Source organism: Nesoenas mayeri, assembly GCF_963082525.1.
Source record: "Nesoenas mayeri genome assembly, chromosome: 5".
NCBI lineage: Eukaryota > Metazoa > Chordata > Aves > Columbiformes > Columbidae > Nesoenas > Nesoenas mayeri.
The window spans coordinates 59577411-59721589 of NC_137548.1; the positions used below are offsets into that span (position 1 = coordinate 59577411).

The following is a 144179-nucleotide window of genomic DNA, read 5'->3' on the forward strand; positions in this document are numbered from 1 at the left end:
ACTCCACTGACATCTGGATGAATGTGAACAATAGTTTTTGCTTTTGTTTTTCGGTTTAAGTGGTTTTAGGCTCTGGTGGTCACTGTGGCATAACTGGTATTTGCCTTCCAGCCAGTGTGATTTACCCCTGCCCGAGGATCTGGCCTGTTGTTTTAAGGGTGCCAGTCTTCAGCCAGATGAAATGTGTCCTGTGCTGCAGAGCTTTCCCCAGCGTTAAGACCCACTTTGACTATCTGTGAAAAATGAACTGCACGCTTTCATGTAGTTGCACACAGAAAATATGTGGTAAAGAGTTCTCTTTCTGACAATCCTTATCACTCCACCTCTGCTGATTTCAGGTAGAATGGTTATTAATTTTTTACTTTTCCTGGGTGCTTCCCTGTGTTACTGCCATTGCTGCTCAGCTGCTGTTAACTTAGTATCAGAAGTAGACAGAAATGTCTGCCTGAAGTTCCATGTTTTTAATGCCTTTTGGGGTTGTTTGTTTGTTTGTTTTGTAGGTTTATTTCCTTTGAGACTCCAGGCTTAGGCTTGGAGACCCCAGCCATCACCATTGAGCCCAGCAGCTGGAGCGGCAGCGAGAGTCCTGCCGAAGATATTGAAAGAATGAGTGATTCTGCAGATAAACCTATTGACAACGATGCAGAAGGTGTCTGGAGCCCTGACATTGAACAGAGCTTTCAGGAGGCCCTAGCTATCTATCCACCATGTGGGAGGAGGAAAATCATCTTATCAGATGAAGGCAAAATGTATGGTAAGTGGTACACATTTAGCCTTTGGAAATAAGTGTCCAAATGAGAACTGTAAAGCACAGCTTGTTTTTACACAAAATCCCTGGCTTTGATTTTGGTATGGAGTGAATCTTGAAGAAACCTGTGAAGTTGAGGGAGCTCAGCTGGGCTGATGCATTGCTCAGGACTGTCCAGATTGGTGCCTTCACCACTGGCACTAGGAAGCAATATTGATGCAGAATTGTGCCTTTAATAAGTGCTATGCTGTGACTGAATGGGAATGTTTAAAGGAAGCTTTTAAATGTGTCACTCCTTGAGCATTAAAAAAAAAAAAAAGTATTCTTCAATAAATGGTGCAGAAAGAGAAATGGGAAATACAGTCTGTGTAATGGCGTGGCAAAATACGTAATGTTAAATTGTGAAGTCATAAAGTTCTTGTTGCATTCAGAAGCCTCTCGATGGAAGAGGCAAGTTAGGGGTGCTTTTGTGCCTTTTATTTTTTTTTCTTTCCCCTTCTCTTCGTGCAAACTGCTATAAATCAGATGACGTGCTGACAGCATTCCATAAATATACGCTCCGCCGAAGGACACTGACATCTGCACGCACTCTCCGGGGCTCCTCCGCTTTCGTCCCTCTTGTCCGAGCTCTCTCACTCTGTCGCTTTGTCTTTTCCATTTTGCAAACTTGCCCATGCTCCAGCCTCCTGCTCCGCAGTGCCTGTTTTTGGTGGGGGGGGACCAGGCTCCCAGCCCACCTTGTCCCTGCCTGCAGGAGGGGGCGGCGGGGGCAGCAGCCGCCCGGGGGGGCGCCCCGAGCAGATGGTGCTGCAGCTGCCACCAGCTGTGCCCCCCCTACACCCTGGCTGAGCTCATGGAAACAGGGGCACCGCGGCTGCTGGTGCTGCTGATGGCGGGCAGGACCTGCCCCCCAACCCGCCGCCTCCCCCACAGCAGCCACAGGACCTGCCCCCCAACCCACCGCCTCCCCCACAGCAGCCACAGGACCTAGCCCCCCAACCCATGGCAGCCGCAGGAGCTGCCCCCCAACCCACCGCCTCCCCCACAGCAGCCACAGGACCTACCCCCCAACCCACGGCAGCTACAGGAGCTGCCCCCCAACCCACAGCCCCTGTCCGTGCAGGGTCTGGCACAGCACAGCCAGCATGAAGCATCTCAGCTGCCCCCGGTGGAAAGTTGACGGCCCCGTTTCCTCCTTGTGTTTGCTATTTTCCTCTGTTCCTCCCCCCATCTCCTTCTCTCCTTGCACAAGGGAATATAATTTCTCTTGTCCTCTCCTTCCGCCTGTTTGGATTGCGTTTCGGTGTTGTTACTTTCCTTTGGAAAGAGGAGATGATTGGCTTAATTAGAAGGTTGTGCTCTTTCTAGGAGGATATAAGCATGCATATACAAACAAGCTTATTGTGTATTTATCCTCAAAAGCTCTAGTTAGGCTTGAACAGCCTCATCAGCCAAAATAAGGGTGGCTGCAGTTTTTTAAATTGGGATCCCTACAACCACAGTAATCACTCCCCAAACCTGATTTTTGGTGTTTTGAAGGATTCTTTGTGCCTTTGTATAAAGAAATTAACATATTTATCCATTCATGTTTAAAATCACTGATTTAATTTAATGTTGCTCTAATCCTGAATGTTAACATTTGTTAAATTATATATGTAGAAAACCATTTATGCGTATCTAAGTGCTGATTAATACTGCTAGCTAGTAATACCATAAGCATATATGCACATCTCATATATTTATGCTCATCCTAAATCAAATATTGTTTATTTTCAATCAAAAAAGCAGGTATGCTTGTATGATGCTGAAAACTTGACCTAAAGTGTTGCCCTGACTGGGAAGAAAAAATGTGTTAGGAAGTGCAGGGTACTATATAATCAGAATTTACATCCTGACTTTACAGTGGATGAACTCATGTTTTCATTCTTCAAGCTGAGTAACTGCTTTGTAGTGTTTGAGGATTTATTGAAACCATGCTAAATTTCTGAGGACTTTCTAATAGAGTCTTATGGCCCTGAGAGCATAATTGTTCTCCAAGGATTTTGAAATCAAAACAGTGTAAGTGTTTTAGATTCTGTGTGGCATAATGAAAATAATTTAATGCCTTTTAGTGGCATACCAAGTTTATTTCACTTACAGGAGAGACACTGCAATATCTCTAAGCCTCCGTAGTGTTGGGAAATATTGTAATGTGTCAGTAATTCATGAACCATGTAAGACAAAGGTCAAGAGAGCACCATTTCATTTTCTGACTGAAATTACCTTAGATATAGGCACTTGTACAAATGTGATCTTTACAGAGGCAAATATAATGATCACTCCCCGTGGATTAAGCAATTGTAGTTTTTTATCTTTGGAGAGAGACTTTGGGAAGAGCAGAGATTTTGCTTGAAGAAATATTTTAAGTTTCTGCCTTTGATTTAATGAGAGCTTTGTGACTTTTATATGTTAGCAGAAGCCAGAGTTTCTTCACTGTTCTTTGTGGTGGTCTAAAATTGTCCTTAAAAGTGGCATTTCCGAGAGGGCTGCGCCCAGGGCCACTCGAGCGGGACTGGGGGGCTCGGAACCGGGGGACTCGCACTGGCACAGCCACCCCAGCAGTACCAGGGACATCTGTGACCTCTCTGGACAGCCGGCATCGCTTCAGCTGTTCCTCTACAGCTGTGATCTTCCACCAAGGAGGGAGGGGAAGGGGAGGGCGTTTTCCTCTCCCCTTGCCTTCCCGAAAAAGTAACTTACAGCACCAGAGGATGATGAGAACAAAAGACTTTCAATCCTATCCCCACAGGAAGAGGTTGCAGGTCCTGTGGCTGGGGAGGGAGAAGGGGATGTCTTGACTTTGTTTTGGCCCTGGGGCATCCTTGGGCTCTAAGGACGAAGCCGTGACCTGGAGCAGTTCAGGCTGCCGCTGACCCTGCCACCAGTACAGGGTTATGGCTCCTTGAAACCTTCAGAAAGCAAAATAAGAGCTTAACGAAACTCTTGTTTTTACGTTTATAGGAAATGATTGGGTAAGAAGTAAAGACACTTGTTTTGGTTCAGAGAGGCAAATTCCAGGAACCATAGTTTGGAAATTCTTGAGAGAGAGGGAGTGTGCGGGAAGGCCAAGGGACCAGTGATAAGTGCTGCCACTTTTCCCCTTCCCTGTCCATGTGTGTGATTGCAGCGCTCTCACAGTTTTGGTTTGCTCCCAACACAGTACTCACTAGTAGTAAATAAAATTTAAAAAAAAAATAATGAGGAGGGAATAAATACAAAAGTCTGAAGGGGGGTAAAGGAACACATCTATAAATTGATGCTCACAGTCTTTGTTGAGCATAGCCCATGGAGGAAAGACTCAACTCTTAGACCCATTTTCATTAGTTTTGCAAGGTATTGGTAAGAATTTTTTTCATCTGTACCATTTGAAAAGAAGTATTGATAAAACACAAATATTGCCCACTAGTATGAAGTGGGACACCATATAATTTGTGTCCCCTCTCCTAGATCAATTCTGATGAATTTCTGTGTCCTCGTTTATCCAGCACATAGTAAAGCTCTAGCCCATTAGAGGGCATTGGCTGTCCTGCATTTGTACTTTGTTCCAGTTGTTGGTCTGTTACTGCTGACAGTTTAGTTACTCGTAGCAATTCCTGTGAACTCACTTATTGGCAGGATGTTTGCCTGTGCTTGTCTTTGCTCCTGGGAGAGTCTTTTGGAAAAGATTACAAGAATGAAAGCTGCTGTGAAATGCTCTACTTTTATCCCTGGTGTAACACTGAAGTCGCTGGAGTTACCATGGGAATGGATTTGGCCCTCTGTGCATGTTTTGTTGTTGTTGTGTTTGTTTGTTTGTTTGTTTGTTTTAAATGTATTTTTAAATTTAGCTATAGGGAGATGAAGCTTTAGTGCAGCTCTAGGGACAGTGCCACAGTAGCATAAGTTGGTAGCAAGTGTAATAATGCCTGCAGACGTGTTACTATCAGCATTGCTAACTTTGCCTTGAGGTAGCAAAGGTGGCTTTTGCCTTTAAGACACGAAAATTGTTTGATCTTAATTTTTGAGACCTGTAAACAGCTCTTCAATTATGAATGAAATTAGTCATTGTGATTTGCATCGGAGGTATTCATCTCTGCAACAAGACTACTTAAGAGTATATTAATGATTATTTTAAAAGGAAGTTTTGTAGCGTGTTTAGTTGTTTTATAGAGAAGAATGAGTACTAATTAATGTGAAAAGGTGCATACCAGCCTTTCAAAACTGTTGTATATGTTTATTAGGTCATGCATAAAATCTCTTGGCCTGCATTACCATGATAGTAAAGGGAAAATTTCTGCTTAGATGATAGAATATTTGCATGGTGAGTTATAGTACTCTTCATTTCCAAAGCACCTTGTATAAATTAAATAATAAAACAGAACTTTGAACTAGTACATTGGCAGAAGAAATCCTGTTCTGTAGGTTTGTGTGATTCTGTAGCTAACTGCTGTTATTAGATGTTTTTCTGGGTTTCTGTTAGGAAACTGCGAGGTAACTAGCTTTATGAAGAATACAGTAACATGTTACAAATTATTTTTACTGTTGCTTTTAATTTTAAAAGTTCCATACAAGTTACTGCCTCTATAAAGACATCACTACCTTATAAAGTTTCCACAGTACTAAATATATTTGAATGTGAATAAGGTATTTGGAGTGATGAAATACCAGATGTGAAGTATCAGGTTGCATGTTTATTCATCTGTTATTGCAATCATTGTATAAAGATACGCTCTTGTATTCTTTTTTTTTTTTAATTTTATTTTTTTTATTTTTGGTCTCACAGCAACATACACAAAATGCACTGGAGACAAGACTCCTATTATGAAAGTTACTATTTGGGTTTCTTGGATTGTAAACAAATCTGTCTAGAAGCATTTTGGCGATGCTGCGATTGCTCGCTGGGTTACGTCATGGCTCAGCACAGCCATGGAGCAATCGCTTAACGTGGAGAAAATGAGGGCCCAAAGATACAGTGTCTATTGGAAAATTTACTACTTAAGTTGTTCAGATTATGAACAAATATGCCTATAAACATTTTGCAGTCTGGTGACATTCCTGTAACATCAGCATGCTGTGCTTGCAAGGAGCCAATCTGGTTTTGTGAGCTGAGCAAGAGGCATTGCAGTCATTAGGAATGAAGGGTATTTGGCTTCCTCGTTGTCGAGGATTTCCGAAATGTAGGGGAGCACAGTTTAATCTTTCCATTTGGGCTTTCAAGAGTAAACTGTTAATGATTTGGGATAAAGTGGTAGAGTCTTCATGAAGATAGTACTAAGCTGCCATCCTCAAGGGAGGAACCTAAGCGGGACTATCAGATCTGTGCATGATAAGGATATCAGCTCCTACCTGGGGAGCAGGCAGGAGTGAGCGGGCTGTGGGAAGCTCCACATCTGAAGTGCGAGTAATATTGTGCGTGCAAGGTCATACGTAGCACAGCGGTCAAGCACTCCATCCTGCTGCGTGGGGTCGGGAGAACGATGTGTTCCAAAGGAAATGGGAAGTTAGACTAGAAAGTTTTGCTCAAAAATCATGCATCAAAAAAGAGCAGGACATCCTTTAGAAGTGCTTTCCAGCAATTTGGGTTTTGTCCTCCTTCTACTATGTTCTTTTTAGTCATCCATATAAAGAATAACTCACAGAAGGTTGTTTATAGCCTGTTTGTGAGAAACGGTGTCAAGTAAACTGTATGGCTACTGCCCGAGTCTTCCAGTGTTTAGTGGGTACCTTGTATAGAGGAGTTACTATTGTAGCAGCATTAGTTCTTCCCTGGCACTAAGTGGAAGCTACAAGGGCAGGTTCAGATCAGGCATTTGACCACTTAAAAATCATTTAATGGCTACTCCTATTCCAATTGGCTGTACTAAACAGAGTGAGAGGATGTTCTTCCTTTATGACATTGTTCCTTTAGTAAAGCCCTTTTTTAGAAATAATGCATGTTAGCATGAGAGCAGTGAAGTGATGCAACCTCACTAGAACATCCAGGATGCTTTTAGGTGATTGTCTAGTATGATTTATATTAGCTCATTTTTCTTCCATCACTGATTTCACAAGATGAACTTGTGATCCTGTAATTGCAGAAGGCATATTTTTGCAGCCTTAAGAAATAGGGTTGTCATGCTAGGAGGTAGTTAAAACAGCCATGATTAGGCTGATCTAGTGTGTTAGTTGGTTGCACAGTACTGAGAGCTCAAGAGAATTGAAAATCCTGCATGTAGATAGCACAAAATAAAATGTACTCATTTATTTGATCAAATTCCTTGCAGAACTGGGATCTTTTCTAGAAGCATCTCAGGGTGAGCACCTTCTGGTTCAGACAAGCTGGGGACTACTTGAGTTAGACAAGTAAGGCCTATGTGCTCTTAAGGGTTATATTGGGCTGGTAGGTTTGGATTCTGCTTCATGAGACCAGTAGGAGATTATGGTAGAAGTGTCTTCTTTCCTATGAGCTTCAAATACTGGCTTAATTATCTCACATGATCATAGCAGCAGCCCATTGTCCCCAGCAAAGTGCTTATGTAGGGATGTGGAAGCTGAGTTATATTCATGTTACACACCCCTGTTCTGGGCATCCTTACGGAAGCAGAAGAGGTAAGAAAACATAGAAACTGATATTTTATAAAGAGAGAGACTTGGACAGTGCAGAGAGCATTTTACATGACCAGTAATAGAAAAAAATTGATAAAAAATGGAACCCTTCACCACAAGGACCCACCACCACAGTCAGCACCATCAACATGGCTCACACCAGCACCCAAGAGCTGCTGGAACTGGAGATCCCCAGCCAGGCAGAGCTGAGGCCAGTGAGATGTGTGGTGAAAGCCAGGCATCCCAACCGTGTCGGGAAGGAAACTTCATCCTCATGTTCCCCGTCTCCCCTAGTGGGTTTGCTCAGTGTGGTGTGATCGCAAATAACACTGCAGGCAACAAGGGGCCACGGCAGCACAAAGAACTTGATACATCATCTTTGGTTTTCTGGGGACATACAGTCTCCCGAGAAGCGGGCTTAGATCCCACCCAACACTGCACAGGAGCAAGCCCGGGCTAATTGCTGGAGAGTAAATGCTGTGGTTGTTGTGACACGAGTCTTACACAATTCCCTGAGGGCCATGCTATTCAAAATTAATATGTATCTTAACTGTGCCTTACAGGGATTTCCTCACAGATGCATGCAGGATTTTTTTGTGATGCCCTTCAGAAGTTGTAGTCATATAGTTGCATTAATATTTTCCTATCCTACAAACAATGTAATGTGGGACATTTGGTCTGGAACATCAGAGAGAAACACTTCAGAGTCTGGGCTTCCAGATGATTTTAGTCTGGCCATATAGTTTAAGGAATTGGGCACTAGTGGATTAACAGTTTACAGACTTTCAGTAGAAGTCATGATTTAGCTAATAGAAAAAGCCTCCTCTGAAGCTTTTCTGGTATTGTTCTAGGCATACTGAAATTTTAACATTGGATGATTAAAAGACATGTTTTTGTGAGCAAAATAATACACATTGGGGAAGGAGGAGAGAGTTGAACCTAAATGTGCTAATTCCATCTCATGAATGCTCTTTCAGACATAGGGAAGTAGCATGGCTTGTCAGACCTGTTGTAAAAGGGACAACAACGCATCCCAAATTCACAACGAAATTGAAACCCTGGCAGAGCATTGCACACTGTGGGAGTTGCAGGGATGTCAGTCAAACACCATTACAATTTTACCTACAGAGGGCTCATATAAGCACTGTTAATAGAAACGGTGGTCAACACTTATGTCCTCTGGTGTGAGAAGGCATGACTATCACAACTGCTTTCTAGCAGCCTTTCTACAACAGCAAGCTCCAACTAGGTCAAGCCTCCTGAGGATTTTCCTGGATATAGGTAGATTTCTTGCTTTTATTGAGATATTTTCTTGTTGAGGGGAGAGAAATTCAGAGATTGGGGCCATCATGGACGCACGGAATCTGATAGAATTTAGGAACTTGGCACAGAATTAAATTTAGCACAAAATCTGGCCTGCCTTTGTAAGGAGGCACTGAGCTTGCCAGAGGTTAATGTTTGTATGAGCCATCAAAAAAGATCAGATTGCCAACCCTGTTCCTTGTTTGGTTGCCCTCCTTGGAGGGGATAGGCAGAGGGCCCAACAGGCAGTGATGGATTTGGTTTGAGCTGAATCTTGGTTTTTGTGTTGGCAACTGCATTGGACTTCATGTCTGATAATTATGGGGAGAAGAGAGTCACAGAATATATGCCTGGGGGTGTTAGGGAGCATATTCCAGTAATTTGTGTGGGACTAGGTGAGCTATATTATACTATTGCAGATGAGGAACCAAGTGCTTTTTCAGCCTGGCTAATCATTGCAGCAAAGCTAAGACATTTCACACTTATTTGCCTGAAGCTGCTTCACTATTGCTTGCTTACACCTTATCATCAACTAAGGTTTGGTTAGCATGGAAAAAGGTTACTTAAATATTATAGAAATCATACTTTAAATTGCCTTTTATGTCATGCTAGCAATGCGAGTAGGGAACGGAGATGAAAAAAGCATCTTCAGTCACTTGGATTCAGCATCGTTTTTACCCCTAAACTAACAGGTAATAGACACTGGAGAAAATAAAATATTAACCCAAATGGTTCCAATTCCAGGTGGTTGGGGACAGCAGGCTTACTGTTGTTTATGGGTATTGTTGATGACTGTAAATATGTAGTAAAATAATTTTCCATAGGGAAAGTAGCCTTTGAATAATTTTAACAGATGCTTTCATGTGATACGGTAACTTCAGCTTTTAATTCTTTGAACAAAACTTGCGTTTTCATTTGTTTAGTTCTTGCTTGGATAGACTGCCAGCAATGAACCTCTTAGTACAATTAGTGGTGAAATAAGTGCTTACTGATAGCTACATACATATATGCACACATATATACGTGCAAATATGTGTGCGTGATATAACGTGTTTCTTTCCAGCCAATTAAAATGTATTTAAAAGACCTCAACAAGAAGGTCCTCTTGGCTGGGACCTTCCTTCTTTGCTTGGGCAACTGAATGCAATCTGCTGTGAGAGCTATCTGCAAAGAAATATTAGGATCCATATTTATAGATGTTATTATGTTATGTAGGTGTATATTTAGCTCGGTGAGGTGTGCAGGCATATATTGTGTGTTATACATTTAGACTGCATATGGTGTGTTTTTAGCCATAGAAGGTCTAATCACTTGAGGCTGTGCAAGTGCTGAGGAGAATTACGGTAAAAGATTGCATACAGGGGAGTTACCCGCAGAATTTTCCATCCTGTGAGGTAGTGAAAAAAAAAGCTTTTGGAGCTATATAACAGGGTTGGCAGAGCAGCGCCTTCAGCAGGCCGGACCGTTTGTAAACCCCTTTGGCCTGGCCTGGCCGCCCCAAAGGCTGTTGCTCTCCCTCAGCCCCCATTTGGCAGCAGTTGTCCCACATTACAGCCCCCCCAGCCCCCACCAGCACAACACACATGGAGCTGGTGGGGATGGCGAGAGCTCTGGCGTGGGAGGTTAGCGAAGTGGGAAATAATAAGAAAGATGCATTAGAACTGGAAATACTGAGCAAAGATAAAAATGAGGTAAAATAACCACAAAACCCCACTTCTATTAAAATCATGAGACAGGAAGTTTTACAAGCTGCCTTTACCCCAATGAAGAGAAGAAGTCTAGAGAGATTAAATAACTTGTTGGATGTCATCAAGAGGTTTATAGCAGAGCTGGGAGTTGAGCTCTCTTCCCCCCAGTGCCATCTATGTTTTAATGCTGAAGGGGCCCCTTTCACAGTTGATCCGGTGACCCTTGGGGAGCTCAGGGCAAGTGTGGCAAACCCATGTTTCCTGCACCACATCCTGCACGCTGGGAGAGGAACCCGCGTCTTCGGAAAAGTACAATCTCTGCATAATGCAACCACAGGATGCCTTTCACCTCTAATAAGGGAGCTGGCTAAATGCCATTTTATTATTATTCAGCATTTGTTTGGTATAGTAGTTTCTTGAAACCAAACAAGAAAAGGTCCTTGTGGTCCTATATACCATGTGCCACATAACAGACAGTTATAAAGAGTCAAAAATGTATAGGGAAAAGAGAGAGAGACAGCGGATGGGAGAGCGAGGCAATAGGTAGCCCCATGTTGATGTTCCATGAGGTGATGTGAAATGTGGCCCTTCCACAGAGTAATATAGAGGCCGGTGAAAATAAGATTATTTAATTTGTTTGTAACATCATTATTCAAGGAACAAAAAAATATGTGGCCTTATCCAAAGACATAATCTCTGTGCCAAGCTAAAATTCTGCTATTTAATTACCGATTTAGAAAATAGCTCGTGCTCAGTTTCCTCCTCAGTTACACTGTTATAAATCTAATGGAGTTGTTAAAGATTTATAGCAGTGTAACTGAAGGCAGAATTGGGTCCCTTATGTTTAAAACTTAGTTTGCCACATAAGTAATAATTTCTGTTTTCTAGGCAAGAGTTTAAGAATCTTGCAGACCTCTGTTTCTGTAAAAGAAATATGAACTACAGTGGTGTGGGTGAGTGATTAATGCTGGAGGGGATGTCTAGGGGCAATCTGAATTGGCTGGTGTGGAAAATCCATGTGCAATTCAGATTTAGGATCTGTTTGCAGATGCCTCATAATTTAAAATGTCAAAAAAACCCAAACCTTAGGCTTTCGTGTAGTAAATTAATATACTGCTTGTTCAGTGTGCAGCAAGTTTTGCTGAAGTAAGAGCCTCATATGAGGTGTGAACTCATCCTGTTCCCATTTGTAAGGACTTAACTTCAAAACTGATTGTGACCCTTTAAATCCTAACAGTATCTAAGTCATGAAACAAAAAATCCCTGTTTTGATTTTATTTAAATCGTATATTTATTAACTTAAAAATGAAAAATGTTGCCTTATTTATCCAGAGTTAAAGAAAACTTGTGTTAGCACATGTATTTTATCCGTTGGCTTATCAACTCTAATGGAAGGGGCTTTCTAATAAGTGACTGACTCTTCACTGGTTTTCTCAGCTTTCACTTAGGAAAAGAAGTCAACTTGTGGAGTTTTCGACTGAGAAGTGAGTTGGGAGGTGCTCGTGTGCCATACACGAGTGCCTGGTCCAGCCCAAGGCTCATTGGGTCTCGGCGAACGCCCTGGCCCTGGGTTTGCGGGGGGCTGCTGTGTGCGTGGGCAGGTTCCCCACTAACGCAGGGGGACTCCATAAGCTGGAACTACGCTGCTCTGGGGTTTGTGTCACTTCTGACAAGTTTGTGTCTTTTTTCTCCAGAGTACTGTAGGCCTACGGTACATTACAGAAATAGTAAAGAATCATAATACATAGCTATCCCAAAATATAAGCACCTTAAAATAATGTAGTTCAGTGTCTGTTCGGAATACCCCATTTTAATTTAAATACAGTATTTAGGTCCAGGGTATATTTCCAAGAATTTTGTTTAGGAAGGAATTGAAGAATTAATTATTCCGAGCTTTCTGAGCATTGTAACCTAGTCGTTTTTAAGATGCAAGAGAGAATGATAGATCAGGTACATTATATTGTCCTAGAAGTGATTTTTCAATGGCTTTTTTTATTAGCTGTGAAAGCAGTAACTCTGAATGAACGTAAATCATTTCAATGTTTAATACAGTCCTGACTCGATGCTTTGATTCATGATACCTGTGACTTTTAAGTATAGATTTTGCTTGTTTTTTAAATACTGATAGATCACTAATTATCTGAAAATCAGTTCAGATTCAAAGGAGTAAAACACCCTGTTGTCATTTCTTGAAGTATTTTGCAACCTAAGCAAAGGCTCAGGTATTCCAGATATGATAGATGTGCAGATTGCATAAGACGTTATGCATTGCTCACGCTAAGATACAGAGTCCTGTCTGCCCTTAAACCCTTTGTTCTCTTGGCTGAATGCAGCTAATTAGCAACCGTCTCCATAGCAACTGCCTCATAGTCCAAAAACATTGTCTCGTTTTTGCAGTTTAGCTTATCACACTGTTTACCTGAAGGGCTTTTCACTGCGTTGAGTCTCATTTGAGTTGGCTGCATGCCTGCTCACGGAAGTGAATTGTCAAGATAGAAAAACACCATGGCAGCAAGATGCTGAACAGGGCCCTGTGTGTGAAAGCAAAAACATTTTAAAAGTTCTGTGGAAACAAAAGTTGAAGTTTGCAATGATTTACTTCCAGTTTTAAAGCATGTGACTTGCCAGGAAAACTGTGTATTTTAAAATACTGCTTTGCTTTCTGGGCCTTTTTCACAGCATCTTGCAGCCTGCCCACGCGGTGTTACCCTGCCTGCTACACACTCTCAAGCCCCAAACTTGCCTCCCTCCAAACCTGGGCCCTTTTAGGCAGCTCCAGCTTGTTCATTAAGAGGACATTGCTGTACGCTCAACAGCTGTGTTGAACACTGTAATCCTATTCTTTTCCTTTACAGTAACGTCATTTCAAGGGAAATCTGTGAGTGTTGGTTCCGTATGATAAATTAATTAGGAAGGGAAGGAGAAGAGCTATTGTGGTCATTTAAGTCAAAGTACACTGGAGATTTAGGCTTCTTTATATTAGCCATTAAAGTGGGGTTAAAGTACTCATATGACTCAGACAGTTACAATAGGCACAGATTTGTACTAATACAACTTCATCAGTGTAGGATGAGTTACCCAAATCACATTTGAAGTTTATATAGAGGTGTGTCCATAAAGACACACACACACCTCTGTAGAGGCTCACTTGAAGGTGTGAGTGTGTCATTGAAATGACAGTGAAATCTTACTGATGTCTTCATCTCACATTTATGTCTGGCCTGAAACCAGGGTGCTCCTGACGTGAGAGGCTATGTGAGAAGTGCCGTTTTCTTGTTTGCTGGACATTTTGCTTGTTAATGCTTGTGGGGTTTTTGTTTTGTTTTTTTTTTTCTTCTTAGCGGGCAGTAAAATGGATGAGAGGCTGATTTAGACTGGAGTAATTCTTGTTTCATCCTTGGCAAACCAGAAGGCAGAGCTTGTCGTTCAGCTGTGCTGCTCCGCACAGGCCTCCCTTCCCTTTGCCAGTGGCAGTTTCAGCTGGCAAAGATCATTTGCTTTTTTAGCCCCCAATGGCATGTGGGGCTGCTGCATCTTAATAAAAAGGCTTCATTCAGTATGATCTGTTTGAAATAGCCCTTCCATAGATTTAAGAAGGTGTTTTGGGCTCTTTCAGGATAAAAAGCAGAATGTGTGCAAACCCTGCCCGCATTGCTGGTGTACTCCATTATTCCTATAGAGCTTCTGGTTGATGGAGGGTTATTCGCTGTTCATGATAATGTCTTGCTCATATTATTCTACATCCACTATCATTATTAGTAGTATTTGAATTATAGCATTGCTGAAAGTCTGCAGGCAGGATAAAGGCTCCATTGTAGTACGTCTTGTGCACACAAGATGAGACAATCTCTGCTCCAGCTGTTTACAGCCTGGTTTAAGACCAGTAGCGTAAGTGGGTTTATCATACAAATAGCAGAGAGGGAAAGAAAATGCTAAAAATGACAGGAAATCTATGGTTGCATGGAGTGACTGTTCATTTGTTACATTTGCTGCTGTGGAGTAGAAGGTAAATAAAATGCTTTTCTGCTTCCCAGCGGGCAGTTGCTGCTGCCGATCCCCGCGGCCGGTGTCAGGGCTCCAGCTGGGGGGAAGCTGGAGGGCTCCGGGTGGGAAGAGGCAACGGGTAGAGCTGCTTGTGGAGGGGCTAGACCAAGGGGAGGGCAAGGTTGTAATGTGAGGAGTGCTGAAGAGGGGGAACAATTCAATGTGATAAACATCCTCACTGTTTATCAGGTTGAGCTGTCTGCATTCAACAGTCTACTGAGGGGGCATTACACAGGTTTGTGTCCCGTGCTATCCAACTTAGTGACTGATGCAGCTGGAACAACAGATACTTGAAGTCAACTGCTCAGTAACCCCAAGTGTGTAAGATTGTTTGCTCACATTCACAGATCTTACAGAAATTTGCTTTGGATGGAGACCACAGAGGGTGTCCAAACTGTCAGGATACTTTCTGACTTTTTTAAAAAGGCATTTAGCATTGTCAGCACTTTCAAATCTATGGCTTGGTTCTCCTGAAGCCAGACTTACTAGGTACCTGTAGGACTCCAGAAATGGAAAACTCTAATGGCCTGGAAACGCCTACTGGAACTCAACATTATTTAATTAGCTTGAAGTAGAGCCTGGCAGATGGCAAAACAGTGGAAAGGACCTCCCTTTTGAAAAATATGGGCCACATCCTCAGCTTGTATAAACTGGCAGGGCGCCACTGAAATAGATGTTCAGCTTCTGTCAATTAGCAGGGAAGAGAAAAACTTCTGAAAACAGGAAAAACAGTTATAAGGCCACATAAATTATCAACAGGGTTCAGGTACAGAAATTGTTTTTAACGTTTTAGAGACTCCTCCATTTCCAAAGTAACTATATCCTTAACAGTCTTGTTTTCATTGACGTGCAATTCAGAGAAAGAATTTGACTTGCTTTCCTAGAGCTGTATTAAGCCTGCAGAGCTTGCAGCAGTGAAACATACTGTATGCTGGTTTTTGCAAGTCATTCACTTACGAAAGTAAGACATCAATATTTCATTCTACTAAAGCCAGTCTCTCAAGTTGTGTAAATTCACCTATTATGTGATAATCTTAACCAACCTCAACAAAGTTTTTTAGAAATAGATCTTTGATTGAAAGTTGCGAGCTCACCTCAATGTTTTCCAGAGAAAATTCTTGCTCAGATGAAAGCTCCCATATGTTTAAAAGCTGTTCCGTTCTTACATTTTAATGTTTCCCATTAATTGCTTGGAGGATTTTTTTTTGTTTTAATTGAAAACATGAAAACAAAGCCTGAACAACAAAGCTGATGCTCATTTATCCCATTGCATGGTACCAGTCTGACAGATTCATTAAATCTGTAAAAATATCAGATCAGAATTGAAAGTGAATTGAACTTGCTGAAAGCAACGCAGTGTTTACAGTCTGCTTTCAGACTAGCTTTTCTGTACCTGCTCATTTTTCTTTGAATTAAACCATCCGTGTAATTTAAGAAGTTACTGCAGGTTAACCCCATGCTATAGCATATTGTAAGGCTTGAAAGTTCACTGGCTCCAAGCTGCAGATTAACTGCAGAAGTAAAAGCAGTGAGAAGTAAAGCTAACTTTAAATACAGCAGTAAGAGGGATTTGAGATATTATTACAGGTTGCTAAACTTGGGCCGTGCAAACAGTTGTGAAGGCACATTTCTAGGGCAGGTGCTGAGCGGTGCGCGGGCAGCCTGTCCCTGCTCCCACCCACTCTGGGGCTCGTGGTGATTTAGCCCGTAGGTGAAGGAGGAGAAAGTGGGAGAGAAATGGGTGTCTGGTGGTGTGAGACAGCCAGCCATCGCTGCATGGGGGCAGCCAGGCCATACCGCTCTCTGGTCTGCCAGAGCTGAGCGGACGCCTTTTTAATGTTTCATTTTTATTTATGATTTATTTTATGATTTCGTGTGATCACATGATGTTTCATAAATGCTTCACATTCCATAAATCATGTTGATTTGTGATCTGTTATGATTTATTTTATTTATGATGCTGCCACCTGCAGCATCGCTGTCACCAGGAGCTCCAGTCCCACCATGGGCACCCCGTACTGGCAGCTGGGGCCAGGTGTCTCTTCCCTGGTCCCCGGCAGGAACAGGGGCTCGCTGCCTTGCCGCAGTGACTCGTGTCCCACACATCCCTGCCATCACTGCGCCCTCCCTCATCATGAACCACCTTTGCCTTCGGGAAGTTATTTTCGCATCAGTGGCCGTGCACAAGGCGTGCTGTGGCCAGTCCACTCGTCCTGAGCAGGTGACAAAGCTCCTAACCCCCCGCAAAGGGCTAGAGTGGTGGGTGGCCACAGGCAGTAGCTTTCCAGCCTGTGCTGCATTTGACTCCAGGAGAGCCAAGCAAGGGACCTTTCTCGTGTGGGCACCTCCCTCCTCGCCCACTCGTGACAGAAGTCACCAGGAGCAGAAGGTCCAGCTCTGGGCCTCCCGTGGACCAAGTCGATCCAGTTTTTTTCTGTCTTTCACATCAAGGAAGATCCATACATCCGCTATTAATGAATTACAAGCCTTAGTAAATAACTCAAGACTGCTATTTAGTGGCTGGAGGGCTCTGCTATTTATGAAACTATCCATTAAAATGATGTATTTTGCTGTTGTATCCTATGAATTAGAGAAGGTTTGATGAGAGTCCCAGAGCCAGCATGTGTGCAGGCTAGGAGACAGGCACATGACATTTTTGTGATAAGAGTAATATGACAGGTTGGCCTACAGTATGCCTGTTATCGAAACATCTAAATGACTTGAAAATTCCTGGTTAAATGACTAGACTTGCAATACTGTGTGTAATTCCAGATCTCATTATTTTTGCAGCACTAGACTTCGTAACATGCAGTGAGAAATACTTGCAATTGTCAAATTGCTTGTGAGAATTGGAAGTGGACAATCAAATGAATTGATGGGCTGGCTACCACAGGCAAAACTTGATTTCTAAGCTTGTGTGGATTAAACTATAAAAGATAACCTAAGTTCATAGATATAAAGCCTAATACGAGCTTTCTTTGAAGAAAATTGTCTTGCAGGTTGTTAAGAAGAATGATGCTAAAATACAGAACAAAATTCTCTGGACAAAAAAGTGATAGCAGGTTACACATAAAAAGCCAGATTCACCCGTCCCTCTCCACTGGAGTTTCTTCAGCACAGATGAGGTGAGATTCTGGCCTGAAAACCATCTCTGGGAAATCGCATCATGAAAATTCTGGCCCATAGCCACTGCAGTCAGGAGAGCGCTGACAAGAATTATTTTGCATTCTTACTGTTCTGTTTTGGGATGTCACAAGCCAGGATTTCACCTTGTACTGGAAAGTGGGTTATTTCATTTCACATATTGAAAAAGACCATTCTCAGGCAAAACTGTGTGGCCATGGAAGATTGAACGGAGGTCATGGGTTATTTTTAATGGCATTCCCTCCAAATCAGAGTTGTGGATATGAGGGGGCTGCACGCATGAGAAACCCAGCCCGCTCTGCACAGTCTGCCCGGTGGTCCTGTTGTTGTGTAGCTGCTGCTCTGCCGGAGGTCCCTTCAGGCAGCTGTAGCCAAACACCTGTGCCATGCATGGTTTATTCTGAATACCCCTGGAGAACTCATACAAAATCAGTAACTTATTGAAAATGGAGGCTGAAATGCATTTCTTGCCACAGGAATAGTTGTTTAATATACGAGTTAAAAATTCTATTCAGAGCTCTGATATTCTACCTTAAATATAAAGCCACTGTGCCTAATAAATAGAGATGTGCGTGCGTGCGTGTGTGTCTGTATGCGCCTGACCACTTTGTGTGTGTTTTAACATAATGGGTTTTATTAGGAGCTCTGGGAGAAATCAGCAAGGAAGAGGCACGTGACCGGTGAGTTTATTTTACAGCATTGCCCTCTTGATTCATAATTTAAGATACCAAGGCAGTGGTGGAGGCTGAAGCACAGTGGTCTGGTGAGACGAAAAGCGAATCCCCAGGTCTGAGTGTGGTGAGCTCAGGACAGGAGGGGCTGGTACCCCTGGGGAGACATGAAAGCCCTGGGGAGAGACATAGTTTTTCTGTCTGCTGTACATCATTTAGTACTAGTCTAGTTAAGGCTTGTAGTAGTGTTATCTGTTTAAGTACCTGAGTTCAGTTTTCCACATCATGGGCAGCTTCACAGATTTCTAGGTCACCAGTGGGATTTTAGGCTTCATGACAGTTTTCTGAAAGGATGTTCAAAGGGAAGATTTTAGAATCATAGATTAGTTTGAGTTGGAAGGGACCTTCAAAGGTCATCTAGCCCAACCCCCCTACAATGAGCAGGGACATCTTCAACCAGATCAGAGCCCTGTCCAGTCTGGCCTTGATGTTTCCAGGGATGGAACATCTACCACCTCTCCGGGCAACCTGGGCCGGTATTTTACCACCCTCATTGTAAAAAATTTCTTCTTCATGTCTAGCCTGAGAGCCACTTTGCCCCTTCAGAACAACGCTGTCCTCTTCAGCTTCCTGGCATACCCGTGGCAGTAGGGAGGTCACCTCTTTCCATGGTGGGACATCCACACTGGGCAGCTGTGTCCACCAGTGCCTGCAGGAAGATAACAGGGTGCCTGCAGAAAGCCCTGCGGCAGCTGATGGGTCATGTCTTGTACTTGTCACCAGTGGCTTGTGGAGTTTGGATGGCAGGGCTGTAACAGGAGCAGTGGCAGGTTAAACAGGAATGGCTGCTTTGTCAGTTATGGAATATAGAAACAAACAGAAAAAGAATCCTCTGTAGAAATAAAGAAAGAGGAAACCAGAGAAGGAAATTTCAGAAACTGAGGTGAATTTGAATTTTGGCTCTGTTCCTGTGCTGAAAGTAGAAGACAGGGAGTGAAATGGCCATGAGAGAAATGTAAAGCATTTGGAACTTAAGCAATGGAAATTTGGTTTTAGGGTTGTTGTCGCTGGGTTAGTACTAAACAGACAGAGGGGAAGATATCCATAATACACTGTTACTAGGTAAGGAAATATAAGTGTATCTGTAAGCAGTGGAGTCCTTCATATATACAGGGTGTTTCAGAAAGATGGACCCAATTTCAAATCAGTTGTCATTTGAAACTGGGTTCAGCTTTTTGAAACACTCTGTAAAGCTTAACTCTAAACAGTTTTAAGGGCTGTATTTCTTAACACTTTAAGTCACAGTGAATATTTGTGATAACAGGCAGACTCAGACTCAAAAGGCAAAAAACAACCCCAAACAAACAAAACAAAACGCTGTTTGCTTAAATCTAGGCCTCTAAATTAATAAACAGGCAAGAACTAAAAAGGACCTGCCTGTCAGGGGTGCTCACAGCAAGCTGCTGTGCCACCTCAGTAACCAGAGCTTTACCAGTAACTGCTGCATACAGGGCTGTAGCTGAGGACACTTCACATGCCAAGAGTCAGCCAGGAGACATCCAAGCAACTAATGCTAGACATGTTCTTGCATACTTTGCTGAACAGCAGTCTAGCAAAATAAAACACAGTTAGCGAGCTCCTGGTTTCATTGACATCTGCAGACTTTGAGGGAGGTTTCTTGTACGTGTGTAAAAACTGAGCGATGTTTGGTGTGTGCCTGAAGGGTGACACAAGATGTAGGGTTGTTTCTGTAGCTGAGATCAGTGGAAACTCATGTTTTCAGTGGGCTGTGAGCTCCTCTGACTACCGACTCCACCCAAACCAATGCAAAGCTGCTCTTGACTCCTGAGGGCAGAAGGGGCTGGTCCTCACATCAAACTTTGAAAACTTAGTCATATATTCTTTACTCTTATATGTATTCAGGCAGCAGGTAAGAAACACTGAGTGGTGTAGAAAGCTCAAGAGAGTGAGATAGTTTACTGTCCAAGTCTTATTCAGCTGCGGCCATTCAAGAGATGCCTGATGGCTGCAGGACGACTGAAGTGAACAAGGGAATTCTTGCCCACTTTGGGAAAGGAAAGCAAGCAACTTTGTTAGACCTGAAATGGTTGTTTTAAAGGTAATAGGTTTGTGTTATGTAATTACTTTGTCCCACAGGTGTTTTTGGTTTTTTTGTTTTAATGCCTCAACTGTAGCTCCTATAATTATGACTCTGAAGTTCAGTCAAGTCACTTTTGCATAGCTGCTCCCAAAGAAAATAAGCCTGTTGCTGCTAGTGATGTTGACGAGGTAAAGTGTTCTATCACTTCACACATTTTTATTAAGCAGTGGGTTGAAAGGCAGCATAATTTGAAAGCCCTGTCATATCTTTGATAAATGCTTTCTAACATTGCTGTGTTTTGCCCAGTTATGACAGAACCCATTAGAATGACATATATTTCAGCTGTTGTCGGTTTGGATCTGCATACGCTCAAGGAAAAAAAATAAGTGGTTTTTTCCTTTCCTTGAGGAAAAGAAAAGACCTGTGCTGCAGGAGGGGAAGACCCCTCAGAAGAGGCTTTGGGTGGTGGGCCACATGTAATAGACCCCGACAGGATTCTTCTGCCTTATTTTCAGTTGTGGGCTTTTTTGTTCTATAGCCATGGCAGAAGTAGGAGGCAATTAGCCCTGCTGGCCCTGCCAATTGGACTTGCTGCATTGTATTTATAGTTATTTATTTATATTTATTTATTTATTAATCTAGCACAATGAAGTTCTGCTGTTGGATTTGAAATGGAGGGTGCTACTCAATATAAATAATAATCAGACAGATGTGTAACAGGTATCCTAATGATAACATTCAGTTTAATGCAGCATTTTTAATGAGCCATTTCCGCAGCTCTTCTAGCAAGGAGAATTTATGTAGCAGATTCCTTTTCGCAAATATAGAAGCTGACTGAATTTGAATATAGACATTATTTGAAAGTATACTGCCCGTATACTGCAAGACCCTATGTTGTGTCTACTGTTGTGTAAAAATCATAATGGTAGTAAAAAGATCATTATTTTCCTCTCAAAATCATTAATTTCAAAGTTCCTAATAATATCTGCTTGTCACTTGAGGGGGAAGAGAGAAACTGTATCTCCCCTGTGTACTCAATTTCTTACGGTAAAGAGCTTTTTACATAACAAGAAACAAATTCAGACACACTAACAAATAAAACTAGGGCAAGTTTAAAGTCTAAAACTAATTATTATCAGGAACTGAATTTAATAAATTAAACTAGGTTAAAAAAGAAAATGGATTTTGCCCCTTTAATTGTAAGCAAAAAAATGGAGTGTGAAATGCCATCGTAACTAGAGCTGACAGTAAATTCAGCTCTGGATCAGACCTCACATCACTTGAAGTAAAACAGAGATATTACTTTGACTAATTTTGCATTGTAATAATTGTTTAATGCTCACAATGGAGCCTTGTCCTTAGGGTTTTATGCTTTAGCTGTTTCTTACCCACGCCTTGTAGTTATTAAGTACAGACAAAGCTGCCATTTTTTCAAATGACATAATGTATATCAGTGTGTGTCAGTGAAAAACATAAAAAATAAGCATTTTCTGCTATAATACATTAGTTCTATGAAATCTGGAACAGTTTCTCCTTCATCTTTGGAAGTTTATTAAAGCAGTGCATAAGCCATAAATAGGTTTCTTTAAGTACCAATGGCTGTCATTTCCAAATTAGACAAATCTTAATTTTTAGAGAAGTAGAATTTCCCCATTTGTGCTCTATCATATGTTTTCAGTTAATTCCAAGCTCACTCCTCTCATTTTTAGCACACTCATTTCATCCCATTGATCAGCAAGCACTTTGAACAATTGCCTTGTTTTTATTAAACTACTGAAAATGCGTGTATTTTGCATTTCAATACAAAAGAGTTTGGTTGCTGCTGTGATGTTTGGTTTTAGACACCTTTTACAAGTCTGTAATGAAGGCCTTAATGCAGTATTGAAAGTGAATTTTGGGTGGTTGTGTTGTTTTTTAATGTCAGGACTGCAGGACTAGACCTAAACACTGTGTATCCTGGTGACTGTGCAACAGGAGTAAATAGCAAGACTGGTCACTGTGTGAAAATTTGCACAGTGTGAAAATTCAGAAGTCCTAATGCTGGCTTAGACGTTGATGGTACAACAGTAGCACTTTGGGCCCTCGCTGTAGGCCCAGACATTTTGTGGCTAATGTAATTTAGGTCTGAATAATTTCATTTGAAGTCGAGGTCAGAATCTTTCCTTCCTGAGGGTACGAGAAGCCACATGGGAGTTACCCAGTAATAATGCAGGGAAAATCGTGTGCCCACGTGAAATAACGTCATGGGCTGTTTCTTGCCCTTGGGCAGTAAGTCCTTGCCCTTGGAAAAGCGCCAGATGCTCACATCGTGTTAATCAGCGTGATTTTCGCTGGCATGCATGAGTGCGTGCTCCTTTACACCACATGAGGATGTAAGATCTTTTTTTCCTCAAGCTCCTTCTAGTTGTGTGTCTTGACATATACTTAGATATCATCTAAGTGCCGACACTGTCAAATATTGTATTGAATATCAAAAGGCTTCTCCATCTCAGATGGCAACTGTGAGACAGAACGAGAGTAGTGTGAAATTGTCCTTAGGCTGTTGCAAGCTCTGTGTGTGGATGCAATTTGTACATGCAGAACAAATACTTCTGACCTTTTCTCTACTAAATTCTCATAATTATGAAAGCTTTGTGACTCAGAAAGTTTAGCACTGTGTTTGGCTAATATTTAATAACGGAATTATAGATGATCATGCACTAATTTGAGGTAAACCTTCTTTTCACAAATATATGTAAGGTGGCACTAATATGCAAAAAAACCCAACCCATAGCCTGTCAGTGATTTATTTTTCTGGCATTAGTATTAGAACTAGCTCAGTAAACTGGGCTGAAAGAGGAAAATTTGCAGATGTTCTTTAATCTGCAGATGTTCTTTAAAATGCTAGTTCTAAGGACATATACGTTGCATGTTTTTATGAAGTTCACAAAAGAAATCCATCCATTGGCCTTTTCCCTGGGAGCTATACATCTCCATGTTCTATTTAAAATGTTTCTGTGTACTCATATCACTCAGCATTTTTAATGTAATATTACCACGGAGGTGAGTCCTTAATTTTAACTGTTCAATTTTCACGTGAGATTAGCTGTCCTTAGCTAATTATAAGGGCCCTGTACTACTTTTCTGCACAAGATACTCCTCATAGGAATGGTTGCTCTGACAGATTGTCATTAATCTGTCAATAATGAGATTTTTCCATTTTATGCTTAGATGTAAGCTCTTTGGGGAAAGGATGATCTCTTTGCTCTGTATTTGTACAGCGCTTAGCACAGTGGGGTTTTGGTCCGCGATGGGGCCCCTCAGTCCCTCTGTCATACGTACCGCTCCTATAAATAATCACGTTTGATGTGGAGTAAGATGAGAGGAATTCTTTGTGTGAGGAAGATGGTTCCTTAAAACCTAAACAGCCATCTGAAATGATGGATTTTATTTTCTCCTCCTGGAGGGGACTGGACTTTTCTCGCTTGAGCGCAGCCCCGTGGCATGGCCATGCTCTCCGGTGGGCACACCGGAGCCAGACGCCAACCTGCAGCCCCGGCAGCCGGGCTATTTTCAGGGCTGGGGTGGCGATGGTTGACTCTCCTTCCCTTCTCTCAGCGTGCTAGCGGAGTTCATAACATTTACGCGGATTTTTCTGGCTGCCCAGAAAGGTGATCGCCCTGCGCCAGGCAGCTGTTCCCCCCACGCCCCCCCGACGCCCCGCACGCTTTTCGGTGCTGCGGCATGGACCCGCTCCCACAGCTGTGTGCTAGAAAGCTGAGAATGGTGTGGCCTCCCACAGCCCCAGGAACGTGAAGATGCCTATGAAAGAGCAGCCAGCCTGGTGCACTTAAACGAGGTAGAGCCCCATTTCTGAGTCTGGGAAGACACGGGCTTTGAAAGGAGCTGGTTGTCTTATCCAGAGCTGGGACTTTGGCCCAGCCTGGGGGCACGGTGAGTTTGGTAGGCACAAGAGGGTCTGAGAGCACTCATCAAAATGGAGTTGTACTCATCAAAATGGATTTTACTCCTCAAAAGTGAGGGGAGAGCTGACAGTCAGGGTTAGGTAGCCACTCACAGCCAGAGTTATGGCATGTCTGTGCTACCGCTGCCAGGAATGGTTGCTGTTAGAAAATAACTTAAAAGTTCAGAAAAATAAATAATAATTAAAAAAAAACCAACCAACCAACCAAACAAACAAAAAAACAAAAAAACCCCCACAAACCAACCAAACAACAACAGAAAACAAAACAAAAACAAAATAGAAAACCAAAACAAACAACCAACCCCCCCCCAAAAAAAAAAAAAACAAAAAACAAACAAACCAAAACACACCAAAAAAAAAAAAAACCCAAAACAAAACAAGGAAAACCCCCAACAGTTGGTCTCATTTGCAATCACAGAGTAAGATGTATTTGCTTTAAATTACTCAAAGATTAAAAGTGCTGATAATGGCAAAAATCTTACCTATGGCACTTTCAGTTAACTGAGAAAAGTTCAGCCAGCGATTAAACTGCTGAGAGGGAAGAGAGCACAGATTGCATTTCAAAGGAAAATTCAAGCAATGCATTAACGATTATTAATGTGTGTTATTGTTAAAATAATCATATTTATTATGGTCTAGCCTAGGGAGAACCAGCAAAAATGGAAGCCTTGTTCCGGAGACTGTAGAAACATGCACACAGTAGGTGGTCCTTGGCCTGAAGAGCCTGCAGTCTAAATAGTTGTAGATGGAGTGGATAAAGCACCAGCCCAGTTAAGGAAAGAACAGCAAGAAATACTGTTGGTTTGCATTTGCTTTGCAAGGGCCTGGATAATATCTGTTGCCCGGTTCTCCTTCCAGTGTTTGCTGCAGATATGTGAGGGCTTCTGTATGATTTAAAAACAAACAAACACACAGATGTGAAGAGTAGAGAGTTATTGATTTATTGCTGGTATTGGCTCTCATAGACATAGTGGAGGCCAAGGATGGGAGACAGGATAACGTGATGGCTGTTGCAGTGCAAGCCACAGGCGTGGTTCCCCACTGCTTTGCATTAATAACAGAAGAATTTTACACCCACTTGCACAGATATAAACATCACCCATGATTAAAAGCAGCAGTTGTTTAGTTGCCACTCAAATATTTTTTATGTTCTGCCTATTTTAATCAGCCTGTTCTACTTGGATGCTTGTGTCAGGGTTACGAATGTCATCAGTAAAAGTGACACCAGTTTCCTAGGTAGATTAGAATAATTGAATGGTTTGAGTTGGAAGGGACCTTAATGATCATCTAGTTCCAACCCCACTGCCATGGACAAGGACACCATCCACTAGACCAAGTTGGTCAAAGCCCATTCAACCTGGCCTCGAACACTACCAGGGGTGGGGCATCCACAGCTTCTCTGGGCAGCCCATTCCAGTGCCTCACCACCCTCACGGTGAAGAATTTCTTCCTATGTCTAATCTAAATGTCCCCTCTTTCAGTTTAAAGACATTACCCTGTGTCCTGTCACTACAAGCCCTTGGAAGGAGTCCCTCTCCAGCTTTCTTGTAGGCTGGAAGGCTGCAATAAGGTCTCCCCAGAGCCTTCTCTTCTCCAGGCTGAACAACCCCAACTCTCTCAGCCTGTCTTCATAAGAGAGGTGCTCCAGCCTGGGGTGGTGTGGCTAGAGCACTTGCTGGTGAAGACTGAAGCAAAAAAGTTGTTGAGTACCTCAAACTCTTCCATATCCCAGGTAACCAGGTCTCCTGTTTCCTTCTGGAGAGGGTCCACATTTTCCCTAGTCTTCCTTTTACCACCGACGTATCTGTAGAAGCTTTTCATGTTGCCCTTCAGATTCCTGGCTAGATTTAATTCTGTTATATCAGGGCTTCAGCTTTCCTAACCTGATCCCTGGCTGTTCAGACAATTTCTCTGTATTCCTCCCAGGCTACCTGTCCTTGTTTACACCCTCTGTAGGCTTCCTTTTTGAGTTTGTCCAGGAGCTCCTTGTTCATCCATGCAGGCCTCCTGGTGGTTTTGCCTGACTTCTTTTTTGTTGGGATGCATCGCTCCTGGGCTTGGAGGGTGGTGATCCTTGAATATTAACCAGCTTTTTTGAGCCCATCTTCCCTCCAGGGCCTGATCCCATAGTACTCCACCAAGCAGATCCCTGAAGAGGCCAAAGTCTGCTCTCCTGAGGTCCAGGGAAATGAGCTTGTTGTTCAATCTCCTCACTACCCTAAGGGTCTTGAACTCCAGTGTTTCATGGTCACTGCAGCCAAGGCTGCCCTTGGGCTTCACACCCCCCACCCCTCCTTGTTGGTGAGAACAAGGTCTAGCATAGCACCTTTCTGTGTTGGCTCCTCTTATGTTTTGGAGAAGGAAGTTATCATCAATTAGGCCCTGCTTTGTTTTCCCTCCAACAGCTACCAGGGTGGTTGAAGTCCCCCATGAGCACCAGGCCTTGTGAATGTGAGTCTGCTCCTGTCTGTCTATAGAGGGCCTCATCTGCTTGGTGTTCTGGTCACAAAGCCTGTAGCAGACCCCCACTATAATGTCATCTCTCCCTGCCCTCCCTTTAATCCTGACCCAGAAGCTTTTGATCGGTTCCTCGTCTATCCCCAGGTAGAGCTCCATGCTCCCCAGGTAGAGCTCCATGCTCCCCAGGTAGAGCTCCATGGTCTCCAGGTAGAGCTCCATGCTCCCCAGGTAGAGCTCCATGCTCCCCAGGTAGAGCTCCATGCTCTCCAGGTGGTCACTGACATGGAGGTTCCTCTCTCCTGCTTGTCTTTCCTAAAGAGCCTGTACCCTTACATTCCAACACCCCAGTCACAGGAGCCACTGCACCACATCTCTGTGATGCCAATAAGATCACAGAGTAAGGACAATGTTTTCAAAAGCAACCAGACAAAACCAAACCAAACTGGTACAAGGGCAGCCTCCCTGTGCATCCGCCCATGCCTGCCCTTACAAGCAGCTGGTTTTTCCTTGTCTTACAAATCAACATTTCTAAGTATGTATTCTCCTTGTGCTTACACAGTCACAATCAGCGACCCCTAATAAGGAGTAAATTTGGTGGGAGGTGTTTTGAAAAGCTTGGGCTAGTGGTGTATCCCTGTAACTCTTTCAGGCTTGTGTGCGCTAGGGGAGGTCTGCAAGTACAGCTGTGCTGATGAGCCCTCCGCAGGGAATGAATGCAGCTTGTTCCAGCAAAGAGGGCATTTGCTACTGCCTGGTGCTTGTTCTTCAGACAAGGTGCATCCACTGTAGGGCTTTTTTTTTTTTTTTTTGCTAGACACTTATGGCTTTACTAGATCCAATTTTGGGTCCAGTTTAGTTATGCAAAGCTGAGGTTTCTTCCTCCTCTCCCCCCACAGCCCCTTCCCCACCCACCCTTGGTCCGCTGCCAGGGCTTCACAGCGCTGGCCATGCTAACCTGCAAGCCAAGGCGACGTGTCAGCGTGGCACCAAAATAATATATTTATAAGCAGGGAGCTTGTTGCTCCAGGGTGTGTCAGCTCCGTTCCAGCAGACTGTTTCGGTTGCTTTGTGAGCACGAGGCCAAGCACACAGCTAGTGCCTGACACAGCCGTACAGAAAAAGTGCAGCGGGGAGGTCTGCTCAGTCCTGCGAGAGGAATAAACACCAGTCACCCGCACTGGAAGAGGGATCTGGCTTAGGAAAATCCTGTCCTTCGTTTTGCTTTGGCTGTGAGGAGCTGCCTTTACCTGCAGAGACATAGCTGTGCTGGCTGGGGCATTCATTGCACAAGGAAATTAGGAGACTCTTCCACCCTCCCCACCTGGTGAGGAGTGGAGGAAAAACAGCTCTGTAGCTCCTGCTTTCTCCTTTGTGCTGCGATCGCACTATAGATAGCAGAGGCCCCTTATCCTGCCTCTGTCTTCCTTGACTTACAGTTCAGCCAGCTCTAATTATTAAAAAATAAACAAGCCTGTAACTGCTAAAGAGCTTTAAATCCCCTAAATGACAGGGAAATAGCCTCTGAACCACCACCAAAATAGTCTCTCCTATGTCTGCCTATCCTGGCAGCAGATACAAATCATCGTTAGTGGGTCACTCCGACACAGATCCCTTAATGTAAGTGCTACGTTACATTAACAAGCAAGTCAACAATAATATTAGTAATAAATGAGAAATTAAATTCCTAGTCATTCATCCCTCTGGGTTTCCTAGTGTGTCTCTTGTGTTTTTCTTGTTTTGATCCTAGGCATTTTGAAACAAGAAATGTCTTTATTTTGTGTCTTGTGGCGTGATCCCAGCCCATTAAAATGGATGACAGTACTGCTGTTGACTTCAGTTAGCAATTACTGTAGGAAAGAGCACATGGTGTGATTCAGAAATTAATAATAACCATATACACTAATTTTAAAGAGGGGATGTAGAATTGAACTTTCTTGATTAACTGATTTTAATTCAAACTGTTTTTTTTTTCCCAACAAAACAGATAAAAAACTAATTTACAATAAATTGTAATACTTTTACTTTTCTGAACCAAGACTGATAGTGAGGGAGTCACCACTACTAAGCAACAATAAAAGATGATGTTTTGTACACACTAAGAAAACTGTAACTGTGAGTGCTTCTAAGTAGATTCGGGAGATTTTGGCTGCAAATTTTAATGTAAGATGTGGCTGGACTGTCAAATCTCTCGACAGCCAAAATGGTTTTTTGCCTTTGCCCTCTGTTGATATATGTAGACTGGAGTTTTTTGGTTTGTTTTTTTCCAGATTACAGTAGTAACTTACTTCCAGTATGCGCTAGAAAATTGCTTATTGGACTCTCCTGATCAGAAATCAGTGATTATGGGCTATTATCTGTAGTGCTTTCATGATGAAGACTATTAAAAACTGAACTGAAACCACAACCTCATTCCTTTCAGAATTAATGCTCAGAGTACAACTGTCTCGTACCTGAAAGGTTAATCTCCAGTGCACTAATTCTTTGTTTCTGTCTTGACAGATGGATTCACTGAATTGCACTGGTGGCCTGAGCATTTCTAATTTTACTGCCTTTACATCCAAAGTCAATCTGCAGTGCCTTGTAGCTACAGCTGGTACAGATTGCATGTAATCAATTATGGAACATTAAGTATTGTGAATATAACAAGGCAAGAAAGGAGGAAGGTCTATGCTGAGCTCTCTCCTGGCACATAACTATAATTAAAGACACATAAAGGGGAGTGGAGTGCTCCTGCTGTCTGCACCTCTGGGGTTTGGCTTGCTGGGAGCAAGTGTGCCACTGTTCCCTTCTCACCCTCCTCTGTGTATGTCCAGAAGCTCATGAGGATGGTTCTGTCCCCCAGCCCCCAAAGACAATTCTGACGGTGGTGTTTAATTAATTGTCTTTTGGGATGGCTACTTTGTTACTGGATGCTTCTGTGTTCTTATCGATTTGAAATATCATCCCTATTTATGGCTTGATGGTTGTCCGTGTGCGGTTGGATAAAGCAGCCACAGTGGCAATGCTGCGTGGCTCCCTGGGATGGGAAGGCTTGAAATCTCCTTCCCTGTCCCTGCAGTGCTCTGGGGATGGACTATGAGGTGTTCAGGCATGGCTGAGCACCTCCACCCATTGTCTCTTCTTGTGCCTCTGGCACAGACAGAACTGAGTAGCTCCATAGGAGTGATCCCATTGAATTCCATGTGTGAAGTTACATAAATGGGGAAATGGGAGGGAAAGGCAGGAATTGGTTTTGATTCCCACCAAGTCAGTAAAACTGGATCTGTAGGTGCCAAAGAGAACTGCAGAATGGAATACTTGGGTCATTAATGAAACCAAGTCACATGTTTGCTTAAATATTTTGGGGAGACTCTTTCAGACCTGGCCGCTGAACTGTAAAGATGGAGGGAAGCAGATTTGCTTTAAAAAGGCTCCAGTAATCCTAGGAAATGGAGGTCCTTCTTCTGTGCTATGACTCTGTAGCATTTGAGATACAAGGGAAGATCAGATATTTATGTGGATAGTAAGAACGTGCAACTATGTTAGAGGAAATAAACATTTTATAAGGAATATAAACTGTATTCTTCATGTTATGAACTGGGAAGAAGCTGTGGGCAAGTTATTCTGTCATGTTTTTGGACCATGTTTGGAACATCCAAAGCTTGTAACTGACAGAAACAGGGTATTAAACTAGGTGAGGCAGAACAGGCGTTCTTACGTTTCCAAGGGACTATGTGATACCACATGCTAAAAATGTTGCCGTGTTCCTCCATTGTAGAGTTTTGGAGATTTTGTGTGGATTTTTTTCTTTCATCAGACTTTCTGTCAGTATAAACTTCTTCTTTGTGGCTTCCTTAGATCTATCAACAAGTCTAAATAATATAAAATAAATATTTATAATCTTTAGATATGTAGATTGTAAGTATCATATTTAGTCTCTACAGCCGTTCTCCCAAGGAGCTCTTATCCCACGCATTTTTCCACAACATATACACTCAAAAACTTTCTTTTCCACAACTTTGAGCATCATGCTAGTTTTTCAACTAATCCATCTAACCGTCACTGCTAAAATACTGATAACTCTGTGTCTTCTAGGTTTTAGCACTGCCATTGTAGTGAAGTCAGCATAACATTTTCACTATAGGTCACAGCTTGCTGACCAGCATGGAAATTTATGAATTTCTGGAATTGTGATGTCAGTTAGTAATAAATTCAAGCAATTGTGAAAATTTCATTCCTTCAATCAGTTTTTCCAGTTTATGATCTACAAAGTTAAGTAGGGCTAGTTAGAAAAAATGGTTAAATCCATAGGAATATGTTGACTTTGTCTCTTGTCCAGTGATTCCATCTTCATGGGTGATCCTTTGCAACAGCAGCCTCCAGCCTTCCCTTATCAGCATCTCATGCAATTTGTCACTCAGGTTCGTCGTGTTTTGTTTCAGTACAATTGCTGATCCGCTCTGGTCTCGCTTAAATTTACTGATCATTTCATACAGCAGTTCCAAGTTTTCAGTGAGTCAGAAAAAATTGCACATAGGTCTGCTACTGTGAGAAAATAGTTGATGTTTGTTAGAATTTGCCCAGAAAACACAGGAATGATGGCTCTCAAAGGGTTTTGGCCATATTCTTCATGCTGGTCTCGGGGTTCATAGCTAGTTCAGCTATGAACTCCGTGGTTCTTGGGTTCACCTCGATATTAAGACACATCCTCACGAGCAAGCATTAATCTCTGTTGTGCCTCAGGCCCAAAACAGTGAACCACACTCGAGCGTACATGTATGAATTTATAGCATGGGAAATGAGCATCAGATTATGTGTAAGTGGATTTGAATATACACAGAAAATTCCCAAGCAGTTAGTCGTGCCGTAGAGGGCAGTTTGAGTCAAACTTGTTTTGTCCCCTCAACTCTAGTTCGGCTGTTTGTTGAAGCACTGAACAGCAGCGTTATTCAGCATGTGGTCTGTGGATTTCTGGAGGTCCATAAAACATCAAAAGACATTGTGAGAGGACTGCACATTTCAAAAACTGAAACAATCCGGTCCCTGCTAATGTTCCCAGACTTGCAAGTAAGGGAAGGAAAAAAAAAAGAAGGTGAGGAAATAAAAGTGGCAAGTGATTATTTGATTTTTAGCCTTAAATTTTATTAGGTGACAGGAGTGAGAATCTTTGTGGCAGCAGCACAAAGCACTCCGGGATTTTTTTTGAGAAGTCTGGCTTTTCCTTGGTGCTGCAGGATTGAGGAGTTTTGCTGTGTCTGGACGCCAGGGCAGCCTTGCGTTCTCTGTGCCCTTCAGTTCCTCCTCTCCCAACGGAGGGCACCAGACCTGGATAAGATTCAAAAGAGGGTAACAAGGAGGATCAAAGAATTTCCCTATGAACAGCTTCAGCACAAGCGGTGACTCACTGGACTGCAGCTCTTCAGTCTAGAATAGGTGACTCAAGGGGAATATAGTGCCAAGGTCTGTAGAATGGAGTTGCACAGAGAAGGTGAATGAGCAGCAGCTGCTTGCTGCTTCTGCTACAGCAATTTAAAGTTCAGGTGAGAAGGTCAAAACAAGCAAAAGGCTGTAACTCTCAATGCAAGATCTAGTTCAGCTATGAAACTCTTTGGAAGATATAGCAGAAGCTAGATGCTTGCATAGACTCAGAAAGCAAATGGGCAGGAGAAAAATCCCATGTTATATCCAGAGACACTGCTTCTGGCTCAGGACACCTGAGCTGCAAGGTAGTTGAATTTGGGAGAGCTCTCTTCAGCTGTCACTATATTCACTCTCCTTTACTCAGGGGTGAGACTCTGGCCTCACCAGGCTTAGGCCAGGCCCAGCAACTCGTCTCACGGGGCTGGGACAACCAGTTCTTGCACAACCAGTGGTCTCCTTGCTGTTCTGCTCCTGATCATCCATGTGTTTGTCTTTCCTCGGCGTCCTCGTGCTTCTCAGTGCTTCTCTCCCAGCCCAGACTCTTCCTCTGTTTGTTAGAGATTAGAGAGGGTGATGATGGGGCACGTTCCCTGTCCTTGGTGGTCGTGAAGTGTTTTAGAGGAAATTCGTTTTTTTCACAGAGAAGCAGCACACTGCATAGATGTCAATAGGGCTCTGGCAGCGTTTGAATTGCTTTGATTTGCCTGCCCCTACATGTGCCAAAATTTATTTAAAAAGAGGAAAATACTGGTTACTTTATTTGGCACAGCTGTCAGGCTGTTCTTCCCTCTCTGCTGTGCCTTTCGCCTGTCCATTACATCTACCTGTTGTCTCTGATTTTCTGTGCTAAACAAGCTTTATGAGAAACCCTGTTTAAACAGCCAGTACCATGGAGCTGAGACCTCAAAGTAACTGCAAATATTGCAAATAATGAATAATATTATAGCTATGTAATTATAATGCGATACTAATTCCTTTTAAGAGTGCCTTTGTGTCAACCTGAGAGTGGGCTGTGATTAGAGCGGTTCATGTTGCAACTGCTGTGTCATCAGGAGCTTTTAAGATGATGTTTACAATAAAAGGAAACACAGCCATGAAACAAACTGGCAATTATTGTATATGCTGATTTTGGCTTCTGTTACAGTAGACTGACTGCAGTATTGATCTTAGCGTTTGTAAACCATTTGTTTTGGGCTCAGTTTTGCCCTTTTTGCCCAGAGTTACCCTCAAGACCATTCATAGAAATGACAGCACGTGCAACCAAAGCAGAATTACCAGGGGCCTGTGAAGAGAGATGCCGTATATTGCGTGGTCTGATAGCTTCTTACCTAGCTGAAGCACTGAAATTATTGTCTTGCAGTACTCTAAGCTTTATTTTTCATTATACTGACCACTGCACAGTCACACAGTGGAGATGGTCTCCATTTGAAAAAACTCACCGTTGCAGAAAAGAGCTTGATATTACAGAAGGATGAAGGAAGCCAGAAGGGTTTGGCGTTCCCGAGTCACAACACATCAGTCACCCTCCTGTTGTGAGGGGCTGATTATTCAGCAGAGGTCCCGCAGAGCTGGACTGACGCTACAGCTTCCCCAGCTCAGCAGAACGGTGGCAAAGTCATGTTGCTGGACTTCAGTTTCTGCTGTGAGCCTGGAGTAAGTACAGCAATTAGGGTATGGAGTAGGATCTCTTTGGAGCTACTTTGAGATTTCACCTCTGCTTCTCTATTTAAAAGTTCAGTTTTGCCCCCATAAATTCATAAAGAGGCTTTTGAGAACTGGCCTGCTGCATTCCTGGACCAAGAAAGGATGATGAGACCTGTAAAAAAAGGTATTGTTGCCTCCTTGAAAGGGTGGTTGCTGCTCAGCAGAGGCTGAGCAAGATAAAACCAGCCTTAGCAAATCAAAGATCTGCAGGGAACATCTCTGCAGACACAGTCATAAAATTTGCTGTAATGTGGTGCTTGGAAAACATGCTTGTCTGGTTTATCTTACTTTTCACCTGACGTTGGCTCTCACAGCAGCTGAGAGGTGGCAAAATTTCATCTGTCTCGAAAATTAGAACGTGCTTTGCTGTGACTTGCAATTGATCCGATTAGCTAAGTATGTTTAGGGTTTATAATTAAATTTGAAAAGCTGTGTTCTTCAGCAAATGATATTGCACCTATAATTATAGATTTATTTTTTTTTCCCCTGGAGATTTAACTTATGCAAAGTTCAGTTTAAGCAAGAAGTCACCTCTTCTGTATAAAAATAAATTCTGCATGAGTCCAAAAGTGATTGGACATATTCCTGTGAATAAATCTAGGGAGACAACTTCATTGCCTTAGACAGAATAGATAGATTTCACTGATTTACTCTGATCTAACATAAAAATAATGCAGGCTATACACATCTGTCTTATAGAACACCATCAACATGATGCAGCAGTTCAACATCTTCATCAACATCATGGAATAATTTGCAACACATTTTTAAAAATCTGACGCTGCCTTGTGAATAAGTATTAACCGGCATTTGTGCACTGAGTGCCTTTGTTCATGGTGTCTGCCTGAGCAGAACTATGTGGGGCTCAGAATCAATTATGCAGAAGCATGAGTAACCTCCCAACTGGTTTCAAAACTACAGAGGTCTCCTTTTCTTTCCTTAAGCAGAATTTAGGATGCCCTAGGTTACATTTTGATCTTGCATGCTAGATTTCAATTATAAATAACCAGATACATGGCTGTTCTAATTAAATGTATGTCATAAAATTGATCATAAAGTGATTGTGTTAATTTTGTATTGTTATTTAGTTGTGATTATTTTCCTGGTTCTGGTGTCTTTTCTGGAGTGATGATGAGTCAGGATGATTTGTGGCCCTCCGTTTTGGCTAACAGCAGCACCACATCCAAGCAAAACATTACCAGGTCATGGTAAAATACTGTTCTCTACTTCACAGCACTATGGGAGAGACATTCTAGTTGAAGGAAGGATGTACAGAGTTGTGACTCTGCTTTTCAAAGCAAGTGATTTTGGAAAGAAAATATTTAAATAGTTTTATTGCAGTATATTTTTTTAAATGGTGGAAATATGCTGGTGACATGATAGAAACAATAGTAATAATAATAAAGATAAATAGAAGGGAAAAAATAGACTGCATGTAGCAACAGACTTGAGGATCTTGCCTTTACTTTCTCTGTAAATGTTCTTTTGGGTGTTAAGGTGGAGGCCTGTTTGCTGATGAGGGGAGCTGGTGTCGCAGCTCACCTGAGGGGTGACCATGGCTTTGGGCAGGTGTGCCACGCTCCCGCCTTGGAGAGGAATCCTGCCTCCTGCCTGCTCTGCCCCCACACTCGTTATCCTATAAACACCTACTCAGATGTTGTAACAAGATCAAGATGGATCTCGCTGATATCAGAGGAGGTGAAAAGAAGTTGGTCTGTAAGGCTGGTTGATAAAGAAGAAGTCTCCTTATGGGTCTTCTGAATCATCACAAAGTCACAGAGTCATGAAATGGGGGTTGAGAGGAGGCTCAGACCTCAGGTATGTTAAAGATCAGTGAACACTAAAGATGAGTAAAAGAGCATTAATAGCAGATCCGATTCAAGTTTTTGTATCGAATGTATGGCCGACTGTTGTCTCGTTAGTGTAGGGCTTGGGGGCTGGGCAAGGAGGTAAGGAAAGGAAAAACACAGGGTCACTTTTTTGTGAGAAAACTGTCGCTAAGTCCTTTGAATTCAGTGAACTTAAACCAATGTGAGATCAGATGTAACACATAAATACGTCCTCCTGTGATGTGGTACTTGAATCGTGCCTCTATTCCAGAAAGAATTTGACTGAATTTAATCATGTGCAAGAATTTGACTGAATTGAATCATGGCATTGCAAGTGGCTTCAGGAGAAGTCACTCGTTTGTGGGGCAGCGACAACTGAGACCCTGGAGTGAAATCTTGCCTTGAAGTCCATGGTGATGCCTGGCCAGATACTGCTCCTTGTTGGTTTTGTCAGAAAGCAAAGGACTTGAGATTCATGGGCTTACTAGTTTGTTATCATCTTTTTGATTTGCTCAATTTATCTAGCCAAGACCTGGAAACTAATTTCTAGCTTGACCAAAATCATAGGTCCTCTCTACCTGGTAGAGAACTGCTGGTTCCCCACTAACTTGCATTTATGGGGATTGTAAGTTATGTGTCTAAAATCCGTGGAATGTGATCAATACTTGAGAGCTGATTCTCCTCAGACAGACCCAAGTTTGATTTTTGTTGCCCTGTTTGGTGAAATTAGTCCAGAAAAACTGATATGAGATGCTCAATGACTTTGTGGAAACTGGCTTAGAATTATTTTCCTGCAGTATGTTTTTCCCTAGACTTTCAGAATTTTCAATACGGTTTTTCATATATAAAATAAATATATATTATAAATACTTTTTCATATAATTTCTGGTAAAAAAAATAACATTTTGAAGGTATCAAGAGCCTTGTGGTTTAGATTTATTTAATATCCAGCTTCATATAGCTCATTCTTAATTAATAGCGAGTTCTGTTTGAGAATGAAGAGCGGTGTTTGAATTCAGAGTTTGCAGAATGGGTCCTGACATAAAATTTCTCCCTTTTATCATTAGTGGAATTTATTGATGCCTTTGCTTAGCAGAAAGATAGCCATGTGAATACAAAGCACATTTCTAGCTCTGCCTGAAATGTACCTCATCCCATTTTGCTTTTAAGCATATAGTTCAGAAGAGCTGAAACGATAGAGCTCTTATATCTGTCACCTTGGGCTGAGTACAGCAGAAAAATTCTCCCTTGTGTTTTTGTGGCAGACAACTGCTTCACACTGCTGGGAACTTTCATATAGATCCAGTGTCAGAGTTTTCGTCCAGCCTGGTGAGTTTTACCGGGTCAGAACCAGAAAGCCTGTGACATAAATCACACTGTAAAAGAAATCAAATGGAGGTACTGGGTGAAATATTGGTTTCAGTCTGAAAAGATTGAGTGTGTTTTCTCTGAATCCTGGCTGATTGTGGAAACCCCAGCTCAAAGGTTGTTGCAGAGGAAGTTAAAAGACTATAATTTTTAGATGGAACAAAAAATTGCTACTTGTGAAGATGAGGATCTTCACAAGTGTGTTCTGTGTGTTTTCTGGCAGGTGTGGGAGCTGGTTGCGGAGGATGGACCAGGCCCCTTCTCTACTGTCTCGGTGACTCCATAGATGGTAGAGAAAAACGTTAACAATAGCTGAACTTAAAGCCAGTTTGCTGTTCTGCTGCCAATATATCCTACTGTAGGACACACGAGTACTGAAATTACGCGTTCTTGGTCCCGCGGCGTCTGGCTGGAACAATTGCGGCGCTTGTTCTGTGATCAGCGCCGTGTTAGACAGCGGAGTCTTTTAATGCAGTCAGCTGAGCTGTGTGTCCGCACTGTTCTTTATGCACTTTATTTTATAGTTGCTCATACAGAAGACGACTGAATCAATCAGCTCCTTGTCTTGCGAATAGGGCACAGCTTTCCAGAAGAGCTGCAAGGGTGTGTCTGAGAGTGAGACAAGCTGGAGATTTCTCTTGGGCAGTGCGTGGGCTGGTTTCAAGTTACTCCATATTTTATTGTCTCCTGTTTGCTGAACCTTGGTTTCAAATGATTGCGCTCGTTTGCTGTGTGTCTTAAACGTGTAGGTTCTTCCAGCTCCCCGAGTCCAACACAAGGAAGTACATGTACCCTGTATCCTCCATAAAGCCAACTAATGGTTTTCACCTGGGGGTGTGTACAGGCAGCCAAAAACACACATTATTACTGATACACAGTGCATAGATAGAAGGATTAGGCAAGAAAAAAATCTATTGGCTGTGTATCCTAGATTAAAGGGCTTATCTGTGCTGCATTATGCTTCAAAGAATAACTATATTATTACTATAATGAGTTCTTTCTCTTATTTTTTTGTAATTAATAGAGGCTAATTTAGTAGGGAGTACTGCAGTGTTTTACATTCCCATAGGTTTATTGTACTTTTCTTACACTGGTAACATATCTGTGTACTTTGGACCCGATGCTCTGTGACGTGGAGTGCCCCCCATATTGTGTTCAATCTACACTGAGAAAAAGTTTGTCTTGAGAAACATATTGTGCAAATCAGACAAAACTGCAGTGAATTAGCCATTAGGAATAGATTAGCTGGACCCAAACTGAAATACGGAAATCTGCTTTGATTATTTAATTTTTTTTTTTTTTTAATTTCATTTGGCTCTGCACCCTTGTTTTCCTCTGAAAAGACTGAGAAAGAAGAATTATCTCCTACTTCATCTGCAGCATCTCATGTAAAGATTTAAAAGGGTTTGCAGTTTCTTAAAGATCAAGTGCTCTTTATTATTTTGGTCTGTATCAGTGAAGGCTGCAATTATTATTTACAAACCAGCAGCTATAGAGGTGTTGCTAATAACTTTCTGAAGCAGTGAGTTCACAGGTTGATCATATGCTGAACGAGAGATCGTTTTCCTGCTCTGGTGCTGTGAATACTCTGAGATCCTTTGGATGAAAGGCACTCTAGTCAGATGAACAGTTTTTCCAATACTGTAATTATTGTGATCTTCACAATTAAACAACGGCCAACAAAGAACATTAAAAACAATATTTCTATTCCTGGCAATTGTGAAAGAAGAGCTTCACCTACCTCTCCACCTGTCTGTGCCCATGAATTGAAGTCCAAACACTGAAGGCAATACAAAGAATTCCTATATCAGCCAAACCTACAGAGAAATGCATTAATGTTTGAAGCATAGGTGCGTTCTTTAGGCATATGTATTTCAAAACTGTTTTGTTATATTTCCTGTTTTTAATTAACCAATCTCAGAGATTTGGCTGTGCCCACTCTAAGGTATCATTTCTAGGATATGTTTCCCTAACTCACGTTTCTTACTATTTATTATCCAAACCTCACCTAATTTTTAGGGTAGGTGGAGACTTCTTTTTGTAAAACAATAAGATGTAAGGGTGCATTTGATACCTTTATGTTAAAACTAAAGAATACGATGCAAACTCTTTAGGTCCTGCTATAGGCATCTTTAAACTCAGCAGTGATAAATTAAATCAGTCTGTAAGGTCACTTTTTTCCTTTCTTGTTGAGTTGGTAAAGGAACGCTTAATGATCCTAAGGTTCTTCTGTATAGAAACAGAAAAAATGTGAAGTTGTAGCAGAGATGTTGAGCTGCATTCCTGGTGAGACTTTCCTAAAGCGATCAAGGTTTCTTCTGCTTCTTGCACTAATCATTAATAACTATGCTGTTGTCACAGCTCAAAAACTTTCCTATTGACACTTCAATCATTTTTAAAGATCCTGAATGTTCGGCATGTATTAAAGTAACCTTTTGCACTCTATTAAAATTTAAGAACTGCTAGATATTTTAGTGAATGCCCAAGCAACCGGATCATGAAAGCATTACCTTGTGCCAAGGGCATGATGCAGAGCACTGATTCCTTTTTAACAAATAATAAGAAGTTTGACTTCTCATTTACACATTCTGCCAATTGCTAACAAGTTTCCATCTTGTTCAAACACTGGATTGATCCTAAGAAATTGAAAATATTGATTTAACCCTCTGCCTGATTTGTGCTGTGGGCACCTGCTAGTACAGTCTTAGCACATTACAATTGCTTGGCCGTAATTCCTCAGGGGACCACTAATAACTACCACATTTGTCTTTTCATCTTCTGAAATTATGCTAGCAGTTGTCCAAGTCAATTGTGATTCATTTGATGCTGCTCTCCTTCAAGACATATTGCAACCAAATAGACTTGCTCACCAGTAATGTATCTGATGACATAGTTAGTTCTAGTTAATTGACAGAATGATTCAGGCTTTTATGGATGGCATTAATTGGTCCCTGGTGTCCATGCAATAATTGACCAGACAGTGTAGGCTACATTAGCTTCTCATCCAGTCAGAACAGTGGTAAGATGAGGTAAATGTGGTACAAATGATAAAATGGCTATATTTTAAATCAAACATTTATAAACTATAGAAGTGGAAGATTGTGGCATCAAGAGGGTCTGAATAATGGGAATACATAAATGTCCACATTCGAGGGTTGTGTTTTCTTTTTTTTTATTTCCCCCACCCAATTAACACATGTGGTAAGTCACATTTAGATGCCTTAATGGACTCTGTTTGAATTGTGGTTTAATATGTAAAGCAAAGTAGATGGAAGGGCTGCTTGTGGTGTTTCAGCTTCTGTGCGTTTATATGGTACGATTTTAAGCCTGGAGTTAAGCGTTAGAAGGAAGTTAAAGGTGGGACAGCCTCTTGCTTTTACAGTAAGTCCTTATTTTACTTTTCCCTCGAAGGAAAGGAGATGACTTGGGGAAGTATTTTGGCATATTCCAAGTGTATAAGAAATGCAGACTCTATGCTTAAGTAAAAAGTGTTATTTGTTAGAAAAAGTGAGATAAACAAGACAAGGGTCTTTAATAAGATACTAACTTGCCACAGCTGTTCTTGAAAAGGAATCATCCTGTGATTTGCCACCTCTTACTCTCTGTTTTGTGTAAGAAAACCAGAAAGATAAGGAGTACCTTCTGGGTGTGGCTATTAAACTCTCTGGTTTAGACAAATGTGACTGAAAGGAGTCATAAAATCATACAATATCTTGAATTGGAAGGGACCCATATGGATCATTGAGTCCAACTCCCTGCTCCTCACAGGACACCTAAAACTAAACCATATGAGTCATAGTAAATAATAGTACCGGTACCACAGAGTTTTTGCGTTTGGGCTAGTTCAGAGATCTTGTGTTGCAGGTTTATGGTGTGCCCATCACCTGGTGCCCTGTTACAGGTGTAGACTTTTAGGTCATACAAGAAGAAAGTACATCTGCTGGGGAGGAAGGACAAGCAAACAAAAAGAATGGGTGGAATGTTCCTCCTCTTGGTATATTTTCTAGTGCATTGCCCAGTTTAGTTTTTATTGCCTCAACATGGGACATTCTTTGGAGCTTCTTTTAAATCTGGAAGGTATTTTCTCACTTAAACTTTGTTAAGATGATCCCTCTGTGTATATTCTCGCGTATTACATCAAAACCAGTCTCCTTCTGTGTCTCTTTTTGTCTTTACGCAATTCAGCTGTCCTCCTTCACGCTGGGAACTGCAGCGCTCCTGCCTGCGCCCCGAGGCAACCCCTGGCCCCCACCTCCCCATAACAGCCCCTGTGGCTCCGTCCTGCCGCGGGCTCTCCTCAGGGCTGGCCCCCAAACCTCTCCACCTACAATACCACAGTCCTCTAGTTTACAGCCTTCTGAAGCACGCGAGAAGCACTTTTACAGTGATTTATAGGAGATGGGGATGTCAATAACAGGTAGGTTGAGTTGCTTTGGGAATAGTCTCTATGCGTAATACAGAGATTGCTGTATTGTAAGTACAGAGAACGTCAGCCATCATCAGCTTTGATCACTTCATTCACTTGTTACACCCCTTTTGGCCACCCTATCCCTTTTGCTTAAGTCTTTCTAAATTGCAAAGTTGCCACAACATAGGTCTTACATTCCTTCAGCATCTACCTCTTAGAGGGCACTGCCAAGAACAGACAATACAAACAGTCATTGCCCTGCTTTAACCTTTTTGAATTGTTGAGTGTCCTGAGCTCCCACTGATTTCAGTCTGCTAGTGGGAATTGAGGGCATTCAGAGATTGCTGAGAGACTCGGTCTTTACACCATGTACATGCTGATTGCAATGTCTCCACTTCGTTGTAGCTTCTTCACAAATCAATCTTTCCAATCTACTAGTAATTTACTGCTCTTCCAGATGCCTTTAACATGCTGGTATTTTTTTTTGGAACTGAACCCTGCATTTGTGTTGCAGGTTGAGTGGGTTGATAAAAGGAAAATGGGAAAATCTTGACCAAAGAAAGTCTTCTGGAAATGTGTCCATTTCTTGTGAAATGGGTCCATTTCTCCTTTCTTACAGACTGAACTGCTTTCAGATGAGACTGTTCCTAGATGAAATGCTATGGTTTCTTTATTCCTGAAAAAAAGTGTTTCTGAGTTCATACTTGAGGCCTGTTTCTACATGGCTCAGTAGGTATTTCTACCTTATTGGACATAAGCATATATCATCATTAGGTGTAATGTAATCTTCTTGGGGAACACTAGAGGTGTTATATTTCCATAGGTCACTTTAAGATTATGATCCTTCAAAATACCGGTTTAGTGCAAAAGGATATTATTTCTCAATAAAGAACCCTGTGCACTGGTTAGATCAAATTTAATGTAATCTGTTATTGGATGTATTGGATTTTATGTTATAGAAAGCAATGCTGAACTTTCAGGCCAATGATTTCTACTGAGCCCAGTATTGAATGCTAGATTGTTTTACTTCCCACATTTTAGGAAAAAGAAAATACATTTATGTGAAAGAAAACAGAATTTTTTTTGAAGTACTTTTTTTTTTTTTTATGACAGCAATTTAAAAAATCACTGTATGCAAAATCAAGTTCTTCATTATATACATAACTTAAGATGCCACTAACAGCTTCCATAAAACCTTTCAAATTCCAAGGAGGAAGATTGACTTTAAGGGATCTTAAGTACAGGGAATAAATACGCTTAATTTGTATAATTATCACTAGTTTTACGTGTCCTAAATGAGAATAAATTGTAATGGTTAACATAACTTAGTGTACTTTACTCTTTCCTAAAGCTGGATAAACATTTATTTAAAGCTATAAGGTCGACAACAGTTTTACTGTCTCAGTCTCTTCACCCATAAACATTTGGCATTGTAAAATATTAATAATTTTTACTTAATAGTAAAACTATTTTAAACCCAAGTTTAGTAAGAGATATATGTATTGTGTGTGTGAACCATCAGCTATATAAAAGAACAGATGTAGGAACTGGGATCGAATTTGTTATTTTTGTCCACTGTCTCCAGCATAAAGAGTTTTATCCCAGGTTTCTGTGTTCTTCTGTGCTCAAGCACAGCCGTGAAACTACAAGTTTAGAAGAGAAAACCTTTTTGAAGAAGAAAAGTTTTTGATCCACTTTGGTTTCTGCTGTTCTTTTCATGGCATCTTTACTGGTTGCTGCAAGGGTAGAGGATCTAGATGGCTGAGATGAGTTTTCTTCACCCACAGTTTCCAGGCATGTTCAAATGTCACAAGCAGCTGAGTTTTAAATTCAAATTTGAATACAACAAGTGGAACTGGACTCTGTCTCTCTCTTCAACTTGTCTTTTGTCCACATCTCCAAAACAGGCCACAAACGTCTGCCTGCCAGTGCTCCCCAGTCATTTCTGCAAATCCTTGGCTCAGTGTTAACTGGAGAGAAAGGTGATGCTCTTTAGGAAATGTAAAACGGGAAAGTGGGTGGATGGAGAGAGACCCTAGGAGCATGTTGCTGGGGAGAGGCTCAGAGTAGCCCTCAGGAGGTGAGGTGCCAAAATCCATGCACAAGCTTGTTGAGGGACCCAGAGCCACAGGCAACCAGGCCTCCCTACTTGTTAAACCTAATGTTGTCAGCAACGCAAGGATGACTCTTCATTTAGGGAGATAACACCGGCAGGATGGGCTGTAGCGAAGGGAACAGTCGGCAGCTCTTCGACAAAGGCAGAGAGTAAGAAAAGCCATTTCAAGTGAGACCGTGATCCTGCCACAGCACAGTCCCGTGTCCCCCATCTGCCTGACAGGCGTAGGTGAGTCCGACTGCATTCTCTCTTGTGCAAACACGCGGGTATTTACGTCTCCCAACTGGCAGGTGGGAGCCTTTGGGGGTCTTGCTTGGGAACGTCCAAAAAGAAGATGGACTGAAATCTGATTTCTGTGGAGATTCACTTTCTCAGACACACAAAGTATTTCCAGTGCTCAGAGATTCAGCAAATAATTAAGGCAGAAAAGTTTGTGAACTAATTTTTAGAGCTGCTGAGGCTGTTCAGCTCACACTTACCCTTAAAAGACCTTACTTATGCACATAGAAGTGTCTCACATCTTCACCGTTTTTTAATCTGGAGAATAAAAAAGAGCCCTTTGTCCAGGTAATAATGGGAAAAGATGGAAACAAAAGCCTGCCATAATGGCAGATGTTACAATAGAAAATACATACTAGGATGGAAAGATCCGAGTTACTGAATTTTAAAAACTTTTATAAATTGGCTTACATTTTAATTGAAGTCTTTAATTAATCTAGTGGAAATGAATAGATGAAGGAGAAGCCAGAGCGATCCTTTTAAAAGCACTGTAATGACACTTTTGTTTTCAATGTATTAACTTGGGTTTTTGACAAGACTGGAGTATCAAGCCTTGACAGAGGCCGTGGGCACTCTGGAGGAGTTTCCTTAGCTAGAAGTGAGTGCCAGGAGGACTCAGGTGGTTCCACTTCAATCATGATCCTACAGCAAGGCAATGATTTGCCATGTATAGATTTGAAAAGGTGTTCGTCCACATTGACTTGTGTTAAGTTTATGGAAATAATTGCTTTGACTGTTTTCTGTTTGATCAAATGTGCACACTCTGCACCTTGACTCTTCAACTATTTGCAGCGGTTGCTGTAGCAGAGATTCAGTTCTTCTCTTCTGAAGTATTGATGTGGAACACAAGTGCTTATGAAGGACGACTTTTGTTAGTCAGATTTATGTTTCTTTCAGGAAATGCTGTACTACAAGCTAAGTAGCTGGTGTGATTAAGAAAACACATTTTCAGGGATTTGCTTTAATGCTTCTAAGAGTGTCTTTTTAATATCTGAGGCTTATGTTGTATATACCCTCCCTGGGAGGACAATAAGAAAGATTCAAAGACATGGAAATTGTTTCTTGAGATCGTGGACAAAAGCTCGTGTAATAAAACCGGTATGCAATCATTTCAGTTGCCATTGGCCCGATGCTCCCCTCAGCATTCATTCTGCTAAGTGTACCTCAGAAACGGGCACCACTTTGTGTCCCTGGCCCTACAGAAGTAGGGAAGTTCTCCAGCTGGAGTGAAGGATGCCGCCATGTCCCTGTTTCCTTAACAGACTTACTGTTTCATTCTGGGGTTTGAGCAAAACCGTTTTTCTTGCTCCCACTCACGATCTTGTTGCTGCTGTGCTTCTAGATGTGAGACAGAAGAGACAGCTCTGCTTTGGACTCAACGTTTAGTTTTCATCTTCAGCAAAAGATGCAGCTTAACATCATTTAACAAAACACCCGCTTGGAGACACTGGCTTTCACTGTAAATAAAAAATCAGTGGGGATTATACAGCATCAGCCTTCTGATGGTTCCACCTGTACCTTGTTTTCAGCACCATTGTGCTGTACTTTTGCATAAATTCTGTGTTCCCTTTTTAAAAAAACAAAGCCAGTTGGGAACAAAAGTTCATTCCCTTGCATAAGTTTTTCTGGCTTTAATTCTCCTTCCATTTTCCTAGTAAGAGTTGGAAAGGTCTTCAATTGCAAGGCGTTCCTTTGCACCCATTCCCACTTGAAAGCCCCATGCCTGAGTGTGCAGCAATCCCAGGCAGCCAGAAGAGAGGTAGTTCTGCTTCAGGCTTGCTGAAGCTGTCCTGGAAGTGGTCTCTGCCTTTGGATGTCCTTTTGCCCTGGGGTTGCTGTCTTTGGGAGCGCCCTGCTCGATCTGAGGGTGGCCACCTGTGCAGGACGCCATCCCTGCTGCTCACCGGTGTCCACACAACAGGACGGGGCCCTCCGCTCCCTGCTGGTGTGGAAAGTTGTATTAACGGGTACAGGAGAAACTTCAGCATGTTTTTCATTTCATCTTCTGTGTTCCTTTTAAATTCCTGTTTTCACACTCATAGCTGTTCTGAGAAATGCCGTGACAGAAACTCTTCCACTCCTTTGACTGACTTTCTACAAGTGAAATGTTCCTTTTAGGCAGTCAGTTTTTCTCACTGGCCGAGTGTAGCGTGCAGTAGGGGTGCAGCCCCAAGTATGACTGTCAGCATCAGTATGACCAGTATTAGGCCCCTGGGTAGCGCTGCAGTACAGTCTCCTATCTGGTTTAAAAATAAAGGAAAAGAAAAAACAAACAAACAAAATCTCTTAAGTCCAAGCAAGGGGGCCACACAGATACTTTTTAAAGCTTGTTTGCGTTTGGGTGATAATGTACTTTAGTATAGTAAGGGAAATGAGAAACTTCACACATGGCATCTGGAAATCCTTGTGGCTCACTACCCTCCTTGACAGCAATAATGTGGCTATAAATTTCCCCCAACAGAAAACATATAACTGCATCAGCCGTACCAGAAACAACCTTTCATTTTCCTTTAAATGAATGTGTTGGTTTAAGTCTCAGCTTTTTAATAGCTTCATATAAACATTTGTGAGCCTCTGAGGTAAGTAAATATATTTTTACATCTTGTTCTTATGTCATAGAACCACAGAATCATTCAGGTTAGAAAAGATCTTTAAGATCATTGAGTCTCAGCATTATCCTAACACTACCGAGTCCACCAGTCCTCATGGAAAATCAGCCTATGGCTCAATTTAGTGTCTGGAGGGGTGAATACTGATATATTCATATGCATCTCACAAAGATGAAAGGGATGTCACTCTTGCAAGCATTCTCGATAAGTCTCTGCAGCACTAATTTAATCTCTTTGTGCATATGTTATAGCTCTGCCTGACATCAGGTGGAATTTCTTTGGCCAACCCAATGACTATTTGTCTTTTAAGAGCAAAAATCTAGTGTGTGCTAAAATGTTGATACTGGTGCAATTGCCAGGATCAGGATGGATTTGCCAGTTGCGTCAGTAAAATGCCTTCCTGACCAATACACGTACTAGAAAAAGAGCAAAATACACTAGAGTACTTGGAGTTTTGTCAAACTGAGAAATTTGGTGCCAGGTGGACTTGACAGACATTTAGGTAGAGTGTACTACTCTGTACAGTTGCCTGTGTTTTAGCAAAGCAACGGGTGACTATTTCTTTGCTTGCATAGGCAGAAAATCGTGAATTGGGAGGAGAGATGCTGGTCTCATTGCCACTGATCTGAAGCACCCTTTGGCCCAGGGACTCATTAGAATTCATACCAGTGTCAGAACGTTGAAACCAACTGAACAGTATTTAACACTTTTTCATTTGTTGGTCTTGGCTACATACAGTGGAGCTCAGGACCACTCCCTCCCTCCATACTGCATTTTCTGTGTGTCAAGATGCATCCATCTGGCCACTGGCCAAGTTAGAAGTAGGGTGCAGGAGTCTTGTTCAGGGCTTTGCTCATTAGGAGGTAGCACCTGCAACATAACCTTCCTGGAGTGTGTGACAGCCTGAGCGTCCAGTGGCGTAGAGTCTGTACGGTATGTGCTGGGCAGTGATCTTTAAAGCTGAAGCGATGTGGGATGGAGGGCTATCCTGGAAACAACTGAGGAAGGGGAGGGATTGGTAATGCTTGTCCTTACTGTTGAAGGTAAAAAACAGAAACAGCATTGAAAGAGGATAGAGAAAAGTGCATAAAGAGCCATCATTCAAAAGAAAAATGGAATAATTTTATGTGCTGGAGACTACAGGTTCCCATATCAGCAGGTTAGACTAAACAGATGATAAAGTCATATGAGCGAACTGGGTGCTTGATAGGTGTAGAAATTTCTGAGTAGCATTAATGAATGTTGAATGCAGTTCCAAATCTGCATGTATTTAAGCTTTTTCTCCTTTGCTGTGTGAGGCTGATGTGCTCACAGCTCCTGCCAGTGCACCCACTCTGAGGACAGTGATGTTAGCTGTGGGGACTGCCTGGGGACATGTCCCACCGTCCTTGTCCCAGTGCCAACCCTGGGCCCACAGCCCCCAGCAAGGCACGTTGGAGCTGAGAAGAAAAGTCCTTCTCTCATGCAACTTTTCACCACAATTTTTAGAGAACCAACCTCTATAACAGCCAAAAACAGTGAGGAGAATGTAGAGACTGAACCGGGAAACACGGCAGAGTTGCTGCTGGAAGCCCAGTCTCCTCTCCCAGTCCCATGTCAACCACACTCAGCCACAAAACAACCTGACTGTCAAGTTTTTCTCCTACTGCATCAGGCCTAAAGAAAGTGTGATTAAGAATTACGCATGAAACTGTGCCTGCACTCCATTACTCATTTAGCCAAAATAAACAAGGAACAGGTTTTCCAAATGTACGCTTTTTGGATAAATGTTATGTAAAGTAAAGGCATGAGCTGGGAAGGGAAAGAAAGTAGTGATTTATTATAGAAACAAATAAGTGGTAAAAAGATTATAAATAACAGTAATTTTCTTTTGGCTCTATGGTATATCCTACCCCTTAAAAAGTATCCATCATCCAAAGCACCCACTGTAAGTAAAATAATATATAAAGAAAATTATGGATGTTAGGACTCTCATGCCTTTGGTGGATAAACAAAGCAAAATTTCCTTATGATTCTTCAGGATAATCCTGCAGATTTTGAAAGACCCAAATAGGTGTTTTCAATGGTAATGAAGTCAGCAGTACAGTATTTACACTGCTTGGGACATACAGTGTGGACTGCTGGAGCTTCACGGAGCCAGGGGCAGAGGGGCAGCAAGAGGCAGGCAGGTGTTTTTCACTCTGATGAATGAGCAGGTTACAAGGAACACTTCCAGATTTAAACAAAATACATTATGGTGCAGTGTTATTTGATTACTCAGCTCTTCATTGCTGTCTCTTGTAGCTGAGCTTCAAAATAAGCAGCAGCATCTCCCATTCTTTAACTGGCTGTTGTGTTCTCATACCCGAGTTCAGGATGGCATTAAGGTTTCTTTTTCTTCCCCTGGGCTGGTGTTCTGGGGATCCTTCAGAAGTGCAGGGATATTGTTCTTCTCCACTTCAGCTCAGACATCAGTGACCCCAATGGGGTCAGCAGGAAGGCAGGAATGGGCAGCTCATCTGGATAGATTCATATCACACCTGGAAATACAGATGAATCTTTCTTTAGGCTAAGACAAGAGTTAAAAGAAACCAAACTTTAAGCATGTTTTGAGATTGAGTTTGCAAGAAATTACTTAACCTGTAGCTCAAGTACGTTGTGGGTCTCTCTTGTGGGCTCATAATTGGAGCAAAATATTTACTGTACTGTAGCTAGAACGACATTGTTAGCTATAAAATCTCCACAAAACGTTACTTTGTGCTTGTGAAATAACTTGGAAACCAAGGTTAGTTTTGGATGTATCCCAAGCTCTTTCGTATGCCGGTCAAACGTCTCTCCCCTTGGCCCATCTGCTGTCAGAAGCTGTCATCTAACACAAACTGAGTCCAAATACCCTGGATATAATGCAAATTTAAATACTTCTTTGCACCTGCTGGGAAAATAAAACATCTTAACTGCATGGGACACAAACACCAAATAATTCATAAGCTAAATAAACAGTGCAAAGAGCTGCATGAAATGCCAGGGCAGGTTCTGCGGAGCTGCAAATGAAGGCAGCTCGCGGGGTCCTCCCTTGCCTGCAGATGAACGTCCTGTCCCTGGTGGGGGGGTGTGTGCTGGGACCCCAGACCTGGCTGTGGGCCATGGGGTTGACCTGATGTAGACAGACCTTGGATCTGGCTGGAATCTGCATCACTGAGGAAGAGAAGTGTCCTGCTCTTTTAATCTCATTATAGTGCACGCTGAGTTGAGAAATCATGTCACAGCTTTTCCCGTTTGTAATGTCATTGGTGGAAGAAATTTACCTCCTTAACGCCTCAGCTTTGCTTGCTATTAATGCTGCTATGGGGCAAGTGGGTTCTGTCACCAGTCTGACTGCAGCCCACCATTGAAACGCACAAGGGCTTCAAAAACGTATTTGGCAGTCCACAGCCGTGTTTTTTAAAATGTGGTGGGTTTTCTGGAGGCTGCTTGCTGTCTGCAAAGTGGATGTGTGAGCCTTACAATGAGGGAACCTCCATTGCTTTTACAGCTCTCATTCAACAGACAAATCAGGAGTGAGGGGAGATGGACCATGGATGGTTCTGGAGTTTCTACATCTGCTTGCCTACTTGCGTGGACCCACATGTTCATACAGATTTCTTTCAAAGTTATACAGTATAAACAATATAATGCTCTTCTCTAAGGCGAGTCTTTCATTATGGTACTTTGTGCAGCCATTTCTGAGTCTTTCAAGTACCATCACTGTGTGCAACATGAACCTAGTCAAAGGAAACGTGCAGTATTTCAAGCATCAGCCTCTTACGGTTCTTGACTCACAGGCTCATACTCAGAACCCCAATGAAGCATCAATACACAATTTCAAGTAATTTTTTTGGTCTTTTTGATCATCTCCCTCAGAACTCAAAACACTTTTTTGGGTATATGCAGCTTAGAAGCATGTAAGCATTAAGGTATACATACAGTTTAAAGCAGTTAGAACATTGTAGTTGTGTAATATTTTGATACTACACATGGGGGAAAAAAGATACTGTTGTAGTGATAGTTAAAGTGGATTTCTTAAAGAATAGACAATAGAAAGCAAACCAGCATCCAAAATTTCTCCTCTGCAAATAAGCGTTACTTAAACAATCGTAATTCCTTTAAAAATGAACTTCATTTTGCCTAAGAGAACAAACAGAACTGAAGCCACCTACTGAGAAATTCTATTTTGCTAATTTTTATCTATTCTAATGCAAATAGTGGTTTTAATCCCCTTAACTCATCCATCATGCATGACAGGTCAGCCAGCCCATTGTCTGTGTATTTGAAGGATTCCTGTCCAAATCAGACTTTGCGCCAGTAGCGCTGGGTAAGAGTCTCCGTTCTGAGCTGCTCATGTCGCTGAAAAATTGCAGCTACTTTGGAAAACAACCCAGCAATTACATATGCACATGCAAGTCACACGGGGTCTTCGCAGATAGGTTACCAAGAGTTCCTATCATAGCAGGGGGAAAAAAAAAGAAGAATGTCAGATTAAGGACATCTAGGTTTTTGTATAATCTACTAAATATCCGTAGCTGATCCAGAGAGATGGCAAAGGTCAAGTTTGGGGATTTTTTTTTTCCCTATGAGGATTTCTTTGTATATTCTGAAGCCTAAAAATTGCTGTTTGTTTTGAAATGCATTTTTGGTTGCGGTAAAATACAGTTTCTAGTAAGTAGAAAATAATATAATTACAAGGGAGCAAAAAATTTCCATGTATTTTTGTAACATTTAAATTTTAATTAAATGAGGCTTAGAGTAAATTATAAAACCTTCTTTTGTTGAGACAACTGACACTGACAAAATATTAATTAATGAATATTCAGAGAGATCTCTGGATCTCTCCTCTCTCTCTTTGAAATATGTTCTGTCTGTGTTTTTAAAAACTCAGAGGAAGAAAATTAATAAACATTGCTTATGTGGAATATTTCCCAGTATGAAGAGCTGCCAAACAGAATGCAATGCATTGCATTAGTGTCAGTGAAGACTTTTGAACCAGATGTGTCTATGGGTCTTTTTTGTTGTTTTCTTTGCAACTGAAGCTGGAATAAAAAACAAAGGTTGAGACTTGACATGAGGAGAATATCTTTCCGTGCTACCATTAGGTCATTTCCCTTTTCTGTAAAAATTAAATTGTGGGATTGCTTCAATCTGGGATCATTTTGTTGTTGTTGTTTTTAATACAATACACAAAAAAGTTCTTTTCTTTGGGAGTATCATTATGATATAACTTCAATGAGTCATTGTAATTGTTTGCTCATTAGCATCCAAAGGGATTATTTCGGTTATTTTGTTTCTTGGATCTTTTCTTTTCCCTGTCCTCTTGGGCAACCCAGTTACAGTACACTTTGCAAGCAGTTAATTTGTGTATAATAATGCTTAAGTGGCTTATTGTAATCTTTTGTGTGTGCGTCCATACACACTCACCACTCGGGCAGCCCTCATAACCCATTTTAGGAACCCCGTCGTCTTTGTCTCCTCTGGGTCCTGTCCTGGGATGACCACTTTTGTGCATGGTCCCAACCCAAAAGCTGAGCCTTGGCTCTTGACGGAATGGGTGCAGATTTAGGCAACAAGCTCCAGCAGGTCTAGGACACTTGGTTATATTTTTTTGCCCCCACCCCGTTCCCCGTGGGCAGCCCCGGCCCTCCCGCAAGTGCCTGTGCAGAGAGATGGAAATCCTGCCCTCGCTGCAGGCTCGAAGCTGATTATTTTCACTACAAAGCAAGTGAAAAGCAGCTCTTGTTCTCTTCCACGAGGCTGGAGGAGTTATCTCCTGCCTTATATTCCCATTATTAAAGGATGCCTAAACTGAGTGGTCCCACAGATTTGCAGATTTGAGCTAGGGAATAGTAAATTCCCTAGATGGGTTCTTCCATCTTTAAGGCATTACATGTACTGCTGCTCAAAGAGGGGAAAAAATAAAAACAACAACAAAAAAGTGGTGGGGGATCAAGGGAGTGTTTGCATTGGCTCACTTGGCAATTAAAAATACATAAGTTAAAGAATTGCCATGAACTTGCCCAAAGGGCTATAATAAATAACATCCTGCATAACTAGTACATAAAGTGTGCTCTATGGTTTTGAATGAAATGATGTGTTTGTTTTTAGGGTTGTTGGTTGGAGTTTTTTTCAGAATCGTAACAGTTGGAATACAAATAGGCTTATGTTTCTGTAATTGTGGTAAACATATTTTAAAAATTGCTGTTTGATCAACTGTAAATATTACCAGTTCAGAGGTTAAATGCTGTTGTTGAAGTCATTCAGGGAAATCCAGCAGAAGTGTAAATATGGCAGAAAAAGCTAAACAATATGGCAAAGGAATATTTGCTGACTTAAGAGTGCAGGATCAACACCAATATTTTTCCAGTGATGCTAAACCTCTTGTAACTGCTAAATTGGATTTGTAGTTGAATGAAGTATCAGCTGCTGTTGGACAAGCCCATAAAGGCAGGACGGCTGGCCTTTTGTAGGCAGGGCTTAAAGGACGATTGATATGTTTTAGCACTTTTGGGATTATTGTGATTAGGAGGAAGCCATTCTGAATGATAGAGAAAAGGGTGTAAAAAACACAGTCCACAGCTGGTAAGCAGCATGTGTTTGCTATAAGGAGAGGTCATGACTAGTTGATCCTGCTGGTTCTGGCATTGATTGACAGCCGAGAAAACTTGATATTATGAAGCAGACCCTTCTTTTTTCCTTAAAGAAATTATGATTCTGTTGTGTAAAACCAAAGTATTTTCAAAATCTGGAACACCCACCAGTTGCAAGCTAAATGTTCGGAGACATAGCTGCAAACTTGGAGTTGTTAAAATATCATCTAGAAATCTGTATTCAACCCATATCTGTAAGAACAGTAGATAGGAGTTACAGAATTAGCTCTGGTCTTTCTGTGTTTGCCTTTTTCATACGTATTAGTCTCAACTAAAACCCTCTTTGCCGTATAGTAGAAAATTTATGCTAAGTATGCGGAAATTTCAAGTTTGCTGAATTTGTTAACTATTATGTATCTGGAATATCTAAGATATTTAGTGAGGAATAAGTGTAAAAAATATTCTACCTTCCAGAAAAACAGTTTTATCATTCTGTTTCTATTAAACACCTGCCCCCGAAAACATGTAGGCTAGTTCATCTTATCTCCGCTACCCACTTGGAAATGTAGTGCCTTTTCCTTTTTTTTCGTGAGCAGCCATCCGAAAGCTCGCAAATGCACATTTAAATAGTTGGATCTCTGACTCTTTTTAGTGGGGCTGTACCTCTTTCAAAATTTGAGCTTAGCATACCACACAGGAAAGAACACAAGCTTGCCAACTCCCGCTGAGCGTTTTTTCAAGCCTGTGAAAAGAATGAATTATTCAGCAGTAAGCATGCTTACAGCTGGCCATTTGGGAGCTTTGATGTGCGAATCAGGCGGTTGCATGAATGCCCTTATTGTCATGTTATGTGTACACAGTGTGTGAATTATTGAAAATAGTGAGGCCTGAGCCTCATCTGGTAGAGATTACAGTGCAGGCATGCTGGGTGAAGGTCTGTAATTGAAAATCCCCAGATGCTGTTTATTTGGCCTGTGTCACGTGGCCCTTCTGCAGAAAGCTTGTCTGAACAAAATGCTGCCCGCCTGGGAAGCGCCGCCCAGCCCCCTCGCAAGCCCTCGCAAAACCCAGTGTGCCGGCGACTTAAACACCTGCCCATAATATTTTTAAAAGCTTAAATTAGATTTGCCTATAACGTTTAAATAGAGGATGCCTTACTTAGGGGTTTAAACTGCTTAGCCAGTTGTTGACTTGCAGAGCTCTTTTATCTACAAGAGGCTTTTTGTTAGCCAATTTAGCTTTAAAGCGTCTTCGGAAAGCGGCACCCGCGAATTTTAGGCGAGCTCTCCCAAAGCCGGATATTCTGCCGGCAAAACGGAGCGGGAAAGCGCCAGGGCCGAGCGCTGTGGCGAGGCGGCTCTTCATCTGCTGGCAGCGAGCCCGGCTGTCCAAGAGCCACATGGCCGCCTTCTGATGGAGAAAGCGTTCCGACCAGCCCGTTCCCGCTGACAATGTCCGTGCACGGACCCCTGCGACATCGGGCGGGATCTGGATCCATCCTGTGCTCAGCAGCGAGACAAAGGGCTCGGTGCCGCTCACAGGGGCTGTCCGAGGAAAGCGCTGGCCTGGGGTGCAGCGAGCTCATAGTCAGGCTCCTCACCAAGCAAAATTCCCCCTAGCTTGTCAAATTCGGCCCCTGGGACCATGTGCGGCACTCTGTGATGACCAGGCTATCATAGCAGCTTCGAGCGGAGTCCACCAGAAATGAATTTTACCAAAACCAGCTGAAAAGCTTTGCCATGGTGAAAATATGGCTGTGAACATGACTTGGGGGATAAAATATTTGTGCATGTCTGTCCCCAGGCTTTGTGCTCAGGATGTGAAATACCTGTTTTGAGCCATAATCCTTTAGAGTTTTGAGAAGTTCATGTTACGGCATTATCTAAAAGAACAGGCTTTTTGACTTGGTCATTACTTGAATTATTTTGCTGAGTATGAAAACCTTTTAAAATTAGCTGTTCACCTCCGAACTGCTAACTGGCTTGATTTCCCACACTTGCCTATTTTTATCGCATTCGGATGGTGCCTGTTACTGGGAGCTGTGAGGGCGGAGGTTTAATTTGAGTCATTAATGTTCTAAATAAAGACGGCCGGTGGCTCTGCAGGGAGGTGATGCACCGGCTCGCTGCCCCGCTGCCCGTGGGGACCGGGTTTGAGCAGCAATGCCTGTGGCTGGGACCCGTGGAAAGGGACCCGGCATAGCAGGGGACACGTTCACAGATCACGCACATCATGGTAGAGCTGCCTGTGGTGACCTGACGGCTCCTATGCAGAGGTGGTGGTGCTGTTTTTGGCCCGTGAAGGGGTTGCTGGTTATGCCCTCCTCATCCGTGAGGTGATTTTCATCTTTGGGGGCCTTGCCCACCCTTAGCACCAAGGGTGGCACCCGGGAGCCTCGCGGAGACCTTTGTGGGGGCTGATGCTTGGCTGCTTTAGGCTGGTTTTGGAATAATGTTAGTGGGGGAGGGTTCCCTGCACAAGGGGCCTCTGTTAGAGCAACAACTGCCTCCCCGGGGGCCAGGCGGGTGGGAGCCTCCCCAGTGTGCAGCTGCTTCTGCTTATTTTGAACAAGAAGAGCAGAAACGTCAGTCCTTTGCGCTGCCTGTGAGGTGTCTGGGATCACTGCGCGGTCCCTTGTTCAGGGCGATGCTCCTCGGGGCTGGGGCAGTAGTTTGGTAGGGCGGCGGGAGCCTGTGTGGCGCTGGGTGGCAGGCGTGGGGCTGCCCTGAGGGCCTGGCGCTTCCCTCCGAGCAGCCACACTGATGCTTTGGCACCCCACAAAGCCTCGCGGGTTTTCTAGCACCTGCACTGTTTTCTAGCTGAACCCCTTTTTTACTTCATGCTGTGATTAAAAAGATCTTGTGTTGTATAAAATGCTTCTCCCTCAGCATCAGTCCAGGGAGAACTGTAGTTTGCAATTGCAGTACAGAAGGCGCCATGATAGATAAAGGCTGAATTTTAAAGGGAAAAAAAGGCAACCTATGTAAAAATTTTGTGGTGGTCCTCTCCTGATCTTTTGAAGATCCTCAGAAAAGATTCCTGTGCTATGGAGATGTTTTATCTGACCAGGCACCTCCCCACGCTTCTCTTTGATATCTGAACCAAAACATTCAGAGCAGGAGACTGTCATAGGGGATGACAAGAAGAAAGAGATGAACATTTACAGTTCATAAACCTGACCTCTTCTACCAGACAGTTTCCCAGATATATATGACAGGGAGAGAGAGGGAGGGCATGTATGGAAAGTATTTCCACAGCTGAGCTCTTCCTAGAGGAAAACAGATGTATTTATTAATGAGCATTTTTCACCCTGAGGTTTCTAATGGCCAGTTAAAGAAGTTCCTTGAGCCTCCTTTTCTTTTAGACTCTTCTCATTCCGAAGAACAGGAAAGGGTGTTTTTAGGATTATTCAGCCTTCTTTTCTTTAAAATCCTCTCTAGGCCTTAGTTGATTGGGAGATAAGATCTTTTCTGTCAGGGCTGGTAAAGAAGAGCACCGGTGTTTGGCAGATAACGTAAAGGCTGTAAACTTTTAGCTGAAGACGTCCATCTCACAGATGTCACACAGTGCCTGTGTATGTGTTTATGGGTTTTTGGTAAGTCATGGCTTTTCAGGTCATTGTGGATGGGCAGAAGATATTCAGTGAGCCTCAACAGGCTACAGCATCTCCTGCTCTGGCCAAACATGATGCATGTTTTTATACTGTGTTGAAAACATGGGTTTAAGGAAAATATCAGGCTGTTGCTGCAGCCACTTTACATGGTTTCTTGTAGAGTTCCTCCTGCCTGTAATTTAAGTCAAATTATTCCACCCTGTTGACTCTTCTTGAGCTAGGCTCCAGCTAGACTTCACCTCAAGGGGAAGCGATCACTTTGCAAAACCACAATTTTGGTAGTCGTACCCCTGCCGGGCTAGATAGAGGCTGAAGAAACCCCCTCTTGATTCAAGTCAGAGCACTTCATGGTGGATGGACTGGGGCTCAACTGGAAACAGCACTAGACTGGTATTTTGAATAATAGAACCTAGACTTTCAGTGCTTGGTGTTTTTTATAAAGCTGCTTTTTCTGTCGAGTGTCTGCCTGGGAATCTGAGCTTTCCTTTAAAAATAGTTTTTTAGCTTTCTTGAAGGGGAAGAAAACTGTGAAACCATGAGAAGGTTTAACTCTTCTGTCCTCAGCCACAGCTGAGGGCTGCACAGGGCTGCCTTAATGGGCAATGGATGGCTGGAGTGAGTGACCGTGTATTGGAGACATCTTCAACACAGACTGAGGGACAAGAGGTGGTAATGAATCCTTTAAATCGCCTTATGGAGTCATTGACCTTGCAGAGTCACCAGCTGCTGATAACGACAACCTGACAACCATTCTTGCACAAAGAAACTAGTCTGGGTGCTTAATGTATGTACATACCGAAAGATATTCAAAGAAGGTACTTTCAGGGAGGGCAGGTGGATATAACATTCCCCAATTAAATAAAAATAGACATTTAGAAATATGAAAGTATTCATACCACCTACCATACCAGTGATTGCAGGAATATGGTGATCTCTGAATCTCACCAGATTGCGGGGGGCTGCTGTTACAGGCTACCACCCCTTCACACTCCCCATTGGCAGGTGGTGAAATGCATTTTCCTTGTTTTCTTTTAATTTTTGTGCACCTGTTTACTGTCTCCTAGCCTAGTACTCACTAAAGGGACACTGCAGAGGCATAAAAAGTACCAAGCAAGAAGGTTTTGGAAAACTCTTGTCCAGAGCACATTTAGTGTTATGTGCTATCACTGTATACCTTTTTCTCTCCCTTCTTGTTGCGGTGGCCTCAGGCTCTCAGCCTCTCTGATGTTTCCTTTTCCCAAACTGTATGATATTTTTCCACTGTAAAACTTTTCTACCTAATGTTAATGAAGAGTAGAGCAGCTCCATTCTGCCCATGTCCAACACCTGCAAGTGAATTTGCGGTCCTGTCACTGTGAGGCAGCTGCTGTTACAGCACGAGGACGTAGCAGGGCAGGCACCACTAAGAAAACTTATTCTCCATATTTGAAGTGAGCTGTTTGGATTATGAGAAAGAACACAAGAATAGGGAGATACAGAGATTGAGCATTCCCTGGATTCACCCCGTGAACACAAAGGCTCTTGTTCACTGCAAATGGCAAGTACCTTGTGGGCACGGTGCTGCAGAACTGCTGTCCCACCAAAATACAAGGTCTTAGCATGAAATTAGGTAACTAGCTGCTCCTTTTGCATACAGAAATGCCTCATTTGTGTTCAGAAATGTTGCTTGCTCATGTAGCTGTTTGCTCACACAAAATTTACCTCTTGAAGCTTGTCCTGAAGAGACCTGCTGAAGAGTTATTATACAAACCTCACATTGCCTCTGCAGTGGTGCATTGCAGGAAACCTGGTCCCCAGTCTAGACCAAAACAAAAAGGGAGCTGGAGAAATCAAAGCTCTACTCTGAAGCACGTTGATATTTCATATTCTAGTACCCATTTACCAAACCATGGAAGAGAGGGGAGCTGTGAGACAAAGGCTGTAAAATAAGGCTCAGGGAGGAAGACAATAAAAAAAGTAAAATGAAGGTATAGTTTGAGGAATCATGTTCAGTCTTCCAGTCAACAAAATGCCCTTTGACATAGGCATGCTGCTTCATAACGTCTCCGTCTTTCCTCTGCTACGTCAAACTGGAAGAGTTTGAGTCCCCAGCTGATATGATATCTTTCTGCACTCTCCATGTATGTGCTTGTTAACTTTAAAATAAGTTGGTGGGTTACAACTTATTTTCTTAACCTCCCCATTTGCAGCTTGCTGCTAAATCCGTTTCCTCATTTTCTGCACGCAGTCTGCTTATCCCCTGTGCTGAATGCAAATAACTCCATAACTTAGGACTTGTTGAACAAGTATATTTAAGTTATTACAACTCATGGAGAAGTAACATAATATGCAGTGAAAATAAACAGGGCACCACATAAAACTGTGTTATCTTCCATGTCAGCAATACTTCGGAAGGAAATTATTTGGAAAGAAAATGTTAGTTTGTATTAGGTAGCATAATGTGTGACTGAAGAAGAGTCAAATAGCCATTTTAGAAACTTGGAAACACTATACATTTCCAAGAGAAACAGAGCTCTAAATAACAAACCACCGTGTTGATCGACCCCACTGCAGCAGGAACTCAGTCACCGCAGGGTGACGGCTCTTGTGCGTCGAGTTAAGGGTGTGATTGATAACCTGCTGAACTGGGACGGTGGTTTCGGTCAGTGGAGCAGGCAGAGTGCTTCTTGGCAGGAGGGACAGATTTTGCCGTCCTTCTCATAGAATTAAAACTTGCAGAAAAGCTGGTGTGAAACTGTAAAATCTGGGGGATTGGCTCTTGTGCTCGGGTGACACACCACATTCTTGAGAGCAGCTGCTCCTTGCAGCAGGGTCCTGGTGCTTTGGGGGAGCAAATGCCACCCAGCACAGTTGGAAGCAAAACCAGAGAAGCCCAGACCTTGTGTCAACACCCAACACAGAGGTTTCTCCAACAAGACATCATGGGAGTCACCCCTGGCTAAGGAGGTGCTTCTTTGGCTGCAAACACCTGCAGGACTTGTGTGGGAAAACCCCGAACCCACAGCCCTCTGTGGCATGGCACGTGCAATGTCTGTTGAGCAGAGAGAAGAGAAATACTGATGAAAAATGAGAAATACTGGTAAATAGTTCGCAAAGGAAAAGCAGAATAGATGTAAGAAAACATAGCCTCATACGCATGGAACTCATATGTTTAAATGTGGTATTTTGATGGTGTTTGTGGATATGATGTTCTTGTCCTTCATAATGAATTTTTTCTTTGTTTCAGGTAGGAATGAATTGATAGCCAGATACATCAAACTTAGAACAGGGAAAACACGGACCAGGAAGCAGGTAAAATAACCCAGTGGGGAAGTATGCATGTCAGTGAATGACAAAACATGGCATTTTTGGCTGCAGTGGCTGTCTGTGCTTCAGCTCTGATGAGATGATGTATTGACTTCACTGTTCAGATTAAATACACGCTGTTTAGAAAATATTTTAAAACTCCTCTTTTTTATGTTATGCATCATTTCAGTGTCGGTTTAAGGATGCTTTTTTTTATTAAGCTATGTGTACATGAAGCTATTATCCCCTGTAGTTGGGGGAAAAAAAAAATCAAAAGTTGAAGCAGAAGTATAAAGTACTGTGCCTTATTCCTCTATGAGGATAATTACAGAATATAATGATTATTTTGAGAATAATGGAACTTGTAAAAGTCCAGCCAGCCCACCTATATAATAGAGGTTATGATCCTTGGATATAAGAGGTAAATAAATAAAAGCTATCCAGGAGGGCTGATCCTAATCACGCTCTCAGCTCACGGGCAGTACTTGCTACAGTATGAAAAAATAACAAAATTCTCTTAAGAGCCTTCTGGCTCCTGGTCTGTGACCACAGTAAGATTTCATTCGTCAAAGAGTCACAATAAACCTCTAACCAGTCTTGAGTCTTTTTCAGATGATTATCATATAACCTTTAACTTACATGACTAAATCCTTTAATTTATAATATCCCCAGTGATCAGCAGCCTCACAGAAGGCACACGCTCTGTGTAGTTTATGCGGTGGTTACTAAACCCTTGTGCTGTTTCAAAATGCTTTGCAAATCACAGAGTCCCCTCACTTTCTCTAACATCCAGCGCGAGGTTCCCCCTCTCCCCGTCCCGGTGCGTGGCGAAGGGGAAGGCAGAGGCTCGTACGCTTGCATGCTACACGTGTTGTGTGGTGCAGGGAAAGGTGATGCTGAGCCAGCACACACAAAGGTGGCCTGCTGCCAGCGCTCGGATTTAAAGCACTTCGGCCTGGGTGATGTTTTGCTCTGAGTGGTGTCCTTTGTCAGGAAGAAAACATATGTATGAGGGATGAAAAAAGACATGAGAAAGGAGAGTAACTGCAGCACATGCAGAATGAACAAAAGATTGGCAAAGAAATCTTAACAAAAAAAATAAATACAAGGTCGTAAGTTTTTCCCTGCTATGCCCATGCAGGCTCCAGTAATTGGGGGTTATGCTGGGATCTTAAAGTCACATCCGAGTCAAAATGCAGACCTTGGGGCTAGATCCTTGGTCAGTGTCCGCTGGTAGAGCCGCGGTGAAACCAAGAGAGCTGTTGCGGCTCACACGTGGCAATGTTCTGCCTCTCTCCTTTACATCCCTCTATAGCGATTCATCAATCACTTTAGACTGAGTGTCTGGAAAAGTTTGATGGTCGTTACTTTTGAGTTTCCACTGAGCAATTAAACGTTATGATTGTGCTTCTTGTATAACCTTTAACACCACTAATATCCCACTGAAAGCAAAACAAATGAACACGTGTGAAAACTTGGTCTACGTGTTTGACTACAAAATTGCTTAGTAAGCAATACTCTAACTCTGAATTACTGCAAACTGGTTCCTGAGCTGCTTCCTGAAGAAGTCTCTGAAGGTGGCCTCCAGGGGCTGTGCTCATTTATGCATTACTGTGTGCTTCTCTACTAAAAATACAGGCTTTTTGGTGCTATTGTCGTGGAATAGTCTTATAGAGGAAGGAAATGAAGTTTTGTTTCTCCTTTTCTTTTGCTTTGTTCCTTCCCAGACAGGAATTGTAACTAATTTAGGAAAAATGTACAACACTTGATATGGTATGCCCTGGGTCAGATAAGAATAAGAGATTTCTCTTTAGCAGTTTTTACCATCACTGCAGGTTTCCTTCACACAGAGGGTTGTAGGGTGCTGAGTGCTACCAAGCGATGCTGGGCAGCATCGTTAAACCCTCACCATCAATAGCATGGATTTCAGTACTGCCTGAGTAAACAGGAATGTGAATCTGGACTCAGACCCTTCACTGCACAGGCAACAACTTCTGACCAATAACTGGTCTAGTGCAGAACTGGGTTTACACAAATTTCCTACCAAAATGTAATGATGATGGGCCAAACCCGGACATCGCTCAAGCTGATGTCAAGTTACTGGTCTCCACTTACATGAGTGTTTTGTGGGCAGAATTCATGCTGAAATTACCGAGGAAGCCAGCACAGGTTCAGGGGCCTGTGTTGTGCCAGGGTTTTATCATTTGTTCCAGAATTTAGAGCATTTCAGTGGAGTCAAAGCACAGCCTGAGGCTCCTCATTGGAGCTGCAGAACACAATAAATAATGGATAAAACTCCTCGGTGCCAAGTTATGTCTCGAGCCTAGTGGCAAATGGTCATAGTGGGCATCTGCATCCCTGGCAGATGGGGCAGAAATCCTGTCGGCTCCCCGTGCGAGAGCGCAGGGACTGCCCACGGATGGGATCCGTACCAAAGCACATGGGCTGCGTCCAACTGCGAACTGTGTCTTCTGTCTTGTAGCTGAATGCACAACCTGGTGGGTTACACTTTTTTTTTCCTTTTTTCTTTTTCCTTTTATTTTTTTTCCTTAATCAAGTCGCTGCAGTGATGACCTGTATTGTTAAGCCTCGGTTCTAAGAGCTTGGTATCTGGCTGGGAATGTGGTATCTTTAACAGCAGAGCTTACTGAAGATGCAAATAACTTCCTCCCCTCAGAAAAGTTTTTGGTTTTTCTTTTTAAGAAAAAAAAATAGACATTTAAAATTTGATTTGCCTTTTGTTTTTCTTTTGTTTGTTGTTTTTTTTTTTCCCCTATAAACCTGAACAATGTAGGTGTCTAGTCACATACAGGTCTTAGCAAGAAAGAAAGTTCGAGAAATTCAAGCCGCCATTAAGGTACGTTTGGCTTGCCCAGTTGTAGGGGGCTTTTCATCTCCATGGTTACAGGCTTTTCCTTTGTTTCCTCCCTTCCCCTACCCTGCAGGTGTCTAGTCACATTCAGGTTCTTGCCAGAAGGAAATCTCGTGATTTTCATTCCAAGCTGAAGGTATGCGCTTTTCTGCTTTTGGGCTTGTGGTTGCTATGCCTGTCCCTTCCTCCTCCCCGCGGTGATGGGCGAGCGCCTGGTGCTGCCGTGCCTGTAACCTCCTTTTCCTGCATGTGGTAGCTGTCTGCGTCTCTTTGTGTTTAATCTCCGGTTTCTGCACTAGCATCCTCATTAAAAACATTGTTTTAACACTGTCCAAACGCAAAGTGAACTACTCTTTGTAACAGCTCAGCACCTAAACCTGATTTTTAACCTCTTAGTCTCTATTTTTTTTAAAACAGTTAATTGCTAGGAGTGTATTTAAATACACTGGGTTTTTATGCAGTTGTGTAGACGCATTTTCTTTTTGTTTTTTCTTTTACCAGAAGGGTAATTGGGGTAATTGTTTTCCATTCCCAAATGTTTTTTTGTCTGTGCTTTTGAAATGCTATCAAGAATACTTAAAACAGATTGTTTATTCCAAGTGCCAGAGAGCACAGCTTATCAAGATTGCTCTAACTATAAGGTGTTTCTAGAGTACAATCTAGTATCACCTCAAGTTACGTACTATTTACGAAATTCCCTGAAATTTTATTTTTTAAAGTAAAATATTGACATTTAATCTTTGGAGAGCCTCAATCAGAGTCCTGTTCAGGGAATATTAAATATGTTTGCTTAATCTGACGTGACAAATTGTACATGTCCCCATTTTCCCTGGCTTCCATAAAATACATTCTAAGGCTAAAAAGAAACTCTTGGAAACGTTTAATAGGGGTTTCTTGGATGGCTTGTTTTTTCAAGTTTTCCAGCAGAGATCTTGGGACCCTTTTGTTTTGTTTTCGCATTACTTAAAACTGGAAGAGGGGGTTTTCCAGTTTTTGCTGTTGATTTTTTTGTTCTTTTTAATAAAAAGCAAAAGAACTTGCAAATCTTTTCCTTCCCTCCTTTTTTTTTTTTCATCTTTCTTTTGTATCCCCCCCTCCCTGCCCCAAGATGAGAACAAATCACGTTTTTGTTCTAGCTGAAAAGCAAAACGTTTCAGAAAGTCATTTCACAATACTAAGCGGTGGGCGCTGCGGATGCTTACCACGATTCTGGAACTGCAGCGTATAAATAACAGCCTGGCTTTGTAACAGGCCCCCTTGACAGAGCACTAGGTTTTTGGTCTGCAGTGGGCAGCATGCTGGCAAGCTTGTCTGGCTGTTGGTGGCTGGCTTTTTAGCTGCACTGGCTGAGCAGTTGGGGTTCGTGAAGAACAACTAAGACAACTTAAACATACTGCTTTTTAACCCAGGGTGCAATAATACAGAGATATGTAGCATTTTAAGCTTAAGTTGTCGATCCTTGATGCCTAAAATAAAGTAGGTATATAGGTGGCCTTACTCTCAGAGGTGCTGAGCACCAGCAGCTCTCAGGGAGTTTTATAGGACTGGTGAGCGCTCAGGGCTACAAAGATCAGGAAGCCCACCTAGATACCAAAATACAGGCCTAGGAGCCTAACAAAAACATTGGATTTATTCTTCTAAAATTTTTCCTTTTCTGAGTGCCCCAAATAGCTTAAAATATGAAAACACTTATAAAGCAAAAAATACTTTAAAGTACTACACCTGCTGTCTGATTTTTATCAAAACCTTCCAAGGAAGAAAGAAGCTAGATAAATCCTTATAATATCTGAGACCTCTAGCCTAGATGCCATTTTGCAGTAAACAGAGATCCAGAGGGATTTTTCATGTTAAGGAGCCACCTGAAGAAGGCAAGATCTGTTAGGGCAGCAAAATATTTCATAAGGGCTTCAGACCTTGCTGCCCCCTCCCACTTGTCAGTGGGTTCCTGCTTCCCCAGAGCTGAGTTAGAAAGCCGGGGTTGTGATGAAAGGAATCGATTGCTTCGGGAAGAGTTTCCCACCTCCACACCCCGATGCTCTGCAGAGACATTTGCTTTGGCTCTCTGTGATGACATGCTGAGGACAGTGTGCGCTTCCCACGTGGAAATGATGAAACTGTGATGCAAGAAGGTGCCTGAGGGAGCTGACTTTATGAGAAAGAGAACCTTCGCTTTTTCTGCCAGGAAGCTGCTGTTACTCCCTAGAAGTGGGAGAAGCTGCTGGGTTTGGACCTGAGAAGGAACCTTTCTGCTCCAGACATCTTGTTAGCGTTACTGCCCATTTTCTTATTCCTCCATTGAACCATCTGTATGGTCCAGCATCCTTTGAAAACTGCCTGAGAAGGACATCACTGATGTGAATGTAAGACAAAGTGAATACATTTTGACATTGATGAGTGCCTCTTGTTTCAGTGGTGGCCATTTGTGCAGCAGCCTGGACTGCCCCATCAACCTCCTCCGGAAGATGATGGGCTCTCCTCCTGGAGCGAGTGCTGCCCGCCTTTACTAGTGAAGCAGTGACCAAGAAGAAGATAGCCCAGGGAAGCACTGCTTCTGACCTGGGCCAATCTTACCCTTCGAACAACAAGCTGGCGCTTGCATTTACTCTGCAAAACCTGTGATTGGTGCCATCCAGGGGAGCAGTTACTACCTAAAAAAACCCCACATGCATCTTATGTCAGATTTCCTACCTACAGCATGTGGGGCAAGCACTCTGTGGATTAATACAGAGATTCGTTATGCCAGTCCGTAGCTACGAGTTCAGTCAGCTCCGAGCTGAGGCCATCTCCATTGCCACCAGACACCCCTCTGCCCATCTCCCCCCTCTACTCTGCCCTGGTGAGGCCGCATCTGGAGTACTGTGTCCACTTCTGGGCTCCTCGGTTTAAGATAGATAAGGAACTACTGGAGGGAGTCCAGCGGTGGGCTACGAAGATGATGAGAGGCCTAGAGCACCTTTCTTATGAAGAGAGACTGAGAGAGCTGGGTCTGTTCAGCCTGGAAAAGAGAAGATTGAGAAGGGATCTCATCAATGTTTATAAATATCTCAAGGCTGGATGTCATGAGGATGGATCAGACTCCATTCAGTGGTGCACAGTGACAGGTTGATGGGCAGTGGGCATTGACTGAAGCGCAGGAGTTTCCATCTGAATATGAGGAGAAACTTCTTTACTTTGAGGGTGCCAGAGCCCTGGAACAGGCTGCCCAGAGAGGTTGTGGAGTCTCCTTCTCTGGAGACATTCAAGACCCGCCTGGACACATTCCTGTGTGATCTGCTCTGGTGAACCTGCTTTGGCAGGTGGGTTGGACTAGATGAACCCCAGAGGTCCCTTCCAACCCCAACCATTCTGATTCTTATTGTTCTTTCGGGATGTGGCCAATCTATCCCGTTGACCTCAGTTCCTGTTCTCTTATTTTGACAATATAACAAATAACTTTTGTTTTCCAAGTACCTGCTGAATTTATTTTATACCAAGAGATCTTTTGTCTTGCCTTGGTCTGAATCCTGCTTGTGGTGAGGAGAGGTCTTGCGAAAATCTTCCCATGTTACTCTTCTGCAAAAATCCAAATGAATGGAAGGCTGTCAGAGCTATCTGCACCTATGGCATTGGATAGAGTATACTGAAGCTTACCTAATAGACTGAAATCTCACCAGTGTGGCATGAAGTCTGCTTGACCCAGCAAAGTCCCTTTTCTTTGATGATGAACACCTACAGTCGCTCTGGATGGATGGATCCCTAACCTGCAAGAAAGAGAAGTTTTGCCTGTAAATGCCATCACTGCATTTCAAGACGGACCACCAGCAAAGAATGTGCCCTTCCAGGGATGTTGTACATTTTAATTTTTTTACAGCAGGAAAATACTCCTATTTTGCAGATTTTAATCTTAATTTTCTGAGGTTATTACAATCTTCCTGAAGTTAGAGGAACTTTGTTTCATGAAAACAGAACCGGAGGCTGAGATAAAGCTGTCCCTGGAGACAGATCTGAAAGGTGGCTCCTCTTCATGACATTTCCTCTCATGCAGAGACTGGAGGAGAAAAAGCAGAATTGTTACACTCTAGTGTTGTATTTCCCTGTCAAATACACCAGCCCATAGTGTTAGGTTGCAGCATCTCCCACCTTTGCATTGACAGGGAGCCAAAGTCACCTCTGTCCATTCAGGAGAAAAGGTGGATTGGAAGTTGTGAATAAATAGAGAGTAAAGGTCTTCACAGCAGGATATACGTCTATCTTAGACTTTCATTTCAGATATTTTTTCACAGTGCAAGATTAATTAGACAAAAACAAAAAGAAACATTAAAATGCCTACAGTTCACACGTATTACATGTTTTAAAATCCATTATTCTACATTCCACATTGAGGGATAAAAAGAAATATTGTTGTCAATTATAAAATGCTAAAGATAGCTCTATACTTTTTAAATGAACAATGATAAAAGCCTTGAAAAATTCCCTTTGATGTGAATGGAGTCTTCAGCATTTTGAAATACAATAAGATGTATTAATTGCTACTCATTAGGCAGCAAGTTGGGACAGCTTTGAATGCGCATTCTCTTCTTGGCATTAGCTATTGCCTGGCTGAAATAGCCAGCTTTTGTATTTACTCCTGTCTTCTCTAATAATAAGCAAATTGGAGATCAGGGCTAGAAACACTGAAGTGCTCTCTATCTTTTGTCCAGAACAATTGTATATTTTCATGATTTGTTTATCTTTTTTGAGCTACAGCTAATTATTGCAAAGGTTATTTGAATCAATACGAGATCTGAGCAGAAATAACATCTGCAAAATTGCTTATTAGGAGTCTATTTTATGTTAGTGTTACTGTAATATCCATTTTGTGAGCAAATTGTTATTTCTTATGTCATTTTTTTTTTCCCTTACAAGAAAACTTTTGTATTTTAAATATTGGTACAGGTTTTAGGGCTTCTTGAATTAATACTGTGTTCTGTTGTGCTTACTTTTCCTCATACTGTCTTAGATTTTTTTTAACCAAAGTCATAGATAACATGGTATTCAAAGCCCCATTTATCATTCTAGGATAACAGTTTTTATTTTTTTTGCTGTAGAACTCATTTGAACTGATTGATTGAATTATTCTTCTGTTTATGTTGGATTAAAAGAAAGTCAAGCACAAATCCTTTTATGCTTGTCATGTAGAACTCTTGTTTCATGTGGGGCCTTTATAGTTATTAAGATTTATAATTGGAAGATACTGGGGAATTATCGTTATCTAATTTAACTATGTGTTTTGCATTCCAAAACTAATGGGTGAAAAGTAAACCTCAGGGGCCTGATTCATTAAAAGTTATATAGTCTCCTTGCATTAGATTCCTAGCTCTTACGCCTTCCAAAACCAAAGTGTTTGCAACTGCAGCCAGAAGCAGTCGGCTAAAACATGAGGCAGACTCTGATCTCCATTACAGTGATGACATTTTAGGGGTTTACTGGAACTAGACCAGATTTCCACTGGTTGTACTCTAAATCCACCTCAGTGACATTCATTACTAATTACGTACCACAGCACAGAAGGCTTTTCTGAGGCAGGCAGCAGTCTCAGAGCGCAGCCTGTTACTCATGACAGTGTCGTTCCTGGGCAGCGGCAATTCCATCAGAGGTCATAAATTAAATAGGGTCAAGGCAGGTCAGGGCCAGATGGGACCTATCCAAGGAATACATACCTTCAGCACTGTTAGGATTTGGTGATTCAGTAGGAGATACTGTCCCCCCAATCTCTGCTGAACCTCGGCATGGGACTCTGCAGCACGCTGGGCCAAACTTTTATTTTATGTACATCAGCATAAACCTCACTGACCTGAAAGGATTTATTCCAGCTTTACTCAGCAGCATAAGTGAGAGCAAAACAAACTCCTTTCTGTCTTGGACAAGATAGGAAATCGAAGTCTTAACTATTTGTGGTCATTAAAAATCCCACAACGTTCCTGTTTTTCAGAGTAGGGGTGTTAACCCATTTGTCCTGGCCAAATTCCAACCTGGGTAATTACTGTAATCTGCCTGTTTAAATTACCCCTGCCGTTTTAATTGGATATATTACTTCTCTTGCAGCCTAAACTGTGATGTAATACCATTGTGTGTTATTAAGCAGTTACCAAGTTTCATCCCAGAAGCCGCCACGTTGCATTGATAGGTAGAAAGGCTCATTCCCTCCTGGTTACAAGTGTTCTCTATTACAGTGTAAAAAACCCCAATGTATTCTTGTGTTTTTTTTAAGTGGCAGGGAAGCTAATGTTTCATTTTAAATAAACAGCTTTAAAATGTGGTTTTCCCATTTGTTTTTGAAGACTATGAAGTCTGCCTGATTATACAAGCATAGGCCACCACCTTGCAGCTCTCCAAAATGTTCCTGGAGTGGAAGGTGCTTTTTTGCCAACAGAAGTCGGGACCCCCTATATATTTTTATTTGATTTTGAATACAATTTCTTTCACGTTTGAATGTGTAGTTACAATTACTTGGAGAAAAACTGATCTTCCAACTATGCAGAGGTTCCTAAGCCTACAAAAGGTGAAATTTCCTGTTGAAGTGTGTTGCTCTGAGTCTGTTGATATCCAGTGGCAATGGCAGATTTGTCACCGTTGGACAACTTTGTAGGAGTCATTGAAACTCCTCAAGACTAGCCCTGTTGCAAGGGCTGTGTTTCTGAGCTGTCATCCTATACATATTTTTGGTCTCTCTCCATCCTTCTGTAAATGTAATTGGTCAGAGGATGAGATGAATGGCCAGCACAAAATGCAGAACGTTCTAGGGCGAAAAGCTGCCATTGGCAAGAAAGGAGGCACATTGCTTCTCATGTAATGAAACAAAACATGTTTTCTCCCTCCAAAAATCCCTGTAGTTGTTCCTAACGTTCAGGATCATCAGACTGACTTCTGATAGTGGCTAAGAGCTCTAAAGGACAGACCAAGTGTCTCTCCTTCTGTGAACAGAGCATCTTGAAGGAAATGTAAATATTTGAGAATTTTTCTTTAGTTCATCTGTTATAGCGGGATTTACTTGCTGTAACTCTTACCATGTAGAAGTTGGGTGTCCAAGCTCCTATTTTAGTCCTTGGACAACGGTTACATGACAGAAAGTAATGCTCTTGAGTTGGTTTCAATGCCTGATAAGGAAGAAAGGCATTGTCTCCTGTAGGTGCTTATGCAGGAACAATAGCAGGGGTTAGCCAGCTCCTCAGACTGGAGACCTGAGGTGGCTAAAGCCAGGCAAGATATGAACTGTTTCACAGATACATAATTTACCCCGGGCTCATGCAACTCCCAGGACTTTCCTATCCCTAACAAAGCTTTTACTTTTAAATTCTCCTTTAGTTTAGATCCCCCTAATAGTAAGGCCATTATAGCAACAGAGCAATATGAGTTTGGGAACCTGGCAGGAGCACAGACACTGGCTGCACCTTCACATGGTGACACTGGTGAGACTGGTTGCAGCCCCGAGGCAGAGCAGGAGAGGAGGCTGTAATGCCCCAGCAGTTCTGGAGAACAACAAGGCAGTCACAGAAGCAGCACCCTCATAGTTTTGGAGGTTACTAGTACCTGGAGGCAGATGTCTCTTCAATCGTGTATTGCACACACAGGATATCAATCCACTGTATGTTAGTTTTTGTTATGATTCAGTAGATTGCAAGTGAGACTTGCACAGTCTGGCATTTCCAAGCCAGCTCACCTAATAAAAAAAGGCGGGGAAAGGAACAGAAAAGTCTGGTGGAGCTAGCATCCCCTTGTTGCTTAAGGACATCTCTTCATTTTCATGCTTTCATGATGGAAGGTCCATCTTACTGTGCAGGAGGGTAGAGGGGCCGGCTTTCTGGGGAGCTGTGTGGTTCTCAAGATGATGCCACCTCTTAACACCCACCAAAACATTTTGTAGCCCCGTGGTCTGCAGACATCCCAAGGCAGGCAGTGAAACGCGCCGTGCACAAACCTCCTGCGGCAGGCAGAGGTGAGCACTGGCAGCCAGCACAGCCAGAGCTGATTGTGCTTATATGGGAAAGATACAAGTTGGAGAAACGACCAAGTTTTGTTCACACACTGATGTATACCGTGTCCTCCTGCCCCCCACACAGCAGCAGGACAGAAGCTGCTCTGTAGATGCTCTCTCACCTGCGGCGAGGTGGTCCTGACGCTTTGACAGGTCAGAAAGCAGCACCCAGTGTCACTGTGCGGGCAGCAGCGTGGGTGAGTCGCAGGTGTCAGTGCTGCTGCGGGCAGCACCACAGCGGCTGCGCTGCAGGCTCCATCCTGAGACGTGCAGAGCGGGGACGAGATGCAGAATGGGAACAAGGTTCAGAGCAGGGCTGAGGGGCAGAGCAGGCACACTGCTGGAGCAGCTACTCCCCTGCTCCACCTGCCGCTCTCCCGGGCTGCGTCCCACAGAGGCGCCTGCCAGGGCTCCTCACACAGCGCAGGGAAACAAGCCCAGCAACAACCCCCTTCATTCAGTATCTGCAGCTTTCACACAGGGAGCTGGGGGTTATTTCCCCGCCGATGTTTAGTTGTTAGGTTTTTATCTTTTTTTTCCTTTTAATGAATCAGTCCCCAGGTGAAAATAATGCATTTGTTGAAAGCTGATATTTAATGTTGAGCAAACTGCTCTTCCTTTGTCTTTTACGATTTTGTTCATATTTTGCTGAGAATCTGCTATTCTACACAAGCATTTTAATAAACTGTTTGTTGTTGTATCCAGGTAACAAGCATGGTAAGTATTTTAACTAAACCAAGTATTATGTACCTTAGCTGTGCTTGGCAGAATTTTTGGCTAGCTTTTCCTGTACTTTCAGCCTGTGCTGTTTCTAAAGGAGCTATTCAAAAGAAGAAATTGCTCACCTATAGTACTACTACATACAAGCTTTAGAGGGAGCATATGTGCAAAGTCATATATATATATGTATATATATAAGAGCATGCATGTCTTGCCAGCATGCTTGCTACTTTGCTTGTAAAATAAAACTAGAAAAAAAATATCCTTGCCTAATACTGCTTGTGTTCCTTTATTCTAAGTCATGTACCTAAGTATTAGCACTTATTAATACAGTACTTTTGGATGAAGAACTCCACTTTACCAGATAGTAACAGTCTGTTATTTACTTATTTTACCTGACCTGAGAAAACCACCTAGTTTTCTCTGTTGCTTTAAGAGGCTTTCCTTTTCTATTCTGTGGTCATATGTGATTGACAGTGACTAGGACTCAAAGTGCTGCTCTAATACAAGTAATCGATAACAACCCATCTTTTCCTAAACTTGTTCCTGTGTGCTTGAAAACAGCAGAGATTTTACATCTGATTGTTTTCTTCGGGAACACTGTAAATCAGTAAAATACCACAATTGGATGTTTAAAATGTTATTTACATTTTTGTGATCTAACTTCTAAAATAACTTGTAAAACAGAATCCAAAATGTTTCTAAACCTGTAAGCATGAAGAAAAATCTGTCACTGTTTGCAAGTCCGTTGCAGCTCTGTGTTCTCATTTTACAGTGTAATACAAAAGGCAAACTTCTCTTAGGTCTAAATGATAGAGCTCAAATCTCAGCGCTCCCTGTCCTGCAGGCAGAGCCGTAGCAGCAGACATGTTTAGTCCAGCCTGGTTTAAAATCAGCAGAATTTGGCCAGATAAACAAGTGGGCAGTAGTTTGCTCTCCCAGTGCTTCCTGCGTGTTGGCAGAGCAGACTGTGAGAATTCAGGTCTACCATGCATGTCTGAGAGGAGGTTTTGCCTGGGGGTAGATTGAGTGTGTTAGCCTCCGTGCTGTATTTTGTTTTCCTGCATGGTTTGCTATTTTTGCATTTTCTGTGTGGCTTTTAAAGTTTATAGTTATGTGCTTGTAGCTGCAGTTATTTGACATCATCTGTTGTGCCAAATGTTTTAAGACTTCGTGTAATTGTCATATTAAAGGATCAGACAGCAAAGGACAAAGCACTCCAGCACATGGCAGCAATGTCATCAGCTCAGATAGTCTCAGCTACTGCTATTCACAACAAGCTGGGCCTGCCAGGAATTCCCCGTCCTACATTTCCTGGGGCACCTGGGGTAAGTTGTTAGCCGAGTCCCAAAAAAAATCCCTGTATTCTCTAACAATATTCAGTAGCAAACTAAGGTTGTATGAATGGATTAATGCTTTCACTTGTGTTTGCAAAAGGAATCATGCCTGTTCAAAAATAGCTCAAATCTTTCAACAAAGAAAACAATTGTGTGTTTGTTTGTGTGTTTTTTTCTCTTTCAGTTTTGGCCGGGCATGATTCAAACGGGGCAGCCTGGATCTTCACAAGAGTAAGTCTGAAAATTAAAATACGCTTCTATGTGCTGTGTGGGGCTGGCTTGTGCACTTTGCTGCCAGAGGATATCAGTGAGGCAAGAACTTGCTAAAAAAGGAGGAAAATATAGTTGTAGGAAAAGGAAAAGCCTTTACAGTGATGCCTTTACAGTCCTGCGGTGTGGCTGAGCGCGGATGAGCTCCTCGCTTTAAGATGCTGGCTGTAATTCTCATCCCCCCCCCCCCCTCTGTTACCTCTTTGCAGTCTGTCTGTTAAATATGCTATGCAAGGAAGAGATTTATTTATGGGTAAAGGTCATAAACCATGTTATTTTCTTATACTATATGACTCTAATGGAATTTACTGTGGATGGCATAGTGTGTGATTTTTGTGTAACTCTTTATTCCAGCGTAAAGCCATTCGTTCAGCAGGCCTATCCTATACAGCCATCAGTCACAGCTCCCATTTCAGGTAATTCTTCTGTCTATACTTTCCTTTAAAAAGACTTGAATTGTGTACTGAATGTGATGTATTAATTCCTGAGGTGGACGGAGCAACTACTCCATATCTAACGTTCCCAGCAGCCAAGCAAAACACTCGTCCTGATGTCCTACTCTCTGATTATATATGAGGGAAAATCATTGGGTTTGGGGCCGTTAGTTTTTGGGTTTGTTAGTGTTTACAGTTTAGGTAGGAAGCACTAATACATATGCAAGGAGTTGTGACGCATGATTTCCTGTCAGCATTCCATATTGTAGGAAAATGCTTTTGTAAAAAATTAGTAATAGGTTGCCTAGCGAAATCTCGTTTCCATTTGTAAGTACAATAAGCCTTAATTTATTTTAAACCAAGGCTATGAACTCTTCCAAAATAATATACGTTTAGACTTAGGTATAAAACATCTCTGTGTATCTGGTTGTTAAGTGCTCCCCTCCTGAAGGCCCTGCTGTGCCTGGTACCGCGTTGATAAGTACCTAATGTTTATTCTGACTTCCATTGCTCAGCTTGATCCAGCCCTTCCCATGGCTCCTTCCCTGCTCCTTTTCCCAAGCTGGTTTCATGGCTAATTTCAGGAAATATTATTATTTCTTTGCAGATGATAACTGATTTTACATGTCCCTTGCCTAATGACACCATGCTTCTGACTGTTTGAACTGCAGTTTGCTGACTCTTAACCAGATTTTTATGATTTTCTAACTTGCTGCTATCTAATGCTTAAAACTAGGGCTATCTTTCAACATCCCTGATTATCTCCTTTTCCTTGATATTCCTGATTTATAACATTGTTTTCTAATGCAGACATTCTTTTATTCTTCCATGTTTTCTTTCAGAATAGGATAGTTAGCATTTCTAAATCAGTTAAAACTCATGAGTTTTTGCTTCATTAGAACTTCTGTTTGTATCTAACCAGTCATGTTTGTGATTCCATATTTCGTACAAGCCTCACACCTTCATTGCCGAAATTTGAGGGCTGGCATCAGGTACCATACTGCCATTCTGGGATGTGGACACTCATTCCCTCTGACTTTTCCCCCGGTTCTCAACCTTCCTCAGGATTATCTTTGTTTTCTAACCTTTGGTGCCTCTCCTTTGTCTTCCTCGTACCTGTGTCTCTCCCAAGATCAGTTTTGCCTTCAAGCTGCTGCTTTTCCCTTCTTCCTTTACTGTTTCGTTTCCTTCTCATCTAATTTTCCACCATGAGGAGCAAGAGATAGCATTTATGCTTTCTCTTGAGGTGAATTAGAGATGGTGGTTAACATCCCTTCTCACTCTAGATCATGTCATTCCTTCTTTATTATCAATTTAAGACCTTCTTTTTCTTCTTAGGGTATGATTCAGCTCTCTACAGTAATTATTTATTATTATCTGTAATATAATGCTGCCTAAAAGCTCCAAAAGGAGTTAAAGACCCAATGTGCAAATACAGAGTAAAAGACAGTCCCTGCCTTGGAAACCGTATACTCTAAAGAGGAGAGTGGCAGAAGAAATAGGCAAAAAGAGAGGTGATTTACTTGTAACATGTGGCACATTAGGAACCAGAAATGGAGGCCAGTTCTCTTGACTCCCAAAGCAGTAATATCTCCTGTGAGTCTTGCTGCCAGTTTCCAAGGAAGGGTCAGCTGCAAGTCTGCGTGAAGTCTCTATAAATCTCTGTAATCTAGTATATAATTCAAACAAAAATTCTACAGTGAGTTACAGCCCCTAGGAAACAAAGAAGTAGATCTTTTATTTGCACCATTATTAGCTTGCTGGGTTGGAACCTTTTTTTTCTACATATTGTTCTGTGTTTTTCCAATTTTAACTCATTCTGAATTCATTATTTCCTAAAATTAATATAAACATCCAAGGGCTACATGCATAATTCCCAATTATATTTAATTCAGAAAATATAAACTGACGAATTGTCAACTTATTCATGAAAACGGTTCCTTTATCTTAGGATTCGAGCCTACGTCAGCTCCAGCTCCCTCAGTCCCTGCGTGGCAGGGCCGATCAATTGGTACGACCAAGCTCAGGCTGGTGGAGTTTTCGGCTTTCCTTGAACAGCAGAGAGATCCTGAATCAGTAAGTGTTGCCCTCATGTCCACTGATCTTCAGCTTTTCTCCTTTGCTTCCTACCCTCTGCGGATGCTTTCCAGGGTTAGGGATCGAAATGTGCAAACATTCATTCCTTGATCTTTGTGTCTTATGGTCAAATCCAGCATTTTAATTTTTTTTAAATTTATTTTTTCTAGGAAGTTTTTGGGTTTGTTTTGATTTTTTATCTGCATACTATACCTGCTGGGTAGATTATGAAGTTGGCTATAATGTTTCATTTACTCCAGTAAGCCTTGAGCCTTTATATTAATCTTCATATATTTACCAAGAACATTTGTTAGTAGTCTAGCACTATTTCTAGTGCATTGCAAATAAATCAAAAGCTTGAACCTGAGAATTTTTACTGAGATAATTTCTGAAATGGAAACACTGTAATGAATGGGTTATATGGATGGGCCATTCTTGTTCAGATTCCTGGTAAAATACAGTAGCTTGGAGCAGAGAGAAGCTATCACTTGCTCTTTATAATTCAGCACTGGAAACCATAGCATTTATGGGCTCTGGCCAGGGGTGTTATCCAGAGAGTGTTTACCCTGTGTAATGGAGATTGGAGATATAGCCCAGAAACCTTACAACAGAGGAATGTTCCTGACAGAGAAACATCCCACTGAAAACAGACCATATCTCAGCTATTCATATACTAAATATGCGGGAGTTTTTTGGTTTGCTGTAAATGTCACATTTTGCCAGGTTGAATAAACTTTGAGGGAGGGGATGTTTGGCAGCAGGTAGGGTCCCCTCAGCACTTTACCTGTTAGATGCTGCTTGGTTTCCCTGGGATCCCCCTGCCTTCCCATGGCCCTCATTCCCATGTTCTGGCAATCCTGGCTCTGGTGGCCTAAAGCCTCATCTGAGTGTCCTCTGCACTAATCTGCAGCTGGAACATCTTCTCCATCCCCAGGCCCGAGCACATCTGGATGGTGATTTTATTTCCCATGCAGAAACACAACATCCAGGCAGCCTTATCGGTGTGCAGCTTTTGGCATCCTTGCCTCGCTGACCCCATGTAGTGTGTCCTACTGATTTATGGGCTCTGCCGTATCCAGGTTGCCACACACCAGGACGTTCTGTGCTGTATATGAATGAAATGGCATTTCAGTTTATTTTGATTTACTGTTTTGCCAGTATACCACCTAATAATCCTTTTTCCGTAGTTTTTTATAACACAAAACTATTTGCAAAACCCATGGGTTTATATGGTGTAGAGCCTCCATGTATCTGCGTGGCTGTATGTAAAAGGGAGTGAACAAGAGTTCAGCAGCTAAGCAACTTTATATCTTTCCCTGTAAGAAAAATCTCCCTCCAAGTAAGTATGCTGTTAGCAGATAACAAATGGTTGCCCATCACACCGCTGGTGTCCGTGACATGAAGCCAGCTGAGTGACGTGAATATATTTGCAACATGACTGACAGACTGAAAATGAGGAGAAGATGCTGTTTTGGCACTGGAAGGAGTCGCAGGTCCTGCCCGCCGTGGCAGTGGGTGCTGCTCAGAGCCGGCTGTGGTCACACATGGTGTGGGGACTGATCCTTGAGGACATGTTGGGGCTCTCGTTTTTTGGGCAGGTGCAGGCTCTGGGGAATGCAATTCTCTGCTTCCACCGGAGAGAAAGAGCGGAGGTCTGAATAGAAACGCAGTTACCCAGGATGGCCCTGTAAATACTGTAAAACCTTTTTTGAAGTAAACTAATATTATTTGGAATTCCTGCAGGTGCAGTGAGGCCCACTGGAGCTTGTCCTAGCTTGCAAGGATACAGCTAAGAAACCCACCATTCAAATGCAGAGCACCAGACTACCCAGACTTGTTTTTAAAAAAACAGTTACTCACGTGGTGTAACATTGCAAAAATGAGACACAAAGAAAAGTCAGTTCCCAGTCACGCATTAGTCCCAATTTAGATCATTCTTCACACCCACGCTGCAAGCGCCATGGGGCAGCGTTGCACAGGGACACCCTGGGCTGGCCGGTGCCACGGGGAGCTGCCTGAGAAAGGGGACTCAGGAGGAGGGGAAGCATTGGTTAGATCCAATTAAATAAATTTGATTATTTGGGTCTTAAACAAGGGCATTAAAAAATCTGCATGGCAGTGTGAGCTGCTCCCGGGGCAAATGCAGAAGGGCATTTGCTGGAGAGGTGCTGGCAGAGGTGCTGGGCAGAGGTGCTGTCTGCAGGGACAGCGCTGAGGGACCCTGTCCCCAGCCAGCCTTCCCTGTCCCCAGAACACAGACTTTTCCAGCAAGAACCCAAAGTCCTTCTTGGAGATGAGAGCCAAGCCCCAGCCTGATTCAGTGCTGGTGAAGAAAATATGAATTCTGCCTGCGGTTTTGTACATCTTTGTGCCGGTGTGACATTTTATTGCAGATACGGTTTGCACATCATAGAAAGGATGGGGGTTTATTGGTTTTTAAATAACAAAATCAGCAAGACGGGCAAGATGTGTGATGTGCATATGAAGTCGTATAGGCAGGTGCTGTGGTTGCAGCATCTCCTGTATGTGCCTTTGCTGACCTCTGGAACAAATATATGTATACATGTGAGAGCCATGTAAAAGCTCTCGTGTATGTTCTGAAAAAATATAGTTATATGTTCATTACGCTTCTGACTTTTAACAGAAAATGGCATAAAGTATTATTTTGTTCAAATATGTTTCCAACATTTAAAAAAAAGATGACCCTTCCTCCCTCTTTCCCCTAAACCAAAACCAGACCAGAAAGCCTCATCGTAGTGGGGGCAAATAAATCAATTCCACTTTATAATGCAAACTGGAAGTTTATTGAAAAAGGCGTATTTGACATGGCACCTGGAGTCAGGACTTGACGATCCCAGGAGACCTCTTGCATTCTATATTCCTGTACAGCAACTAGAAATTTAGGTCTGTCTGCCCGTGGTGACTCCAAGTGACTTCAGTGGGGCTGTGCATGGGCACAAAGGTCCATCTGCAGGGAATTCATTGTAGGAGTGGAGCCTTAAACATCTCTGGGGTTCTTCCAACAGCAACTGGTGTTTAAAAGTACAAAAACCCCTCAATGTCAGGCAGTTATGTTAATTTAGAGTGCACATTCTGGTGGGTTGGAAATGTGCTCTGTAGAGTCCTGTCACTAGTGGAGAGCTGCTGACTTTTTTCCCTTGCCTAGCCACAAAATTGTTTAATTTACAAAAGAAAAACTTACAGAAAGGAAACAATAAGCAACCCTCACTGTAAGTCTGGATGGCAGAAGATAGTCGGGGAGACAGAAGATGGCACAGTTGCCAAATTTTGGAATAGTGACTCTGCTAGTTAAGGATGGGTAAAATTAGTTCTCCTTTTACATGAAAATCAATCCAGTTTACAGATGTCAGGCTGTATTTTGTGGCATTTTGTGCTCAAGTACAATTCCTAAATGGTACATAGGAGCTGCCCTTCATAGGTCCAAGCATCAGTGTTTTAGTTACCTTTAATTATTGCCTACCATATATAACTATATTCTCAGCAGATTAACAACTTTATGTACCCATCTGTTGTTTTGAGAACAGGTTTTCCTTAATGGGGGCTTTCCATTTTTACTGTGGCGGTTCTGTGAAAGTTCAGGACAAATGCTTCAGTCAAGTAATTCCATGTTTCCTAACAAATACAAACTGAGCATGCAAGCAGATTAGAAGCAATTGATTGTTACACAAGTAGCTATAAAATTCAAAGACTATAACACCGAAATGATAATGATTCCAATTATTTTATCTATATATATTTTTTTCAAGCTTGCTTTCCAATCAGGAAAACATTCTGCCACTACCCAAGGAAAAAGTGCTTTCTTCTCTTCCCCTTCAAGGTTTCTCATGCTTGCTGCCGCATTCATTTTGTCTGCAAGCACTTTAGGCGGCTTTACATCTAAAATATCTATATAGGGCTATATAGAACGTGGCTGATGGGCTTTTTCAGTATTAATCCACCTATCCAAACTGCTGGATTGTGTTAGGTCAAAATTTCAAAATATATTTTAAAAAGTGGTGAAGAAATAAAATATTCTTTATGTTTTAATTCAGATTTTATTGTTGTTGTAAAAAGGGCTTTGTGAGTCCAGAGAGAATTGTGCCTGAGAACCAGAAAGTGAAAGCAATTGCTCAAGGGCCATAAACCCAGCCTGCCATCATTAGCCAAGTGCAGTAAAATTCACCAAAGTTAATCAAGCCACCTAAGTGATGAAAAATAAATGAGGTCTTTTCAAAAGAAGCCCTCCATCTTTGAACAATATCCATTGTTACAAGCATTGTTTATCTTTTCCGTACTCCCTGTAAGCAGTATAAAAGGCAGTTCAGCATTTCAATCATAAGGAAGTCCTTGGTTTGTCATCTTTGTGATGTGAAAGGACCAGGAAGCAAACCCATATTTGGATGAATGACTTGGCATGGCAGAGTCAGGATTTGAGGTCTTTTTAATCTAAAATCAGACAAAGTTTAAGTGAATGCAAGGGTCATTTATATTGCAGAGCAGGAGAGCAACATGCTGGCCATGGGAAGCAAATGTCATACTCTGTAAAATGTTCATATTCAGCTGTCTGTAGATAGAAGTGCCAAGAAACCACTTTAAGGGGGCTCAGTATTGACAACAAGCTCCAATCATAGAATCATAGAATGGTTTGGGTTGGAAGGACCTTCAAAGGTCAGCTAGTCCAACCCCCTTGCAGTGAGCAGGGACGTCTTCAACCAGATCAGGTTGCTCAGAGCCTCGTCCAGCCTGGCCTGGGATGTGTCCAGGGATGAGGCATCGACCACCTCTCTGGGCAACCTGAGCCAGCATTGCAGCAGAGCTCCGGGCTGGTGATGTTCCCAAGGGACCTCACAGACATGTGGCAGGAGGCCTGGGCCAGCTCCCCAGCCCCGTTGAAGGGTCAGGACATGGGCTCTTCCTTGGGTGAAAATGTGGTGGAGTGGGTAGAGAGACCGAGCATGATTTGTTCCTCAAAGTTGGCCCACGTTGAGCACTGAGGTTGGGTGGAAAGCCTGCTGGGGCCTGACTGTGCGCTCGCTCCCTTTTCTCAGAATCCCACTGCTGCTGGTAATTTCACAGCAAAATTAAAAGTGCTGCTTTTCCATAACTGTAGAGGCTCACCAGCACCAGCAGCCACGGCAGCTCCCTGCAGCAGCCCTTGTGCCCCAGCCCGTGCTCACACAAAGCCTGAGCGCTGAAAATAGCCGGGGTAGGGGTAGCACCAGGGCTGACAGAGAGAGGAATGTGGAACTGGGGAGGAGGGAAGGAGCGAGTGCGTGAGGTTGTGGGGCAGCTGTAGCAGAGCCCGGGCATACAGCTGCTGTGACAAGCCCAGGGGAGCTGTAAAATCGGGGGTTCATCACAGTGGGGGGCCCTCAGCCTCCCACAGCCTTGCACAGCATGGGGAAGAGGAGCAGGGGACACATGGGGTGGGCTGGAATCGGCAGGACGCTGGGCTCTGCATCCCCCCGCACTGCCTCCCTGCTGACCCACCCAAGAGGCTTTGTGCCCGGCTCTGCCTCTGCCCTGCGCTTTCCCATCGTGTTCCACTGCAGCTTCCCTCACCCCTCCGCTCACCCCAAAACTGCTTAGCTGAGCTGCAAAACCAAGCTCTCAGAAGTTGGGAAATGTCCTCCTGCGCCTGCTGTACAGTGCAGCAGTTAATTACATGCTCACATGTTTATTTGTTCCTGCTTCATTCAGTGTGGATGGCCCTTCTTTGATAAGCAACTATTCAGTAGTTTGTTTTCTTCTGTTGTTGAAATGCGTGGCCCCGTGCCCTGCTTGCTGTGCGCTGTCTAACCTCTCCTCCAAATGGAATTAATAACTCCCCCCATTTGCATTTCACAGATGTATTAGTGCAGTCATTTTTTAGATGAAGGGGCATTATTACTCACATTTGACAAACCAAGAAGTTCAGGTGCAAAAGAATGAATGGGCCACTGATTTTGAGGGTCCACTCTGATTTGTCATGAGCCTGATTTTGCAGAATACTTAGCATTATTGAGAGCTTCCTATATTCAGGCATAATTTTCCCATCTGAGAGCACTTCTGGAATTGGGACCACGGTATCTCAAATCAGCCAGGCCAGAACCAAAGGAGGAGTCATCTTCAGTGTTGCAGGAAAGCTGATGAAAATGTTATGTGACCACCTTGCTCAACTAGCAAGTCCCAGTTTCACACTGGGGCTCCTGTGGCAGTATCTGAGAAGTGCTGGGCAACATTAATGTGTAAGGGCTCATCACCTGCCTCCCCGTTTCTGTAACCATAAAGGAGCTAAAGATCTCCTTTTACTTCACGTTGCTGATTCAATCCCTGAGCAGATCCAGGCAGGAGTCTGGATGGGTGGAGGTCCTTGAAAGACTGGAGAAACCAGGCAGTTGTATGATAGCATACCAGCACAGAGAGGCTGGTTAACATTTCACATGGAAGTGTGAAAACCTTAATAAAAGGAGTTGGTACAGACTCCAGTTGTAGCATAAAAATGTTATCTTTATAACTCCCAGTCTGCTTCAGTGGAGGATAACAGCAACAAGAATTAAATATTCGGTTACTAGTGTTTTGGTAGATATAAGAAAAATTGTTGGCAGACCAAGTGATTTCCTTCCATCAGCAGGAAATTAAAGAGCGTCAGATTTACAAGATACAGCGAGACAGCAGAGCTGAGGCTGGGTAGGGTACAGCTCAGAGCCACACGCAGACTGCTGATGTACAACTGATGGGTTTTTAATCAGTCCACCTACCTGGCTCCTTTTTCCCTCAAAAGTGCAGTTGCTGCACCAGCAGTGATATATGTTTAAAAGATGTTGGATGGTGGAGGTGTAGAGGGAATCACTGCCCAGGGCCAGGCACGTAAGCAGTGCTGTTTGCTCTCATTTCAGCCAAAGCTCAGGCTGTCCCACCTCCCTTCCGCTCACCTGTCCCTCTGAGCTGTGGCTGTAGTCCTTGTGACCTCCTCGGTCCCCAAAGAGCCGAGAGGCTAGCCCTCTGTGTCAGGAACAGAGAAGACCTGCAGCTGAGCCTTTTCAATGCACTTCGCCTTTGAGCAGTGGAGTTTCTTTGGGCACACAAGCCTATGATCCTTCATGTTACCAGCCTCTCCCCATGGTGTTTTCTCATAGGGATTTGTCACTGCAAGTCATGATATAGAGCACTTGAAATTTGCAGGAACCTACAGACCTCGTGCAGCAGCCTAGTGAGAGAGAGCTGTGGTGATTTGAAAACCTGCGTTTCATGGATCAGAAAACCTGTTGCTTTAGAATATAAGCGCACAGTTGGTGAGGAGCTGATGCAAATATATATGCTGGCTGATAGGACAAATGTAGGTGATTTGTCTTTGTTCTGCACCAGCTTAAATACTTGCATCCCCTGCCATTGGCAATTTGTCTTGGTTCTTTTAAATTCCTAAGTGGATTATGATTTTTCTCGTGGTATTATTTGACAACAGTCATATTTCATGGCTTTAGTGCATTCTTTGGATAGTTAGAATTTTTTTAAGGAAGGAGCTCAGTAAGAGGCAGCCATCTCCAGGGCATATTGTGTAATGCAGACACTGAAGACATAGCTGAAAACGTTCTTGGTGTTTTTATGTAGTTTTTGTCCTCAGAAAATACAGGATTTGACCTATGATGGTTTACAGCATCTAAAGCACGTTGTTACCCCAATGCTGGATGCAAGGCCTTTAAATGATCTAGTATGAGTAAATTCCTCAGCACCTAATGTACTTTAATGACTCTGGAATACTCAGTCTAAAATAACAGTGAATTCTCAGTATAATGAGGATGGTTTTAAGCTTTTCAGACACTAATGGGCTCAAAAATATAGGCATAAAACTTAGCTTCTTTGCTTTTATCTATGCATAAATTCCTGTCATGGAGTGTGTTTATATAAAAAAGAGATCATTTCAGAATCCATTTACCCAGCTCCTAATATTGCATCATTAGTTCATAGAAATATGCCATATCTAATTAGGTTAGTAATGATTGTACTTAGCATAGGAATTGCAGCAACATAAGGAGAAAATAATCACATGCTGCAATATGAAAATAAACATTTCTGTCCTAAGAATGTTGTCAGGTGATGTCATACCATCTGTCCTACTGTACCCTCTCAGAAATTTCGCTGCAGCAGCATCTGGTACTTTGGCGAGCTCTGCAGACAACTGTGGTCGCTTTACAGCTGCCTTTAACTTTGCTTTTACATTTGAACAGTATTAAGACTTCATGCTCCATATTCGGATACTGAGCAATTTGTATGTTTTCCTGGTTTGCAGAATAAGGTGCAGTGTGTGAATTGTTTGGGGAATTTGCAGTTGCCAGACTATAAAATACAGCCCATCTCCACAGCTACCTTTGGGCCGGGGAGAGAGACACCCTTTGGGGAGGACACTTTCCCAGGCACAGGAGCACCTGAGCCCTCTGTTCTGTTCCTATAAAAATGTGGTTATTTGTACAACCTGGAACGACTCCAGCAGAAAAGGCTAAGAGGAAACAATCTGAAAATAAATAATAACCCTGTCGCTAACGGCAGGGATGGTTTTTCAAGCCCTTACTCTGAAGTGGGGAGCAGAGGGATGTGTTGGGACATCTCATGTCCCCAGGGAGAGCACAGCTGCTGGGCACTCCTAGGTAGGCTATGAGGGTACTGGGGGAAGGGGAATGTTTTGGTTTAATTTTTCAGAGGAGGCTGAAGTGCTTCTACTGAGGAATTCTTATCATTCTTCTTGAAAAATTGAGATGTTTGCATGATTGCAGATAGGCTTCCATTGACAACTCATACCCCGTCCTCCTGCACTTCACCCCCGATGGCTTAGGAAGGCGACAGGAGCAGGTTTCTGCACTCTCTGTGTTCCTGGCAGTTCCCAGGTATATGGAGCACTGATACATTTTACTGAAATTGAAGTTTTTCAGTAGAAAACCAGATACATAAGAAATGTTCAGCATGACTTTTAGTTGTTTATCACACTCCTGCAAGCTTAAATTTGTGACAACAGTGTCAAAAACCCCAAAGCAGGGGCCGTGGTTCTTTCTCATAATACTTTGCATTTTTGAATTTTGTTTGTTTTGTCGTGTTAAAATGTCTCCTTAGTCCTCTTTTACCACTGCTGGATAAAGTAACGCGCTACATCTGACCGCAGGCACTCATGGTTGCCAACCAGCACAATGATTTTCTGTGTCATGGCTAAATGATCGGCGTGTGAGCTAAACCAGTGTGGGTGAGGGCTTCATGGGCACACTCAACCCTGCACACATGCATTCAGCTCCCCACAACCCATTTATTTCTCTGCCGTGCCTATTCTCCTCTTCAAGGTAGAAACAGCTTCCTTGGATCAGCTCTGCCCCTTTTGGGCTCCACATGTGCCAGCTAAAGGCTGGGCAAGTTTTCCACTTTTACACAGAAAGTGCTGGGATAGCATTATTTTGGAAGAGGGCTGCAAGGAAAATCCATGGAACTGGTGCTCTCAGACTTGGGCTTGTTTGTGCAAACACCTTAATAAAGTGTTACCCTTTCCTTTTTCCTTCCACAGAATTAAAAAAAAGAGATACAGCGCTGTAAAAAGCATGGACCATACCTCATTTTTGGCCCCATATCCAGATGAGTGTTCTCTGATTCTAAATTCAGATTTCACTGTGCTACATGATTTTTAAAGAGATTTCAGTGTGATTTCCTAAGTGCAGAAATCTAGCCAGTCCATTTCCTTTTCCCCAGAGTTTTGGACATCTGCTAGGGAAGACTCTGCCTACACCGAAGGAAGGCTCTGAGTGCATGTCCAATTAATTTAGATTTGTCATTTCAATTTGTTCAGTCAGCAGGTATATTGTAAACAAAATAGCTTAAATGAGGTCTGCTTTGGGGTTTTAAATATTTTATTTGTGCTTAGCTTTTGGGAATTGCCCCTTATCTACAGCATCTGTTCAATATGACAGAGTTTTCTAGTGTTCATTGACTGCACATCAGCTTTCCTTAATTGAGTTAGCAAAATGTTTTGTGATGTGCATGTTTAAAAACCCCAATCTTTAATCCTGCCGCTCTCGAGCTCCTTCAGTCTGCTGGCGTGACACTGTGAGCTGCTGGCTGACTGGTGGAGCCTCTTTGGGGTTCGTCCTTCTGTTTCACTCCAGGTGCTGGAAGGTGTTCTTGTCTTGGAGAAATGACAGCCCCTACAAGACCATATTGGACCCAGCAGGGGCTGCTGGAGACGTTACCGGCCCTGGGATTTCCCCCAGGCAGGAAAAGGGGTTGCTGGGGTGTTTCTCTTGATTAAAATGAGGTGTGATGGGATGAAGTTAAGAAATAGGAAATTGAAGTTGAATGTGTTTTGGCAGAGATGGTCACCTCTAGGGTTAGTTCCTGAGGGAAGTGGTTAAAGTTTGGCTTTTTAATATTCGGTGGGTCAAAATACTGGGGGGCATACAATGAGGCCCACTCCTATAGTAACAGCAGCACAGAGTAACTGGCCTTCTTGTTATTGTCATTCTAGAGTTGAAAGAAAATCCCTTCTATCTCTTTACTTAAGTGGCATTATCATATGCTATGGATAGAGGTTTGGGGTTTTTAATAGACAAGAAGGAGGTGTGTATGTGTAGGCTCTGTGGCACTAGCAGAAATTCAGGCTCTGAGGACATGGGACATTAAAAGGCATGGTTTAAAGTGGCAGAAATGGGTTTTCCTTGTGAGCATATTCATCTTATTATGCTCTGCGAAGGGCTCTTTATCACCATGCTGCCGCTGGGTCTTTCACTGTAAATTACTCCCTTGAAGATGACCGTGTTTTGTGGTTTGCAGTAGGAGCACAGATTTTTTTGATGTTGACCCTTGTTCACAAGGGGCTACAGCACAATCACTGAAGTTATTCATGGAAATCATACTGCAGAAAATCACAGTCCCAGGAGTAATGTGTGAGTCATTTAATCCATCAAAGCGTGCTACCCTCCGCAGGAACACACACAGACCCGTGCCTTAATAAACTTCTGTTCTTTTTGTACAGCACTGATTTTCCTGTTTCTTTCTTGCAGTACAATAAACACCTCTTCGTACACATTGGACACGCTAACCATTCTTACAGTGACCCGTTGCTTGAATCGGTGGACATTCGTCAGATTTATGACAAATTTCCTGAAAAGAAGGGCGGTCTAAAGGAACTGTTTGGGAAAGGGCCCCAAAACGCTTTCTTCCTCGTAAAATTCTGGGTGAGTAAGACTTGATGTGGAGAACCTCTCGTGTTGATAAGGCCTGTATTTAGAATTCCATACCCTTTAGGGTGCTTGTGGAAAGTTCTTCTGTTGTCATTTAGAAGTGCAAAGCCATACATGCTTCAGGTGGGATGCTGGCCCAGGGCCACTCCTTTTGACAGCTCACCAGAAGTCTGTGTTGCAGGCAATGTGCAAAGGCAGATGTGACTTGCAAAGGCAGATGTGTGCCCCAGATGTGCGTGACACAGTATCACAGTATGTTTGGGATTGGAAGGGACCTCAAAAGATCATCTAGTCCAATTCCCCTGCTGGAGCAGGAACGCCTAGGTGAGGTCGCACAGGAACATGTCCAGGCAGGTTTGAATGTCTCCAGAGAAGGAGACTCCACAACCCCCTGGGCAGCCTGTTCCAGTGTCTGTCACCCTCACTGAGAAGAAGTTTCTTCTCAAATTCAAGTGGAACCTCTTGTGTTCCAGCTTGATCCCATTACCCCTTGTCCTATCATTGTTTGCCACCAAGAAGAGCCTGGCTCCATCCTCGTGGCACTCACCCTTTATATATTTATAAACATTAATAAGGTCACCCCTCAGTCTCCTCCAAACTAAAGAGCCCCAGCTCCCTCAGCCTTTCCTCATAAGGGAGATGCTCCACTCCCTTAATCATCTTTGTTGCCCTGCGCTGGACTCTCTCCAGCAGTTCCCTGTCCTGGAACTCAGGGGCCCAGAACTGGACACAATATTCCAGGTGTGGTCTCACCAGGGCGGAGTAGACACCGCTGATGGGCAGGAGCATACAGGTAACAGAGCCCTTGGCTGGCAATGGGGAACTGCCATCTAGTGGTCCCAGAAAAAAGGGGGAAGCTGCAGAACTGGAGATTTGCTTTTCAGTGTTTCCAAGGCTGAACTCTTGCCAAATGCAAACAGTACGAGTATCAGTCCTGCAATCGGTCCACACTTATGCAGACAGGACCAAGTGGGATTTGAAATGAGTGTGCAGCAGAACAACTGTGAGCCTAGGAGCATTCCAGGGTTTTCCTTAAACTTTTTCTAGTTACTAGAGCACATCTGCTTTCCCCTTGCCTTTTTGTTAGTCAGCCATGAGACTCTGCTCTAAAAATTGTACCTGTTCATATCAGTTGTGAACAAGAGTGTAAAAATAATTTGAATGGAAGGTTGAGATATAGTATATTGATCTAGTTATGATAAATTTTATTGATACATCAGATTTGTCTTATTGCATTTATAAAATCTCATGTTAGTGATGCTAAAGGTTCATCCAAAAGGATCATCAAATCTCCAGGCTGAACTTTATGCTTACACTAAAGCTTTTTCTACTCATTAATTTGTTGGGCTATTTTTTGTAGTATACAGCTTTTCGTAGCAACAGTTGTGGTCTAAACATTTTAAATTTGTCTGTTAAAACCTCAGTAAAAGGGGCTTATTCAGAGTCTAGTTACAGGATGGACAGGTTGATGGTGAAACCAGAAAAGAGTGATCTGGTATCTCTGCTTATGACCAGATTTCCTACTATTTATTGCTTTCAGTTAAAGTTTATCCATGTGACCTGAAATATTCTCCCCCATGTGCATGCCCCAGACTTCATATCTTGTCAAAAATTTCTGTGACACCAGATTTGGAACTGGAAACTGGGAATGAGGAAGACTCTCTTTTCTTCAATCTGGGTGTAGAAGGGATAAACCACAGGGCATGGGAGCTGTAGACTGACCCTTTGAGGGCTGGCTGAGCAGAGAGCCAGGAACAGGAGGCAGCGGAGACCTGGGAGCTGACGCCCAGCAGGCACCAGGGGCCTGGAAAAGGCCGGTGAGAATGTAGGGTCAAAAAGAGGGAAGAGAGTGGGAAGAGAGAGCATTTGGGATAAGGAGATTAAGGGGAAACATAGGGATGAAGGCACACAACAGAGACAGGTATGTGAGGGGTGGGACCAGGACAAGTGTGCGAGCAGAAGAAATCTGGCTGCAGAGGAATAGAACTTACAGGTGAAGGGTCTGTGAGCTCTAAATACATTTCCTTGCAAAACTTGGGCTGGAACTGAGGACCATCACCTCACCAATCCACTTTGCATAATTAATACTTGCAAAACATGCTGGCAAAATGCATGTCACTTTGCTTGCCTGTTCTCAGTTCCCACAGAGAATGGCGAGTCTCAGACTTTACATTAGACATGGAAGCAGCAGAGGTTTGTGATACTGTCATCGATGTATTGTATATTCTGCTTTTTCTCGATGTGGAAACTGATTTTCAGGGGTGCTGAATGCTCAAAGATGTATCTAAAGCCAGTAAAGATCTTCTTTGGATCATTAAGGTCTGTGTTGTACTCACGACTTCGAAAATTTAAGTGCCAGCCTTCTCTGCTTGATCTTCTACAAGCAGTGCACACCTTTAACACTCTTGCCTCAGTTCCCCATCTGTAATACGGGGGTGATACTATCCCTTCACTTCAGGTGGTCACTGAGAAGTCAAACTCATGGCTCTTTGTACAGAATGAAGGTAATGCCATGGAAAAGCTTTTATAAAATTAATAATTCAGTGTTCAGCAGAGGTTTTGAGTAGTGTGCAGGAAGTAGGGACTGGGCCACACAGAATAATAAAGACAAAGAACTATTGTATAGATGCTCAGAGGGCGAGTGGGCAGTTGTGTAGCTCAGGACCATATCATGATGCAGTTCAGCAGCCAGGATGTGCAGGCAACTTCAATCCAACATTTCCTAACCTCCCTGTGCCTTCCAACATAATGGGCTTTTAATGTAATTTTGTCTTGTATTAACTTAGAGATTAAAAAAAACACACAGTGCTAACATCCTTCTGAGTTATACATTATGAATGTGGTGAGAATGCCTTCCTGAGCCATGACCTTAAAAAAGACCAGAGCATCTTCTCTTTGAGGCAGAGGGAAGGTGCCAGGGGCAGTGTTTGGGTGTAGCGAGAGGCACGATGAGTGCCCGTCTAGGAATAAACTTCACACCAGTGCCCCTCATCTAGAAATACATATAGGAAAATCAGAAGATGGCTGTGTAATTAGTACTGAGAATTGGATTCTAAACTGTCAGATCGCTGTCCTTAATTTCTTTCACCCCAATAGGACATTTCTTCAGAAAAAAAGGACGCTGTTGCTATTTTTATGGGGATTGTTGAGAAACTGATCTAAACAGTCATATATTGCCAGTGTAAAGCTGGCAAAGGTTGCTGACAAATATTTCTGACCATATTACTAGCTTCAAGTTTATTAATATTAAAATAGATTAATTTTTGTATTCTTGTCCTTTTCTTTTAAATTCAGTATACGCTTCTGAGTCAGTAACCACTCTACTTGTCATCCGCTACCTCCTCCTACTCTGAAGGTTCAGCTTCTCCCAGGTCCTGTTCATGTTGTGTAGTTACTTACTCACAATACTCATCCTTTATTTAACCATTTCCCACTTCTCATCCTTTCTGTTGTCTTCTCCCTTTGTTATCAATTAACTATTGATACTTTGCTGAGCACTGTCAGCTCATGCATCTTAGCATCAGTGTCCCATGACAGTCCACATTTTGGTGGAATTTGGTTGTAACATGAGTAATAAAGGAACATGAATTTGTGTTGGGCAAATAAGTTCAGGTGAGAAAGCACTGCAAGGAGAATCAATGAAAGAAAACCAGGGACTGAGTGAAAGAAGTCGAGGGAAACCAGAAAAGGAAAGCGGGCAGATGTCATAACATGTGGACGTTTGAAAGCGAAGGTGAGGTTTTGATGCCAGAAGGGATGGTGAGCCTGTAAACAGATTTAAAGAGAAGTCAGAATGCCACTGGAGGCAGCACAAAGAGTATTTTATTGAGACATTAAATCTAGTGTGAAAAGGAGAAATGGGAAACAGGAAGACCAGAGACAAGCACTCGCGATGAGGATGGCGAAGGCAGAAAGTGACTTAGCTCTGGTAGCTGGAAAGAGTCTTCCTCTTGCTCTTTCCCATTTAGTTCTGCTTCAGGCTTCTCAGCAACATGGTTTGCCCTGTGATAAACGTAATAAGGTTTGGTTACAAAAAAAAGAGAGGGGAAAGGTCTGAGATCTTGCAAGATATTTGGCAACTGTGGAGTTGACTTTGCAAAGAATCACAGGTATGGAGTACAAAGCAAAGTGTTGCTTTGCTTCGCAAAGGTTTATTGGTTCATACAGATTGTATCTCCTGTGAAATACAACCTGATACTGGGAATGGATGAGCTGCTGGCCTCGGTCCTGGTGACACATCTGGATGTCACACTTTTGGGCCTCTTTCTACCTAACAGTGCAGGAGGTATAAAAGGAAGAGACCTCTCCTTTTACACCACCTCAACCACCCACCTTAGAGCCCCGCAAAGCAAATTCCTGGTCCTTGTCTTGCACCCTGAATGCAGTGGCTTTTCTTCTGCTTGTCCCGGGCAGTCACTGGGAACCAGAGAGTTAGGGAAGTGACCCCAGAGACTGGCTGTCACTGTAGCAGATAGAAAGAGCTTTACTTGGTATGTTGTGCACTCAGTACGATGAGTAAATAAGGAACGTGTTATGATATGGCATAGGAAATTTGTGTGACAGTGATATGAAGCCAGAGGTTACAGGGATATAAAATTCAGACAAGGCTGCAGAATATCTGCAGGTGAAACCTTTCCCTGGATTGCAGGGTGAGTGCACAATCCTGCTTCTGTTACCTTAGTCACTAGCAAAATCAGCCCAATCCATGTAAAATAACCAGGTATGATTCATGCCATCCAATCTTAATCTGAGTAAGGTCAACATACGTGTCAGTTAGTTTGTACTTCAACTGCTTCTGTGACTTGAGAAAAGCCTTGAAGTTTTCTGGTCTTTGAAGTTCTGATTAGCCTATCTAAAAGCTAAGTCAACACACGTTGCCTCTATTGGTTTCTTTTACTGGTTGAAGTTCTACTCATATTGATATCTACTATCCTCACTGATTACTCACTACTATTCTTAAATTAGCTAATAGTAAATAATATACTCAGACCGCCTGACAGGGTTCAAACTAAATGATAGATCGCACCTCCAGCTTTACCCCTAAATGCCTCTCTAAAACCTCATTGCTGGCCTTGCCTCCTTGGCCCGCAGTACTGCCCACCCAGGGCTCTGCCCCCTCTGCTCCTCCACTTTCTCTGGCAGGAGGCTGATCTACGTCTGTCCCTCTCACACCACCTCCCTTTTGAATCCCCTATCTCTCAGCCACATCTCCAAAAAATACCTTCATTTGACTCTGCTGTTATGACTACAGACGTCTCCACCCCCTCCAGCATGGGAGTTGCTCTGGGAAGGCACAATTCACCATCCCCCTTTATGCAGGGATTCTCTTTTTGCATGAATTTTCTGTATAACCTGCAGTATCGTGCAGAGGGTTCGTGCCTCTGTTGGGATCCTTAGTGCTGGTGTAATCTCACCTTGCAATAGTATGGCTGTGGATTTTGTTCTCTGACACTGCCAAACGCTCTGTGACAAGCCTGAACTCTGACTTCTGCAGTTACAGGAACAAATATGGGAAGCAAATATGTCTGAAAGGAGGAGGGATGTTTTCTAACTAGTGACACAGGAAAAAAACAGCCGATATAAATTAATATTGGGCTGTCGGGCTTTCTACTGATCTGATCCTCTGGCTTCATTTTACGTGTTTGCAGTAACTTGAGCTATTCTTCAAGCTGAGGAAAGCTTAGTCAGAGCTCAGTGCAACTCTGAACTAAAGACCCAAACTCATCTGAAGATGCATGGATGATATTAATTGATGTTTAAAATGAATGCCTCTATTTGCAGGAATCTGCAATGCAAACTAGGAGTTTTAGAAAGTAATGCATATTATAATTAGGGAAAGCTTTTAAAGATACTTTGAAGTCCTAAACATTTTTGAAATTCAAATGTGGGATGGAAATAAAGGAATCTACACAATAAAGGGGCACTAAATTATGTCCCCCAAAATTTCACTGTTTTATAGATGTAAATATATGCCATAATTAGTGGTAAGTAACATGAGGAGGATGGTTAAGTTTATTCCTATTCTTATTCAAAACAGCTGCGGCATGAAAAATAATGCTCCTTCTCTTTGTGATACACTGGAACAAACAATTTACCCATGTAATCAGTGTTCAGAAATGGCTTGCGCTTGTGGTCGCCTCCCACCCCCTCCTGAATTTATCCCCATGTGCCTTCAGCCGCCTTAAAAGGTGCAGAGATTCTTTGTGCCCTTCATTCACACACACACAATTGTGGCTACTGCCTTTTTTTTTTCTTTCTTTCTATTTTTACATGTAATTTCTGTCGCACAAGCTAGAATCTTGGATTTCCCTCCACACACGCATGCAGACTCGCCAGCTTTGACTGGCAAATGATCTGCAGCTCACAAATGGGATCCGTAATGTGAATGGGTCTCTGGCCGGCATGCAAATGTATGCAAAACAAATTAGATATGGAAGAAAGCAGACATCCATTTTCTTCTGCCCATCACAACCCTCTCAGCGCAGGGAGCTCACGTAGTGCTTGCGGAGGACCCCAAATTGATGCAAGGGCATTAGCGCTTGAGGCTGGATAATGAGCGGCCGAGGCCGAGCAGCTGGGAAGCCGGAGCAGCTCGGCCCGTCCGTCCCCATCCCAGCCATGTGGCAGAGCTGGGGACCTGGACGCGGTTCCCGAGCTGCCGCCCAACGCGCCACGAGACGTGCCAACCACCCAGATGCTCCCGCTGGAAAACATTGCTTCACAATTTGGAATCTCTGCTCTTTGATCGCTCTTTGGAGAGGAGGAGGGGAGGCACGATGCGGTCATACGAGTAACACACCTCCCTGCCTCAGCAGTTGTTAAAAGCTATATGTTGTTAATAAGTGACCTTAAGTGCTTAATGTTAACTACTGAACGCCAGGGTAAATTGCTCTGGCCCTCCCCAAATCCCACTGTTTCCAGTAGGTGCTGTTTTCCTTCTACTCAGCAGGAAGGATTTAGACTCTTCTCAGCAATTTTTGCTGGAGTTGCTTTTGTGTTAGCCAAAGCTGTTATAATTACACAGCGCTCTACCCTCTGCCCCCCACCTTTAACACAGAGCCTGAGAGCTCTTCTGAAATGAATGTGAAGAATATTTAGTTCTTTTAATTTTTACCCTTTATTTTAGTTGCAGCCAGCTCTGTTTTTTGGTGCTTGCTCCAACACACTGGCAGAGGCGGCTTCATGCGGCACGTCAAACACTTGGTGCTCTTAATATGTATTATTTTCAGTGCTACCCATTGACAAGCTGTGCTTTATTAATGAATTAATCATGCTTTTACACAACCACTGTAGACAGAGTGCCAGAAAGCTGAGTGCCTCTCCTGCCTCCAGATGCATTCAGCTAATATAAATCTCAGCTCTTAGAAATAAATCAGAGTTTTACTCTTAAAAGTAAAAAAAAAAAACCCAAACCATTTGTGGTTTTAAGTTGTTGGTGTTTTTTCTTAAATTGTATTGATCTTGTATTTTAAAATTCAGTGAGTAAATAGACTCCTGTTCATCACGCGAGAACACCATGGTATTTGAAGTGCCATAATATTTGAAATCGGGCCAATATATTTGAAATTACCAGTCAAAAGCTTATTTTTCTGTATATTCCACAACAGTGCTCACAACCATAATTGGTCAGAGCGTAGTTGCACAAGAAGCTGTACAGAAGGGAAAACTGGTTTACAGACCAGGAAGCCACAATCTGAGTCTGAAATGCAAGAGAACAGCGAGAGACAGAGCACCAAGGAAATAATGAGACAAAGCTGGTTGCAGCATGAGCTGCCGCAAGTACAGCGCTCCAGGAGCTTGACTGTTGTCATGATTCTCACAGGGATCTGCGATTCTGTGACCGCTGAAAAAGGAAATAATAAGGAGAGGGTTGATTGAGGTTAAGAGGATAGTTTCTTATATTTCAATTTTGCTATTATTATGTTTATCTAGTCTTGCCTCTTCCGCGATACAGGCAGTGAACCTCACTAAGTAACATCTGTCTCCGGACAATAAGCCAGCTTGAACTAGAGCATCCCTGGTAGCTTGGTTAAGAAAATCCTGCAGTAATGGTGATTCCACCACACCTGAAAATTATGCCAGCACTTCATTGCCATCAGGCTTACCAGCCTCTGCCTTGTTTCTCATTTAGCTTTTGCGCAGCTGTAGCTTTCTGTCTTTTAATGTCCTTTTCTGCAAGATTTAATCTATCAGAAGACTCTTCCCCATGTAGCAACTTGTAGGCTATGACAAAGTCGTGGAAAAACTTCCCTTGGAAAAAGTAAGTAGATGGAGTTTCGTTAGTCATTCACTACAAAGGATGTTTTCCAGACCTGAAATCATTCTTGTAATTCTTTTCTGAAACCTCTCCAATTTTCCAACATCCTCTCTAAAATGTGGACACAAAAGCTGGAATCAATATTGCAGTAAGGAGCCTGTTAAAACTGAACACTGGGGTAGCCCTTCGCCTTGCTGGGGTATGGATCACATTCCTGCTCAAAGCTACATCTACAAGTCCCATAGCCACAGCAGTGCCCATTTGCAGTGCCCATTTTTAGCACAGCCTTTTGCGTGGTTGGTTCACATAGTCTCATAACCTTTTGGGGTAAAAAAAGAATCCCCTTAATTTTAATTGTGACCTGCTTTCATCAGCTCTAGAAATACAATTTTGCTTTCAGTGGTATGTTTCGATGAACTCCTTACTATATAAGGTCTAACAATATAATTAAGTCCCTCATCATAATTTTTTAACCAAAGTTCTGTATTTTACCAGAAGTTATAGTCTTTCCTTCTTCTCTGAAGGCACTCAGCATGGGCCAAAGCTTTCAACACCTGACTCAGAATATCTCCTTGTAGTGTTCATGTACTCGGCTTCTACTGAAAAAATGGGAACCCAGACTGAGGGGCAAGATTTGGTTTAGCATGAGAGAACAAACAAAGTCCTTTCAGTGTTAAGAGAGGCTTTGGTGAAGCCTTCATTTAAGAGTATTTGCCATTGCCGAATCTTATTGTCTTTATGTTAGTGTTACACTTTTTGCAAGAGTCTTAAAGCGTCAGCCCTCAGCAGTTTGTAATTAGTTGAACATGAAAAAACTGTTGTTTAAAAAGAAAACTGTCTTTCCTTGAAAGCACCTTTTATTGTATGCTAGACTGAAAAAAAAAGGACAAAGATAATTGACATCTATATTATCATTTATGGGAGTTTTTCAACGAAGTCATGATCGCGTAAGAGTAAATCGTGACATTTTGAGTGATAATTTTAAGCATTCCTCATTCAAATATCAGGACGCCAGCCAGTATTTCTTGTGTACACAGGACTCCTGGTGATTGCAGCAAGAGCTGGAAGGGCTGTGGGAGTGATCAACAGGGTGCCAGATGGCCCCATGTGTTACTTCTCCAGGTTAACTGTCAGCATGGAAATACAACCATTAGTTTTAGGGTTTTTTTCAGTGGGCTTCAAAATCAGAAGGCAGCACATAAAACCTTACTCTTTTTAACTCTATAAACAGTTGTTGTTGCAGCTTGGAATGTAAGGTCTATGTGCTTGACCCTTTTGACAACATGAAATTGTGGGGAGCATTTTAGTTACAATTTCTCAAATATTTTGCCCATGACTGAAAGGAAAAAAAAAAAATAAGAAAACGTTTTGCTAGTAAAACTGTGATTGTGGTAGCAGCAGGAATAACCATTTTTAAAGTTATAATTATTGTTGTTGTTGGTTTTGTTATTTACAAGAATGCAGTTGTTTTATCAGGAACCCCTATTCTTCAGAAATTCTGGTGGAACAGCTGTGGCCTGGCCGATGGTTGCTACAGTTTGTCCTGTTTAGCTCTTTGTCATGTTTCGATTGCAAACCAGCTGTGATGGCAAATTGTTTATTTACCATTAGCTCAGCACAATTTCTTACAGCTCGCTGTGAACGTACATTAAACATTAACTGCTGACCTCATGCAAAACGTGTGCAAGAAACAAGGTGTAACAGCGATAGGATTTCTTTCTGTTATGCAAAATGCGTGACTATAGGGCTGTTTGTGTTACTGTGTGTAAACCTCAGGAGACTTCTCCGCTGATTAATTTACCAAAGCCAGCCTGGAGTAATCTTAGACCTGTGTCTTCTCCATACCACAAACTAGCTCAGTATATGCTATTATCAGCATATTGCCTCAGAATGTTGTGCCACAAATAAAGGCCAAAGACACTAAGTAGAGCTAATGAGTTGTTGCCTAGTTAAAAATTAAATAGCAGTTACAAATGACCTGAACTGTAGTGAAGGCAGGATTATAAATGTTCCACACTAACTAGTAAATAAACATACCTGTAAACTGGGTTTTTAAAAAGTCTCAAGGTAGACATGAAAGTATCTGTCAAAATGTTTGTGTTACGTTTTTATATTGGCAATAGAAACAAGCAGAGCTGGACTTGCAAGTGAAACAGCTGTGGAAGTGCATTTCTCTGCTAAAATGCTTGTCTCAGAATACGTTAAAAACTCAGCGGATTCTTTGGTGTTCCGCTGCAGTAGCCGATCAGCTGTTTCCACATAAAAAGAAAACCCTGCCCACTCTGTCCTTGGGCACCGAAGATGTCAGCAGAGCTAAAGCCTGAATCAACAAATCCAGCTGTGGGTATCCCCAGACTCTGCCGTGTCCCTATTAGCGCTCTTTGAAGTCGAGAGCTTTTGATTACGGATTCGTGATGACAAAGGGCGCAGCGGCAGAACAGCCTCAGCGCTGCTGCAGCCCGGGAGGCCGGATTCAGCGTGTGACCTGTGCTGTTGCTTTGTAGCCAAATTAGTCGTGCTGTGCACAGGACGTGGATTGGGATGTAAATAATTAAAGGTAGCACTGTTCCTCGCTTGATCCTGCAAGTCTCCATCTCTGTTGCGAGGTATGAAAGGCGACTGGGTAGTTATTCAGGCTGCAGAGCAATACTGAAAGAAATCAAATACTTCCAGTAATATTTTATCGGAGTGGTAGGCATGGCTCGGTGCGCACACAGCTCACGTGGAGCCTGTGAGTTGCATCATACAACTCCATAAATGTACGTATTTTGCTGAATCAGAGTCATGTGGCTTGACAGAGTCTTATCAGAGATCGATTCCCGTGTTGCGCAGCTGTCTCGCTTCACCAGGAGGATTTCGTTGCTTTGAGAAAAGTAGAAAGTGAAGCACAGCCCCTCGGGAGCGGGATGGCTGTTCTGGAGCCGGGCTCCTCGCAGGCCATCGTTCCCTTTGCTCCAGGGAATTCATCAGCTGCCTGCCAGACAGAGAAATACTGGGTTGTCTTCTGTTTAAAGTTTGAAGAAATTGCTGCTTCCCTGAGGTTTTTACTGCAACAATTAGGCAGGTACTTTCCTGAGAGACTGTAACTGTTGTCACTATAAAACTCCCCCCTCTCACTCTTATTTCTGAAAAGAACTGTGCACTAATTACAGCTTACACTACTGACATTGCCAAATGAAAAATCAAATCTTCAACATCTATTACCCTTTCCCAACAGGCTGACTTAAACTGCAACATTCAAGATGATACGGGAGCGTTTTACGGAGTCACTAGTCAGTACGAGAGCTCAGAAAACATGACAATCACCTGCTCCACCAAAGTCTGCTCATTTGGAAAGCAAGTAGTAGAAAAAGTAGAGGTAAGTGTTGTGATGGGATGATTCTCTGGTTCCCTTTCATTTTAATTAGGCTTTTCTCTTTCTTGTCACTGCTGTGCTCTTACCTGGCTTTTCTTTCCTTACTCTAATCCTTCCTGGAAGAGTATTTTCCTTCCCAGCGGTGTTTAGGTTCATTTTAAATTACCACGTGAATGATTACACTACAGCTAAGTAAAATCCTGATTACCTGGTGCTTTGGACACCCTCCTCCCCCTGCCTGTGTCACCTTTGGTTAGTACCTGCAGCTGCCATCAGTGCCACCTCCTCCATCACCTGGCAGAAAAGACCTGTAGCCAAAATGCTTTTGGTCCCATTTCCAAACACTTGGTCAGCCATGTAACCTGTTTGGCACCGTACCACAGTGACAAGCTACCCTTGATCACCTAGATTTTTCTAAACGTTTTAAAGCCTTCTTATACTAAATATGTTTCCTGTGCATGGTGACCATGAAGAACTTTTCCGTCATCTCTATTATTCCAAAGCCAAAAAACCCCACAAGCCACTGAGTACCTGATGTGAGCGATTGGTGGCTGGGCAACGGGGTCCAAGAGGCACAGCCCTACCCTCCTTCAGCCCCTCGTGAGCCCCGCAACCTAAATCAGTCTGGTTTTCTTCCACCCATAGTCTTGTATCTTTCTTAATTCATAAATTGCCTGTTAATTCACTCAATAATATAGCTATGTTTGTATGTGTACATACAAAGCTTATTGTTACTGCTTCCTTTGCAGACAGTTGCCTCAAAACTACTGTAAAATTGTCTTATCATAAAGTTTTCTGCTCAGTTCATTTTTTCTTCAACTTACCTTGTGTAATCCTCATCTGTTCAGCTTTTTTAATTCACAGGTTGGAGAGCAAGTAGTGATATTATAACTTTTTAATAATTAAGGGCCCTTGAGTTTTTAGCAAGGCACCGCTTAGCTCAGGCAAGGACTTAGTAAGTAGGTGTGTGTGTCTGAGAGCCACGTTCTCTTTTTTCTGGCTATACAAAGACAGAAAAAAACCCGAAGTATTCACTTTTTTGCTATTTCTGAATAATCTTATTCTAAATACTTTTCTTTTCAGACTGAATATGCAAGGTTTGAGAATGGTCGATTCGTGTACAGAATAAATCGCTCTCCAATGTGTGAATATATGATCAACTTCATACACAAGCTGAAGCATTTACCAGAGAAATACATGATGAACAGCGTGTTGGAAAATTTTACAATTTTATTGGTATGGACTCACTTTTTATTTCTCCATTTCTAAAATACTGTCAGGCTTTGTATGGTTTGCTTAACTTGTAATATTTAGAACCAGTTTCCGAATCCCTTAGTCATGTTGCTTACTAAACAGATCAGCCCATTGACTTCAGAGTAATCCTCTTGGAATTGTGCGCTGTAGACACTGAGGATGAAAAGGCAAAGCTGGCTGAGAACATGAACAAACATCTTTGTTACTTCCCAAAAAGTCAGCTTACTTCTCTCTTTTTTTTCATACAAGTCTCTATTTGGTGTTTGTGGAGAGCCTGAGGCAGTAACTTTGAACCATCCCATTCATCTGCTGTGTTCTTAGTGAGGTGCCAGTTATAATACTGCAAATGTCAGTGGTGTTAATTAGTTCTTGGGCTGGGAAAGCATGCAGTAATGGTACACCCAACAGGTGAGCTCAAGCATGAAGAATGGTCCACATAGTGGCTTTTCAGCCAGTTTCAGCCAGCTGACCAGCTTGCTCTCGCTCTGGCTTCGTGGTTCCACTGCAGCCAAGCGCCGCTGCTGCCGTGGATTCAGGCAGGAGCAGGGGCTGGCGGCGCGGGTCCGAGGCGGGGATGCGAGCACAGAGCCATGTGCAGCTGCCTTTTGGCAGGCAAACACAAGGTGACAAGGCTGTGCTGGTCACCCTTTGCTGAAGCGGGGCTCAGGTTGAGGAAGGCCAAGCCAAGGCCATGGGGTGGCGGCTCATGGTCCAGCAGCCAGGGTGGGATGAGCGTCAGTGCGCTCCCCGGGGAGCTGCAGCCCCAGAGCACAGCGGGTGAGCGCAGTCACGGAGCGCACATTAAACCGCCAAAGAAAGAGTGAGACGAGACACATTTCAAATGGTCACATCTACAGATTATCTCAATTAAGCCAGTCATGTCTTGTTTTGGCCTTGGTGTTTCCAGGTTTTTAATCTACCGTCTACCTCTTCCTTCCCCTCCAACAGGTTGTAACAAACAGGGATACACAAGAAACCCTGCTCTGCATGGCGTGTGTATTCGAAGTGTCGAACAGCGAACATGGAGCACAGCATCACATCTACAGGCTTGTAAAGGACTGAGCAGTTATTTATATATACACTTCATTTCACTTCTTTATCAAAACACAGACTGTAAACCTCAACACTAAGTGGCAGTGCCTCTGGCCCACCTTTCACCCACATTTTTCTAAATCCTGTTTTAGTGAAGTCATTTTTAATGTGTTCATATATAATTGTAGCTGTGAAATTCTGGTACAGTTGTAAAAATTATTTCTAAAACTAAGTGTTCTTCAAATTTGTAAACCACAGTTCTTTGGGAAGACTGTATTTAAGAACCTAACGCCTCTGTCTGTGGAGGCCTATTTTTAATTCTGATAGAAAAATGTATGACAGAGCATTTGCCATGGGGAAAAACTGACAGCTTTTATAAGAATTTATTTTGGGTTTTTTTCCAACATGAGATACTTGTTTTACGATGCAAGTGAAATCGAAATGAATCTTTAGCTGTAACTGTAAATGAGTACACAAAGTTAATAATCTTTATAGAATTATCTTTGTAACTAATTAGGGTGGAAGATATGGACGAATGTAATTCACTAAATTATTTTTTAAAATGAAACATTTTTCTGTTTGAAACCAAATGAAAAATATAGCCTTAAGAAATGCCTGATAGAAACACACAGGTCCTAAAATTAGGCAAATTTTGTATTTTTTTCTCAATGCTAAAATTAATCTTCTAATCCATTAAACTTTCAAACAGGTATTGCAAAGAAAGAAAACATCATCCCTTATCCCTAACATATCTAGTGTATTTTAAAAGAGTATAAAGTTGTATTGTACTAATATGAAAATTTGATTATTTAATGAAAAAGATGGCTCATTTTGCAATAAGTAGGTAAATACTGAAGATTTAGACTCGCATTATATGTAGTCTTGTGTGTGCAGTTATATTTTATATGGACAACTATGTTTTCTAATAAGTTGAGCAAAAAACTCGCAACTCTGAACTTAACAGATGAATGGAAACAACTGACATGTGAGTAATTCATAAACTGAAAGTAAAACACTAATGTGTTTGAAAGAAGAGTATGTACGCTGCTTAAAGGATCAACAGCTTTAATATCTATGAGACGCTAGAAAATCACAACCAACATCAGGCAAAGATTGGAAACTGGAGATTTTTTGTTTTCTCCTTCTTTATCATGGTGCTCTTACACCTCTCGCAGTTGTCTCTCCAGTTCCAGTTGGCAAGGACTGTATCTGACACAAACACGTACGTACCACGTGGGGTCTGATGTCCTTTTCCCTCCAGATGTGGTAGCATTCATCCTTCTGCTATATTCAGGGAAGACTCCAGAAAGTGAAGCACAGCTGGAGATATTTTAATACTGTAAGGATTCAAACCGTGGATGTGGGTGTGCGTGATGGTCCGAGGTACGCACATGTCAGAGGAGCGGTCTCATTCCTCCTGGCTACACCAGCGAGCGTTGCTCAGTTGCTTTTCCTCCCGCCCCGCAGTTGCCCAAGCAGCTGTTGTTTGAGCAGGTGCTGGGCCTGCAGCGGGTGCTCACACAGCGCATTTGTCTGCAGGGCTGAGTGCGGGCTGCCCGGCCAAGCACAAGCCACCTTAACGATCAGTCATGAGCTATCGGCAAAGAGCGTTCTTGGGAAGGTCTTTTGCAGTCCTGAATCAAAGCAGTTAATGTTTAGCAGGTCGCTCCTCCCTGCCCTTCACCAATACGTGCCCATGCACCACTGAAGTGTAGAATTTACTCCCAAGCACAGTGCTATAGGCTTTGAGAAAAAGTCAGTCTTAATTTTTGCATTTTATGTTTCTCATAGTACTCTCTGTTAAAATTGCCCGTTGTTGAATTATCTAGCCGAGGTGGCGGGTTGCTGCGCGTCTGTGTCAGAGCAGGTTCATGCTCAACACTGGTGAGGACTCAGCTTAGAGGACAGACAAACATCACCCAGGGCAAGGGCGACTGCTTAAATTCCCTCGCCTGCCCCGCTCTGACTCGAGGAGGTGGATGGTTGTGTGATGTCTAGCTGTTACCTGCTTGTGGATATTAGGGCTGATGATCTTTCGGTTTATATTCCATGAACTGAACAGAGAAATATGTCCATGGTAAGGTCTCTTCTAACACTCATTTTTAACACTAACAGTCACATCAGGAAAAGCACTGCATTGTAACAGCCTAACGGTAGCCCTTTATTCTAAGCACTTGGTGTTACAAGTCAAAAACTACTTTTTTGTTTTCTTTTGTTCTAAAGATGTCTTTTACTTAGGGTTTGAATTGTGGTTTTCGTGATTTTTTTGTTTCTTTTTAATAACAAGCAAACTCTTTGAGGCATATAAAGTATGTAAATCAATTTGCAAAACCAGGTACAGTTTTTGTAACAGAATCTGGCACACAACATATGCCATAACTATAGGTTATAAAAAGTCACAATGTTTATTGGTGTTCACATATGTAATATTATGGAAACTACTTCCATTGTCTTTTCTTTATGCTTCTGTAAATGATCCATACCCTGTACATGTTAATTCTTAAAAGCCTTAATCCTTCAACTGTTCGGTGTGGGGTGTGTAGTCCAACAGGCTGCCTGTAAACTGTGAGCTCTTTTGTAAGCTGGAAGTACTTATCTTGTTACTGTTACTTTTTTGTAGGAACCTTTTAATTGAGAGCTGCCAAAGCATTACAATATGCAGTGCCTTAGCATTATATTAGAAGTACCTTTAGCCTCTTCACATAAATTTTATATATTGTTTTATTAATTGGTTCCATTTTTAAAAATATCTGTATTTTTTCCCACAGGAAAGCTCTTTGACTGCTTGGTCTAAACCAACCTTCTGTACAAGTCAGTCCCGTTACTACACAGTTTCATGTCTATACCAAAAGGAAAGGTTACAGATCCTTAGTTCTCCGTGAAAAGTGAATTGTATGACTAAATGCTGCCTTTTTAAATTTCATGACCAAATAATTAATTGTGACTCTTCTGCACTCTAGCATGAAAGTGCCTTTGGTTTGAAATTCCAGCTTAGAAAAGTGCTGCCATAATAATGACAATTTGTAGAGAGACCAAAAATATTTAGTTATCACCGTAATGCCTTTGGTTTATTGGAATAAGTTGAATCTACAGGCCTCCATTCACAGCAGAGCACCGTTTATAGCAATGTAATTTTGCTAGCAACATGCTGTAGAATAATCTACTGTTTGCCATTTCTGACAGCATCGCAAACCAGCATAAAAATGACAATTATTCACATTTCTATTCTCTTCATCCAGTTGTGCATTTGCATAATGAGAGATCCATAGAATGCAGATTTTCAGACGGTGGGCAAACGTGACTTCATTGTTCTCCTCTAATAGTATTTCAGTATCTGTGAAGATTTTTTTGTTTCGACGCAAGATTTTTCTGTACAAAGTTGTGCATGCTGAAAGTCAGATGCATAAAACAAGAGGAAAACGGAGAACAGCCAATAGGTAGGGTAAACCAACTGTGTGTTTTTAAGCATTGCAATGCTGAATGTCAGCACTGGGGATGAAGGTGCCGTTAGGGAAGCTCTGGCCAGCACTATTCAAAACACAGGGTTGTTTTGGTTTGGGTTTTTGTCTCCCATATGATTTCTTGGATAACTCCTCTCAAAAAATGTGTCTGTATTTGATACCTTCAGTGCCCGGGGGCCACACTATACACTGCAAGTAAAACTGATGACAAGAGGAGCAAGATTTTAAGAAAACAACATTAGGAAGAACAAATATCAGCAAAACCAAAAGCTGTCAGAGGGATTATTTAGTAATGAATACAATTTAAACTTGATTTTTAAAGTATTTGATGAAAACTAAGATGAACTTTTTATATATAGAAATATTGTGACACTGTGTGGTAAATATTGTGATAATTCAAATTCCCTCTCTCTAAAATACTATTTTTATTATTCCTTCAAGGTCTAAATCTCACTTACCTCTAGAATCCTGTTCGACTCAATGAGACTGAGGTAGGGCAAAGACACTTTAGCCCCACAAATAGAGCATATATTTTCAGTTACTACCAAATTATTACCAAACGTTTCAGCTGTACTGGTCAATATTTGTGATAAACTACACTTCTGTCTCACTAAAATACTAAAATAAGCATAACGGTACCATTTGGGGCTGTTAAAAATTACTACTAACAAATGTAGTTTTACTTACTTGAATTCCAGAATTATTTTATGTAGGTACTGCACCACTATTTTGAAGGAATTGCAGATATAATGCCTGTTGCTCATTTTTCCCTTTCTGCCGCAGCTACAGCTCGTTAAGTTTGGCCGTAGCTTCTTCCGTTAAAACCTCCACGGTATAGGCTATCTGAAATAATGAAGGGTGTACATTGATGTTGAATGTAAGTAACTGGCCAGTTCAAGGCAGATACAACATTTGACGTACTAATCCATATCTATTTATCGTTCCACTGCAAGTCCCAGGGCACACTTGCTTTCTGAGGCAGGTCCCCTTATAGTTTCCCTGGATCGATCACTCACTCATATTGAGAAACCTTTTGTCTGCCCTTTACTTGCCCCATATGGCTACACGTACACGTGTGTACAATAGAGCCCAGTTTTGTAATTCTCTCAGGATGATCTCTTTTCCCCCTCTTATCTTTCATAAGGAGATGTTTAGCCCCCTAAAACAAAGATTGAGGCTGGATAAGTCCAAGTACAAAGATCTCCCTTTGGAGATCTTCATCTTTTAAATTTTCAGGTCATTCTTGGTGAGATCACGTAATTAGTTTTAGTGTGTAAATTAAAACTTAAATGCACTCAGTTGACTAAAAGGAGACGGATCCCTGTTACCTCCTTATAGAATACGTGGTTTTGTTTTCTTTTGTTTTATGGGCCTCTGATTCAGGCTCATGACTGCAGACAAAAAATACAATATGTGCCTGAAAAAAAATAATAAAAAAAAAAAAGACAAAAGAATTTTATAACATTGAAAACCTGAATAGCCTTTAATTCTTCAGTACATTTTATGTAAAACAGGTTGGGGTTTTGTTTTGTTTTGGGGTTTTTTTGCCATGTGCATTTGTTCACATTTGTAAATGACTTAATGGAATTCTCACTTTATGTTTATTTGTGTAATGTGTATAAAATGGGTTTGTGACTTAAGCATATTCATATATGGTCAGTGGTTACTTTAATATTGTACTGCTGCTGGTAACTTTTGATGTAGAACTTGCCTTTTGATGATAAAGTACCTCTGGGTTAGACAGGGAGGGAAGGCTCTTGGAAAAAAGTGAATGTTCTCCAATGTTTTCTTAACATATTTGCAGAAGCTTTCAAAAGGAGTTTCAGTCAAACCTCTTGGCAGTACAGTATTCTTGTATTTGTTATTGTCTGTGTGTAGGTACTGGTACCTTTTTTTGTTTAAAATGTTTTAAGTGTTGGCTTTAAAGTGAATTTATCTTTAGTATGATAGTAATATGAAAATTATAGGTTTTGTGTGCAGAGAATTTTTTTATAAAGTGCTTTGTAAAAAAAAAAAATGTATTCTAGCTTTCGCGGTACATATGTGTGATAACTTTAATATCCATGACAGTTAAGTGCAATTATTTCATCACTCTAAAAATGCTATTTTTGTGTCGGTTACTGCAGGTGTTTTCATGTCTTTGCAAAGTGACACATTTTGATGCCTTCTTGATAAAGTGGTAGAATTTTTGTAGCTTTCTAGAAACTTTGTATTCATACAGTATCGATTGAAAATAAAGAAGATGAAAGTGGTTTGTGCATTTATCTGTTTCATCAATCTCTTTTTGAGGTTGGGTGCGACTTTTGGAAGCGTTTTCCAAAGCAGCACAAGGCCGGACTTGCAGCAACATCTGTGCGCGTCCCTAAAGGTGCAGTGGCCATCCGGCAGCGTTTACAAAAGCCTGTGGGGCTGGCACTCAAGGCGGCACATCTGGAAGCCGTGTTCAGCAACCACTCCAGATGTGTTCTGGCATTTCACCAGCAAGAGAGGTGACTGCCCCTAGCTTGTGTGGCTTCTTAAAGAAAGGGTGGTGGATTTTTTTTTGAAACATCGTTTAAACCATACTGTTTTAATGGGAAAAGCCACCCTTCCCCCTTTATTCCAGAAGCAGGAACGACCTATTCAAAATCTCACATAATACATAGTATAAATAGTACCAGTGCCAACTGGAACTGACTAGGGAACACTGTAGTTGTCTGAGGTTGAGGTGTTTCTTCTTCTTGAGCTCTGTGGGAACTGAGTTAGATGAAAATTGTGACATTTTTTCAAGAGACTTATTTCTTGTTTGTCTTGAACCGCTCAGCTCGCAGCTGTACATGCTGTGGGGAGGGGAGGAAACAGGATCAACGCGCCTGCTGCATCCATGAAGCAAAACCACCTAGCTGGGGGGAGGAAAAGGAAAGAAGAGAAAGAAAGAAAAGAAAAAGAGAACGAGGGATATCCTGAATCCACTGAAATCAATGGGAACTTGACCAGGACTTGGCAGAAAAGAAAAAAAAAGTACATCTGGCTCATCTGCTTCAAAAGGGGAACAGCAGCTTTTGAATAAACCACATGCCCCTCCCACACACCCCAATTCTCCTTTTGGGTGGCAGATGTTCTGCTGCCATTTTTAAAATGCCAGCAGAGCACCCCCCTCATGCGCAAGATGAATGGGTTGTGAACAACACAAAGCTATTGTCTGTTTTGACCCTGTTTTCTCTTCTTTGTTCGCCATTAAGTATAAGGCTTCAGCCCTTTGAAGTGGGTTAGCTGTTGCAGAAGCAACCTGCTTCTTAATTAAGGTTCTGCTTCTTAATTAATTTAGGTTAAAAAATCATAAATCTTCCAGCTTTGGGGAAAAATGTCATGCAGCATTTCAGGTTGGGAGACCCCATGTAACATCACGCCATTAGTTTATTAACAAGTTTATTATAACGAGAAGCGATGGCTTCTCGCTGGCCAAGCACAGTCTGGGTTACATGAACACGGCAGCACGGGCAGCGAGCAAAGACGACAGGCCCGTTACTCTGCCATTTTATGAAGTGCAGAATGGTGAGCTCTACATGGGCCATGGACTTCTGTGGTTTTTTAGTTTGTTTTTGTTTTGTTTTCACAAATGCAGCCTACTTGGCTCTACAAATGCAGAACACATCTAATGCTCACAAACCCAAGAGTAACAGGAGGGTTCAGCACTAAGCAGCATGTTAGCAGATGTCTATAGTTCCCCACACAGCTCTACCTCCCAGCCTTGATCTTTCACAGGGTTATCTGGGACCCTTTGAGCAGAAACAGCTGAACAATCTGCTACACCAAACAGCGGTAGCTTAGCAATGTTCACAAATAATTACCCACCTTGTAACGAGGTGTGACACTTAATCGGTTAATGGTTTTAAGTTGTAATATGATTGCTGTTGTTTTGTGAGAGCTGGAGCTGCGCTGGAGACACTGGAAACTTGATGAAGGTGGGCAGGGCAGGAGCAGTGGATAGAGGGGTTCTACTGAAACTGTACAAACCCACATCACACATAACTGTGACAAAAATAAGTATCACTTTTCAATGAAAATGAAAAGCTGAGAACAGGAGAAAGGGGAAAAAAGGAAGAAAAGGATCGTTTAAAGATCACCCCCAACAAAAAAGCCCATCACAGAAGAAGGGGGAATTGAGACTAAGAAAAGGGCTACAACAAATCAGATAAGCACTCACCTTATAGGTCAGTGAATAGAATTGTGCCTTTTTTTTTTTTTTTCTCCCTTTTTCTATTGGTGCTTATTAGCCCTTTCCAGTTTTGGGACATATCCTCATTAAGCTTAAGAGAAAGGGGTGCTGCTGGCCTGCATTCTTGTGTCTCACTGTGGAGAATCAATAACAGCCAAAACATCTCAGCAGCAAGGCAGCCCGTAGCCTCCCTGATAGATGAACTGTCAGCTTTGTTCGGTTGGGAAACAGAGCAAGAGAGAGCGAGCGAGAGGCAGCGACAGTACCTGAAACCACCAGCTGAGCAAAGACACCGGAGGGCATCAGTGACAGGTCTCAACTCATCCAGTACTGGTCATTTCTCAAACCACCGGCCTTCCATGTATGTGTGAGGTTGCGGGTATGCACAGGGTCCATTATAAGTTTAGCTTGAACTTCACATTTGCTTGTCCCTCACTCTGTCCTAAAGGCGAGAGCATAAACAGGAAACCTTCATCTTATTAAATTGGAGCGGAAAAAAAATCAAAAAAACCAAACAACACACAGCAACAAAAAGATATACCAAAGAAACATTTTTATCAGCTCTTAGAGATGCCCACAGAGCAGTTTTGGAGTCTTAGGCATTACAGCTTTTCCCTTACACTCGTAAAGCCAAATGTCGCACTAAGGAGGGTGGTTGGCGCCATCACAGCAAAGGGTGCAGGAGCCATGATTAATATGTACATGTCCCTTTGCATTCCTCTTTCTTACCCAGTTCAAAGCGGGGATTAGTTCACTACTCACGCTTACCTTGCAATGCACCTTAATGCTTTGCTTTCTGGGCCTCCAGCAAAGACAGAACACGGCAGCAGCTTTCAGACTTCCTCTGTTTGAACAGAGTGCTGAGCTGTGTGTGCAGCTGACTTTGCCAGTGGATTAACGAACTACAAACTGGCTTTCTCTTTCCTGCCCCAAGCATGTAAGTTTATTAGTCATATTTAAAGATTCTTTTTTTTTTTTCTGTTGGCAGACGCTGAAGAATAAAGGTTTTTTTCCAGACTTTTAAAAATTCCTTTCTGCTAAGATCATATGTTCTCTAAGGTGTTATCGGAGAATTAACTTTTTTCCAAGATACTTGTCTTTTCTTATCCTTTCACCTGTGATGTTGAACTTCATGAGCATTATACTTGGCAAAATGTGTAAGAACAGCATTCAGGTTATAATCATTCCCCTCAGTACACTGTTGAGAAAACTTCCTTCTTTTTGATGCAGCTCTGCATTAATTGAAGGGGATGGAAGGGGGAATGTCTGTGTCTTTGTGATGTTTGACCTTCCCATTAGTTTTAAACTGAACCCACATATGACAAAGCCAACGAAATACTAGATTCAACAACATTGCACACACATTACACCATTCCATAGCACAGAGACTATGACAGCTTAATTGTAAATTATATGTATTGGGTTTACTATGACTATATTGTATTTTTAATTGGGTTTAACCTAAGCTTTATCATCAGAATACCATGACGGGTGGAAACTCGAGAGCGCAGTTCACCTCCAGAGTTTGCAGCAATACTGTAGGAAACAGAATACCAGTCTCAGCAGAGTTTGCACTCCTCTATCTCCTCCAGTGATCTCCTGTTTTGAGGGAGGTGGTGATGAGTAATGTTTGGGAGGTGCCCCAAGACTCTCCAGCGATAGGCTCTGGATAAGCGCGAAGGAACAGGTAGAGGTGGTGGAGAAACAAGCAAACTCCAAACCTTTGGGCTTTCCTGCCCACTTTCACCCATCTCTTAGACAACAAAAGGACACAATGTCATGTGGGCAATGAACTAACACATGAACAGGGGTCTTGAGATCCAAGACCCGCCTCATTTTTGCCTCTGAAAGGCTATTACTTGAGACCGAGGTCACCGCAGCTCCTCTTCACTCCAGGTGAGGCACCACAGGGCACGCAGAGCACTCAGACACAACTATGGCATCAGCTTATTTTTTCCATGCAAACAAAACATCTTCCTGGAAGTGGGATGAAGGTAATGGCCACTCTGAGCGAGTCTAAGCACTCAAGAGCCACTAAGAGGAACCAAAGAGGGCATCCACAGGCAGGTTTTCTCTATGCGCCCTGCTCCAGGCCAGCGCGGCTTCTCAGCTTGGGAGGAGGTGGGAAGAGAACTGCCTACCCCTGCAAACAGTAGCAGCAAGGGAATAGGTACAAGCACAGTGGAGAAAGTGAGCTTGAAGGTACCTGAATACTAAGGGAAAGGAAGCATTACCCGTGGGGATGAGCCATGGTTTGAAGATGAAGCTGATGAATCAGGTGATAGGTAAAGGCTGTTTCAGAGAACTGCGGAGAAGAAGGCTTTTCCACTACCTCTGGTCAGACACATAAAAGAACAGAGACAGAAGTCCATGTTAATCACCTGGAGGCAGCTGGAAAATCATCACAGAAAGATAAACAAACCAAGAGGACAACACTGAGGAAAGCGTACAGGGTGCTCATTAATATCAATTGATATGAATATAGCCAATAATCTCGAAGGGAACCACTGGGTGTTGTCAGGGGAGGAAAACGTCAGACAATTCCTGAAATACTGAAAGAACAGGTGCAGAACGCTGCATGTTCAAGTGGCTGGATAGCTGCAAGTGACCATTGCCCATGTCAGAAGTTACCGCACAAATTAGGCTTTCACAGGTGTGTCTGTGAGACGCATGGGAAAGCTGTGGATGCAGCACTAGACAGATTTACAGATAGGAAAGATCTGGGAGGGGGTGGAGAGTTCAAGATCGGGGCTGCTCACAGGTTCCCTGCAAGGGAGGCAGATAGGAGGTCGAGCTGGGCAAGGAAATAAAAGCCATGGACGCAGACCTGTGGTCTGCCAGCTCCAGTAACTAGTGCTGCCGTACCAGAAGAGCGCATGGTGGTAGGAGGCAGCAGGGTGGCTTGTGTCTGCAAAACAGGGGGACAGGGAGGTCAGGAGACTAACAGCTCTCCAAACGTAACACTCACGGCTGAAAAAACAACACGTCATCTGGAGCTCATTTTTGGCTGCCTGTTGACAAGACAGACAAGTATCAATGCATAAGGGATGGTCATGATTACGAAGATCATCTATGGACACTGACACCCACATAACATAGTTTAGAAATTTGTGCAGTGTGGGTGGTTTGTTACCCTCATAGTCCCCAAACAGGTATGTAATCATGTCATGGGGAGGTGTCTGGTTTCTTTAACAAACAGCAAAGTAGGAATTCTGTATAATATTTAAGCTTTTGTTTAAAGGTTAAAAACAAAGATGCTGTTCACCCATTAGAAAAGTACCTGACGAGAAGCTGAGACTCTGGACTCAGAGTATGTACTTCTCAGCTCTGCTGAAAACTGAGCAACAGCCTCAGTGCTGAGAGCGCGCACAGCCCCACATCCTATAGAGATACCAGGCGTACAGAGAGGCCAGGACAAGAGATCAAAGGTAGAAACTCCTCTGCCAGCAAGTGAACAGAAAAGCTTGAGAATCTGACCACGATACATCCCAAACTGTCTTTAAAAAGAAACATTCATTCTCGCTCCCCTTCATTTCAAGATTGTATCAATCCCTGCAATACCTGGATTTAAGCCTCCATATAATAATGAAGTTGGCTTTTGTGCTCATATAAAGTATCACTTTGTGATCTGAACATCTCACAATCACCCTCAACCAGGAGCATGGGAGGCTCATGCATGTTCCAAGTTTTCTCCTCAGACCCCCCCACTGAAGTGCCCCAAATCTTTGGGGATGCTCAACAGAAGGGTTCTGGTGCTTGCTACTGCAACACAGCCTAATGTAGAGCATAGGGTGGCAGTGCGTCTCATCAGGCTTTGCTGCAGTCATTTCATGACTGCAGCATGTCCCAATCTATTTACCTGCGAGTACTAGGTATAATCAGGTTAGATAAGACCATTACGACGGTACGTAACCTTTGGACTTTGGCTTGAGGCTTCTACTTTCCCTTCTGTAGAGAGCACATCATATTTCACTGTCTATTTTATTTCTTTCTCCTTTATTAGAGTTGTGCTCAGTACCCTACACAGATTGATTTTCCTGGAGGCACAAACAAGCAGATAGAATCTAGAGGATGTTTATTTAAAGGGAATCATTTTAAATGGTCTTTGAATTAATAAATATATATATAAAAAGATAAATAAGAAACATAGAGATATATAGCACATATAGGTAACACAAACAAATCACAACAAATCCAGTGTGCTCTGTTTATCACAGAAACATTTAGGTTGGAATTATACCTTTAAGATCATCAAATCCAGTCATTAACCTAGCACTGCCAAGTTCATCACTAAAACATGTCCTTAAGTGCTACATCCACGGGTCTTTTAAATAACTCCAGGGACGGTGACTCAACCAGTTCCCTGGGCAGCCTGTTCCAATGCTTGACAACCCTTTCATTGAAGAATTTTTTCCTAATATCCAATCTAAACCTCCCCTGGCACAACTTGAGGCCATTTCTTCTCATCCTATCACCAACACCCTCCATGCTACAACCTCCTTTCAGGTAGTTACAGATGGCAATAAGGTCTCCCCTCAGCCTCCTTTTCTCCAGGCTGAACAGCCCCAGTTCCCTCAGCCGCTCCTCATCACACTTGTGCTCCAGACCCTTCACCAGTTCCGTTCCCTTCTCTGAACTCTCTCCAGCACCTCAATGTCTCTCCTGTAGTGAGGGGCCCGAAGCTGAATGAAGAATTGAGGTGCAGCCTCACTAGTGCCAAGTACAAGGGGATAATCACTGCCCTGGTCCTGCTGGCCACGCTATTTCTGACACAAGTCAGGATGCTGTTGACCTTCTTGGCCACCTTGGCACACTGCTGGCTCATGTTCAGCTGTCTGAATATATGTGCACTGCTAGGATATCCTGGAAAGCAATAGATGCAGAATAGAAGCCTATTATTCATCTTTCTGGATGTACTTGTGATCCCAGCTGGCACATAGGAAATTTTCCACAATCTCGAGTGAAGAATGGATCCCTAGATAATATATTGTGCCTAATAGGAAGAATTTGCCCCAAAAAAATGCCTAAAAGGCACAGCCGACCTCTTAGCCAAGAGGCTAACCAAATTAAAGCTAGTAGAACATGCACTTCCACTATAGCCCCCACTAATTAGCACAAGGGAAAAGAACTACAAATGCAAACATGCTGGTAACCTGCAGACAGAGGGGGTCACTGGTTTTTTTTTTGACAGAAACTTCTCACCTTTCTTCCCCCCTCCCATATTCCTGCCAGCCACTGACCTTCCTTTGAACTGCTCTAAATCTTAGAGGTTGTCTCCCTTCTGCTTTTTGGATCTGTGTTCAGAAAAAACAGCTGCAGCATTCATCATTAATAACTATGCACAGCAACTCCTTCTGGGTCTCCTTTGGAGATGGGCTGATCCCTTCCTGCCTCATTGTATTGGCTTTGCATGGCCAGGTTTTGGTAGCAGGGTGGCTATAGGGGTGGCTTCTGTGAGAAGCTGCTAGAAGCTTCCCCTACATCTGATAGAGGAAATGCCACCAGCTTCAAGACAGACTCACCACTGGCCAAGGCCAAACTCATCAGTGGTGGTGGTAGTGCCTCTGTGATAACATATCTAAGGGAAATACACCTGCACAATTGCAGCCAGGGAGAAGAGTGAAAAGATGTGAAACAGCCCTGCAGACACCAGGGTCAGTGGAGAAGGAGGAGCAGGAGGTGCTCCAGGCGCTGGAGCAGAGATTGCTCTGCAGCCCGTGGTGCAGCACATGGTGAGGCCGCTGTCCCCCTGCAGCCCATGGAGGTCCATGGTGGAGCAGATCTCCACCTGCAGCACAGGGAGGACCCCACGCCAGAGCAGGTGGATGTGTCCAAAGGCTGTGACCCCCTGGGAAGCCCGTGCTGGAGCAGCTCCTGGCAGGACCTGTGGCCCCATGGGGAGAGGAGCCCACACTGGAGCAGGTTTGCTGGCAGGACTGGTGACCCCGTGGGGGCCCCCGTGCTGGATGCACACCATGGAAGGGACCCACGCTGTAACTGTTCATGAAGAACTGCAGCCCGTGGGAAGGTCTCATGTTGGAGAAAAATGGAGAGGACTGTCTCCTGTGGGAGCAAAAGAGTGTGAAGAGTCCTTCCCCTGAGAATGAAGGAGTGGCACAAACAACGTGTGATGAGACAACCACAACCCCTATTCCCTGTACCCTGTGCTGCTGAGGGGAAAAGGCTGAGAATTTGGGAGTAAAGTTAAGCTTGGGAAAAAGTGGGGTGTGGGGGGAAGAGGGGGGGAGAAAGTGTTTTAAGATTTAGTTTTTTATTTCTCATTATCCTTCTCTGATTTGATTGGTAATAAATTAAACCAGTTTCCCCAAGCTGAGTCTATTTTGCCCGTGACAGTAATCGGTGAGTGGCCTCTCCCTGTCCTGATCTTGACCCACGAGCCTTTCATCATATTTTCTCCTCCCTGTCTGGTTGAGGAGGGGAGTGATAGAGCAGCCTTGGTGGGCACCTGCCATCCAGCCAGGGTCAACCCACCACACTGATTAACACAATATGGAGTGGGACCCTCAGCACAAGATGAGCCGGATTTGGTAAGATATCTGTTTTTCTCAGTCTTCTCTAGTGTGCAGTCTGAATACATAATGTAGAAATGTATCAATCAAAATAAATTAAACACCAAGGCTGGAAAGATTTGATCCACCTGAACAACTACTACAAAAAAACACCCGTTTGTCCTCCTCCCCTTTCTTACTATGATCTGGTTCAGCAACACAGTTTGGTACTTGGGAATAGCTTGTATCTACTACCTCGCTCTGTATTTTTAGGGAACTAATAATTTATAAGTAGGTTTTCTCCATTCTCTGCCGAAGCTCTCCCCTGTACCAGCAGCATCGTGTCGCTTTCAGTTGCTAAATCAATTAAACATTAGCCAGAATTTCTTCTAAAAAGAAGGAAAACTATACCAGTTACCATAACACATTGGCTTCTGCTGAGACAGCAAAGTTAAGAGATACTTAAAAACAAACAAACAAAACCAACCAACCAACACAAACAAACCAACCAACCAAAACAAAGATCCTCTAACTTTTAGTTCTATTTCAGGTTGCTTGCTTATTTTTGTGTATTTTTTCACATCATTGCCAATACAGTAAGCCATGTATCCTCTTAGCTTGCTTCTGAATTCTCTATTGCCTGGCCTGTGTGATACCCTATGTCACATGAAACATGAAACAGAGGCCCTGTTCACACAGAATCACAGAACTGACTGGGTTGGAAAAGACCTCAGAGATCATCAAGTCCCACCCTTGGTCCAACTCCAGTCCATTTACTAGTTCATAGCACTAAGTGCCATGTCCAGTCTCAGTGTCTCTCCTGGAAACATCTATGTACCTCTGGAGTAGTACAAATAGAAATACAAAGCACCGATTTACTTCCAGCCTTGCTTCCAGCTACTGTTGAAGGCAGGTCAGTGGAGGAGACAGACTTGGATTTTAATCAGACTGCCCTTGTATCCCTGTGAAGAAGACCATGACCAAACAGAGCAGATACTGGCCTTGCAAGAGATGCTCAGTGGCTTTCCCAGTGCTGGAATACAGCTGCGCTGTGATACACTGCTATGAGATGGTTGAAAAGCTGAGTGAGGCATCTCAATTGAATTATACAGTTCAAGGCAAACTAAGTACTAAGCATATAGAAACCATCTGACTCTCCACAGAAAAGTTATTACTCAAAAGGTTTTTGTGCTTACCAAATAATCTGATCTCTGGTTACTGCAAAATGGTTTTCCTTCTCTCTTTGAACTGAATTTCAATGTGTCCTTGCATGAAGAACATAATGAAGTACATGCCTACGGCAAGTGCTGTTTAAAGCACTGTCCTTTATTCCTAGAGACATTTCCAGGAAACACGAAGCTGCAGTATAAAGCACCTCTGGCTTTATCACAGACTCCTGCATCACTTTTTGCTCAGGGGATGACACTTGACTAGACAGGATTTACCACAAACACAACCCAGCAGATCTCCAGCTCTGTCAGCCAGGCAGGTGAGAGTTGTGCCTCACTGGAAGGCAGACCTGAAGGCAGAATACAATGCTTTAGGAGAACTGTGAGGCACAAATCCAAAGATCAACTCCCTCACCTCCCAAAGGTGTGTCTGTGAACAGGCAGAGCTGAATGCCAAAGAGACAGATCCTGCTGCCAGTGTCAGTGCTGTAGAAATACAACTGTGCAAGTTATACCACAAAAGCCAGTGGTGATTTGTCTTTCTCTTAAAAAAATCCCACCCTCAGAGAAGTGGGACATTTGAAAGCAATTATCAGATATATAGCTCCTTCTTAGGGTGGCTGGTGGCTGATTCAGGGCACTTCTTGCACAGCCTGGACATAGCCTTACAAGTGAAACATAAAAAGTGTCATTTTTTATCTTTCTGGAGTGCTGTCCAGGAAAGGCCCCTCATGTTACACACCTTCCAAATTGCTGACTGGCTAAATACAGAAGGCTGTGGTGCCGGGCCACTGCAGACAGGGCGGCAGCAGCGTGGGGCAGCTCGCGTGGGGCCAGACTCTCATTAGCGCCTCTTAGTCACGCCTGTGAGATCTCTCTGCCGCTCCCCGAGGCCCAGGGAGGCATCGCTATTTTTCCAGCTCTGCCTTCACGGAACAACTCAGCTAATAGCATCAGATGAAGCAGTGATTTTCTGATGTTTGGCCAAGCCATTAACATTGTCATTCTAGCACATTTTAACAAGTACAGACAGGTCTGGGCACTAGTCGTATTTCTATGGGCAGGTTTTTTTTCTTCATCTCTTTTCTATCATCCATTTTGCTAAGCCTCAAAGCCCTCAGTGGAAACAGATGTGTGAATTAATAAAATTACATTGCTAAATCAGGGCTTTTTTCTGACTTGATACAAGTTGTAAGTCAAAAGACACTGCAGGCAGGAGGGCCAATGGCTCTGCATTGAGAAAAGCTACAATAAGGAATTACAGTCCGGGAACCAAGCACCCACTCTTAGGGCATGCCTAAATTAAAACTGTGCTCTCAGCCCTAATTTAGGTTCCATGTATATACACATTATTCTACGGGGTACAGTCTCCAAATGGATGCTAATGGTTTTGGTGGTACATGTGAAAGCACAAGCTTTTCAAAACTTTACCACACCTTCCCTGGTCAAGAGGTGGCCCCATGATCATTAATTGTATCCTGGAGAAGGCCTTTATAGTATGTGAATACTTCAGAAGCACGTATTTGTTTTCCTGGGGCTCCTCTGAGCAGAAGTTCAGCCTGCAATCCTCAACAAGGCTGTGCCACTCAAAGGTTTGTTTCAATGAAGTTCATAGCATAAAAACCTTACGTGTCTCCTAGACTTGAATTAAAGGGTGGGACACAAAGAGTTTCTGAAGAAACCCTTGCAGTGAGCTCTGTTTCTTAGAAAGGTATTGGGCCACTACACTACCTTGCCTATATTAGCTGTTTGTATAAAAAGTGCTTCAAGTAACTCCAGTTAAGTTTCATACAGTTGGTGATTGCCCAGCTTTCTCCCATTTCATTTTCTCCCATTTCTTCCCTTTGTGTAAGTCAGACTGAGTTGTAGTCTGGGATGTGCTTGTTATGCATGAAGCAAATACAAATAAAAATCCTTAAGGAATGGGAATGATTAGTTATGGATAATAGAGCCATGAGGCTTGTTACCGTCACTCCTGCTATGTGCCTGGTTCTTGCCGAGCAGCCCGGACACCGCACAGGGGCTGTGCGGCTCTGAGATGGCAGCTGAGCAGAGCCTGTCCCTGCCTGCTCCTTTGTGGCCCAACAGGCTGCAGCGAACATGACAGCAGGGCTTGCACTCGGCAGAGCAACAGATTGCAAAGCATCCGGTGATATCAGGGCTGCGCTTATGTGGCAAAATGTGTTCCGATATGAAGAGGCGAGCTGCCTGCTGCACTACAGCAAAGCAGATTGCATAGCATTAGCGCTGGTGACAACAGGGCACTCATTGTGTGGGACAACAAGTCACACAGAGAATGTGCAAATGCGATTGGTTGGGCCCACTTAACATATGCGCAGCAGAGTGACATATGGCAATTGGTGACTTTCCTGCCACAGATGCTGAAAGGCTTTGTTTCGGTACAGTGAGTGGTGCGGATCCAGCACAGCGTTCCCCTTTGGAGAGGAGCAGCCTGAGTGCCAGCAGCGCTCCCCCCCACCTCCAGGCACCCCCGATTCCCGGCTCCACAAGTGCTCCTAGCTGTGCTGAGCAGACTTTCTGTTACCGAAACGCCACCCATCGGCCAAAGCCTGGGGCATGCTGAGAAATATGTTTAATATAGAAACATGACTGACATGGACTCCCATTTCAACTCCTTGTGCCTTTTGCATTTCGGTTTCTATTCATATATATATATATATATATATATATATATGTATAGTATCACAGCCTGAAAGAATCTATTTCTAAAACTGTTTATTTTTTTTGTTAGTAGCTTTGTTTTCAAGAGTTTCTATTAATGATGTAAACAGAGAGCCAGATTATGATAAAGAGTGACAAACAGATTATTTTTTTCAACTCTGTTAAACAAAAGTTTAAATGGAAGTTAAAAAGCACAAAGCAAAATTATGGCCATAGGACTGAAACAAAATGGAAAAGAGGTTCTACCAGCTTGCTCATGCAGGAAAAATATGGAGGAAGATTTTTAAATCCTGGCATAGGTTTTAGCTGTGCTCACCTGTGCACAGCCATGAGACAAGTGCAGTTTGGTAACTACCACATCAGACTAGGGCTACGATACAGAGATCTGCTCTCACCTCTGCCACTGACCACCTGTGTGACCACACACAAATAACTTCAGCTCAACATGCCTCAGAAATAAAGATACTCATCCCAGTGCACTGCTTTGTGATTGCCTGCTGGCTGAAGAGCAGAAGGCGAGGTAGGAGCTGACCTTTTAACAGTGAAACAATTCACCTGGGCCACAGAAGACTCATCAGACAGTAACAGCATCCAACAAACTAAGGACACAGTGCTAAAAATCTGTACATCTTATTCCCTGTTGCTGGCATTATCAGTCTTTGTTCACTTGTCATTTTATGTGTTTCCGTGGCTAAGAGGAATCCAAATCTACACAGATTTAAAATACTTTCTATACAGACACACAGTCACTGGCCAAGCAACCAAAGCTATTTGGTAACTACGTGTCACCTCTCGCAATGGGATAGGAACCAATACAGGCTCTGTCCTTCTCAGATTTCTGTTTGACCAGGCCATGAGATGTAGAACCAGACTAGAACACACAGTTGGCAGCCACTGCCACCTCCCATGAGAGAGCAGCTTGAGAGAAGCCCAGCTGAGAGCAGTTTTCTTCACTTATGCTCCTTTTGTTTTTTAAGAGCTAATATAGAAATGTTTTGCTTCAAACTGGGGCTGTGGAATAGCCATACCCTAAGGCATAGGAACAAGAGGTGAAGCAACAACCATGAATGCTGAGAACACTCTGAGTATAAATCTCCACCATACCCAGGCTACCTAGAGATCACCAGAGGGCTCAGTTACACTGGCTCTACGATCCTCAAACTAATTTGTCACTGTGGTCCTCGGTGGATCTTCGAGTTGTATTTCTGTGCAGAAATATGAGCATGTGCAGTGAGTCTGATTAGTTCTGACTGCATCATATCTACTCTGCAAGCACTGACCATCTGTGCAGCAACTGCCCAATAAATCCAAGGCTGCATCAGACCCTCTGGTGTTGGTGCACACATTTGCAGTGCTTGGCCAATACCTCTGGCTGACTGGCTGATCACTCAAAACTACTGTTTCACCCACTCTGTTGTAACGAAATCCCAGGCAAACAGCCTCAATCCTCAAACTTGGCCTAGAAAACAGCCATGCTAGGGAAAACCTTCTGGGAATGAATGGAGGCAGCCTGGGAAATCTGTGCTCCCTATCCTCACAGAGTTATTAGCTTGTCTCATGCTTCCCAGTATCAGAGATAGTGGAAAACTACCCCAGGGATCCAGACTGAAAAGCAGTTAGACTTTCAGTTTAAAATTACGCCACTGGAAGAAATGTCACATCCAAAGCATCTGATAAGGTGGTGAACAAAGAAGTAACTTCTGAATTTCCTGGAATAAGGGAGAGCAGAATCTGGCCCCTTCACTTTTGTTCCCTTTAGCACATACAACCCCTTCGCTGCAGGTCCCTCTCCAGCGCAGTGACCGGAGAGCTGAGCGCGGCTGCCCAGCGCAGCGCGCCCGGGGAGCGGATCGGGGAGCGGATCGGGGAGCGGATCGGGGAGCGGATCGGGGAGCGGATCGGGGAGCGGATCGGGGAGCGGAGCGATCGCACCGCGCAGCTCCCGCCCCTCCGCGGCCCCGCAGCGCCACCCAGCGGGCCCGACCCGGCAGCGGCTGCCAGCGGCTCCCGCACTGTTTCGGGGGCGGACGGGCACCAAACCCCGGCAAACACAGCCCGGGGGTCCTGCCAGGGGCGGGAGCCGGTCCTCCCCAGCTCTTTCCCGATCCTGGCTCCTCGCTTGCCCGTTGGCGAGGCCGATCGGCGCGCTGCCTTGCTTGCCCCGCGTTTGCTCCACGCTGTAGAAGCGTTCGTCAAAGTCTGCAAGGGAGCTGCTATCACTGGGAATGTCTAAATTGCACTCAGAAACTTCTCTAATAAATGTGTTCTCACTGATGTACAGGGTGAGCACGAAGCAGGAATTAAAACAGGGAAATTCCACAATTTATATTATACAGGAAATCAAATTAGACTATCACTGTATCACCTTCAGGCCTTAAACCTGTGAATCTGCTGGCAGGTTAATAGCTTCTCTGCCTCCCCTCATGAGAGTAAAAACATCCCTGAGTGGCTGAAAGACCTGTTTTTAAGTGCTCAGTATCTTTATTGCACAAGACACCATACCCACTGGCCATATTCCTCAGTTCTCATCTGCCTGGCACCTGGTACAAATTACACCGCTACAAGAGGCAGTTAACAGACTCCCTAGAAGCACGGTTGTGCTTCATCAGGCAGGCCAACAGGCAGGAGGCATCTCCTTGTGTCAGTGCTTTTCTGCCCCAAAAAAGCCACCACATCCAGTAGCATCATTTGTGTTGAGTGTAAGATGCAGCCGATACATGAGCGGGTTAGTGCAAGCCATTTGCCCAGCCAGTGAGCAGAAAGCACCGTGAAGTAACATTGTGCTGCTAAATCTGTGATGCATCAGTGTGTAATGGAGCTCAGAGCCGCAGGCAGTGCCAAGGCAGACTCTGACTTCACCACGGTTTCACTGAAAACAGATGAATGCAGTATTGTCAACTTCAGCCAGCCAGGATCCATGTCACGCACTCAAAAATCACGCAATAAAGTTTTTAGAAAGAACAATTTCAAGCAAAATTTTGCTTTTACCGTTTGGTGTTTCCAATCTGTTGTACTCAAGAGAATGGACAACATCCCTTTTTATATTTATATTCATAGGACCTCTACACATCTCACACAACACCCCAGGTCTGGCTGTTAGGCCAGCACTAAATATTGAGCCATATCATAAAACTGTGGGAATTGTCAGCACTGAATAGAGCGCACATTAAGAGAGACAAATAACCCCATGCAGGCAGACACAAATAACCCCCTTTTTTCACTGGACAGCAGCCAGTTTATTGGCGAGTGCCTCTTCCAAGCTCTATTCTCAGTGCTGAGAGCCAGAGCAATATTCATAGTATGTCAATGCAACCAATACAGCTAGAGCATTTAAAAGGAGACAGCACATTTACTTGACTGTGTGAAGAGTTCGGGGCTCATATATTTATGCAGTATAGACAACTAATTTTTATTTGTTTACTCTCTTCAGGATTTGAGCCTGGCTATTTCAACAGGCACTCCTGGAGGCTGGAGGGCTGGATTGTTATTATACATAGAAACCTTGAGCTAGCTAAGGGTCAGAAAAAGCCCTGAGTAATTGTTCTGTATGTTCAAAACACAGTCCACCTAGTGAAAAGGCTGCATCATGTCTCCCACAAAAGGAAAAACTACCTGGTAGCATAAATTGCATGTTTGCTGTAGAAAAACAAAACCCAAACTGGTATAATACAAAGACTAGTCCTGAACATGTCATCTCCTTATCTGCTCCCAGCTATCAGTATTGTAAATTGGCTTAAGCAACCACACCTCATTCTCTCACTTAGATCTCCTCTCATCTGTGTTTCATCTGTAGATGCACTTACTAAAGCGAGGTGAAAACACACCTTTTCAGTGCCTCCCACTAGAGTAAAAATCTCATTAACAACGTTGTGACAACAACAATTTGCACAGACTACCTTTTCCAGGCACAGAGGAAGGCTGGCAAAAGGGTAAGGCAAACAGTTATCCTGGGGTAACCACTGGCTAGAGACAAAAGCTGAACTCAGCTGCCAAGCTGTGAATTGGTACAAACAAACTCAAAGTAGGCTGTTGAAGTTTGGCAGTTAAAAATTGCAAATGGACAGTTAGGAGATTCCAATATAGATTTCCTATGCTGTAACTACTTGCCAGAAGGGCCCATTCTCCTAAAGTCCACCCTCAAAGGACAGCTGGAAGAGGTGGAGAAATTGTCCATGATTTTATGTGACATAGAAAAGCAAAGCAAACAGCCTGGCAAATCTTAGCCTGCTATCACACTAATTCCCATTTGTTTTCCCTTTTGACCCTCGTAGAGCTGCATATGAGCCCCTGAAAACTTAGGGATAAAGCTTCAAGTTTGGCTTCTCCAGACAGGCCATCTCCAGCTACAGGTGGTGAGCTGGGAATTCTCAGCCACCTGTTTTCATCGCTTGATTTGCTCCAAGGACAAACCCATCTGCTGGCTTCAGTGGCCAGCCTAGTCGTGCCGTGACTGCCCCATCTCTGGCACACAGAAAACATGAACCTGAGTTGGCAGCACTTTTGTGTATCTTCAGCCAGTGTGGTATCACGCAGTTCTGCCATACAGCAAGAGTCACATAACTGGCATTTGTGGATACGGTGCAAAGCAGCAGTTAAACTTCTTGGACCTCCAATACTGTGTTCACATATGGGGCCGAGATGCTGGGCAGTCCAAGTGGCTTAAGTGCATATCTTTGACAATAATAACTATCCACAGTCATTGTTAACAGCCTTGGCATCTCCCACAGACTGACAAACTCCACAAAGGAAAACACCTGCAATGCTCCTAGCACTCACAACTTCCCATTCCCACTTCAGCTATAGTTTTTCTTTTCTCTCAGCTACCATCATTCTATGCAACACAAAATAGGAGACTAATACATCAGAAGCTCAAGTGCATTGTGGTCCAGAGTGAAAGCTGCTGCTAGAACCTTAAACAGCATGTTTGTAAGCAGTTTAAATATGGAAAGGCACAATATAACGTTATGAAAAAGTAATCTACCGCTTTAATGCTTTTGCAAGATTTCCATGGAATTTTGGGGCCATCTCAGGTAAGGGTCTTACCATGTAGATGGTGGAATTCAAACCAGCTTCTGGTAAAAGGTCAGTTTTTCAAAGCAAGCATTCTGTTCATGATGTGTTTCAAGTGAACTGTAGACTTCTGTCCCTCCCTGTTCACAGGTAAGCATATGATTACATTTCTGTTAAGAGGGATCTGAACCTGTAAATACTTTGGAGTGCATCCATTAAATAGAAAAAGAATTGTATCCAGAAGACACAGTGACCAAAGTTTTCAGGTCCCTTGTTATTTTCCTTGTTTCCTTCTTTATATTATCCCAGCCTCATTCTTTGATGTTTAGATGTCGTTATTGCTTGTGAACCTTTTGAAGGGATCCTTCTGTTCTCAAACAGTTTACCTTCATGCAGACAGAGAAACAGACCACCTTCAATGGGGTATGTATGCTTATTCTTCTAGATGTATCAGCAATTATTTTGCTATTTTAATACAGAGTTATATTCAAATGAAATAATTAGGTTTGGACTTTGAATCTGCATCACAGCTCCACTGTTCTCAAGAGTGGGTTAAATGTAGAAATGGATACAAACATCAAAATAATCTTACATTTGGGTCTGAAGTTCACTGTTTCAATTTCAAGTGTGTTTTGATTTGGAGCTTTGATGTGCTTCAGAATAAAACTGAACTGCCAGCTGAAAAATACTCTAAAGCACACCAGAAGACTAAACAATCCCTTGTATAAATGTCATTAGTGAATCCTAAGTGTATTTTTAGGAACTGCTCTGCTGCTTGTAGCCTTGCCCTCCAGTGTACTACAACCAAGAATGATCACAACGATTTTTTCCCCCATAATCTGACATAAGAATGTGGGGCAAAACAGGCAAAGGATTCAGCAAGTATGATTTCAGACTGCTACCTCAGATGCAAATTTATATTTCCAAATCAGTTACATTTCCTGGCAGGTCCTACTAAATCAAAACAGAGCTGACAGAGTAGAGCAGCGGTAAATGGAAAAGACACTCAGCACTTGAATGAAAAATGCTAAAGAGCTTCAAAAGAAAAAGGAAGGAACAGCAGGGTATCAATCTCTTGCCTTTCCCCAGGGCTTCTTTGCATCTCTTTATTTTATTGACACTATCATCTCTTTCTGTATTCTTCAAGCTCAGCTGCGGTGCAGGGCAGGTTCGGTAGTAACGTCAATCCAGTGAACTAAACTAAACAGTTCTAGCAGGATTGGCCCGGGGCCACTGATTTCAATGGGAGCTGCTGGATTCTCAGCATGACTGACAGTTAGGCTCTTTGTGGATCAAAAATCAGAATAATTTTGTTCCATCTGGCATTTTTCATGATCCCCACTGTGCCCAGTATTGCAGTCACAACACCTTGCTTTTTAAAAATCAACCCTCAGCTAAAGTCATAAAAACGTAACAAGCACTTGAAAAAGTGCAGCAACAATGAAATTCATATTACAATTATTTGGTAATTGGATAGAGACTCTTTGAGCAAACCCACTTTTTCAGGGAGTGAATACTCCAATTGCTCTTTGAGATACTTCATTCTTAGACCCCCAAGTCACTGGTGACTAGAAAATGCAGATGGGTGTCAAGCTGCTAAACTGTTTTCTAGGTCTTTTCTAGGACTCAAGGTAAAAGATCTTTGTGGTCAAACAAGCTGCTCTCTGAAGATGACCTAATGAAAGTAGAAAATAGAAGAGGTAGTAAAGAAAGCAAAAAATATGGCTTGATAGATGGAAAAACTGCAGAGCAATAGGAACAGCAGGAAACAAAGAGAAAAGAAGCTGAGTTGAAGGAAATGAAGTTTTAGACCAGAAGCGTAAGAATTGCTGGACTTCACAGCAGGATACAGCCCAGTATCCTGTCCCAACAGTGCTGAATGGCAGATGGAAGAGGATGGAAGAAGTTTTTTTTTTCCCTGACAAACTTTTTCAGCTTTCAGAGATAAACAGGGTAATAATTTCCAGAACATGAAATGGTAATATTTGTGTTTAACAGCTTTTAGTGGAGCTTACTTCCATGAATGGGTCTAGTCTGAACCCAGGTGAACTTATGGCATCAACACCACCAGTGAAGCTCTCAGTGTACATACATGTGTTTGAAGAAGTATCTAATTTCTTCCAGGCTAGCCACCTAATTTCTTGAACGATGAGAACTGGTAAATGATGCTTTCCTAGTCACATTCTCTACTCCATGCAAGAATTTTACACTTTTCTATCTCACCTCCACTCAGTTGTCTCTTTCTAAGCTAAAAACCTCATATAATGCTCAACAGAACCTCACATCATGCACAACGGAGAACGTAGTTTATATATTTCATCTTTTCTAGCTCTACCATTTTTCCTTGGAGGTAGAATCACGTCAAGACACAGTAGTAGAGGTAAATGAACCTGGATTTATTTCTGCAAATTCCTTTGAATGCTACTGAAAACAACTCCTTGACAGCAAATGGCAGGAGATTTAGCAAATCTTTGTGCTTTTATGTTTCCAGAAGTGTTTCCAGAAGCACGATGACCTCCTCCCCATATCACATATGGAGTGTGCCTAGTATGAGCATCAGGTCCCAAGAATGTATAAACAAAAGCATGGATGTTAATATAGAAATGATCTTATTGTGGGCTCTGTCTTATTGCATATGAGTATTGTACAATGAGCACTATGGAGTGCTCATTGCACAAGCACTGTACTGTAACATGTGTGAAGTTAACCTTTTAATTAGCTCTGAATTACTTGGGGCAGACAACAAGCCCCATAAAGGTGAATGTGTGGTTACAAAAAAATGCAAATTGAAGATAGTTACAAGGAAGATACTGAATATTCAGAAACAGACAAAAATGGGAAGAGTCTGGAAAAAGAAAATGATCTCCAGATGGAGGACGGGGGAATGCCAAAAGTCTTGAAGATGTTTTATTTTAATCCCAATTCCCTAAACATTGGATTTTGTTTATAACACAAAATTGCTTATATTGTTTGTATGTTACTGCTTGATTGCTAAAGCGATGAAACAAGCTGTGGAAGCCACAGCAGGGTTCCCTTTTAAACATTAAATCAATGCACTACATCTGTTGAAATCCTGGAGAGCCCATGGCAGCAATGCCAAATTCCAGAGTCTGTACTCAGCAGGAGCCGTGTGGTAAATGTCTGCATTTAGGTTCAAAGTTTGGCTTATAAGCTGTCATACTCTGAAAACTCTTTGGAGGCTCTTCAGTCGAAGTGCTGGAGCTGAGCGCTCTCCCCTCCTACCTCCAGCAACATTTCTGATACAGTAGAGGCTGCGAAAAGCCTTGAACCATACAGGGGAGGACAGCGAGGGGAACTCAGCTGAGCCCTGTAGTTACTTTGGAATTTGATGAACGCACCGTCCCAAGATGGTGTTTTCATGTTTTTCCAGGCAAAAGTTTTCCACCTTTTTCTCTGTGCTGAAAGGTGGGAAGTCTGACCTGACCAAATGTCTGACCAAAAGAAAACTTCAATGGAGTTAAGAAGTCGTGAAAAGCACCCAGCACCTACATATGGATACATCTAATACATGAACAAACAAACAAAAAAAAAAATTAAGAATTTACTTTACTAAACTCTCCAAATGCCTGAGGTCTGTCTGTCCTCCCCTTGATGCACACAGGAATCAATCAAATTGGGAACAGAAAGCCTGCTAAAATACCATCAGATGTCTGCATGGCACTACGTTCAGTTCTGTGTGACGCTGAGGCTGCTCCCGCTACTGCCCACTCAGACCTCTCCACCAATACACTTAAGCATATTCATTCATAGGTCTGCTTAAGTGCAATTAAATACTCAGATTTCAGCCTCATAGTAAGATACTCTGTCCCCTCTGCAAATTGTCTGGGAGCACATAGAGGATATTCCTGGTTTCCCACGCTGAGGTGCTGCAGGTTTTCAGTGGGCAACATCCCTTGACGTGCTGCAGCCTGCCCGTCTACCTCAGTGTCTTTCTTTCTAAAATGGAAATTATTCCTGCTTGTCAAGTGGGGGCATTGAAAGAATGTATTACTCTGTTCCCCAGAAAATAAGACAGGGTCTTATATTAATTTTTGCTCCAAAAGATGCTTACTTTTTAACATGTATAGCTGCCTGAACACTATTTAAATTGATTTTTTAAATGAACTGTAACCAGGGCTTATATTTCAAGCATCCTCAAAAATCCTGAAAAATCATGCTAGGGCTTATTTTTGGGGTAGGTCATATTTTCAGGGAAATGGTAGCTAGCCATTGCTCTGTTCCTGGAATTAATAGTAAAAACCATGTTGGAAGGAGTTCTTGCTTAATGACTGTGATACAGTGCTATATTATTCTGAGCTACTGATGATAACAGTCAATAGCACAAAGCAGTGAGTACGACATGCATACTCTTACACACTGGACTCCCAGTTTAAAATGACTGTATGGTCCAGTATGGACCATATACTGTACGGTTTGCTGGACATCTCACATGAAATTGCACTTTCTTGCTCTAATGTGAAATCCTAAATCTCACCTGAAATGTCAAACATAGACACCTTTTCACAGTCTACTTTTCTGGATACTTAGTTTACTGGCTTGCCAGGCACCTGGCACTGCAAACACACGTAGATAAAGTGCACAGACAGACAGACTGGCCAGATGATGTCTGTCTTAGGCTTTCAAGGGTGACCTGTTCATGAGCGATTTGCCTTGTGCTGCACCCAGACATCCTAAAAACTTTACAGTCAGCGTGCCTGAGGTATTACAGAGAAAAATTTGGCTCAGGGTTAAATCTAACTTAATATTTGGTGTTGGAACATGGGGTTGTACCCCCCAAGACTTTTAACAGTTGAATTCAAGTGTTACAGATGGAAGATTTCATTCTAAGCAGCAGTGAAATTGAAAATGACTTGGTTTGTGATGGGCAATTAGTTAAATACAAGCTGTTACAGTGAGTCAAAAGAGTAAATGCAACACCTGGACATTCAAATGGAGAAACATTGACTAGAAGTACATTACTACCACATTTGGTATCACTACAGCAACAATATGTTACCTAGTTCCAGCGCTAAGAAGATCAGCTGATATACTGAAGAAAAGCCAGTGGAGAGCAGTGAGAACAATTAAGAGGGCTGAGAAAAGATGCTTTAGTTTCTCATATGAAGATAACAAGAAATATAGAGAGATCCAATGATGAGAACCAAAACACTACAATATTCACACTGAAAATATGTTACATTTTTCAAAAGGAAGTCTAAACCTTTGGAAAAGCCCAGCAAGATTTATGATGGGTTTTACCTCAATACAAATTTAAATTCAAAACTGGTTGCACTTTCTAAAAGAGAAGCTCTACTTCAAATACATTAAGATATTGAACTCTGATTAAACACTCGGAAGATGAAATATATGGTTAGAATTGTCTCTTCTGGTCTGATCCACGAATACGGCCATTTTTGTAGCTTCAGTTGGTTTTGAACCCTCCTTTCCTAACTGTGCTCTGTTTTTCAGATGTGAACAAAGTGAATCTCCAAATTTGCTGCTAAAACCATTCAGATATTGCTTAAAACAAGCAAACCAACCAACCCAAACTCCCCTCCCCCAAAAAAAAAAACCCAAACAACAAACCACAACCCACCAAACAGAAACAAAAAAAACCCCAAAACCATTGATTTCTGTCACTATTCATCTCCTAAGACAGAAAATTACATTCCAAAATAATAGTGTTTACTTCTGGAGAGGCTATCATTTGATCTTCCAGTTGGCCTCATTCAATAGTTCAGCTAGCCAATCTCTTCCTTAATTTACTCAGGACTGCCCAACTGGTTTAGTCTCACCCTCGGTTTCTCCCTTGGACAGCAACAGCACAGAAGAATATACCACAAGGAGATCAGGTTTCTACCAGGTTGTTTATATCTCAAGAGAAGGGGGGAAAAAAGGGGATTTACCCATATAAACTAGAATGTCCTATCAGCTAAGCAGCAAATACTGGCAGGGAAGAGAGAGATCCGATAAGAAGCTGAGTGGTTGTGAGGTGGCTGGTGGGAATGTGGAGCAGAGGCTGCTCAAGCAAAGGGCAGAGATGCCTCCTCACCCTCTGGAGCCCGCACCCATACTCTGAAGGCAGCTACAACAGAGCTCCAGAGCAGGTTTAGTAACTGCCCATATCTGCTGCTCTCACAACACGAGTCACTTCTGAAGTGTCCTGATGATGCTGAAACCTGGACATTTACTTAAAATGTTGGCACTACCAGGCAGGTGAGGGGGCAAGCTTTCTCATTTATTTCAGTCTTAACACTGAGGTACCTCTGGCCTTGCACTGTACAAGTGATAACCATAACACAGCAGCCAGCTGCTCACATCTTAGACACCCACATTCTTCCTCACATACTGGAAGTGTCATACAAAACCATCACTGCATTACTGGGATTGAAATTGGGATTCTCAAAGGGTTTTTAGGCAGAGCTGGTTATGAATGTTTTATTTTAAGGCAAATGGTGGCACCATGAAAAAGTTTGTTTGACGTTGGAGAGAAAGAAAGGAAAAAAAAAAAAGAATTCTGGAATATTCTACTTAGGAAACATTTCCATCGCATCTCATAGCAATGGTGCTCCCACTCTTCCCACTCTCTTCCCTAACCCACACATCCCAGGTGCCTGCTCAGAATGCAGACACAGCTGCATCCCAGGTATCCCCAGCTGTGCCATACTGCTGTTAATGTCACTTTACAGTGAGCAAAGAGGGCAGGAAACAGGAATCCCCAAGACCAGCTCTGATAAGGTACAATGTCAAAACAAACACATAGGAAATATTTTTCCTTTAGGATAGGTAGCTCTTTTATAACAAAAATGATGCTTTTTTTTTTAAGAAAGGAGAAGTTATTGTTATGCAAGTTGAATTTACAAATGCCATTTTTCTACTAAAACAAAACACACACACACAAAACCCCACCACCACAAACAGAAAAGAGAATTCTACATTGACGTGCAGTGGTATGAATTCAGCCACAATGAAACTGCATCTGCCTTAAGACACAACCTGAGCCCTTCACTTACATGGAGTTATGATTGCCTGCGTAAGAGCTGAATTTCGTTCTCAAGTTAACATTCCACCACGTTAAGATTTTTTAATGTGAAATAAAGCTTAACCTAATCCTTCTTTGTATAGTGTAATTTAGTCAGTGTGATTAAATACATGTTGCATAATAAAAATACACACACACTGCATAGCACTATCCACTTCTTAGTCCCCTGCTATGTTCTGTATGCTGGATTCTTACCTAGTTGATGTCTGTATTTAACAGGAGCCTATGAAGAAGCACCACGTTGAAAGCAAAGATGCCCAGCTGGTACATGGGGGCTGCAGCCTCAGTCAGTTCTCCTCCGGATGGTCAAAATACCACTCACTATCATCTGAATTGAAACCAAAGATATGACTGCTTTGCAGGCGAAGCTCTGCCTTTGCACTACCTAATGCAGGGAACTGAAGAGATGACACCTGTGTGTATTTAATACAGGTGTTTTTGATATGAGGATAGAATACACTCAAAGTACCAAAGTCTTCCCAAAACAAACACCCTGATTGACCAAATTACTCAATCTAACAGAAGGTGACTAGTCTCTTACAGGATGCCTCCATGTACATTCTTGACCTACATATTTTTCAGCATTTTAAAATACGCACATCCTTAATGACAGCTGTAACTTCCAACACTTGTGCTGAAATCTCTTGCTTCTTTGTCATTAAAGAGACAGAACCAGCCCTCAAGGGCTGTGTTTATAGACTATTCTCTAGTGACACTGAGCCAATCTCGTAACCTTTGCTTTGAGTAGCAAGAAAAGGGTGGGTGGCTTTTTTGGCAGAGCAGATTGGTAAACCTGTGACGCAAATATTTTGACTGCTCAGTCACTCCAGCTCCAATTCTACTGAAGGGTCTGGAGACTGATCTGTGTGTTTTGGCAGGTGAAGAGAAGAAGGGGTTGGGACGAGGAAAAAAAAAGCAGATTGCTAACCAGTAACAGGAATTAATTAGTTAATGTTTATAAAGCACTTTGAGATGAAAAGCAGTACATGAGCCTAACTACTATTAAATATTTGAAGCTCTCTGAGTGGGGGGATCATGGAACAACAGTAGGAATTTTTGTTGTCTGTGTGTCTGGGTATTAAGTTTGTTTTGCTTATATCTGACCATTTGTGAAATAGACATGAAAAAACACCCGAGAGAGTAATCAACAAAACCAGTGAATCAGAACTGCTGATAAGACTGTAGGCACAACAGTGTGGGAGTTCAGCCTCAAATACAAAGCTCTTTCAGGTCAGATCTACTGTCAAATAAACAGAAAAGAAACACTCATGCACCAGGGGTGAAATTCTGACCTCACATTAATGTCAGTTCCTAAAAACTACACCAGCCATGAAGTACATCACTGTGAATCTCATTGGAATATTCACTAAAGAAATTACCAGCACTGCAGTATGTGCCACAGAGGAATAAAACAAGTACAGCACCAGTAGCCCTCGCAATTACTTCAGACACATGTAAAATATTAACAATACCTAGAGCAAAAATTTACAAATAATCTAGCAAAGACTGCAGCTCTGAGCAATAAACAATATGCACCTGAGAAGAAATCTTGTTGCACAAACTTCACTTCTACTGGACTGCAAAATTAGTGGATGCAAAGAGTACAACACACTTTTGCTTTGGGATTTTATTAAGGATTTTGATACAACAGCTCCCTGCCATATTCAGTTCAAACTGCCCCAGACATAAACAGTCACAGGATGGAAAACTGACACAAGTTCTATAAACAAAGGATGACGATAAACAGCAAAGTGTTAAAGGAGGTTAGAGGATCTAATGGAGCACTGCAGGGACTGCTAGTACCTGTATCATTTAGAAAATCTAATTAAAATTAATAGAAGTACCAAGCAGTAAAGGTGCCAGTTAAAGGAAGGGACACTCCTTTACCATGTGGAGTACTACCCCTGACTAGTTACCAGGCAATTTGCTCAGTTACGTGTATCTCCACAACAACATATGGAATATGAGAACTAAATTTTGGGAGAGTCCACTGGCAAGTGTTATATACTGCCACAAAATCAGATGGATTTGGAGGCAGTTGAAAGTCTATGTGCCTGAAGGAAATCTACACCATAGATAATGAATGTGAGAGAAAAATTCCAGTATTTGGCAGCGTTTGGGAGGGATACTAGAGTACAAGTCTTCGCAGACAGTAAGTCACTTGATACATCTTCACAGGTCTCAATACATGTAGTTTTCTGAGTTAAGACCCTAAATAGGTGTGTTTAGAAAACTGCACTTGATTTGAAGAAGTAGTAAGAAAGGGTGGAAAACATCACCTGCTCTGTAACAAAAGAAAGATTTTTCTAATGCTTCTCCATTAAATACTTCTAAGAAGCATCCTAACAGCACTTTACTCTACCCAGCTTTAACACACATATACTGTATGAGGGAGAAATCTTAAAACTTCTTTTGAATCCTATCATATAGGACTCCCTAGGGACACTGAACTTGGAGCTACATAAAAATGATTGCCTCTAGGCTAAGAAGTATGAAAAATAGTGTTCCTTGGCATTCTGATGTCATAGCTGTTGATTACTACTGCAGCTAAAGTCTATCTCTGGCCTTAATAAGCTGCTATGGTAAATTTTTAAGAGTCACAAAATTATAGAATAGTTCAGGTTAGAAAATACCTCTAAGATCAGGAAGTCCAACCCTTAACCTAACACTGCTAGGTCTACCACTAAACCATGTCCCTAAGCAGTACATCTACACATCTTTGGAACACCTCCAGGGGTGGTGACTCCACCACTTCCCTGGGCAGCCTGTTCCAGTGCTTGACAACCCTTTTGGTGAAGAATTTTTTCCTAATATCCAATCTAAACCTCCCCTGGTGCAACTCGAGGATATTTCCTCTTGTCCAATTATTTGCTACTTCGGAGAAGAGACCAACACCCACGTTGCTACAAACTCCTTTCAGGTAGTTGTAGGCAGTGATAAGGTCTCCCCTGAGCCTCCTTTTCTCCAGACTAAACAGCCCCAGATTCCTCAGCTTTTCCTCATACGATTTGTTTTGTTGCCCTTCTTTGGACATGATCCAGCACCTCAATGTCTTTCTTGTAGTGAGGGGCCCCAAACTGAACACAGGTGCAGCTGCAGATAGAGGGAAGAAAACCTAACAGTTGGAGGTTGCTTCTGCAAAAAACCACTAAGTGTAAATATTACTGTGAAAGACACTTTCTGAACCCTTAGTCCATCTCATAGGAACACCTCTCTAGGCACTCCTTTCCAAAGCATGAGTGTTGACTGCAAGATGACTCTTATCACCCAGCTCCTGGCACAAACGGTTTTGCTGGCTAATGAAGGGAAATGATCACATCACCTTCAGAAGAGATTTGATTAGGAGAGTAAAATAATTTGTTTTAATCATCATGACTTATAGGAAGCATGGAGTTCAGTTTCAACACATAGAAATTGCTTACTGATGCTGAACAGAAAACCATAAAAATTGGCTTCCTGTCAAAATGTTTGATCACATCCTTAATTTTAATTATGTAGTTCACTAATTTCAAGAGCCTACTTTGATTTAAAGGTGACACCCTGCTAAATGACAATCAGTTTACTATCAAAGCAGTCTGCAATTGAACTTATCATCCTCATAGCAAAACACAAGTTAAATTACTGTAAATGAAACATGAATTTACCTCACTTCTCTACTTTCATGAATGAATTCTCTCTTGTGATCATATTTACCACACTTAATTAGTTTTCCTCTTTTCACATTCTATTTAATTTCATTACCAGCAAAATTTATGCAAATCTATCCACTGTCAGTATATCATGGAGCTATTGGAACCTGCAGCTGAATTTCTGTGTACAGGTCGACTGTGGTGCTGAGATCGGGCTGAGCTGGGCTTCAGTGCTGTAATGACTGTATTGACCTTTCCTTGTATCATGCAGCCCCATAGGCAGTTCTCTATCTTTACAAGGTCTCAAAATAAACTTTTTTGGTAAAAAGGTAAGATCAAAATGTCCAGACTATGCTTTTTCAGTTAACTCTTTTGCCAGCTTACCAAACTATTAACTAATGCCAGAAGATGATGTGGTTTGTGCTAACAGCTTATTTTCAGCAATGCCAAGACACACTGAAGAAAAAAATGTAGCTTTTGACTACCACAGCTTTCTCCAGGCCGGATTACAAAGGAAAACTCTACCATAACAAAGGGCCTCCCAAGCCATCATGATCCCTGTTGGGGCCCTGTGATGAGAGACTGGCTCTGGAATTCTTCTGTGACCCCACAGCACAAGCAGTTCTTGTCAAGCCTTCTCTTTCCTTGTGCATTGGCTTATTCTTTGACTTTCTCAGCCCTTGAAAATGCAATCAAGGACCCAGCATCTCAAGAAGATTCGGAGAATCTATAAGAGAAAAGTATTCTGGGAGAAAAATGTCACAGCAGGAAACTGTATTTCATGTTGGTTTTGCAAAACCTGTAATTGCTGTGAAGATTCAGATTTACACAGGCTCAGCTGAATGAAAAGTGGGCAAGCTGTGCTCTGGCCATGCAGGAGGTGGCAAAACACACATTACAGCCAACCACAGCATCCTGGGCAGGGGTTTAGATATGCAGGGGGTTTCTCTGCTGGGCAGTCTGAAATGGAGCACCCGATTTTAAGGAGCTTGACCGCTTTGTATGCGAGCGAAAGCGAGAGCCACGCAGAAGCACTGGTGAAGACTGGCATGCGCCCCCTCCCATCCCTTCCTGTCTCCTCAAATAAACAAAGGGATGCAAAGAGCTTGATAAGAGGATAACGAGCCAAGTATGGATGTGACACCGAGCCTTTACCTCAGCACAGTACAAATGTATCAACGGGAGTAGCAGGGTAGGGATTACCGTGCCTTCAGTCCTTAGGAAGCAGCGAGCAAAAAGCCAAAAAGCAAAACTCAATGATAAAAAAGCCTTTAGTGAGTGAGGAGGGGGATTAACTTCCTAAGAAAAATGGTTTTAATTTAGGGAACCTGAGGAGAACGCTCCTCACCAGTAAGAAAGTTACAGAATAAAAATCCGGAATTCCTCAAGCCTGATGGGAAGCTAATTGGGGAGTGCATTTTGGACATTATTTGAGCAACTGGAATCACTGCCTGTAGCCACAGTGTCAGAGAACCTATTTCCAGAGGCATGCTGGATGGCATTTAAAAACCCTCCCAAATACTAAATGCAGGCTTTCCGTGGATTTTTATCTGCACCCTATTGATAACATAAAGAGTTAAATAACATATCTCACAATAGACATTCTATCACTCTGGCCAGATGTGAATGGTTCTGTTAGGGCTGAAAGATGTTTCTAGATCTATATATGTTTTTATATCTGTTTCTGTATCTTTGTTTCCATATCCCAACGGATCCGCAGCGGCTCCCCAGGGCCGCGGGCCGGCAGGGGGCGGCAGAGACCGGGCAGCGGCGGCGGCGGAGCCGTCACACCGGACACCAACGTGCGTTTGCAGCCGCTCTGCGCTGGCCCGGGTCCAGGCGGTGGGGCGTGACACAGCCCTGTCGTGACACTGCCCCGTCGTGACACGGCCCTGTCATGACACAGCCCTGTCGTGACACGGCCCTGTCGTGACACGGCCCTGTCGTGCCGCGTGGGAACGGAGCGTCCCTGGCGGTGGGAGAGAACAGACCGACACAGAATACAGGTACGAGCGTGGGTGTCAAGAGGAGGGATCAGGCTCCTTTCAGTGCTGCCCAGCGACAGGATGAGGCGCAACGGGCACAGGCTGAAGCACAGGAGGTTCCAACTGAATATGAGGAGCAACTTCTTTACTTTGAGGGTGCCAGAGCCCTGGAACAGGCTGCCCAGAGAGGCTGAGGAGTCTCCTCTGGAGACATTCAAGACCCACCTGGACATGTTCTGTGCAATCTGCTCTGTGTGAACCCGCTTTGGCAGGTGGATTGGACTAGAACTCCAGCAGTCCCTTCCAACCCAAACCACTCTGTGTTTCTGTGATCTAGCAGGTGTGACTCCAGCAGCCTGTACCCAGCAGCTCAGCCACAGCACTGCAGCCTCCACACTCTGCCCATGCCCGCAGCATTGGCCAGTGACCGCACGGAGACGGGGCAAGGAGCTGCGGACCAGAGACACAGAACTCCGTCAGGAACCCAAAATGAGAGACCAGCACCGTGTGCAACCAGCTATCTGCGGTGGGCACTGCTGAAGAAATCAGGTGTATCAAAAGGACAGGGACCAAGTTAAAGCTTTGTTGGGCACCATGTCCCACATCTCCTGGGAAGGCAGTTCCCATACACCTCTGCAAGGAATATATTTCACTGAGTTGGCAAAATTCCCTCTGAGTAGAAACCTGCTGGCTAGTGGTGTTGGAAGTGGCTGGAGAACAGCAGCAACCAGAGACGGTGCCAGCTGCCACAGGGAGGGGACGTGCCGATGCCACCCATGCTGGTGTGGTGCTGGGAGCTCACCTAAGGGCTGGCTGGGAAACAACTAGAAAATTAGTGGGAGTAAGGTACATTTGGAGCCATTCCGGTATAGTCTGTGATATAGAGTTCAAAATGTTTAATATACCTTGAAACACAGACCTTAGAATCGATGTGTTAATTCCTTGGTGGCAGGAGGATTATGGATCAGACCCAAGCACCACCAGACCCCCAGTGACTGTGCTGGGCTTCAGAGCAGGCTTAGCAAGAGGTTGATATAATCTAGAAGTCATGGAGTGACATCATTCACTCCGACACTGCATGAACTTGTTTTGACACCTGAAATGGTACAGTTCACTGCCTAGTTTTAAACCATACTAAGCCAATGATAAAAAAAAAATCAATAAGCCAACAGCAAGTGCATTGGAATATTCCAGAAGTACATGAACAATGCAGAGCAGCGTAAGGTGGGATGAAGGTGCCAGGTCGATCAGAGTAGAAGGGAGGAAAGGGGAAATCCTCCTCCTCCATACCCATTAGGAAGGAGATCCTATTACTTCACTGTGGACCTGAATCTTAGCCCAACCAGTGTGAACAGCTCTTCAAATTAGAAGGAGCTCTAATGATGGGAAAGACTTGCAGAAAAATCACTTCTTCACAAAATAAAGTGGTAGCAGAGGTACTGTTGGAATGTGTAGTAAGAAAATCAGCAGTGGGCTTTTCTTTCCAGGACAGAGAACTGGTAAGTAACATTGCCACCTTTTATCACTAGAGATGTGTTTGGGCAAATCCAACTGGAAAGGTCAAACAAGTCATGCAAAAGTAGTTAAACAACAGTGCATACACGCCACTCAGCAAAAACCCATAGTCTGAATTCCCAAGGAGTGATGTTATTAGCAATGCCCCTCTCCCCCCCCCCCCTTTTTTTTTGTTGTTGTTGGCTTTTTGTTTGTTCATTTGTTTTTCTTTGTGGACCCTTCACTTTTCTGTTGTTGTTGTTATTATTATTATTATTATTATTATTATTATTATTATTATTGTTATTATTATTCCAAAATCACAGAAGCAGCATCACATTGTGCTAAGCAGACAGCAAACCGTTTGTTCCCTGAATGGCCACTTCTTTCACACACACAACTCCTCTAAGCTCTGTCACATTGCTCTTGACACAGCCAAATCTCTGACCTCAGCCCCTCCTGCTGCATCATGAGACAAGCCTAGAGCAGAGCACACTAAGTACGGACAGGTAAGGGAAGCAGAGGGAGTTTCTCAGAACAGAAGAATAAGGCAAAATAGCAAACACATTCTGCGCCCCACTTGATCTCTCTTGCTCCCTGTTACTGTATCTCTACAGAGGTTTCCACCAACTTAAGGAAATTAAAGAGGACTCAAAATTTACAGTGCTTTAAGATTGTCCATAGCCATGCAGATTTCTGCTGTAGAGAACAAATGAGATCCTGCTAAGTACTGAATATCTGTAAAGTCTCAGCTAAAAGCTTTAACTACATAAAAACTTCTCAGGCATTTCATCCCCAAAACAAACACAGAAGATCAGGGTTTCAAGTACCAGGCTGGAGTTATTTGATCTATGACAGATGTCAGCTCAAGAGACTGACTCTTCAGACTTCGCAGAGCAGAACAGCAGAGTCACCACAAAAAGGGTATTTTTGCTCAAGTACTCTTGATGGGAAGTAATGATAAATGAAAACTAATAGTGACATGTTGTTTTCCAGTAGTCTGCTGGTGGGTGATACTCTTTATGGACACAAATAAGGCTGCTGCTCCATGACTGTCCCATCACTTATCATATGGTCTCCACCACTTAAAACTGCTGCTCCCTGTGCACTACCTTCCCACATTTTCTTACTTCTTACCTCGTGCTACATACCAAGATCCTTGTGTTTCTCACTTTACCTAATATTCCAAGCCAGGAATTCTTTTCTCTCAAAATTCACACTGCCCACATTACTCCTAGTCCATTTTTCTCTTTTCTCTCCCACTCATGCCCTGTATTCTCAGCTGGAAATGCAGATACTAGCGTTGTCGTGGACACTGCAGACCATGGAAGCTGTGAACTGCTGCTTCATATGGGAACAAATCAGTGCATGTCAGCTGCTCCTCAGCAACAGGAGCTGGCTGACCCTTCTGTGGAAGAGATATTACTTTGGGTTTGCCACAACACACCACATGGATAGATGCTGTTCCACAGTTGGTTTTAAAATTTGCCATAGCTGCAATTTTGTCTATTTTCAGTAGACATAAAATGTTGAAGAAATCCCATTTCTTAGGAAAACTGAAATAGTAAAAAGTCACATCGTACATGCATACTTATGATACACTTTTCACCTTGGCTACAACCTATCAAAACTGCCTGTGGGACTTAAATCATTTCAGCATTCTCCAAACTACTGGGAAACAGGAGCGTTCACCAGCCCAAACACATGGTTTACAGATCAGCTCTTTGACAGGAAAAAGCTGCAAGTGGGCAGGATCTCTTGAAGAATTCTCCTTTCAAATAGTGGGGATCTTCTCTCTCAAGGGCTATAACATTAGTGAAGGGAACACAGTTGAGGAGGTTCCTTGATTTGAGATTTGCTTCTTGCCTCCACTGTGTCCCTCAGTCCTATAGAAACAGTTACTAAATCTGAATCAACTTTCTAGTTCCTGTAGTCTGTAAATCAGCCAGAACTCCCCTTGACCCTGGTGGGAGGTTTGCATGATTAAAGCCAGCAGAAGAGAGACAGGAATGAAAAATCACATACAAGAACCTTTTTTATTTATTTTTTTTTTAAGAAAAAAAGAAGTATTTCTAGCAATGAGAAATCTCTTATGCTCCCAAGGGCAAACTTTGAAAGCAAAATAACAGTTACACACATATATCCTATTATTTGTTAACAGGTTTCATACAAGTAACTTGCTCAAATCACTTTGAAAACATTTCCTTTAATATAGGAACACAGGAGACAGATTAAAAGCATGCAAGTCTCCTGCTGAATGCCAGAGGCTCTGGAACACTGAACTCAGCGCTTTGTAAAATTATCTCCCTTCAAAAGAATTTTCTGCTGTACTGATTGAAAAGGAAAAGAGAGGAGGGAGCCAAATAATGCTAGAGAGAATTCAAGTCAATTCCATTACACATCCATATTCATCCTGCATCCTGCTCACACCACCCTCTGCTCATCAAAGCAGCTCAGGTTTCAAACGCATCCAGCCACACCTGGCTGCAGGCTGGGCAATGGCTGCGCATCGGCTACGGGAGGTGACAGGGCATCGTGGCAATGGGCAGCTAAAGGGCGACAGGCCCCAACGGAATAGTTGTGGGAGTCCCTGCCTTGTCATTAGCTGGCCCACAGCAGGTTGTCACGGCCGGCAGCGGTGCAGTGAGGGCAACAGCAGGGAAGGTGATGGCACCTCCGGCTTCAGGGCACAAAGCAGACCCTCTGTGCATGGGGCTGGGGCTGCCAGCTTGACACCCCTCAACTCAGGCAAGGCCACCACTGAAAAGCTGGCTTTTGAAGGCACAAGTGAGACTTAGAAGTCCAGAGCCAGTACAGTTTCAAACATGCCTGGTCTGTTTCTGTATCCTTGCTCTCCCTCTGTAAAACAGAAGCATAGTTGCTCTCTTCCCCAAGCACACCTTTAACTCGTCCCGTTCCCTAAAGGGTATACATCTCTTAACTCTGTGCCTACACAATAACCAGCCTGACAGGACCGTGGCCCAGGCTGTGACCTTTCTAGAGCTCTGTTGACCTGAAGGCCTCCAACCCGCCATTTGGAAACCGTGATTAGCCCTATGAATAAAGGAAACTACATAAACCAAAAAGTTTGGGGAAATCACTCCACAAATTCTGCACTCAGGTTTCATTTCAATCCCTGCATTAGAAGTTTTTGTACAAATATGCTCTCATTAAAGATGGTGAGAGCCTGGTGGGTATCTAGACATTCTATCACACTGATTGTTGATTTACACCAGGGCACTGAGCTGCAGAGGTAGGCTCCACTTCTCAGGATTTAGTCGGGTGTATTTTAAGAACATCACTGTCAAATAACCCGATACAGGATTGCAGCTTCCTTTCAACTTTTAGCCTAAAGGCTTCATATCACTAACTTGGGCTGCAGTATGAGTAAGCATGTATTCTAATAAGTGAAATATGAGACCTGAACTCTTAGGCTATGAAGACTGGAGGATCGTGCCATATAGCTTTGAGCATCTCCAGCTTCCCTTGAAGCCTGTGGCAGCAACCCAAGCTCTCTCTGGATCAAACCTTCACTTATTCTGAAGGTAATTCTCCTGGGATTTTCAATAAGGTCTATTTTTCACTCCTGACACTGCTTCTATGCTACTAATGTCAGGCTTTCTGCCAAATATGTGAGGCTTCCCTTCCTGTCCTCCTTTTCTCCTTTTTTTCCCTTTTTAAAAACAAACAAACAAAACCAGACAAACCCCCCCAAAAAGCAGTGATGGGTTCAATTTTCTCCTTTTTTTTTTTAATTGATTAGTTTGCTTTGTTATTTTTATACAGCACCTTTCATAGTCCAGATTAGGAGTGGTTCAGTGGAGCTAGATCACGCATAGCAGTGGCCAAGAAGCATTGGATACCCAAAGCACAGAGCTATAAGCAGTAAGCAACTTGACAACTCTGAGGCTGTTTCTCTGGGTAGTACATTGAATACTGACAAGTTCCTTTGGAAGAATAGACCTCAAGCTGTCAAGAGTGTTAAAACTGGAGATGGAGAAAAGTCACTTAACTTTTCATGATCAAAGATTGTCTTTCTTTCCTCGTGTCTGTGTTAAGAAACATTGCCAAAACCAACGACTGATGCTGGTACAGGCAGAAATGAAATGGAGGAATAAAAGACTGAAAAGAATAGAGGACTTGTCATAACAATGTGGGATTTAAAATCTGTAGTTCTGTTCAAATAGTATCAGTTTATACAGTGAAAACAAGTGGCTGACAATGCTTTGGAGTTAAAAGTGCATTTTATCATGATAAATGAAATCAAGTTAAGTTTCCTTGCTAAAACAAAGTACATAGGATTCAAAGGCTGCCACAAATCACAACAACAACAAAAAACTGTAGGTAACACAGCTTCAAAATGGTGTCTGGACCAAATTGCAAGCTGATGTAAGACATCATAGCTTTAAGGAGTTAATTGACTTTAAGCTACTAAAAATCTGATTTATGATGAATATTCCTAGTAGAAGTAACAGACTCATTTGTTTTCTGCATATAAAACCCACTCAAATTAACTTTTATATGTATTAATTAGTGATACATAAGTCTTAAGCCCTCACTAGATGTAAAACATATACGCTCCATTACAACAGCAGAGTTTTCAGCTGGTACATATAAAATCATTAAAAAATAATGACTTCAGTCATTAATGGCCAGTCAACAGGAAGCACCATAAATGTGGCCTGCTGGTGTTATTTTCCCCACCGGATCATCTTCTTTTGACAACAGACTTTACAAGCACTCAGCAGAAATACACGCAAGGCATCCAGAGTAATGAGCTGCCAGCGGAACCTACACCCACCCCAGAAGCCCCATGAGACTTCCAAAGAATTGTTTATAAAGTAAAGGATAAGACTGGAGGTTCTTTACATAACAAGAGAAATACAATGCAGCAGCCCACTGCAGCAGACAGAGCTGATGACTGATGGAGTATCGGTCTTTCCTGAGTGACAAGCAAATGAGGCAGATAAAACCTCACTTTTAATACAGTTGTCGATTTGCAAGCTAACCTGAAAATTCTCTCGTGCAAAAAGCACAGCGTTATACAGAAGGGCAGTCACATTAATAACCAGTCTTTTCACTTGTTACATGTATTACCTGCGTGGTTTTGTGAAGGATTTAGGTCTTCTAAAAACTTGGTTGCCACTACACAGATGCAGGCTCTAGGTTCAGTCCCTGTTTCTACCAGAATCATTCACTATATTTTACAATGCTCTGTTGATTCCTGTTTTTATCAATGTTCTTGTCACTTCCTTTAAAATCAAACTCTAGAAACTGCCAGATCCGACTGATTTTCTTGACATCCCCTGATTTATTTTTTTTTATAGCAGTGTAACAAATGCTAAATAATTGGGGTGTCTCCTATAGTGTTATTTTTCAGGCCTGTGCTGGGCCATTCTGAGGGAAACTAAGCATTTCCTTAGATCACACCATCCTCCTGAGACTCTCAGGAAAGCCATGATTCAAAGAATAACACACCCTATTTCCCTGCTGCGTGCACCCAACTCCAGGGCTTTTTCCACATTACCTTAACCTAGGTTCCTTTGTCACATCACATGTTACCACTCACATTTTTCCAGCAGCTTTGTATTTAATTTTATTTTCCATCCATGGAACCCATCCAGGATGTATCTGCTCAAGGGAAAGAACAGCATCATTGAAATCATCTTGCTTTCTAAAGAGATTTCTGGCTGCCACTGTTAATGTCAGAATGAGGTCGGGGGCCACATTAATATACACAGTCTATATCCAGCTTCTTATTCTCTTTAAGACCTTTTGCATTATCTTTTGTTGAAATAATTTGTAAAGCATCCTTATTCATCTATGCATTTCATTTACTCCCTTGAACAACTCACAAAGGCTTCTGTTGTGGTAATCTACCAAGAACACAAAAGAAAAATGTTTAGAAATGGGTCAAAGATATAAGTGTCTTGAGGTAATAATAACAAAAGTTTAGAAGCAAGGCTTTGGGAATGTTTTCTGCAAAGAGTTAGAAAGATCACAAATGGACAGAATGAGGCTGGAGAGCATAATAATCTCACTGTCTTAATTCAGTAAGGATTTCATTGTACTTGAAAAATAAATTACACTTCTTACGTATGGATTTATAGCTACATTTTAAAACACTTATCTGAATGTAAGTCTGTGCTATAAAAGCTGAAATCAAGTATTGGTCATACAAACATAACATATAAAACAGCTTGCCTGTTAAGTACATTTGTAGAACAGATTTCAAAATCAAATGATATCATAGTAATACTGGAAATACTGGAAGTT

General features: G+C 42.6%; 1 protein-coding gene across 2 annotated transcripts; it reads left to right on the plus strand.

Moving 5' to 3' along the window:
• Positions 1-561: 561 nt before the first annotated feature.
• TEAD1 (TEA domain transcription factor 1) lies at positions 562-100754 on the plus strand (the record flags this gene model as incomplete). 2 transcript variants are annotated; one of them, XM_080346180.1, is made up of 12 exons in its annotated part: positions 607-758; positions 59878-59938; positions 62878-62940; positions 71503-71514; positions 72711-72845; positions 73039-73085; positions 73479-73540; positions 75510-75634; positions 86647-86820; positions 98301-98441; positions 99522-99674; positions 100641-100754. In XM_080346180.1, the coding sequence occupies 12 exons, from the start codon at positions 607-609 to the stop codon at positions 100752-100754; spliced, it is 1239 nt and encodes a 412-aa protein (XP_080202306.1). The 2 variants fall into 2 exon arrangements, with proteins under 2 accessions (XP_080202307.1, XP_080202306.1); XM_080346181.1 differs by lacking the exon at positions 71503-71514 and having other exon boundaries at positions 562-758.
• Positions 100755-144179: the final 43425 nt, after the last annotated feature.